This window comes from Melitaea cinxia, chromosome 2, assembly GCF_905220565.1.
Source record: "Melitaea cinxia chromosome 2, ilMelCinx1.1, whole genome shotgun sequence".
NCBI lineage: Eukaryota > Metazoa > Arthropoda > Insecta > Lepidoptera > Nymphalidae > Melitaea > Melitaea cinxia.
The window spans coordinates 15,564,704-15,708,882 of NC_059395.1; the positions used below are offsets into that span (position 1 = coordinate 15,564,704).

At 32.5% G+C, this 144,179-nt stretch overlaps 5 protein-coding genes and 3 long non-coding RNA genes across 8 annotated transcripts in view; 5 read left to right on the plus strand and 3 right to left on the minus strand.

The window, feature by feature from the left end:
* Positions 1-265: 265 nt before the first annotated feature.
* LOC123665930 lies at positions 266-14,793 on the minus strand. Its single transcript, XR_006745124.1, has 2 exons — positions 14,598-14,793; positions 266-628 (listed from the first exon to the last, which is right to left on the minus strand). It is a non-coding gene; the product is annotated as an uncharacterized LOC123665930 (long non-coding RNA).
* LOC123665785 (hormone receptor 4) lies at positions 10,525-24,960 on the plus strand. Its single transcript, XM_045600047.1, has 7 exons — positions 10,525-10,639; positions 15,930-17,030; positions 17,145-17,362; positions 17,449-17,844; positions 19,079-19,271; positions 24,553-24,668; positions 24,880-24,960. The coding sequence occupies exons 1-7, from the start codon at positions 10,540-10,542 to the stop codon at positions 24,958-24,960; spliced, it is 2,205 nt and encodes a 734-aa protein (XP_045456003.1). The 5' UTR covers positions 10,525-10,539.
* Positions 24,961-34,391: 9,431 nt separating this feature from the next.
* LOC123665824 (eukaryotic translation initiation factor 3 subunit I) lies at positions 34,392-38,430 on the plus strand. Its single transcript, XM_045600060.1, has 5 exons — positions 34,392-34,501; positions 34,613-34,839; positions 34,984-35,116; positions 35,524-35,691; positions 37,827-38,430. The coding sequence occupies exons 1-5, from the start codon at positions 34,499-34,501 to the stop codon at positions 38,283-38,285; spliced, it is 990 nt and encodes a 329-aa protein (XP_045456016.1). The 5' UTR covers positions 34,392-34,498; the 3' UTR covers positions 38,286-38,430.
* A 2,156-nt stretch (positions 38,431-40,586) lies between these two features.
* LOC123665839 (serine/threonine-protein phosphatase 6 catalytic subunit) lies at positions 40,587-45,131 on the minus strand. Its single transcript, XM_045600077.1, has 6 exons — positions 44,866-45,131; positions 44,495-44,640; positions 44,239-44,380; positions 43,192-43,346; positions 41,042-41,154; positions 40,587-40,855 (listed from the first exon to the last, which is right to left on the minus strand). Exons 1-6 carry the CDS (start codon positions 45,028-45,030, stop codon positions 40,665-40,667), a joined length of 912 nt encoding a protein of 303 aa, XP_045456033.1. The 5' UTR covers positions 45,031-45,131; the 3' UTR covers positions 40,587-40,664.
* A 5,395-nt stretch (positions 45,132-50,526) lies between these two features.
* On the minus strand, positions 50,527-61,159 carry LOC123662062 (60 kDa SS-A/Ro ribonucleoprotein-like). Its single transcript, XM_045596953.1, has 11 exons — positions 60,899-61,159; positions 60,340-60,514; positions 60,085-60,243; positions 59,376-59,587; positions 58,373-58,578; positions 58,144-58,280; positions 56,450-56,581; positions 52,637-52,801; positions 52,288-52,421; positions 51,428-51,675; positions 50,527-51,156 (listed from the first exon to the last, which is right to left on the minus strand). The coding sequence occupies exons 1-11, from the start codon at positions 61,157-61,159 to the stop codon at positions 51,021-51,023; spliced, it is 1,965 nt and encodes a 654-aa protein (XP_045452909.1). The 3' UTR covers positions 50,527-51,020.
* Positions 61,160-64,776: 3,617 nt separating this feature from the next.
* Positions 64,777-65,620, plus strand: LOC123665869 (coiled-coil domain-containing protein 28A). The gene has a single exon (XM_045600106.1). It carries the CDS (start codon positions 64,877-64,879, stop codon positions 65,468-65,470), a length of 594 nt encoding a protein of 197 aa, XP_045456062.1. The 5' UTR covers positions 64,777-64,876; the 3' UTR covers positions 65,471-65,620.
* A 36,339-nt stretch (positions 65,621-101,959) lies between these two features.
* On the plus strand, positions 101,960-103,163 carry LOC123665908. The gene is made up of 2 exons (XR_006745119.1): positions 101,960-102,181; positions 102,936-103,163. It is a non-coding gene; the product is annotated as an uncharacterized LOC123665908 (long non-coding RNA).
* Positions 103,164-123,740: 20,577 nt separating this feature from the next.
* The window catches only part of LOC123665923, a 24,939-nt gene continuing 4,500 nt past the window's right edge, over positions 123,741-144,179 (plus strand). Inside the window, exons 1-2 of the long non-coding RNA XR_006745123.1 lie at positions 123,741-123,760; positions 133,506-133,517. This is a non-coding gene — a long non-coding RNA (uncharacterized LOC123665923). The remainder of the gene's footprint in view (positions 123,761-133,505; positions 133,518-144,179) is intronic.

Here is a 144,179-nt window from a genome sequence, read left to right on the forward strand (position 1 = left end):
AATTTAGTTCGAACATATTACTAGTTAAAATCATTTTTGCATTCACACCTACGATAAACTTTTAAAGCCTATTGACGTTGGTTAGATTTTACTAAGTCAAGGGCAGGTAGCAGTCAGATGTAGAGATAATAACCGGACTGCTATTAATCTATTTAACTTACTGAAATCCTATTCATGTCGATATGCTTATTATGTCTAATCTTTAAACAAGTTAAATGAAACTCAATGTATATACAAGTTTACAATCAATAAATGAAAATCGTAATTTAGCTGTCACCATATATATTTATATCACCATACATGGATATATCTAAGCAGTGCTAAAACAGAATATTGATGACTGAGGATGACGAATGAAAAATTCACTTGCACCGTCACCAGATTATAATCACGATCTGTCTAAAATCTAACTATTGAAATTATTCAAATAAGTAATTAGCATACGTGTTACGCTAATACGCTTTGTGCTAATTCAAGTTGATACTGTTAAGTTTAGGTTTTCGACGGTAAAGGTAATCATTGAATGGCTGAAAAGATTTTCTTTGATTTCTTATGGGTATAACTAATATACTCCCTATATCTCCATATCAGTTATACTCTCACGCAGCTTTCGTCTTGATCGAGTCACCTGAAAAAGCAAAATTAAATTAGCTCATTTAGCAAGAAATATGTCTGCATATATTCATGTTAAACCTGTAATACATTTCTTTTAAACGTAGGGGATTGAAAAGAAAACAAATAAGATGTTATAAGGTAAATAATAACTATAACATACAAAACAAAAGAACGTCATACAAGCTAGCATTGACTAGTAATTTGAATTAAGCAACTCGTTCAATGTCTATTGTGCAAACAGATCTATTCTGAAATTATTTCAATATTAAACCCGCATACATTGCAAAACAAAGCCAACACCGTTCCGTGTTAACCATGACATTCCCAAATCGTCTCGTGAATCACAATCGTGACTGCATAAGGGCCTGCACAGACGTAATTCTAAACAATTTCTTTACATACAGGTAATCTTCTTATGTAAAAAATATTTGACAGTATGTCCTAAGTGATCTTGTTAGTACACTTGCTGTTGCGGCGAACACTTTTACTTTCATCAAATGATGCCCTTTGTTTATGGTCTATGACTCGATGGGGTCGATGGACTCGCGCCATTCTGTTGCCAAAATACATTTTTTACGCTCACTTTCCAATGCGGTGAAAGTGAAAAGGTACCGAATCACGAATGTCACTGCTTCCTTTCAAAACATTGTAGTGGGAGGATGCCAGTTGTGTTCTGTTAATAGATACATAAATTTGTCTGTGATAAAATGTATTGTTCTGTTTTGTATTCGTTTTTTATACTATAGCTGTATTCTATGACGTAAATATTGTACATGTTGCGAATAATTGAAACCGGTGTCTCACGGTTAACAAGTGCGATTCAGGAATGGCGCTTAAAGAGTCGTCCTAAATTTTAATAAAATACATTGAAAACATCCTCAACGGGTCAAGCCGGAAGAATAAAAAATCATACATATGTCATATTATATGTGATTTATGCGTCGGTATATTATAATGAAATAGGAAGCCGATAGATCGGAAGTGTGTATAGTTTAAAATGGAATGGTTGAGAGATCGTGCCAGTTGAATGTCAAGGCATTAAGCCGAAGGCTAAGTCGCAACCAACGCCGAAATCCTGCTTACAAGATCATTACACACGTTTATGAGTAAAGTTTTTTTTTTTCATTTTAGCGTGTAATATTATGTATTTAACCCCAACATAAATAAATAATAATTGTGTTTGCAGGCAAACGAAGAAAAACCGACTTCAATTATATCGACAAGTAATACAACGTAGGTAGATGAAAAAATAGTCAAGTAAATACGCATTATCAAAGATTACTCTAAAAGTTGTGATCAGGTCTCGATGAAATTTAAATGTGACCACATGATATACATCGGCTTTTGATTAAATTAAAAATCATTAAAATCGGTATACTCAGTAAAAAGTTATGCAGATTTTCGAGAGTGTCCCTCGATTTCCCCGGGATCTCTTCATCAGAACCTGGTTTCCTTATCATGGTACCACACCGGGGATATCTTCTTTGCAACAAAAAAAAGAATTATCAAAATCGGTTCATAAACGACGAAAATAAAATAAAAAATAAAATACGGTCGAATTGAGTAACCTCCTCCTTTTTTGAAGTAAGTGAAGAAAAAACATCTTTTATAAATATCAAAGCCATACCTGTTTGTAAAGACAGCAAGCCTACTCTTTATCTATAGAAATAAATAAAATTGGAGTTTCTGTTTGTAATATTAAAATAGCCGCTTTTTACTAAATGCGTATGGATGTATACACGGTACATATGCCAAAATAACATTTTTTACAATATTTGTCCGTCTGTCTGTCTGTTTGTTCCGGTTAATCTCTGAAACTGCTGGACCGATTTAGATGGGACTTTCACTATATAGATATATATCGCAGATAGCTAATGTAATTAAGGAGTAACTTAGGCTACTTTTATTTTAGAAATTCATTTATTTTATATCTCAGCGAACTGAACAATATTTAATTTTAAATTCCACGCGGACGAAGTCGCGGGCACGTCAAAGTATTAACATAGATTTACAGGAATATTGGAGGAGAATAAGACTTCTGCAATGATAATCATTTTGAACCAGTGCTCATAGTAAATTATGAGTAATCAGTTAACACTCAGGCTATTGCCGTGAACCTACTAGTATAGTTTGTAAATACTCTCCTCTACCGCTAATTAATAGACAAGGTGTTTTGGAGAGTTCTCTTTTCTAAGTTTTTATCGATTTATTTATGTATAACTAACTTTTTACAAACAGTTTGATTTCAAGTTACAATAAAATTCATTCATCGTATCGAAATGTAAATAGAGAGAGATTAATTAATTATTTTATGTGATAACAGATAAAAGAAATATAATTTTGTGTGTACAAAAAAATCCGAATAAAAAGCTGTGACTGAAAAAAAGTGTAAGTTTTCTTTATATCGTCGTGAAGTAGGTAGTCATAAATATACCATCAAAATACCAAAATTTAAATTTAAATTAATAACTTTAACGTTAAACTTAACTACGTTAACGTTAACGTTAACTTAACATTATAAACTTTAAAGTTCCAACGTTAAAAGCATTATGATAAATATATTTTAGAAGTCAAGTTACAGAACTATAACAATTTAACAACACGCTTTATGCGTTTTAGCTTTAGATCATTTTTCGCTGTCTTATTAATTATTTCGTTGAATAAGTTACACTCGACAAAAAAAAAATAACAAATAATTACAAGCCTAATCTTTTTTCTGAGATATAGATTGATAAAAAACTGTTGATTCCTAATTATAACGTCATCTAACATAGAAAATATCGTGAATGTCATATAGTTATATGTCAATTAGTTTAACAGTTTCGGAGTTAAGCTGAAACAAACATACAGATAGACTGACAAACAATGTATTTGAGTTCTTATTTTTGTAAATCCATAGGTTGGCGTTACAATGAAAACTTATTAGCAGAGCCATTAAGCGGGCCAATAGCCGTACCCATATACCCATTAAAAAACAATAAAGTATTTGAACAACGAAAACAATTGAAAAAAAATAAACGCATTTGGGTCATGAATCAAAATTTCTATAAATGTTTTTACTATAAAAATGTATTATTATGTATGTAGTTAATACCAAGTAAGACGGTGACCGAATCAACGTTATGGCCTCGCGTCGTCACTGACATTGTGATCGGAACCGCTCAGACTTCCTACTACTCACTTGACCATTCTAGATTACTTGAATTTATATTACAGACGGAAATAAAAGTGACCTAATAATTCTAATATTTTGTTTTCAACGTTTATTTGTGGAACAATGACTAATAAAGACGCCAGAAAGCTTATTTTTAAATTAAAGTTCTAGTTCTTTCTCTCTGTGTCTCTCTCTAATATAGTAGTTATTTGAAAATCATATAAAATAAGATCCAATATAATATGGTAACGCATAAAATTTTATGTAGTGTTTATAATTAATTAATTAAATTAAATTCTTTAGAACGCACATTAACTAGTAAAAGAGTCTAAATGAAGTGATACACTAGTGATTATACATATATGGTTATGTTAAAAATCCACAAACGGTCACAGGGGGGAAAGCGTTCATACATCGAAAGATAAGCGGACGGCCGTGGTTGAGGACGCCAGACTTCCGAGTCTCTAGTAAATACCTACCGTATAACGTGTGAGCTTTTGATCAAGGAATCAAGAATCTACCCGTCTTATTTATACTTTTGGATACATGTAAGTTTACTAAGTTAATATAACAATCTATATCTAATATTACAACAAATTAATTTAAACATTTTATTTTTCAATATGACGTGTTTATTACCACAGGTAAAGTTGGTTTTGTAACTTTTGTTATAATTTCTTATCAAAATACGATGATAATTTTTTTTATTATCTTCATTCTTAGCTGTTGTCTTTTTATTTGACGTGACGCAAAATATAAATTATTCGGATACTATACGTCAAAATAATTCTCAGTTGTCAGTTTGTCGCGTGGCATCGCTAACTGAAGGCAGTGCCTTAAATTATATCAGGTATATAGAGGATCAGATATCAGGATATAGAGATTAGAATTTTAAGTTATATTTCTGTGTTATAAAAAATACAACACTTTAATTATTCATTAGATTTTTGTCATTAAAAAATAAATCAGATGGTTCGTGTATTGTAACATTCCATTCGATGATTTACCTCAAACCTTTATCTGACGTTATTTCAAGTTGGGCCTCGATAGTTCTTTGTACCAAATGCATTTGTCAGTGTCGAGGTTTCATTTAATTCTTTCGTTCCCTACTTGTGAATGTCAATTTGTAAGGATGCTACTTAACAGCCTTGCAGACAGGTAGTTCTTAGTTAATATTTATCGATATATACTTTAAATATTTCATGTGCTTACTATCATATTTTTAGGTTAGCTAAGTAAAAAATATAAAAAAGATGATCAACACACTTTTAATAATAAATATATATTGTTATTAAAATATCATATATACAATATATATAGTCATAAATATTAAAACAAAAATATATATATATATATATTGTCAAACGGAATATTTGAATTTTAGTATTATTTAACACATAAATATGTAATTTATTTATATATATAAAAAAAACATAAAATATGCATACGCTGTTATCAATATTTCCTATAATAATGTCTACGGAAGTCTAATCTCGACCTTGTAGGCGTCCCGGCGTAAAAGAAGCCATGAATAATCTGCGAATTATTTTTATTTGCTTAAATTACACGCCACTATCAAGGTCATTGACACGTTTACATACGCAAAAAAATATATAAAGCTAGTTTATCTTTACCGTAGCCAAATAAAACCGCCGAACATTGCACTCGTATTTATGAGGCAAACAAAACAATATTACATACATATATTATTTGTCACTCACAATTCTTTTGAACTATTTCTGTTATAAAGTTTTAATAAGACAGTTTTGCAAGCTAAATGTTGTTTTAATAAATAGTAGTTTTATATTGGTATATATTGTTAAACCAGTAAGTTATTAGTGGTTTATTTTTTGGAACAAAGATATTGACCGTTTTCAATGACACATTCTTAATTAAAAATTAATAATAATCTTAATGATTACTGGGTATCGTTATTATTAGAAATCATTATTTTTCATAACTTTCGGCGTGCATTTTTAATTATGAGATAAAAGAAATATTATACTACTACTGTTAAAAGTGTAAAGTTTTTGAAAATGAATGGATGCTTTTAGAATGTTGACAAGCGATAAAGTTTTACTGCAATATGGGTAATCCTGGGGCAGGTCACTACTCACTATTGTTCCAAATTTCAAACAATACTCAATTAAACAATAAAATAGTAATTGTAAAAATTATTTAAATGTTTTATCAAATATCTTCTCAAGCATTGATTTGTATTTCACGTCGGTCATCTACGTATTTACTACGTACTAACTGACGGCTTATACATGTGACAAGAGTACGAGTACATTGACGATAATTACGCTTATCGACGACACGAATATATGACGTAGTAACAATATGGAAATCTGCGTTAATTTTTAGCGATAAAGATTTATTATTCAGATATCCATTCTAATTATACCACTATAACTAATGCGAAATTAAGTTTAACAGTAAACTGAACTACAATAGTATGTGAGAAGTATCGTAAAAGATAGGAAAAATCATCATCATCAAAAATCTTTGTTAATTAACTCTCAAAAGAGTCAAAGCCGTGATTTGTATAGACATAGAACGTATAATTTAAATTAAAATAACAACTATAAAAATATATATTTTAAATTCAACGTAATAATCTCGTGTCTAAATTGAGAGAATTTATTTAGAGCAGTTACGTGAATGTGTAGCGTTTAGCGCTTCATAAATAAATCGCAATAGAATTAATTCACTGCACGACATACATTTATAAACCTCTCAAGTTCACAGTACAAAGAGACAAGAAAACAAAACAGAAACCAAGGTCAAGGACCTGTATTTATTGTTCAGGTATTTGTGATGACGGAAACAAAAACATATCAAAATAAATGAAGTTAATGTGAGCCGTAGTCACAGAAATATTGATTTACATTAAACTTATATGGTATTTGGTATACTGAAGTACGTCAATTACACCCATAACGTCATATCAATGTATATAAAATAATCGAATATAAAATAACTTTAAACAAAAATATCAAATCAACACCGTTTCCGTTCATTATAAAACCTTGTTGGAACAAACGATTACTTGGCAAACGTCACAAAGAAAGCGATCTCTGCTGGTTACAATATAAGTACCTAATATTAAGAGAATATTGTGTCTATATGAAAACATTGAACGTTAACGGTACTCTAGCTAGAAAAAGCCAAAATTTCCATTATGAGTTGATGTTTTTTTTTTAAATTCTACTAAAATTTACTTCTGTTTGTTTAATTAAAGTTTTTTTTATACTATTCCGTATTATATTATTACGAAATCCGTTTGTCAATAGAAATAAAATACGACGCAGTTACTTTATCACTGCGCAATTTTTCCAAACACTAAATCGAGAGACTGACATTTAAATTGAAATATATTATAATGAGTTCATCATCCTGTTCCTATATTCTGATTTTTTTAAACAAACGAGTACTGAGTATTTCTCTCGCACATTTCCGATATTGCCAGAGTGAGATGGGTCATTATTAGGGGTAAGGACAACGCCTTTGTTCTTGTTTGGAAATTGTAAAGGCCCGTTCAGATTGAATACTTCTAAAATTTACTGTTTAGTAGGTTTTTTATATATAAATAATTTCATAGATAAATAGTAATAAAACAATATCGGATATAGTATAATTATATTATGCAAAATAACTTATAAATAAAATAATTATTACATCATTCTTGTAATCTTAAAACAATCGTCATCACTTCCTTCTGATGAACTTTCTGCAGACACGTGAACAATAAACTGTTTTAACATATTTTCTACATAACTGTCGACTTTCGCCTCGCCCGATCACACTTTTCGTAACGCTCTCGTCGCATTCACCAATTTACTCCGTAAGTCAAGCGTACATAAAGAAGTTTACCTTAAAAACAGACTATATTTTAATTAATTTTTCTTTTATTTTAGAAACAAACGGTATTACAGCAATATACAGAAAGACAAACACAATAGTATCACTCAAGCAGAAGCAGTTCCCGATATTAAAAAAGAGCGAATATTAAGTTAAGAAGAGATGCTTAACATGAACAGTTCCATATAAAATACTTAATAATAATACTTAAAATCATTATGCTATTAAAAAAATATAGCAATAAAAATAGGTAAAAAAACTTTTTAAGTTAAACGGTTTTATGTTAAACATACATTGCAATGTTTAAGATAAATGTACTAAAAACCAAAAAATAATGAAATAGATACAGTCGTGGGAATTATAAACATATGCATAGACTAGACTAAAATAAAACCGTGGGGCACGTCAATTGTCTACAATCGTTGATTAAAATGTTTGTTTTGTAATGTTACACTATAATTAGGCAGTTGTTCAACCGACAACGATGGACGTGTGATAAGTAGGGCTAGAATGTGGAAACAAGCTAGCAAGCTCGATTATAAGCGAGTTTTAGGGTTTCATAGTGGTGAGCGAGTAGTACTTTTATCATATGTTTTGTCGATTAAAGACAAACTACGAGCAGTGAAACGATTCCTCGCCAGCCAGCAGTGTGAATGTCCAACGATAAACTAGTTGAAACATCTCTTTTATTTACATGGAGTGTATAACTATTGGAATTTCCATGAGCAAGAAAATAGTAAGTAATTTCCTCACCGTCTGCGGGCCAACTGACTATTTTAACGACGAATTAAACGATTCTTCTATCGCACATTAAGTCGATAATTTGTAGACAATTGACGTGCCCCACGGTTTTATTTTAGTCTAGTCTATGCATATGTTTATAATTCCCACGACTGTATCTATTTCATTATTTTTTGGTTTTTAGTACATTTATCTTAAACATTGCAATGTATGTTTAACATAAAACCGTTTAACTTAAAAAGTTTTTTTACCTATTTTTATTTTCTAGTTTTTAGTTTTTATTTCGCATTCTGTTTAATTCATTTAGTGCTTCATTATTGCAAGGCCCATCTTAAATATTGAGGTTGTATAGTGCACTGTATTCTTCTTGTCAAGCCCTTTTATTTGATACCCATATTGGTGGGATTGATAAAAAATTGTTATCAGACATTTGGTAGCGGCGGCCAGCTTAGATTTCAATTTTGCATAGTAAATTGTATTCTACTTGTTGAGACCTTTCATTTGATACCCATGTTGATGGGATTGATAAAACCTAAGTTATCCGCCATTTTGTAGAGGCCGCCATCTTGGATTTTAATTTTATATAGTACATTGATTATACTGGTTGAGCACTTTCATTTGATACCCATATTGATGGGATCGATAAAACCTACGTTATCCGCCATTTTGTAGCGGCCGCCATCTTGTATTTCAATTTTTTATAGTATATTGTATTCTGCTTGTTGAGCCCTTTTATTTGATACCCATATTGATGGGATTGATAAAACCTACGTTATCCGCCATTTTGTAGCGGCCGTCATCTTGGATTTCAATTTTTTAAAGTATATTGTATTCTGCTTGTTGAGCCCTTTCATTTGATACCCATATTGATGGGATTAATAAAACATAAATTATCCGCCATTTTGTAGCGGCGGCCATCTTGAATTTATAATGATAATGAATAAACATAATTGTATTGTCACCAAAATCCAAAGTGTATACAAAATTTCAGATTAATCGGTTGACAGGAAGAGGGTGAAATTTGAATTACTAAATTTGACCCAAGAATAATAAAAAATAAAACAAACGGGGTGAGCTAAATAAAACCGTTTAAAAATAGTATCTCTTTGATGTAACTCTAACTGTGACTGACAAACAATGCCCAGCCTCAACAGCGTCTGGAGAGATAAAATCATTTACGCATTCCCCTAATAGTCTCTATTTACTTTTCAACTAATTACGACCATTTGTAGATATAAATTTCCTATAATTTTAAGTATTTATAGAACAAATTAACTAATATAATAATACTTTAAATGAATAGTAAAATTCATCTAATAATATAGATAACTATTTAACATAACACTATATTATCCTTCTTCTACATGGCAAAAAAGGCCTATGCCCAGTAGTGGGATGTTATAGGTTTCATCGTGAATCATGATTATTATCATATTTTTCTTTCAAGTCATTTAATTATTAGTCGTAAAAATACTGCGTGACAGGTGATTGACTACAGTCGATCGTAAAGGAATGTTACATACTGACGTATTTAGACCGTGACCGTTCCCACTTTATAATTCGCAACGTTTATCAAATATACGTATATCATTTACGTATATTTTACGTCACTTGCATTCTACTTGCTGAGTTGATGTCATACAATACAAGCGACGTATACCACAGAAAAATTCACGGTCCAGCAAATTTCAATTATTATCAATCGTAAAAACATGTACTCGATTCTAATAAAAGGAATAAAATGCTTACATTCGACTGCGTTAGGTTAATATAGTACGCTGAGCAGATCAATCAAGTTCAAGTACACTAAGACAAAGCAAAACTTACTTTCGCTCTTTTAGTGTGAATGCACTTCATTTTGCAGCTGACTAGTTTCTTTAATAAATGATTTCAATGCTGAAAATGAGCGATAGTTATCCAACGATTTCGGGACCATATTATATGTCTAAACCCGACATGGCGTTTCCTGAATGCAGTGAGTTGCCAGGTTTAAAATCTTAACAAAAACTAAGTTTGTTGTATTTATTTCATAATTTTTATGAGACTATAAGATTACTTTCGCTTCGCACAACTGTATTTGTATTTACTGTAAAATTTCCGTTTAGTTTGAAACGCTATATTTTTATGTGTTTGTACATATTTTTATTTCTTTGTCCTCAGGAATAATGACACTCAGCCGCGGCCCGTGTGACCTCGACAACATGAGTCTGTTCCAAGACCTCAAATTAAAGAGACGGAAAGTTGACTCCCGATGTAGTAGTGATGGTGAGTTATAACAATATTTTCTAATTTTCATCAATGATGAGAGAAAAAACTGTCTCATATCTTGAACTAACTTCGATACGCTTCAGCCTGTATATTCTACTGCTGGGCATAGGCCTCTTTCCCCATATAGGGGAAGGATCAGAGCTTAATCCATCAAGCTGCTCCGATCGCTATCAGGTGTACATGATAACAACTGGGACCCACAGTTTAGAGTGCTCTCCGAGGCACGGTGGAGAGACCCACAAGGACTGCACAAACACCCAGACCACAGCAAACATCTGTATGGCCAATACAAATTTTTGTCATATGCGGAAATCGAACCCGGAATCGCCAGCACAAACGCCACAAATCAGTGCTGTAGCCGTTGCGCCTACGCGTCTATTCGATAAATATATATTTAGAGATTGCACTCGCTGAAATACAGGGTTGGGTCCTGGTTGTATTATTTGTTTTTTTTTTTTCAAAATACATTATTCTTTTTATAACTATCATAATGCTATGGCCCCGTAAGTTACTCTAAAGGAAACTAAAAGTAAAACTATATAACGATAGCATAAGGTCAAGAAAGATGATTTGTATTCTGTTCGAGTATATAACATTACAACTCAGTTCACGGACTTAATGTCACTTTCGAATACGATAGTGGATTCGTCTTGTTACCGATAATTTTATTTTCAAACGGTATTCCTTGAAGTTCTTTAACTGTGACAATTAGGTTTTATATTAATATATTTGAAACAACATACAGCTATAACTGAAATAAATTTAATGCTATAAAACAATTTAATAAAATGGAGACTATACATTACTTATGGAATGTACGAGATATATATAATTACTTTAACATTCAAAATGATGATCATCTAAAATTAAAAACAAATGTACGTCGATTTGTTATACGAATATGCTGAGGTCGCGCGTCAGGCGTGTTTGACAATGATTACAAGCAAAAACAGACGTGACCCATTGAAAGGAGTAATAAAAAACTTGATTTCTATTGCTAAAATAAGTATTATTAATAATGTTTACTATTTGTTTTTGTTTTAACTTTGCTCGCGTAGTAAGAGCAAAATATATTTTAACACGCCTAACTACCCAAGTTATTTATTAGATTAGAGTAGGAATTTTTGTTAAAAAAATGCTAATTTGAATGAACAAGCTCTCGTAAGCTAATGAAATCTAGATTAAGGGTCAAATTTTCGAAAGAGCTTCCAACTTTACTAGCCTTAATAGGATAGACTAGTTTTTGTGCACTGAAATCTAAGAAAATATTAAATTGGCTCTGCAATTGTTTTTTTTTCTACCTTGGTCCTTATTTCACTATTTGTATAAAGTTATTAGTCTTTAATTTGATTAGCTGACACTATTAGAATATCTTTTATCAAAACATTTATCAATTATTCTGAGTAAGAACATTTATAAAGTTAAATTTTTTATCTATTTACAAAATAAACGTGGATACTACAAAACTATTACATCATATAGGTATGCCCATTTTAAGTTCAATACAATCAAACCGATGCTTAACAACAGTTTATACTATTACCACTTTCGAACTCCATATTTTACTTTCTAACATCCGAATTTTTTATGTTACGAAACAAAACTGCAATAAACTGAGGCGATTATTAATAATAAAAATTATGTTTTGACCGACCGTCGATTAATAGACAAGCAATGTCCTTTTGTTACACAACAAACTGTGTTATAATCTGCATCACCAATCGAAAGTTAAGCAACACGCTAGCCCAAGTTGATCTTCAACTCGAAAGAAATGCTAAACTTTCACTTAAAACACGACTCCTAAAAATTCCGGTCGAACGAGTCCAATGTCACTGTGAGATTATCTCATTAATATTTAAAAAAATACATTAATTTGTCTGAAAATAAAGTCACTTTCATAAATGAGGTTTTATTAAATAATTTACTGAGCGAAATTATGACAATTTTGTAACTCTAAAGCATCTTTCCAGTTTGTGATAACAATCTTTATGTTGAAAGTGAACCCTACTACTTTTGTGAAACTTTTTATTGGTTGCAATTATATAAAAGATAAGTTTTTTTTTTTAATAATTAATTAATTATTTTATACAGATATTTCCCACACCATCAAATGTGTTAAATATTTTTTTTTTATATTTGATCTTCTGTGGTAACCATTCGTAAATAACTTCGCAGATAACGGCTCGGGTACATGTTAATGTTACATAACTTTAATGTAATATTTTAAAGAGAAAGTGTTAATTTATTGTAATGATTTCTTAACATATTAAATAATAAATAAGTAAAAGATTTACACTGTCACATCACACACATCAATCACATCCCGTAACATTTGGTGCGATTGGAGATGTTGTGAATTAACTATTCGTTACTTAAATTTAATTTATTCAATTTAATTGATAGTACCTTATGACACAATTACAGCTACAATGTCATCAAAACGTATCTTATTATCTAAATGGAGCTTAACTGTAAATCTCACCTAGTCAACCGAATAATTATTTTTTATATAGCCATAGTATATTTATTTTTGTCATCTAATATCTTATTACATTTTAACTGTGGTAGGGCACAACAGAAAAAGTCCTGTTCAAAATATGGAGCAGCCCGTACTAGTCTTTACAGAAGTTCTCAGCTAAGTAATACCGATTCCAAGTAGTACGTGTAGTGTTCCTGTAGTGATTAAGGTGACCAGAGCTGCTGGGGATTGGAGGTTGGGTCGGCAACGCGGTTGCGATGCTCTCGGTGTTGCAGGTGTCTATAATCTACGGTAATCGCTTACTATCAGGTGAGCAGTACGCTTGTTTGCCGACCTTGTTGTATAAAAAAAACTTATAATTCGTCAGAACACAAAATGTAACAAGGCAGTCTGTAAAAATATTTCGGTAGGTCGTAATAAAAACTAGGAGAAGCATTCGGCAATTATTTATAGATATGCGTGAATCACGATAACGGTACGTGACGTTGACAGCGCGTCGGGGTGTGTGACGCGGCGTGACGCGTCCGTGTGACGCACCCCCGCGTGCACTGTACGACTACGAGCACTCGTTAACAAGATAAGCGAGATTTCAACGTTTCAATACACTCAGTGATGATCGCAATGTTTAATATACATATTTCGATATTCGTATAATTTTTTGTTATACTGTAAGTTTTTGTTGTACAGTTATGAAGCTTGATAACTACTTTAAATATTCGTTTAGAATATTTTAAACTCAAATGGCGTAGAATAACAATTCAGTTGTTCTAGTTATGACGTAAATGACCGTTTGGCGTGGTGAAAATTTGTTACTTTACCTAAATAAAGAATTGGTTTATTTAGATTGAATAAATTGTTGTGGCACGAAAGGATATTACGTAACATTACTATCTTTTTTGTGTTCATTACGTGTATTTAATAGGTCTAATATTTACAAAAATCTATTCATTTCGTTGGAATATTATCAGGATTTTGAGTTTCTCTATTATAAATAAAAAATTCCTAAACAAAACACCATAATTATGATAAAAAGATGTTACCAAATTACACCACTAATAATCGATATTGTCTATTTTTATATCAATCAAAGCGATATAAAGGTATAGTGGAGAATAATAGAGAGAACGCCGGTCGGTGCGGGCGGCGCATTGACACGTGGCGTTGAGGCGCCGCGGAGGGAGGCGGAAAGATGCCGGGGTGAGGGTGTGACCTAGTTCCACTCGGTCGCTGACCGCATACGACCTTCGCTTGCATCCATCGAAAAATAAACGAACGGCCTATTGAAACAACTGCAAATTACGTAATCGGCTTTATTGTTGTCTGTCAAACGTTCTCGCTGAAAAAATATAATTGTAGTTTCCGTTCACCGGTATCGACGTTTTAGTTCGATTCGCTTATAGATTTAGAGAAATTATCCAACAGCGATCGATACATAACGATAGGCATTCAAAACTAGTACTTATCTATGAAACAAACCTTCTTGGGACCCCAGCAGCCGATTGCATCACGCGGCTAGAAAGATCGGTCCCCACCAATAATGTGGCAAAGGACGCCAAGTGAAATAGAGATCGTCCTCGAAGCGAGAGCGGTGCACGCGTTGCACTAGTCATTGTGCGGTTGCACTTCGCACGCACGGCCGTCTGAGTGACCTAATAGTGGCTGGAGGGAGGGACCGGGAAGGTGCGGGGAGCGGCCCGCGCTGCCGCTCGTGCGGTAGGTCGGGCTCACTGCGCGCGCCCGCCGCCCGTCGCCGACAGTGGAAAACTTTCTTCGCGACTTTTCCTCGCGTAAACAAAACCGCGCAAAGATTTTCGCTCGTGCGCTCGCAAGACTAATACCGCTACAAATGACCAATACGACCGTAATTAAATTCTTCCTAATGATCCGAGTGCAATCCGCTATGTTTTTAGTCAGTTCTTAATTTTCGATGGACCGAGTGATTTGGGATGTAAGCTTCGCGACGCCGGAGCGGGTAACGATACAAACCAGCGCATATGGATTTAGTAATAAAAAGTCGGTAAAGTTTCTAATTTAGTGCTTACGTATACTGTTCGATTAAAGTGTATCGGGAAAACATTACGATTTATTAAGTTACAATTGACGATTTACAAAATATTGTGTTCAAAATTAAGCGTTTAATGCTTTTGAAAGAAACGACAAGGTTCACAAAATCAGTATATAAAATTGTATTTATAACCTGACCGTAGAGCCCTTTGTGATGTTGTTCTAGCGCGTTGCCCACAAGCGCAACGCTTCCGGGCGCCGCATCTGCGCTCGCGCCGCTTTCACTTTCTCTTCGCTCACAGCGCTGCATCTCGCGTTCACCCGTTACAACGTGCGATCGTACTTCCTACATTTTCCACATATAATTTTCTTTTCCGTGTTCCGCATGTTGCGTAAATAATTAAAATAATACAATAATAATATACATCTACAAATGATTCAATAAAATAAATACATTCAAATCATTTGTCACAGTTTAGGAGTATAAACAATAGATGATCGAGTTGAAAGATATCCTTTTAGAAAATTTTGCGATTGAATCTGTGAATTTAATTAGTTTTCTATGTGGTCGGGACTACGCTCACATCGTGACGCAACCGGCTAATCTAGTCGGCGGCGGCGGGAAGTGCAGTGTCGCGTCCCTGCGTCGCACCCCGCGCTTCTAACTGCGACCACGCCGCGCGGTCGTTGACATTTCACCTAGTTTCTATTTGTCACTTATTAAAAGCCCGCCACGATCTTTTATTTTTTCGCAAAGATACGGAAGTCTACGATTGCTCTTAATCACACTTTGTGTCTCCACAGGCGAGTCGGCAGCCGACACCAGCACGTCGTCGCCCGACCCGGGCCCACCGTCACCGCGTATGGCCGAGGCGGGGTGCAGCACGCCGCCGCACCCACCACCCGTGTTCGACGGCGGCGGATCGCCCTCGCCTTCGCCTTCGTGCCATCCAACAGTCATTCGTTCTGCACCACCTTATTCAGTTATTAAATTTGAAGGAGCCCCTGTTGTTAAAACGGAAAGTTCCTCAGTTGGTAAACACGATTCTGCTCCTTCAACTCAAGTCTCGTCTGTTAAGCTTGAATCTGCACCCGCGGAATCTCCTCAGCCTTATAGGCCTCGTGCTCTTGCACCACCCTCGCAAAGTCCGCATACAGCGCTTTCACAAGGACATTGGCCGCCAGCCGCTTGTATTAACGGTGTGAAGCCAGAACTCATAGGCGGTCATTTCCCACCTCAACCATTAGAACAAAAAACGGGATCTCGAGGTTCTACGCAATGGCGCGGTGCGCCAGCTGTCATTATGGGCGAATCTGGTGGTGTTAGGACTATGTTTTGGACGCTACCTGCCCCAGCCGCTAGTGGTGAGCCAGCAGCGAGTGCGTCACATACATCCACACCACCTACGCCAGACCCAGGCACGTGTAGTGAAGAATCAGCTGCAAGACTGTTGCTCAACCTCGGTGGAGAATTGAGGCGACCAAGGGGACCAAGATTAGATATGGAGCTTCTTTGGGCTGGAGATGTATCGCAGCTACCAGCGCACCAACAAATGCATGCATTAAATCTAAGTGCTGCTGCAGGAACTGTTTCAGGCTTACCGGGTGTTTCAAGTGCAAGTTCGTTATCCAGTCGACCTGAACTTCGGACGTATGCTCCTGAAGCAGATCGCGAAGAGGATGAACAACCTATGATCTGTATGATATGTGAAGACAAGGCTACTGGATTACATTATGGCATTATCACATGTGAAGGATGCAAGGGGTTTTTTAAAAGGACTGTACAAAATCGCCGTGTTTACACGTGTGTTGCTGATGGTGGCTGTGAAATTACAAAAGCACAACGGAATAGATGCCAATATTGCCGTTTCAAAAAATGCATTGAACAAGGAATGGTCTTACAAGGTATGTCAATACATTCTCAGTTTGTATTATATATAAAAAGTTAACTTCTTCTGATGCATATTACCTATAACAATAGTACATAAAGAATATCTTTTAAGAAAGTATTTTTCACAGCTGTTCGAGAGGACCGTATGCCTGGAGGTCGAAACAGTGGTGCCGTGTACAACTTATATAAAGTTAAATATAAGAAACACAAGAAGCCAAATACGAAAGCAGCCTCCACCACTAGCAGAGCGTCACCACCTGAAAAACCTAAAGACCCCTTACCACCCCTCCCACCGCATCTCGTTAACGGGACTATATTGAAGACTGCGTTAACAAATCCCAGCGAAGTAACTATGTCAAAACTTACACAAATAAATATAAATTAGCATTTTATGTAATCAAATAATTTACAATTTTATTTTAATTTTTGTAGGTGGTTCATTTAAGGGCAAGATTAGAAAGTGCCGTGTCATCATCTCGAGATCGTGCAGTTCCCTTGGAAAGAGCGTTGCATATGATTCGAGCTCTTATTGACTGTGATGCAATGGAAGATATCGCTACCGTACGCCATTTACCTGATCTCCTCCACGACACGTCCGAGATAGGCGACAAACTTTGTAAAATAGGTGATTCCATTGTACATAAAATGGTTGCATGGACGAAAAAGTTACCCTTCATCATGGAAATACCCATGGAGATTCATTCGAAGTTATTGATGGAAAAGTGGCACGAGATCTCAGTCTTAACAACTGCCGCATATCAGGCGATGCACGGGAAACTGGCGCACGCACCACCTTCCTCCGACCATGAACATGATTTCATGCAAGAGGTGAGCTTTTTTTGTACATTTTATACTGTTTCCTTTATTTCCATTAATTTTCATATACAAACGCAATAGGTATCTAACTTAAGAGTTAATCGCAATAAACCAAAGCTATAAATAAAAGTTACAGGGCTAAGCAGCCCTGAATTATAGGTTCTCAAATGATCACATTCGCTCCTGAGACTTCCGCCACATGCGCGAGCGCAGTTACGTGATCCGCATCGTTGCATAACCAATAGAAAGTCGCCTCAAACTGCACTCGGACGTTTGCGCTGCATTGCTCGTTCTATTAGAATCGTAAAATGCAATAGTTTCTATTAGTCAAATGATAGTAAGAATAATAATGTAAACAAGGCTTTATAGCCGTTTGCGCTATTGTTTTTCGGTTGCGCCACAAAGTAAAAGTCGTAACTAAGCATTAATCAAAGCAAACTGAAAAGTAACTTGAAATACCTAAATATTGCACTGACTAAAATTAACGTACTCTGTAACTTATGTTTATAATAAACTAAGCAATGTTTTTAGAGTTACACGTATTATATAAGTGTAACAATAATGCCGGCAGTTACACAAAAAGTGTTTTCATTGTCTAGTGCATTTCCTTTATACTTATGTATTGCAATACATGTTACATAAACGTAGATTCATATTCCGCACCGCGTTTTCGTAACCCTAGATCAATTAACACGCTACCGAATACGGGTGAAATATACATTTATTTATTTTACTTTTTTAATATCTATATTTATATATTATTATATATTTATTAGAATAATAATTTACTGTCGAATAATTGTGCTAAGCTGCGAAACTTTTAAGTTAAACTATTTTTTCTTAAATCCAAACAGTTTTTCCCATTAGTGTTTGCTATTATTTACGTTTCTTTTTTTATGTATCGAGCGTACTTTAAATGTATGCCATCATAATTTTCTAAAGAACCGAATGAATTCTCTAAATCGAATCGAAATTCTATTTGTATTTTTAAACGTGCAACAACCACATTCACAAGCACGAAACATCTAGGATTTTAGATTTCTTCTTCTTTCGTAAAAGTCAATTGATTATTTTACTGTATTTAACCTTTATAAATAAAAAGTCTTTCTAATCCGTCCGATACTTCCTAAAATCAGTGTGTTCATGTACATAAAACCGCCTACTTTCTTTTATTGGCTAGAATTTTAATTCTTAAACCTATAGAAAATGTTTTGATAATTGTAATGAATATAAATACCGTTTACAGGTGAACGCAAATTTAAGGACATTACAGAACTGTTTAACATCACTCATGGGTAGACCGATAACTCTGGAACAGCTCCGGCTTGATGTCGGTCTGGTTGTGGAAAAAATGACCCAAATAACCTGTGTGTTTCGCCGCATACAGCTCAGGATGGAGGAATACGTCTGCTTAAAGGTGTACATACTGCTTAATCAGGGTAAGTTATATCTGTTATGTACGGCGTTTAGAAGCTTTGAGTTCATATAGGATAAAATGTTGTATACATAGGATCAGTGCATTTGAAGTCCTTTTGTGTAAGTTGGCTAGAACTATTGTCCTGTAATTAAATCAGTATTCTTATATCATGAAGCTTGAGAGCTAAAATTTTCGCTTTCTCGAAATATATTGAACTGATATATTTTTTAATACTTTAAAGAGCCTTTTTAGAGAGGAAAATTTTATGTTGTACCATATCATGCTATGACTAGTATGAGGATACATAAGTCTCGAAAAGAGGGCAATAATTTCCCAGGTTCATGTAATCTTTTATAATTATTTAAATGTGATACAAATATAAGTAAGTTAAAATTTCGTTCACGTTTAATTTAGTAACTGCAATATTTATTTTTACAGCACGCATAAACTTAGATTTGATAATACATACAGTTTGATATTACTTTATAAACTTTATGTAATAAAGACAACATTTCTTTAATGTGTGTTTTTAAAAGTTATTAATTACATACTTTTCGATTGACTGTTATTATTTTAAATAATTATACTAATTCAATATCCCTTTTTAACCGACTTCAAAAAAGGAGGAAGTTACTCAATTCGACCGTATATAAATATTTTTTTATGTATGTTCGGGAATAACTCCGTCGTTTATGAAACGATTGTGATAATTGTTGTCTTGTTGGAAAGGAGATATCCCTAGTTTGGTACCATGATAAGGCAACCAGGAACTGATGATGGGATCCCAGAGAAATCGAGGGAAACTCTCGAAAATCCGCATAACTTTTTACTTTTTATTTTTAATTTAATCGAAAGCCGATGTTTATCATGTGGTCACATTTAAATTTCATCGAGATCTGATTACAACTTTTGGAGTACTCTTTGATAATGCGTATTTACTTGACTATTTTTTCGTCTACCTACATTGTATTAATTGTCTTTATAATTGAAGTCGGTTTTTCTTCGTTTGCCTGCAAACACAATTATAATTGATTTAATTACAGGTATGTTTAATTTGATGTCATTTCATTGTTATAAATTATCATTTTATTAATTAATATCTCGTTAATGGTGTTATGAATATCGAACTTGATTCCAAATATTAATAAAATGGATATCGAAGCTTAAGTCAATGTCGCTAACGGAAATTGAATGTTCAATCTTTGATGTTAAATAAATACAACAAATTTATGTAATAGAGTAATCATTTTTGTAGACATCGAAGTACGTTCCTATATGGTTTTTAGACACGTGATAACAATAATGATTTTTCTTGTACACCACAAAGAAATAATCACAATTAATGTATAAAATAAGATGTACAAAGACCATTTTATCGGGAGAAACGATACTATTATAAATTCAATAAGTTCGATATAATTTGCTTGACAACGTGGTGGTAATCCACTTAGAGACGAGGGTGCATCGCCCCATTATGTGGGTCATCACAGCTCGTAATTATATAAGCTAGGATCCGTATACAATATACACGTTTAAATGCCATAATTTTCCTATTGTTCCTATATATTTATTATCGTTCTATATTACCTTGTTTATAAACTCCTATTAATAATAAATCGTTTAATTATACAGTAAGACGTATAAATATAAACTTATTTTAAAGATATATTGAAAAAAAAAAACACCATGAACCAAAAGTATTTAGTTCAAAAATGGATTGATAATTGCTTTATGTGTCAATTGCGATGACAATGCGAAGATACCAAAATGGAGGCTCAAAGTGCGCTCGTTAATATTATTATGATTTATGGTACATATAACCCAGTTGCAACGCGAGACGCTTGCAAAATCGATTTGAAAGATCTAGACAACACGATAGGAATTTCACTTCGCGAAAACAATATGATAAAGCAATAAACACACTTGCAGTCCCATAAATGATTTTACAAATTCCTATCAAATTTAAATTTTATATAAGTCTTTAACAACTAAAGTTTATTATCCAGTTCAAGAATATATTAATTAATAAATAATAATAATAAGCGCTACATACTCAACGGCCCCGGTCCGGAAAACACAATACACAAGCACAAACGCCCAGATCACGACAAACATCTGTATGACGTCAAACTAATGGTACTGATCAGTGGATTTAGTGGCATTATATTTCATGCAAAACTAATGATTAACAGTTTTTAAGCGAGTAACTTCTAAATTTCTAGCCGTTTCTTCTTAACAGAATCAATATTGGATCGGTGGTAGTTTCACAATAACCATAATTAATTATTTAAAGGTTAATACAATCATAATTTTTAAAATGACGGTTCAAAATTGCTCTTGAAGCTTACTTGAATAATTGTGTTTGCTCGCAAACAAAACAAACCGACTTCAATTACATCGGCAAGTAATACAACATAAGTAGACGAAAAAAATTAACAAACGCACTAGTCGTCACTACGATTTTCGAGGGTTTCCTTCAATTAATCTGGGATTCCATCATCAGATTCTGGTTTCCTTATCACTTGGGATATATCCTTTCCAAAAAAAGAATTATCAAAATCGGTCCATATATGACGTTGCGATGTTGCGTTTCGGTTCATATTTATTTGGTTTACATACACATAAATCATGGCAAATTTAATGATCTTTTATCAACTAAATGTAGTGAGTTTAAAATAATTTATAGACTAAGGTAATATACTTTCAAATGCTTTTTAAATAGAAACAAATTTTGAGCTCGTCTTATGGCCACAGGTAAGTCAAGTAATTATTGCAGTTACATAAAAAATAGGATAGAATAGGATCTATAATAATCTATTAATTAAGTATTTTTATAAATAAATAAAAAAACGCTTCACACTCAACGGCCCCCAGGAAGATTTTCTCCAGTGTTGGAGGTCCGGAAACACACACAATACACATGCACAATCGCCCAGACCACGACAAAACTTGTATATGGCCAATACAAATATCTGTCGTGAGCGAGATCGAACCCGCGACCGCCAGCGCAACAGTCAGTACTGTGACCGCTGCGCCAACGCGTCGCGCATTTTATATACACGTAAATATTTGCATACTTTTCTTGTTGCGTGTAATTTTAGATACGATAGGCTACGATATGTCGATTAATGAATTTACACTAACTGTTAAATTGTATTAGACCGCCCTTCACTAGGCCGCTATATTGAATACAATCACGACAGTTGGTTCCGTTTAGATAAATACTTAAAATACTTTATGGTTGATCATAACATTTATTTTTATCCAACGCTAAAAAAACATATTTACATTTGGTATTTTCTATAATTTTTTTATGGTAATAGTTTAAAAAGTCTTATTTTGTGTATATGTATATAACGATATATCTTGGAAAAATAGTGATTTTTAGCATTACATTAACTATATTAATTCTTTCTTTAAATCTATAAAAAAAAAAACAACTCATCAGAACTTACATTCATGATGCCAATAAGAGCATTGGCATACATGAAGAACAAAAAAAATATCGTGATAAGTAACAAAGAAAAATAACGAAACATGAAAATGCGTAGTGTTTAAAATCTACTCGTATTTAAGTTACCCGTGGTCGTTTGTAGTGCAGGAAAATATAACATCTGCGTTATCGATGCTGTAACTGGGTCACCCGCACGCACTCCTCGTTCGAAAATTATTTTCACCGAGTTATAATTACACTGTTGATGAAACGAAATACATTACTACGTGTTAGGTTTTAGAAATATAAAAAAAAGTAGACTCAAATTAAATTGTACAAGAAAGACTATAAAATATTTAATTACATTATTACGAATACCGCTTAAATTTATATATATGTAAAGTACAAATCGTCCGTCCCTATTTTATGTATAAAAATAACAGGCACTACTTGAATTGTTAATAATTTAATTGTATTACATTTAAGTTTACAGAAAGTATTGGAAATAACTACAATTATAAATATGCAATAAATTTTAATATTACATTTTAATAAAACAATTTGTAGAAAATTTATACATATATACCAGTAATGTTTTATAGTATTATTATAACTTTATTTATTATTATAACATACGCCAAAACTGATATGAAAATGAAAGTACTTTCAAGTGAGATGTCTATAACAAGAGGTACAAAAGTTCTCGCTACGGTGAAATAGAAAGCGCTTGCGCAACGGTTCCGCGGTCGGCCAAGTGTGTGTGTAATTGTAACTGTGTGTGTGTGTGAGGACAATAAGTGCTCGTGTAAGTTGGGCAATGCAACTGAATATTAAATGAATGTTCAATACTAATTACAAGTGTTCAATCAGCAGTACAGTAGTTTTAACTACCATGCAAAACTAGCAAGGTTCTCTCGTATAGAAAAAAAATAACGGTATAAAGTTCACACTACATCACGGACAACAATGTACGATGAACACGGCAAAACGAATTCTCCGTGATTTATCGCAGCGAGGAGCAACAGCACAAACCGTATAATAGCTTCGTTACGTCAGTTGAAACGGGACAGCATTTCACTCTCAGCGAAAAGCCAGGCGGAAGCGAACTTTCTCTTTTGCCGCGCTTGTGGTTAAAAAACTTAGATTAGTCGCTAGCGTCTCGCTTGCTCTTACATAACCCGTGCACGTGATTACGACTTAATATGTTATTTTAATTGATTTATCTGCAGCTATTTTATAACTAATAAATAAAATAGCGCTGTTTACAGCTATGTTGTTTATTGCATGTTGTATTAAGAAAATTACGTAAATTAATTTTAATTTTAAACACAACAAGGAAGTATTATTGTGTATTTATACCACCTAAACTTTAAATTAAATATTTCACCACGAATATCGGTTTAAATTAATGTATAGTGAAGTTAACGGTTCATAAATTTAAAATAAAAATCATTTACTTATTAATAAAGTGCATTATTGACCGAGAACGTTAAGCTACTTATAACTGGAATGAACAACACGTAATACGTACAATATCGTGAAGCGCGTGCGAGCGAGACGGCAACAACGGGTGAGGACGCGAGCTCGCTCAAGCGGAGGTCAACGGCTAGCCGCGGTCGTTGCCCCGCTATCGGAGTGACCTACTGAGCGCGTGACGTCACCACCGCACCGCGCGCTCCGTGGCATTGCTCGATTCTGGTCCTTTAACGCCATCTCGCGCGGAGTAGAACAACTAAATAGAAGGTTACATGCGTTAGGTAAAAATAACGTAGAATATAAAATTTGAGGGACTCGAAATTGACCTCTATTCAATCTGTATTAAGATGATACATTTATCACAAGACAGATTTAATAAGAATTATCTTTGCAGAAGTGGAGTTGGAAAGTATTCAGGATAGGTACGTGCAAGTATTGCGCAGTTACTTAGAACATGCCGCACCCCACCATCCAGGCAGACTTCAGGAGCTGTTCGCTCGTATACCCGAGGTAATGGTTTAATTTTTTTTTAATTGTAATAAATCTGATTTAATTAAGTAGGGTCCGTAATACACGAGGGCCTCACCGATTGGTTTAAAAAAAAGAGTTTAACTAACCCTTTTTTTTTCTTTCAATACACCTGCTAAACTTACAATGTCAAAAAACACTCAATTGCATTTAAAAAAGCACAAATACTGACTTATTATTGACTTTCTTTCAGATCCAGGCAGCGGCAAATCTGCTACTAGAAAGTAAGATGTTCTACGTGCCGTTTGTGCTAAACTCGGCTGAGATCAGATAGTATATGGCGCAGCAGGGCGTCTAGTTCTCGATGTACGAGCGGCAGACCCCCCTCCCGCGCCCGCCCCGCCAGCCCCGCCAGCCCCGCACCCTCGTCACCTAACCGACCTGTGGTCACTCCAGCGTCAACAGACGCTCCTCCTCGCCGGACACCGACAATAAACATGGCTCGGATCTCTTCGGCTTAAAACGGAGAGTAGTGAGGGTTTCACCAGTGAGAGAGTGGACTCGCTTGTATTGGCAAAACTTTGAACAGAGTGAGTGCGGATAGTGCGGTATTATATCTTTGTTGAATCAATGTGTGTATTGGCTTATTGTTTAGTAGAGGAATTAAAACGTCCCAATTGACAGACTGATTTATCATAAAATATAGATATAATTTAAGTACCAGGGACTCGGATGCGTGTTTTATACGTGGTAGTGTATACTACTTAGTGTTAAATAGAGTAAAATATATAATTATGTTATTATTTAAATCGTCAGTCGGAAATCGCATAATATATTATTTCTGTAAATATAGATTGTAATTTATCATAGATTGTAGTTAAGATCGTTGTTTATAGACACAGAATTGTTTCTTGTAAATGAAATATTGCTGTTTTAGTTTGCATTTTATATCTAGAATAAAACCGGTCTCGCCGGGCGTGTAATATCGAAGATTTTCTAATTTTATTTTATATGACTTGTTCGTAATTTAAGTAGCATTAAGTACCTACTCTCAGTGTTTACCAAGACTGCTTGTATACATCTGTACTGTTTTTACGCAAACATACTGTAGCGCGGGTTCGTGCTCGTCTCTGTAGTCACAACTTATGCATTTTTATTGCCTATATTTCGCAATACACTTTGCATATATTCTCGTTCTAACTCTTACTTTACTCTGGTCTAACTAGATTTAAGTAAACACTTGGCACGTGTGTCAGACCTGCGTCACGGTAGCGCTCGTGTAAGCTGTGGAACCGTCCAATGTTTCTCTCTAGCAGAGACGGTTCGAAGATTTACTTATCGTATTATACTTTGCTTCCTTTGATGTGTTCAAGTGTAATTTATGCTCAATACCATTAATTTTCATCCGACGTCTGCATGATATCATCATTAATCTAGATCGTAATAACTGTCAAGGCACGATAAAAATTATTTATAACAACGATTTACAAATTTTGAGTCTTCATTTTTTTTTAATGAAAAATATTTTATATTTTTACTTATCTATAAAAAATCACAAGATATAACTTCAACAAATATCGAAGACTGCGTGGCCATTTTTATCTGTTCCATAGTAGGTACTGTGGCAATTAAATTTTTTCCAAAAATAAATACGCTAAGTAATCATTAAATGAGTAAGACGTATCAATAATAAATCAGTGAGTGCCACGACAATACAATCATCGTATCGACATCACCTATTTCATGATTATCAAGTATTTACGACGTAGCATTCCTAGAAACTTTTCTTATGAATTAACGTAACACATTACTTGCTTATTATTAATTTAATATTAAAATATAAATTTACACTCGTCTCTTACAATTGTGACCAAAATGGATCATAAGTTAGTAATCGTTACACCTGACAAGTACATAATATGATGTAACCATGTTAATCAAATAATCATACACGTTTAGTCATAAATAGAAGTAAATTTTGATAGCCATTATTTGTAAGTGATAAAACTGATTTTCTAACTTCACTGTCAATAATCACTGCCTATTTTAATGTTATTAGTTTTTATCTCTAATAACAATCGTTCTATGGAAAGTATGCACGATGCGAACTGTAGCGGTCTTTAAAACATCTTTTATCTTTCTTTCGCCTTTTTCAGTAAATATTATTAAAAAATATTTTAAATTATATTTTCATTGAAATTACAAATTTTACTATGAATAATATTTGAATGTGATTACTTATATATATTTCAACTATTTGATATTTTTACATCACAAGATCACAACATATATTATTTATAGTAAATAAACATTAAATATTTAAAACTAAGTTAATAAAAGACCGCGTCTTAGCAAACGCAGCGTGGGACGTCCTCCGGCCCGTTGGACCGACGATCTACGTAAGATTATCGGTATAGGCTGGATGAGGATTGCGGAAAACCGGGATGTCTGGTGCGAACTTGGGGAGGCCTACGTCTGATAAAAGATATGAATACGGTTACTTTTCGACGCGTGTGTACTTCCTTACTTGTTAATGTTATTATTAAAAACGTTTCAACAACGGTGAACAGTTACCATTAGATAAGGAATGGCGATAAACGTCAAATTAAAAAATTAAGTAATTACAACCAAAAAGTTCGTTCTAAGGACTTAGGTTCTAGTTAATAATTATTCATGCCTTAGATCTATTGCGATCGATGTCATCAGACCGATACTTAATATTATCACAATAGAAAGTCCCATTTTTCTTCAAGCTAAGAAAAGTTTATATTTCCTTTTATAAATAGGTATAAATTACTACACCATTATTATAAATGAAAATGTATATGTATTGTATAGTATCTCCAGTGACTTGTTATATATCTGAAGGGTAAAGTTTGTGATATATGTATGTATATATGTATATATATTTATATATTCACAATTCACGATTGACTATTTTTTCAGTACATATAACATATATTGTAACGCGATATATACATAATAAAAACAGAGTATTACAAGACAAAGTTTATTTTTATTAATTTTTCTACGGTTTGTATTGGTTTTCTTTTTATTAAAACGGACTTACAATACGTCACAGATCTGATCTATATACATAATAACACGAAGCTAAAGCCTACCTGTGTAGTCGAGCAATCATCTGTAGGATAAAGCGATATGCATTATTGAAACTATTTTATATTTAGATATTCCTGTTACCTGAATGAGCGACACGTGTCCGTTCCTCGTCGTGTTACCATTAGTTAAGTTAGTCGTTAAAATTTTATAAATTGTATAAATTAGTTTTCAATTACAACCAGTTAAAAACACTGCCATTAAATGCCTAAATAGATTCTTAAAAAACTTTCTTATACATTTACGTTTTAAGTTAGTGACATTCGTGAAATTATTAGTTAATTGTGATAATCGAACAGTGATAGTTTATGAAATAAAAAATGCACGAATTTCATTTCATCTACGAAATTAATGTGTTTTAAAATTTTCAACTGCGTCAGGCTCCTACGCCGTTTAAATTGACAATTGGTTTGAACTTCATATATTATTTATTTGTTTATATCTATCTTAAATTATAATTAGTCGATATAAACACCATCAAAGCGACGGTGTAAATCTAAAGTCTGAGGTAAAGATGCCTTTATAGATTTTTAATTGTGTATTACGAAAATCGTAAGTGTAACTATAATCGCGAATCGTGCATCGTTCTACTAATATTAAAGGTAATGTATGTAAGTAATATTGACACTTATTTTGTTAATAGCGTAGATTACTATTAAGTCGAAAACTAAAGGCAGAGTATCAAAGGAAATTAGATAATAAGAATGTTATTGGCGTTGTACAAAGGATAGTATTGTTAGTGAATAACGATAATGAAATTGGCGCATTACTGGCGAGTACCTAATTAGACTAGTACACGAAAAGCCCAAGGAGGCTATACAAGTATTTGTACATAAAATTAATTAAATGTGGAATAGCTATTCGCTTTTCGTTGCTCTCCTAATTTTAAAGTTGGTTCTTATGAAAATTTTCAATTGCTTCTCTGTCATATCTCGTATTTTGGATCGCTTGTTGTTGATAGACGGTATCTCAAGAAATTAATTCTGATTGTGTACTGATTTCACATAGGAATAGTTCTTTGTCTCAATGTTCTGGCAGCCGGGACTATGAGTGAACTCGACTTAAGAATTACTTGTTATTTTGTTAGATTTATGAAGACCTCTCACACTAAAAGAAGAACTGCTATCTAACGTATTTTGACATAGGTCCAACGAATTGATCGTTTCACACTAATACAAGTAATTCAAAAGTCGACCACTTAGATAGTATATCGCGAAAATATTTTGACTGATATGTAATAGTAATAACGACTATGGTGTTAATATATTTGTAAGGGTATTCAAGAACTTAATGCATTTCACACTTTCTTTACAGTCCATAAGACGATAATTATTACATTTAAGATATTGTGAGGAAATATTTTCACATTATTAAGGTAAGATTTGTTGTGTAAAATCTAATGTTTCATGTACTTCGGATAAAAGGAGGGTTGATTTGTGTACATTAGTCTTTGTAATTAAAATAGTTAATAAATCGAGTGTAAATCTGTAAGAGAATATATATTTGGAAACGTTGACAAGTGTTTGTTGTATGTAATTACGTGTCACAGATGGATATTTGAACTCTAAGTATATAAATATACCTATATATTAGATATTTATTCTTCAAGTTGTATGTTTTATCCAAATATAAATTAATCGTTTTTGTTAATAATTCACAAACACGTTCCGCTTGTTTTTCTAATTTAATTTTCAAAATAATTAATTTTCACAAAGTTTTCGAAGTTATCAAACGAATGCCACATTATAACCACGCAGTCTCAAAAAAAGTGCCTAAAGTTCTAAACGTATAGGTAGACTTTTTTTTATAGAGTTCAGAGTGATGGAGTGTGCTGCATTGCACTTACTTATTATATTCATCGACGCAGCTAGACTTTGTTTTTTGCAATACCTGCTCTTAAGGAATGATAACATTTTATAAATCTAAAAAATATGATTGAAATATACATATTGTCTGAAGTTTCTTCTTAATATTTTATTTAATCAGCCCCAAGTTTTATAGAGGCTGCTATCTGACTCCGTCAATGTGTGTATTGGGTTGATATATTAAAGTTGGGTTCGCTCAATTTCAAGACTTGTCGCTTTCAGTACTAGCGTATTCTTAAATGTAATAATAAATTAGTGTTCTATGTTCACGTAGCCAATCACATTAGTTGATGATTGATGTACTGTTCTCGACGGATAAAGGCTGTTGTTATACATTTTCGACCAAGTTAAGATACAATGACTGTTAATACTTATTGATGTTTGTATCGGTTTTTACGTCTCGTTCGAGTGGTGCGCCGGGTGTTATGTTAGTCAATGGATGAACTGGTTTGCCAAGAGAAGTTACCTACAGTTGTGTTTAGTTAGCGATGCATAACGTGTTTGTACTTTAATTTGTTTTTTAGTTGTACTCTTGGAAATCAATGGTTAATAACTTAAGAGAATAAAATGTATGTGAATAAAACTGTCTATTTTATTTCCTTGTGTTCCTTAATAGAAGTCATAGAATTGTAATTATAAATTTCATGTAGGTTTCTAACTAAAATGTAATCGTAAGTTAATCCAGCTTACATTGATGAAGTAAATTTTTATACAACGTCTACAATGTAATATGTAGACAAAGTTGTGTAGATAATCAATAAAATGACAAATGTGTTCAAAACTTTTTAAGCCAATAATGTTACAGTTATAGTCCATTTAAGAAGTGTTTTACATTAACCGTATCTAGCTTAGTTGCAGTCCATAAATTAAGTCCGCTGAATTTTATTAATTAGTTTTTTTACCTACCATACCCCAGTAAACTTAGGAATCGAAAATAGCACACGGATTCACAATTTTAAATATTTTTTATTTCAAAGATATTATTAATAAATGTATATGTTCCTGGATAATAATTAAGGTGCTAGCCATCGTCTATTTTTAAATTCGAGCTATTATTGGTAGATTTTCATTTTTTTTAGGTTCTCTTAGCATATCTTAAACTAGCCGACCCGTGCTCTCTTCGTTGGGCGTTAATTATTATTATATTAATCAAATAACATACTTTAAAGAACAAATTTTATAGCACTTAAAAAAATAATATGTTGCTCCAACGCCATCTATCAAAAATCGAGAAAACGTCGTCGACAGACTAATATAAGACTAAATTAATGGCGCTAGTTTATTTACCATTTTGATATTATATTTTAATCTTTTTCTTATTTACTGAATTTTTTGTTCAATTACAATAAAATATAGCCTATGTCACTCCTCAGTAGTGTAGCTTTCTGTTAGTGAAAGAATTTTCATGATCGGATCAGTATTTGCGAAGATTACCCGCATACAAACAAAGTTATAAACTTTACCTCTTTATAATATTAGTATAGATGAAACTTTGTATCGTGTTTGTCTATTCCTCTTGTACTCGATTTAAGGTTAAGAATAAATAAGACTGCCACTGTCAATCTTGAGAACTAATTTTAGCTCCGTCAAATAGACAATGGTTTGCAAAAGATCAAGCCTTTTTCGGATTGATGATAGTTTTTTTTTTCTTCTACAACGTTTTTATGGAAGACTTCAACGCTAAAGTAGGGGTACAAGACCGCGACGGATCGAAAATCGGATTACGCGGATTGGAGCACAGGAATCGCAAGGGGCAGATGCTAGTCAACTTCCTCGAAGCGGAGGGGCTCCTCTTGATGAATTCATTTTTCGAGAAGAAGCCCCAAAGGCTGTGGATATGGAAAAGCCCCGATACTGTGATGAGGAACGAGGTCGATTTCATCATAGCAGATAAAAGGCATGTATTCAGAGATGTCTTAGTAGTTAATATGTTTAACACCGGCAGTGACCACCCACTATTGCGAGGCACTCTAAATATATGCCTCCGAAAAGAGCGGGCCCGCTTGATGTAATCTACTCTCCGAACTACGCTGCCCGAAATACTATGTGGCTCCGAGTAGTTCCAACTGGAACTCCAAAACCGATTCGATTCGCTGGAAACTACTAGTAACGTGGACGAGATGACCGGCAACGTGGTGAAGACGGTGTGTACACTAGATCGCAGATATTTCCCACCGACGAAGTCAACGAAGCAGTCCGAACTTTCTACCGAAACCTTGCATCTGATGCAGCAGAGGCGTGAGTTGCCCACTGCTCAAGTAGCTTCGCCAAAACAGAAGGCTCTCTCCAAAAGAATACGGAAACTTGTACGCCGAGACCTTCGCTGCTCAAATACGAGAGAGATTACTACTCTTTTTTGAGCAGAATAGGGGGTTAAAAGTTTTCCAAAGACCATTGGGGAGATGCTTTCTTGCGAAGCTTAAAACAGCGGATGGCAAAACCATTTGCTCTCACCCTTAGATCCGAGAAGAGGTCAAGAAATTTTATGGACAGCTGTACTCGTCGAGCGCAAGCAAACCTGAGACTTGAGACACTGAAGATCCACATGCACCATGGTTATGCCATTATTCAGAAGACATCCCGGACACTGAAGTAGATTAGATTAGTGCGGTGCTCGGGCAGCCTAAAAACGGGAAGGCCCCGGGGTATGACAGAGTTACGACTGAGCTCCTTAAAGCCGCAGGGTGACCTGCCCTAAAAGTCTTGGCGAGACTCTTTAACGCCATCATCCAGCGAGGTACCACACCTTAGACATGGTCCAGCAGTATGGTGGTGCTGTTCTTTAAGAGAGGTGACAAGTCTCTGTTATAAAATTTCAGACCGATCTTACTTCTGAGCCACGTCTATAAGCTGTTTTTTTCGAGGGTTGTTACAAATCGTCTCGCCAGAAGACTTAACGAATTCCAACAATCAGAGTAGGCTGGGTTTCGAAATAGCTAAAGCACTGTAGACCACATCCATACTGTTCGGCATATACAAAAGACAGAAGAATATAATCAGTCGCTGTGTATGGTATTTGTGGACTATGAGAAAGGCGTCGACTCGTGTTCGTTCGTGTCGAGACTTGGGCTGTCCTGGACTCTTGGCAGATATTTCATATCGACTGGCGATACATCGAGCTACTGAGATGTATGTACGATGCGGCGACGATGACCGTTCATATCCAAGACCAGAGAACAAGACGAATTTTCCTCCGGCGTGGGGTAAGACCGGGAGATGCAATAACATCGAAACTGTTTACCACTGCGCTGGAGGATGTCTTTAAGATCTTCGATTGGAGGGAACGAGGCGTCAACGTCAACGGCGAATGCATCTCTCACCTTCGTTTCGCCGATGATATCGTCATCTTTGCGGAGACGTTGGATGAGCTAGGACAAATACGGACCGGCCTAAACAAGGCCTTCCGACGAGTCGGCCTCGATATGAACTTGGCAAAACGAAAGCTATGTTTAACAACCAATTCATACCGAGACTGGTATAAGTCGATGGTACCCTTCTCAAGTTGTTTAGGATTATGTTTACCTACCATACCATTGAAATAGGCCGCAACAACTACAATAAGGAGGCCGATAGGAGGATTTAGTTGCTGCCTGTGTTAACATACGGAGCCGAGACGTAGTCACTGACGAAGACACTACCACGACACGACATGACCACAAGTTTCAAGTCGCTCAACGTGCAATGGAACGGGCTAATGCTTGAGGTTTCTCTCAAAGATACGATAAATAAGATTATACGCAAGAGAGTCAAATTATCCGACATAGCCCACGAAATTAGCAAGTTAAGTGGCAGTGGCTGGTTACCTGTGTCGCATGTCCGGTGGCCGTCGGAGCAGACGTATCCTGGAGTGGAGACCGCGTCTTGGCAAACGCAATGTGCGACGTCCTCCAGTCCGATGGACCGACGATCTACGTAATTTGTAATTACCAGTGTGGTCCTCAAATGAGGAAAATCGGGATGTCTGGCGCGAAGTTGGGGAGGCCCATGTCCAGCAGTGGACTGCAATAGGCTGAACTGACTGATTGACTGACCCAAAGGATGCTTGACGGAATCATATTAACGAAACCTCCGCTGTCTGTGTATCTGTTAGGTAAATTAAGTTTAGGTAGATATTTTCTTTTAATTTCCTGAAATAGTTTTAATTCGTTCACTAAAATAAGTTACAATTTTTATTTGGTTTTAAAGTTTATTACGGAATCGATGTATTACGACAATTCTGGAGTATGTCGAATTCGGACTACGATGAATACGGAACAAACGATTTTAAATAGTTTATTTGGGGCTCTTTTTTATATTTTGACCCAGGGCCTTTGATTACCTAGAGACGCCACTGACTGTATCCGTCTAATTATAAGCAGTTTTCGAACGATTCCATTGCAAATACCATATACCTATATAAATAATTTATTTTAATACTAATTTGTTTATTTTTGCTAGACAAAGGGTTTTCCATTCACGACACTGTCGAATACAGTTAAACATTCATTTTTGAATATCATATCAAAAAATTGACCGTTCCAGCGAGAATCGAACCTGCATCTCCGACTGACCGTGTCGGTGCTCTAGCCAATTAACAGTTAAATTATTTGCATATTTGCATTACATATACACCAATTTAAAGTTCTTACACAATGTTTGAAAGCGTTGCGCAGAAAGAAATGCAGAGACCCTCTGTGTTAGTAAATGGAAAGCAATCTTCGTAGACCTTAGTGTATTGTTTTTGGATGGACGCATTACATCTATCGACTATCTGTGGTTGATATGATTGTGTCGAAAGTGCTGACATATGTCATTATTTGCTGTGTTCTTTCATGAATCAAAAACGGCATCGCCACATGCCACAGTTCATTTTATCTTGATATTTCAAAAATTACATAGAATCAACAGAAAATGGTGACTATTTTTTTGCTTATTATTAACGAATATTGATTTTTTTTTTAAATTACCAGTCATATATTCAAAACGCAATGGAAAAATACTACTCAATATATTTGTGTTTTGCAGAAACCTCTTATGTTGCAAGGGCACGAACGTGCTATCACCCAAATTAAATACAATCGCGAAGGAGATTTATTATTCTCCGCAGCAAAAGACTCTAAGCCAAATGTGTGGTGGTCGCTGAATGGGGAACGCCTTGGTACCTTTAATGGACATGGTGGTGTAGTTTGGTGTTTGGATGTCGATTGGCAGTCAATTCACCTTATCACCGGTGGTGGTGACAGTTCATGCAGGTAAAATATTCCTTATAAAAGTCTCACCAGTTTTACCTAATGTAAATGTTAGAAAGGTAATTTACAAGGAAAAAATAATCTCAATCAACTGAAGATCTACATTTCATAAGATTCGTTTGTAACTTCATTTTTAAATATTTCTAGGTTGTGGGATCTCGAGACTGGTAAAAACATAGCAACAATTAAATCAAATTCTTCTGTGAGAACCTGTAATTTCAGCTTTAGTGCTAATCAGGCCGCCTACACCACTGATAAGGCTATGGGTCATCTCTGTGAAGTAAGACAATTCTCATTAATTTTTTAAAGACTTTAAATTTAATTTTAACCTTATATTAACATAATAGCCATATCATCTTATATGAATACTGAGTCGAGGCAATGCAATGGATCCGTTTTATTATATATATTATTATAACCCGTATATTAGTTATAACATAGGTATGTATGTGTATAGCTGAAATGTTATATACTATAACATTTCAGCTGTTAAATTTACTCTCTTTATCGTAACTACTTTTCTGTTAGAGTAAAATGTGTGTAGAAACCGACTATCATGTTTTAAGACTTGTCTGCTTACTTGACTGACTGTGGGGGCTACAATTCATTTCCTTCAGAGATGATATGTTAAGGCTATTGAGTTACAAAATGAATTACAAATATTTTGTTTACAAAAATTTTTTTTAGGTATTCATAATTGATACAAGAACTGTCGATGACTCACTTTCAACTCAAGATCCAATTTTGAAGTGGGAAATTACCGACTCGAAGGTCACATCAATGTTATGGGGATGCGGAGATGAGACTATCATTACAGGTCATGAAGCTGGTGATCTTATCCAGTGGGACTTAAGAGTAAGTCATATGCTGTATTCTAATTTTTATTTTTTATATATTGTTTGTTATACACCAAACTAAATAATTTAATAAAAATTTATGAAGTTAAAAAAATGCAGAATTACGCATCCTTACCAATCGTTAGAGATTTCTTCCAGGCAACCTTAAGATTATAATTGAAAGGTTTTTGTATAGTAATTTTAAAGAACTGATACACAAAATAGTCTTAAGTTCTATTTTTGTGTGGACTTTTTTATAGATTTTTTTTTTTAAATATAGACAAGCAAATATTCAAGTAAGTTCTTTACTATAAGATTTGCTAGTATTTTCAAGCTCAAAGTCAGACTAAGAAATAGCCTAGAACCTAACGTTTTAGTTTTTTTTATTGGTGTTATAAAAATTTATATAGGTATAAAAATACACCATTTTCTTTAACAGCTACTCAATTGACATCCTAAATGGTTGTTGATTCAACAAACACATTAGTATCATGTAGAAAATTACCAAACTGCATGTTTTATTTTATTCAATGGATGATTTAGCCTGTAACATCCCATTGCTAGGCTAAGGCCTCTTTCTCCATGTAAGAGAAGGATCCACCACACTGCGGTTTGGTGGACAATTTTTTTATTGGAACGAAGTTCCTTACGGCAGGCTTGACATTTGGCTGGGCGAGCGAACTGAAAAAAATGCGATACTAAAACCGTAAGAAAAATATATAAAGGAAGTGACGTAATATCAGTCGTTTGTAAAACTAAAATATTACTAGTAAACAAAAAATAAACAAAAATAAATAAAGACACACGGTTTTTTTATTTCACTTAATACTTTGAATTATTATTATTATTTTGTTTGATTTATTTTATTTTACGGTATTTGTTATTTTCTAAAATACTAAATTTCCTAAATACTTTTATGTGCTTAATTAAAAACCAATCAACAAAATTAAAAAGAAAAACACGAATCAGAAAATATGTATAAAATTCAACATTTTTTTTTTCAAATTGTGTTGCTTCTATACTATCCGAAGGAACTTCGTTCCTACCTGGTGTCCCATGACACCACATATTTTTTTATTTCTTAGTAATACAATAAATCATGACTATTTTAGTTTAGATAGGCTTTTAAATTTTGAAGATTTAAAAACATGTTTTTAACTTAAAATTATATTAATATTTTAGTGACATATCCACACCTTCAAAGAATATTTTGTTAAGTTAATTAATCATAGGTATACAGGAAATCTTCTAAAGAAAAAAAATGGTAATAACTTCTACATAAAGCAATTTTATTGGAATTTACAAGTTTAGTATTAGTAGAAACGTTTAAAATGTCTATATGATTTATATTTGAAAATAGATAATTGTGTTTGCAAACGAAAAAAAACCGACTTCCATTACATCGAAGAGTAATACAACATAGATCGACGAAAAAATAGTCAAGTAACTACGCGTTATCAAAAATTACCCAAAAAGTAGTTAACAGATCTCGATAAAATTTATATGTGACCACATGATAAACATCAGCTTTCGATTGAATTAAAAATATATATTGCAGATTTTCGAAAGTTTCCCTCGATTTCTCTGGGATCCCATCATCAGATCCTGGTACCAAACTAGGGATATCCCCCTTTCCAACAAAAAAAGCATTATCAAAACCGGTACATCCAGTAGAAAGTTATGCGGTATATTACAACGTAGGTCGACGAAAAAGCGTCAAGTAAAAACGCATTATTAGATATAACTCGAAAAGTAGTTGTTAGATCTCAAATAAATTTAAATGGGACCAATTGACACACACCACCTTTCGATTAAAAATAATAATTGTCGAAATCGGTCTACCCGGTCAAAAGTTCTGATGAAACATACATAAAAAAAAGAAAAAAAATACAGTCGAATTGAGAACCTCCTCCTTTTTTGGAAGTCGGTTAAAAATCTTTATGTACTTTTAAATAAACACAATAACTTTATGTACTTTTACATAAGAAACTTTACAGACCAAAATTTCAAGTGATTTGTTAATAATTAGTATAATACCCATAGAGAAAATAGCTGTAGCATTATTTGCTCGTTTTTTAATTTTGAAAAAATTTTGTTCAACTTTACCCGTTTTGCAGTGATAATTTTTTTTCTATTTAATAATACTTTTTACAGACTGGCAAGAAAATTCACTCCGTAAAAGAACATACACACCAAATCAATGACATGCAACTTTCTCGTGATGGCACCATGTTTATTACTGCATCAAAAGATCAGACCGCAAAGCTTTTTGATACAAACTCCTTGGAACTCCTTAAAGAATACAAAACTGAGCGTCCGGTCAACTCAGCTGCTCTCAGCCCTATTCTGGATCATGTTGTACTTGGTGGTGGTCAAGATGCCATGGAAGTAACTACCACATCAACCAGGCAGGGCAAATTCGACGCTCGTTTCTTCCATTTAGTTTTTGAAGAAGAATTTGGACGTGTCAAAGGACATTTCGGACCGATCAACAGTTTAGCATTCCATCCCGACGGTAAGAGTTATGCATCTGGAGGTGAAGACGGTTATGTACGCGTACAGAGTTTTGATCAGTCTTACTTCGATTATACCTTCGACTACAATAGAGATTAAACTTTAAATAGACTCAATTTATTAACTGAAAACTGTTTGTCGATTTTTACTGGAAAGTATTGCAAATAAAATAACAAATTTGTTTACTAGATCAACGCATTCTCATACAATTTCTCATAAAATAAAAATAAAGTATTTTATCAAGTGTTTTTTTTTTATTGTCTAAACAATATTAAATCATTAAAAATACTTTTAATACAGCCTTAAAACATGCTCACTCATTAATACAATACTCAATTAAAACTAGATGTCTTTGCAAGTTAACTCCCTCCTATTAAGTTTTGATACTTTACAAAATGGTTTAACAAACAAATTAATACTGTATTTGTTTTTAAAAAAGATTATTTACTATGTCTTTTAACTGTGATTAGTATATCTTAAGATACATGTTACGGGAACAAACATAAAATTTGCTTTTCTAGAAAATATGCCATCATCATTAAAATCAAATAACTATCTAAATGAAATAAATTCAAAAACGTACTACATACTTACTTTTTTTACTTGTTTTGTTACGTGACCACGTATTTGTGAGGAAAAATAAAGAAACATTTTTACTACATTATATTGTAATGAATTTTTTTTACCACGCTTTTATTGGCTTGGGTTGTATGTATGGGTTTTGCGATTTCTTTTTTACGAAACTGGACCGGTCGCAGTTATATCGATATAACGCGATGTGATTCGAAAATATGATATAGTTATTATACTTTTTAAACGGTTTTATTTAGCTCACCCCGTTTGTTTTATTTTTTATTCTTGGGTCAAATTTAGTAATTCAAATTTCACCCTCTTCCTGTCAACCGATTAATCTGAAATTTTGTATACACTTTGGATTTTGGTGACAATACAATTATGTTTATTCATTATCATTATAAATTCAAGATGGCCGCCGCTACAAAATGGCGGATAATTTATGTTTTATTAATCCCATCAATATGGGTATCAAATGAAAGGGCTCAACAAGCAGAATACAATATACTATAAAAAATTGAAATCCAAGATGGCGGCCGCTACAAAATGGCGGATAACGTAGGTTTTATCGATCCCATTAATATGGGTATCAAATGAAAGTGCTCAACCAGTATAATCAATGTACTATATAAAATTAAAATCCAAGATGGCGGCCTCTACAAAATGGCGGATAACTTAGGTTTTATCAATCCCATCAACATGGGTATCAAATGAAAGGTCTCAACAAGTAGAATACAATTTACTATGCAAAATTGAAATCTAAGCTGGCCGCCGCTACCAAATGTCTGATAACAATTTTTTATCAATCCCACCAATATGGGTATCAAATAAAAGGGCTTGACAAGAAGAATACAGTGCACTATACAACCTCAATATTTAAGATGGGCCTTGCAATAATGAAGCACTAAATGAATTAAACAGAATGCGAAATAAAAACTAAAAACTAGAAAATAAAAATAGGTAAAAAAACTTTTTAAGTTAAACGGTTTTATGTTAAACATACATTGCAATGTTTAAGATAAATGTACTAAAAACCAAAAAATAATAAAATAGATACAGTCGTGGGAATTATAAACATATGCATAGACTAGACTAAAATAAAACCGTGGGGCACGTCAATTGTCTACAAATTATCGACTTAATGTGCGATAGAAGAATCGTTTAATTCGTCGTTAAAATAGGCAGTTGGCCCGCAGACGGTGAGGAAATTACTTACTATTTTCTTGCTCATGGAAATTCCAATAGTTATACACTCCATGTAAATAAAAGAGATGTTTCAACTAGTTTATCGTTGGACATTCACACTGCTGGCTGGCGAGGAATCGTTTCACTGCTCGTAGTTTGTCTTTAATCGACAAAACATATGATAAAAGTACTACTCGCTCACCACTATGAAACCCTAAAACTCGCTTATAATCGAGCTTGCTAGCTTGTTTCCACATTCTAGCCCTACTTATCACACGTCCATCTTTGTCGGTTGAACAACTGCCTAATTATAGTGTAACATTACAAAACAAACATTTTAATCAACGATTGTAGACAATTGACGTGCCCCACGGTTTTATTTTAGTTTAGTCTATGCATATGTTTATAATTCCCACGACTGTATCTATTTTATTATTTTTTGGTTTTTAGTACATTTATCTTAAACATTGCAATGTATGTTTAACATAAAACCGTTTAACTTAAAAAGTTTTTTTACCTATTTTTATTTTTATGTTCGTTGGGTCTCATGAAGTGTTGTAGGTGGCACATCATTAATGATGATTTTAACATCTACCGATAATATTTTTATATTATTTATCAGGAGAAAAGCCAAACAAAATACAATGTACAACAGTTTAATATACAAAATTTACGATATATTCATGAAATACTTATAATACATTGAGCATATTCTCTACATTACAAGAAGTATGGTGTAGTATGCTGAGGTGGAACTTCCCTTTCACTATCAGGTACTGCTTGGAAGATCTTAGCATTTCTGTCATTAACTGTTTTAAACTCCATTATTGATGCTTCATTACCACACCGGTAACAATAGTTTGGTGCCGACCAAATTGTAACTAATCTTTTATCGAACATGTATTTGTAACCTATAACAGAAAATAATTTTATATTGAATACAGTGGACAATTTATCTTCTGAATGACAATACTTTTCACATTTTTAATTAAAAAATTAATTTATTTTGTTATTGAACTAAGTATTTTTTTTTTTCAATTACAATAATATATTCTTTAAAGGATTTAAAGTACTTCTTTAAAAATATATTTGCATACCATCATTTACAAGTTGATGTGCTCGACATATAAGATTCAAATTATTGTATGTCATAAATTGTTCAGTTACTTCACTTCCAAATAGCCATCCAGCACCCCGCGGACTTACAGACCTAAAAGAAAAATATTGTAAGATAATAATAATAATAATAATAATAATTTTTAACAATACAACTGGAATAAGAGGTACTCCAATTATGTTTCGTATTAAGGTAATATCTGTATATATTTTAAAAAGATTTTAGTATTCAAAGAAGCAGTATTTAGTATTTTTTTAATGAGCTCAATTTTTTTTTCTCAATGCATGATTATATTATGTAAGAAGTAAGATGTACTGTTGACATCGCTCTGGTGTAGTGGTGCGTGCACCGTGTGGACTCACACAACGGCGATTTTGGGTGCTCGGGATGTTTGTCTGTCCTTGTGGGTCTCCCCATCGTGCCTCGGAGATCATGTTAAGCTGTCGGTCTCGGTTGTTATCATAGACAACAGCTGATAGCGATCATTACTGATAGTAAAGAATATATCCGCCAACCCGCAGTGGAGCAACGTGATGGATTAAGTTCCAATCCCTACATTCCTACATGGAAAAAGAGGCCTATGTGCAGCAGTGGGATGTTATAGGTTGAACCAAGTTACGCGGGTAAGTTTCGACTGCACCAATTTCGACAATTCTTTTTTGTGTTCATTTTTGTTTGTCAAGACAATGTTTGTCTAAGAAAATTTGTTATAATCGATTTTTGTCTCTTTAAAGAGCTTACTTACAAAGGAGTTTATTAATTAGCCTCATTAGTAGAAGCTAGCACTCCTAAAGAGGCTAATTAATAAATTCCTTCATACTCATTCCCTTCTGCATACAGAAATAGGCCTATGCCCACGAGTGGGACGTTACAAGCTAAATCGTAACGTAAGATTCAATTGTTAGAACTAATACAGTAAATAATAATCCATACAATTTTACTAAAGTTAGTTTTTATGTTCAAGTTGCTTAAAAATAGTGTTTTACTATAACACTAGATTTCAACCTGTGTGGATTTTGATTTTAGCTCATTCGTTTTTTCCTGTTAAAATACAGCCTATATTACTCACTGGTAATGAATCAATCTCCCAGTGAAAGAATTTTTAAAATTGGTGCAGTAGTTTTTGAGTTTATTAATTACAAAGAAACATAATCAAATTAATCCTCTTTATAAGTGTATCACTTCAGCCGATTGCAGTCCACTGCTAGATATAGGCCTCCACAAGTTTTGCCCATAGTCACCACGCTGGGTAGGCGGGTTGGTGACTGCAGGGCTGGCTTTGTTGCATCGAAGACGCTGCTGCCCGTCTTCGGCCTTTGTATTTCAAAGTCAGCAGTTGGATGGTTATCCCCCCATCGGTTGGCTTTATAAGTTCCAAGGTGGTAGTGGAATTGTGTTATCCTTTAGTCGCCTCTTACGACACCAACTGGAAGCGGTGGAGGTGGCTATATTTTTAACCGACTTCCAAAAAAGAAGGAGGTTCTCAATTCAACTGGATTTTTTTTTTTATGTATGTTACATCAGAACTTTTGACCGGGTGAACCGATTTCGACAAAAATTTTTTTAATCGAAAGTTGGTGTGTGTCAATTGGTCCCATTTAAATTTATTTCAGATCTAACAACTACTTTTCGAGTTATATCTAATAATGCGTTTTGACTTGACGCTTTTTTCGTCGACCTACGTTGTATTATTCTGCATAACTTTCTACTGGATGTACCGATTTTGATAATCCTTTTTTTGTTGGAAAGGGGATATCCCTAAGGAAACCAGGATCTGATTATGGGATCCCAGAGAAATCGAGAGAAACTCGAAAATCCGCAATAACTTTTTACTGGGTGTACTGATTTTGATAATTTTTAATTTAATCGAAAGCTGATGTTTATCATGTGGTCACATATAAATTTTATCGAGATCTGATAACTACTTTTTGAGTAATCTTTGATAACGCGTAGTTACTTGACTATTTTTTCGTCGATCTATGTTGTATTACTCGTCGATGTAATTGAAGTCGGCTTTTTTTTCGTTTGTGAGCAAACACAATTATTTACACAGCATATATTTTTTAACACTTTATAAGTGTAATAGTGTAGAAATAAAAGTATATATGATATGTTAAAAAATATACTCACCACTTCTTAAGATCAGCAGGATCAGACCATAGTAAATCACAGAAGGCACCTTTGTGAGGAATTTGCTGGTTTCTATCAATATATCTAATTTGATCTATCTTTGCTATCTCAGGAGACAAACCTCCATGGACACAGAAGATTGTTTCGTCTATTAACTGAAAGGTATACAGATTAATTAATTTTTGTATAGGTACCACAATAAAAAACTAAGCACAGTAGAAGTCATGCAACAGTTCATTTATTTAACAGATAATAAAATTTGGAGAATCTTTAGGTAAATTATATGTAAAATATGTATATCTAATCAATCAAACTGTTACAAAGATTATTTATCCACTACCTATGTTTTATAAGAAAGGTGGAAGCAATAATCAATGGAAGTTTGACTGCTTCATCGGATTTAAATTTTATTCCTTACAAGAAATTGTCTAAATTCTGGAACAAACTGATGGAGCAAAGTCCGGCAAGTCAAGCGAAGGAGTAAGTTATAAATTATATTTTTATTCTCAATATGTTTAGATTGTACACGCTAATTTTGCGACTGTTTTATAAGTTTCCTGTGGCAGGACTACTGGAAGAGATTCCATCATGGGATAAGTAGTGCCTTTGTACCAGCATTGTTTATAAGAGCTATTTCCTTTTGCTATCCTAGTGTACATAAATTGTTAGATAAAATAAATATAATTCTTTATTGTCAACAAGGAGCTTATTTAGTCTACAAAGGTTCTATAGATAAAATTTTTGAAATTCATAATTTGTAACCAAAAAATCTATCAAATTCTCTTTGGTAAATAGCTTCCCCCATACACATCATTTGTTTTTAGAACTCTTTCAACAGTAGTTGTCTCAAAATAGAACTCATATTTACACACAAATAGACAAACCTAGATTTGAAATAATTTAAATGGATGATGATTTTAATGAATCAAATGCAGTATTATGTAGCTGTGATCTTCTGTAACTTTGAGGTACTTCCCCAGTTAGACTGCTCCAGATTTCAAGCGGAACATATCCTGCTGTACATTAATAAAATAAAAAACTACTTACTGCTGCAACGGTAAGCATATCAAAAACCCTACAACAATCTTTCCAAGCATTTGCATTGCCGTACTTATTAAGGCATTCATCGTAAAATCCATAAACTTTAGTTATTTGACATGTTTCATGATTTCCTCTTAATAAAATTATCCTGAAAAGGTTTTTTTTATTTAATTACCAGTATAGACAAAGTATTTAGTAAATAAGTAATATACTGTGTACTTACATAAAACAAACCTTAAAAAAAAAACACTTAATTGCTCACCTGTCCGGATATCTAGCTTTAAGTGCCAGAAGAAGTGTAAGTGTTTCGAGACTATAGTAACCTCGGTCAACATAGTCTCCCATAAATATGTATTTTGTGTCTGGAACTTGCCCTCCTATGTGAAATAGCTCCTCTAGATCATAAAACTGAAATATTTTATGTTTTTGCATAAAACAATTTGATAATACTAACTTATAAACACTTGATAAACAGTTTAAAAAAATCTAATTTTTATATATTAACATAAAGTCGAAACAAACTATTGACAAGAATTTGCTTTCTGTATTTAATTCTGTAAGCCAGGATAGCCAGGTCAAGAAGATCGTGTTAGATAAATGAATCGAAAAATAGCTGTTAAAATTTGTGATTACCTGACCATGGATATCACCGCATACAGTTACAGGTGTTTGTACCGGTTGTACGTTTGGTTCATCCTTTAACAAATCACACACTATATCACAGAGTTGTCGAAGATCATCTTCTGGTAAGTATTTACACCGTTTCGCAACTTCTATCCATTTATCTATATCACCCATTATTTATAATTTATATGTTTTAGATTTCACTAAGTTGTTTAAATAACCCAATGGTTATTCTTTTATCATCAGTCGTCGAAATATAACGTCAAACTCAAATACAAAATGTTATCATTTGTCATAGTGACATCAAACTTATATTATAATTTAAGTTTAGCATTGAATTCGGGTATTATCCTCATATCCTGTATTTATAAATTATGGCAATCATAGCATTAGTTTATCTTCTATCTTCTTTATATATAAAAATGAATCGCAAAATGTGTTGCTAAGCGCAAAACTCGAGAACGGTTGGACCGATTTCGCTAATTCTTTTTTAAAATGTTCCTTGAAGTACGAGAATGGTTCTTACGGAGAAAAAAATTCTAAAAAAAAAAAAAAAATTTTTTAATTTCCTGAAAAAGTCTAAAAACAACACTTTTCTATACTCCCATACAAAAGATTTGTGATAATACTTAAAAGTCAATTTGAACTTTAATACCATACGATAAAGTTTGTGTTAGGCGATACGAAGTTCGCCGGGTCAGCTAGTATATAAATAAAAAGAATGTTGCTAAGCGCATCACTCGAGATTGGTTCGACCAATTCGGCTAATTTATTTTATTGTATGTTCTTTGAGGCCCACGGAAGGTTTTAATACTAAACAAAACGAAAAAAAACTCCGGGCAGCTAGTCTTATACACATAAAATTCTCGTGTCACAATGTTAGTTACCATACTCTTCTGAAACGGCTGAACCAATGTTTTCAAATTTTGCGTGCATATCGGATAGGTCTGAGAATCGGCAACATCTATTTTTCATACCCCTAAATTATAAGAGAGGGAGAGAAATTAAGGGGTTAAAAACATATATTATTATTATTATATTATTTAAGTAAAAAATGACAACTTCCGGGACATTCGGTCTGCATTTATTTTTAGATATTTTAAAGCCTGTCAGAAGTTGTTGTTTATTATTTGTTTAAAGGCAGAAAATGTACACTATCCATTGGTTTATAAAATTTTATAAATCAATGACTTTATCACAAGAGGCGCCTCGTCCTAAAGAGCGCTGGTGCAGTGCTCTCTCACTCCAAATATAGAATTTAAAATTACACAGGTAATTTTAAATCCTACATTTCTTTATATTAAATACTATACCACTATAGTTCATTAAATTATTTCTATTTTACTATGCCTATACAATAGTGTGTTAAATTACGTACATTTGGCATTAAGTTGTACGAGTGGAGCGCCAGTGATTGTGTTTCAATGAAACTAAGTTTAGTACGTTTGCTAGCACTAAAATAGAAAACATTGGCGACGACAAGAAACTCAGGTTTATTAAAAAGGCTAGAAATGAGAGTCAGATACATATATATTTGGTTTAAGCATAAATATTCAAATAAAAGCTTTAAACATTATTAGGTAGGAACTTTTATTAATTTTCTCAATAGTAGTTTATGTCTGCGCGAAGTCTTCATTTCATCAGTCAGAACGTTGCGCTAGCGATGTTTATTTCTAAAATATAAAGTTGTTAGTAAAGTATTAGGAGTATTAAGAGCTTAATGTTTTGTGATTTAATTGATCACAAAACTTTTTGAAGCAGACTTGTTCGCTACTTGGTGGACGATATCGTCCACCAAGTACGAGTACAGAGTTCCTAATCTCTTACTTAAATATCAGCACACGTGGCTTACGTATCACGTAACGGACTAGGCAAAAATAAGAATCTTAAAGCTTATGCAAATACCAATGTGATAAAATAATGTGTGTGACTCTCTCAGTTTTTGGCAAAAATTAAGGTAGAAATTATTAAAAAAATTATTTTAAACAATAATGCCAGGACTAACAACAAAGGTGAGATCGTGTATCCTATGATATAACAAGTAGGCACTATCTCGGATTTAAGAGCAAGGAGAAAGGTCTAATAATGTTTTTCTTTTCCCTTGTTCAGGCAAATTCCAGATTAGCCCCAGGTCTCGCCGACTACTGTATGATGCTCCGACGAAGGCAGATTTTAGGTGTAAGTGTTCGTAGAAGTGCTACGGTACTAGGGGATTTTAGAGTGAAAGGAAATTATCAGAGTGTAGACGAAGTGGGAAAAATAAACAAATACATTTGATTCGAAATCGGCGCACGATAGAAAGAGAAAGGAGTAGGAAGTGGCAGTCTCAGTGGCAGTGGAGGCAACCCACTCCATCCCTATTGCTCACTTCACTTCAGTTTATCGCAGTTCTCATTCAGCCTCCGCTAGTGATTTAATACAGATCATCCAGTAGGCAAAAAGACGATCCACACTGAGTATCCCGAAACACGGTATCTACTCTGGAATAAGATTACTCCAACGTCTCTAACCCAATGTCCATCAGTCTTACTACAAATATGACCAATCAAAAACTTTACTTTGCTTATTCTACAGTCTATGTCGGTTATATTCATTCTGTCGGGATAATCTCATTTTTGAGCGTAGCCCGTTGAGCGACTTCAAACTTGTACTATAATCGTTTTTGTTACTAATAACTTACAGCACAGGCAGAACGCATTCCTCGACGATTTGTGATCTAGAAATACGTTAACGCAACAGTAACAATATAGTCAGTGAAACGACGGTGAGGTGATTTGCCATTGACGTCTCGTCCTCCAATATTGTCTGACAAAGTACAACACTATTGGTATTGGACAAATCGTTTCGGAGATATTATCAACTGTATTACCCCGCGACGAATGTAAAATGGGTGCTGTTTGTTGATCTTGCATACGAATTCAAACAATCAAATTTTTTTATGCTTGTGATTGGGAGGGAGGTGATGAGTGGATAACACATCATTGATGTTAATAGTTTCTCAAACATTATTTCATTAAATAAATTTAAAATAATAATAAAAATTGTATTGAACTAAGTAGGACTTATTTTTTATATTACTTGTTCAAAATCTAATACATAGCAATACATGTAGCTTTTATAAATGTTTATCGTAATTTTTCGAAATTAACAACCCCCTGCTGTTTTACTTCACTTCATTATTTTTTAAAGGACTCGATTAGGATTTGCTCCTCTGTTGAGGCTGGAAACACATAAAACACACAAGCACAAACGCCCAGACCACAGAAAACATGTATGTTCAATTCAAATATATGCCACGTGTAGGGATCGAACCCGCAACCGCCGGCGGAACGGCAGTGGCCGTCTTTTTAAAATTTTACTCCACACAGATGTAATTTTGAGTTATTACCAAAGAAATTTCGTGAAGTTTTTAAAGAAACATTTATTTGAAATGTTAAGAAAAACAAAGCATTTTAATATAGATGTTTATTTAACTTCAAACAATCATGCAAGTACATTATCAAAATGTTATTACATTTTTGTTATACTTATTTTAAAGTGCCACTGATATGCCGCTGTGAATGGTTAAACAAAAATTATTATACATTTGAACTTAGGTCTAATGTAATTTGAAATGAGACATTTCCAAACGGGACGGATCGAATATTTTTCGTGTGATAGAGAAAAGTTTATCTTGTGTTTTCATAAAACTTTAAATAAACATTGTGATTAACAAAATTTTATGAAGCAAACTCAAAGCCTTTGACCAATCCGAAATTATTAAAAAACATTTATGAAAACATTCATATATTCTTTTCTCATGGTGTTTATAAAAATATTGTCAGAAGACAAATTTTAAAAACAAGATTTATTGTTATATTATGTTTCGCAGTTTTTTTCCTTTTTCTAAATTATTAGCTAAAGTCGACCAACTTCCTTTTCAACTGATTTTGATTTTAAAACAACATCAGCCTACACCGTAAAATATCACTAAGGTTTGGAGTTGCCAAGGCATCATTAATCACAGAATGCTATTTTTGAAATACAAGCATTGAAATTGATAAGTTTCAATATTTTAATGGAAGTTTGGCAATACATCTATTACATTGATGGAAAACAAAAAACATTCCATATGATTCTAGATTAAAACATTGAACCCTATCGTCTTTAACAGCTTGATAAATAAATAGTGTTTGTCAATTACATAATACTCAATAATTGTTTATTTAAAACATCTCACAACAAAAATAACATACCTAATAAAAAAAGCGTATACCTAGCAAGTCGAATTTCGAGTTTCAGTTTTCGACGATTTTCAATATTCAGATATAAAAAATTACTTAAACCCAAGAGAGTACCAAGTGATCACAGATTCTGAGAAGTCCGTTCATATTAGTACAAAAGTAACCAATATTATGATACGGATTTCCTTATTTACTACAAACAGTAAGAAATTTGATACATGCCCATCAAAGCCAGAATTACAAATAACGCACATACAACTGCATTCAAGTAGAATTAAAACTTATTGTTGTATGTACTTTAAAAAGATTATGAGCATATATCAGTTTTCGGTTAGTCTATAATACGAAAGATATGCTATTATTTATATCAGACGTCTGACAGCCAGTACTTTATGAATTAAAATACAAATGCATATTTCACTTTGGCAAACAGGAAAGATTAGTGCATTACCACACTAACTACTATTTTAATATATTTAAAAGACAGTTATAAATAAATTTTAAAGACAACAACTATGTTAATAAAGTACTGGCTTACAAACATTACAATGTTTATTGCGGTTATTAATGTTTGAAATATATAACTTTTATAGATAACAAATAAAAGTAATTTCATTTATATCCACCGCATCCACTCTTCATTGTAATATTGAACACATTTTTGAGTGCAATGAGCATCAGGTGCCAAATTTTTGAATGACCAAAAAGACCCTGTTACAAACAACAAGCTTTATAAAAAATAAGCATATAATTAAAATAAATACCTAACCATGGGTAAGCTAATATCGAAATAAATTTTAAGAACAAAACCATATTAACAGTATACCTAGGTTAGGATCTAGACTATTTCGCTACTAATACATAATATATATAACCTTAGCTTATAAAAAAAGTAACGCATAAAAGCTTATTATTAAGCATTCCTACAAATATACGATAAAAAAAGAAAATCTATAAGTCCAATATGACTCAATGAAAATCATAAAAGTCTTTAGATTTTTTTTAAGTAAAATATCTTAGCAAAATAGCTAACTAAACATAAAATAATAACCAAAGACTTTCCTCATTAGTAGAGGTTAAGAAAGAGATCTTCAAATAATCTAATATTAACCACTAGAACTGATACAAAAATATCATTTCTAGCAACAAGTAACTTTTATAAACCTTAAATGGTCCAGTATTTCGAGATTAAAAATATGCAGAATGTTAGGTAGCAAATAAATTCGTACATAGCTTGTTTTTAGTAAACCTACAATTTCAATGATACGTTAAAAAAAGGAATTTAAAAATAAAATATTTCCATTGCTCCTAACATTCCATAATAATTGGTATATATATTTTATTGTGACCGAACCACTCAGTTTCTATTTAAAAATTAAATGTTAAAATGATCACATAGTACTACTTATAAAAATAAAACCAAGTTTATAAAAATAAAACGAGTGGGGAATTCCAGACTACAAACTAGTAATTTATTATAAAAAATTTAAAAAATGTTACTGGGTTCGGAACACATTGTGGTGTCAATGAACAAAGTAATTATTGAGGTAGGAGGAAATCGATTAAACTGCACGAGATACAACCGTTTCAGAATCGTTAAATACTGCCAATCCTGAGGTCGCAATTTAAACTAAGTCAATTTAAAATCATAGTATTTTAATAAATTATATCCATTCATTTTAACCAAAATTTAAATATTCTTTACAGAATATGAGGGTGGGTACATAATTTCGCCACTGACGATTTTTTTTGACATGATATTTTTTTTTAAATATTATTTTATTATCAAAAACATAGAATTGTTATGCAACTTTAATTATTAATCCTTGACTAAATAACACTAAAATTTAGACATGACAAAATTTTGTGTGGTAAGATATTGTCTACACGAGAATTGACAGTTTTAACGATTTAAAATTGACAATGACAAATGGTTCCAGTTTACTTGAACTCTCCAAGCACGAACGCGTCCATAATTTTAGGAACGTGTTCGTCAACGCCGACGATGTCAAGAACACCTTCGAAGTTGCCGTCGCTTGTCGCTACCCGATGAGAAGCTAATGAAAGCACAATCAACCTGAAAAAGAGTACATGGAGATTGTGAAATTTCATAAAAACCGACCGACATTTGGTTTTATCTTTTGTGGTAATCAAATTTGGTAAAATTTAAAAAACACCAACACCACGTTTTCTTGTCAATTTTTATTCAAAAAAGCTTCCATTACGTAGGTTGCTATTTTCAGATTTTTTTATACACGTTAAACAAAGCTTGTACAAACTTTGCTCTGGCCATCAATTCTTAAGAGACATTCTAGTAATGAAAAAATATTAAAAAAAATAAAACTTACTTAGTGTCGCAGTTGAATTTAGATCGATAACGTTCTAGAGCTCTCACTGGGCAGTGATCAGGTATGTCCTTTGAAGCCGGGGCCGGTCCATACCGGCCGCCTGGACCGCGGCCACCGCGCGCCTCTAGGTCTAACTCCATGTAGCGCGTTGTACGGTCTACCATGTTTATGAACACGTCGAATGTCTGATTGGCTTGGTCGGCCCATTGGATTGGCGCGTCGAGTTGAACACGGCCCAATTGGGCTTTCTGGGTGAATTAAATGAAAGTTTATGATTAATATGTAGCTATATCAGTCGGCTGTTACCAATAACACAAGCATTAATATAAGACTATTTTAAGAATAGACGACAATGTATGTTGCAGAAAAAAAAAAAAAAAATTATGGTCAAACAAAATGTTTCTCTTTATTTTGTAGATGTAGATTGTATCTACATCTACTGTCTATCCGGGCAGACAGTTTGCAAATAGAATAAGATGATTTAGTCGCAAGCATCTATACATCTATACAAATAAATAATATTGGAGTGTATTGTTTCTAATATTGAAATACCAGCGTTTTACTAAATGCATATGGTTTTATACACGATACATACACCAAAATAAATTTTTTACAATTTTTGTCTGGTCTATCTGTCTGTTTGTTTATTCCGGCTGGACCGATTTGGACGGGACTTACGCTGGCCGGTAGCTGATGTAATAAGGAGTAACTTAGGCTACTTTTATTTCTGATTATTTATTTTATAAGTCTACGAACTGAAAATAACTTTTTTATGAAATTCCACGTGAACGAAGTCGCGGGCACAGCTAGTAAATAAATAAAATTAAGTTATCAAATTAAAATTGAAATATTAAAATTACCCTCAACATAAACTCTGCCTCTTCCATGTTGCTAAAATTAGGCTCAATGGAGACCAACTGTATTCCATCTTCAGAGAAAACAGCTAATTTCACATCTTTTTCCCGCTTCAGCAGTTGCAAAGCTAATATTATAGCTGTTGGGATCAAAGTTCTAGAGTTAATATTTTACATTATACATTTTTTTTAAATAAAAAAAAGTTATTAATTAAAAATTCTAACCTTTAACTTTCACAAACAAATGAAAAAATAATCGTTTGTATGTTGTTTCGTTGTAGCTAATACTAAATGTAGAAGATAGAAAAAAAAACTATTTTTATAATGATGAACAATTAAAGATCTATAAGCTTACCTGCATGCCCGGGAGTCACGTGTTTATTATAAAAGCATTCGGCCAGCAAATGTTTTTTGCTCTCGGGTTCCTCAGTGTCAGCTCTGTTCGAGCCACTTGGTGTGCTTTTTGGTGATACTTTCTTGTTCTTCTTTGGAACGCTGTTTGTCTTGCAGAAGTGACGACCTATAAGTTAATGCACTAAAGTGAGATCTGGTTTATGTAATTATTTTTTTTAATATAACTAGGTCGGCCAAGAAGCATACGGCTCACCAGATGGTAAGCGATTACCGTAGCTTATAGACGTCTGCAACAGCAAAAGTATCGCAAGCGCGTTGCCGACCCTACTTAATACACTTAACTCGACAGAAATTGTCTCGTCCGTCAAATGAGTAATGAGATATGTGTTTAGTGACACAGTCATATTAGCTTTTTTTTAATTACTGCTAAGGTTAGTTTCACGACACCGCGTTAGCGCAACGGTCACAGCCACGGATTGTAGCTGTTGCGCGTGCAGTTGCGGTTTCGATCCCCGCAAATGACAAACATTTGTATTGGCCATACAGGTGTTTGCCGTGGTCTGGGTGTTTGTGCAGTCCTTGTGGGTCTCGCCACCGTGCCTCGGAGAGCACGTTAAGCCGTCGGTCCCAGTTGTTATCATGTACACCTGATAGCGATCGTTACTCATAGTAGGGAAGATATTCGCTAACCCGCATTGGAGCAGCGTGGTGGATTAAGCTCTGATCCTTCTCCTACATGTGGAAAGAGGCCTAAGCCCAGTAGTGGGATATTACAGGCTGAAGCGTAAGCGTAAGGTTCAAGTATTACGTAACGCAAATTTTGAAGATATTTGAAACCTTTGGAGGGGGCTCCAACATGTAACGCGCCGTAACGTTTCCTGACCCCCCAAATTTGACAACTATAATGCGCAAACTACCGAAATAAAAAAAAAAAATCACGTTTGATTGAAATATATATATATAAAGGTTTTTTTATTTATTTATTGAGAGCTGGATTCAAGTCCTTCGCTCTAAACTGTACAAATTTTTACATTAAACTAAGACAATAATCTATACATATAATAAAATGGTAGGAAAGTCAAAACTGTACATTGAATTTTTTTTAAAAGAATACTTGGGGTGTGATCTACAATCGATACCGAAGCCAAAAAGCTGTTTGTCTGTATGTATGTCCGGGATAAACTCAAAAAGTACCGCATGGATTTACTTCAAATTTGGCACGAATATTATTAAGAAATCGGGTCAACATATGGGCTACATATTATCATGCTATCACCTACCGGGAACGAGCAGTGAACCTTTATTTCCTCAACGCATTCTGTAACAACGTGTAATCTAACGACGCATATTTGAATGTTGTTGTTATGTTAATAACCATGCTATATAAGCTAGCTTCACACTAAAAAAATCACGCAATATAAGTAACTAAGGCGATAAACATAATTAAATGAATATAAGTAGACAAGACAATTTTAAAGCAGCGCCATCTACGAGATTTTTCTGTAGATATGAAATGTAAAGAAGAAACGGGTAAATGAATGTTATTTTAAAAGGTATAATCGTAGGTATTTTTGGTGATGTATAGCGTTCACGCAGACAGCGTCATGGGCAGCAGCTAGTAAAATATATTCAGGTAGAGAAGTTCCCGAAAATGTTATGGATATGGTTGTCAATAGGTTTAAATTGTCTTTTTCGCGTTTCATAAATCTACGTATTCCAATAACATCTCTATCACAGCAGATTTTTTTCAAACAATTCTTTGTTTCCTATTTTTTTAGGAATGTACCTAATAACGCCTACCCTTTCCACAGTGGATGCAGGTATATAAATGTCCATTGGTTCATGGATTTCAGGAAGTCGTTGGCTAAAGCTGCCTGTTTAAAAAAAATATTTTAATTTTATTTCAATAAATTCTTGCTCGTTCATGAACCCCCTTGACATTTTTGAAATATTTGGAGAGGGCAAGGGATTCATATTACCAAGTTATATTTCGTTATCTGCATGTTCTACATAAATTACAAAGTGCCCATTTGACCTATTACCTGGATATTTTCTTGTATTAGAAATTTTTCTTTTTTTTTGGTAGCTACGGACTTCACCAATCTTTCCTCCTCATCTCCATCGTTTCTCCTTGCATTTTTATTATTTAACTATTAAATTTACTATGAAATACTATTAAAATATATTTTATTTACAGGACGATTTTAAAAAAGGCGCGATTCTCTTCCCGCTCAAAAAGAGCTTCAAAAAAGGGGTATAAACGAAAAGGGTTTTAACCCCAGTTTATTTATTTGAATAACAACAATGTTGCGTAACACGTTGTTCGAACCCCTCTCCCGCCCGGGTAACGCATCGTGTAACGTTTTATAACATCAGCACACAGGAGGGGGGCCTCCTCCCCCAAATTGCTTTACGTAATATTTGAACTCCCCTAACATTGATTATACCATCTGCTAAGAAACCAATTCTATTAAAAAACTATCATAAATTCAGTTCTAAACATTTTTGAATATCATATCAAAAATTGACCGCTCCAGCGGGATTCGAACCCGCGTCTCCGACTGACATTGGCTAGAGCGCCGACACGGTCAGTCGGAGACGCGGGTTCGAATCCCGCTGGAGCGGTCAATTTTTGATATGATATTCAAAAATGTTTAGAATTCCTAATGTGAGGGTAACACATAAATAAAATCGTACATATTAAAAATAGCATGGTGTCGTCTCCTGTCAAAGATTTTCATTGTCATATGAAACTTTGAATAGTTACGGGTCTCTGTAAAGAACTCACTATAGACGGCGCCACGGTTCGCTTAAACCGAAAATAAAAATCATCATATCAAAAATTTCGCTCTAGCGGGTACATCGTTCCATAGCTTAATTGGCTAAAGCGCCGACACGGTCAGTCGGAGACGCGGGTTCGAATCCCGCTGGAGCGGTCAATTTTTGATATGATATTCAAAAATGTTTAGAATTCCTAATGTGAGGGTAACACATAAATAAAATCGTACATATAAATTCAGTTGTAATGTGTAGATGTGATCATTTTTATAACATGTGGTAATTAATGTTTTCTAATGTTTACGCGAATTTTACTCATTTAATGAAACAACTTTTTTCGGATTTTATCGCGGTTTATTATTAACTTTTGATTCCCGACGTTTCGGATACTTTACAGCAACCATGGTCACGGGAGGACTGAGGTGTCAGACGTCCCAACGTTACAAAGTTATTCGAAACTACCCGACATACATCAATATCTTATTTAGTCCGATATAGCGCGATGTTTTAAGTCTGACTTAAAACATCGTCGCTATACTAAGTCCGCAATCTGTGAACACAGTCTAGATACAGCTAGCCATTATATTAGATTCGATAAACCACAGATCCTCGCAAAAGAACACCGATTCCAACCAAGGATGATCCGTGAGGCTATTGAAATTAAAAAACATCCAAATTTCAATAGAGAAGATGGCTGGCAATTACCACCTGCTTGGGACCCCATTATTAATATAATTAAATCAAAAACCAAGCATAATTCACCACAGATTAAAGACTCAATTAGCACATTCTGCGTAGATAGGACTAAATAAGATATTGATGTATGTCGGGTAGTTTCGAATAACTTTGTAACATTGGGACGTCTGACACCTCAGCCCTCCCGTGACCATGGTTGCTGTAAAGTATCCGAAACGTCGGGAATCAAAAGTTAATAATAAACCGCGATAAAATCCGAAAAAAGTTGTTTCATTAAATGTGGTAATTAATTTAAACATTATCATAGAAAAAACTTTTTACGCTGTTGTTCTAAACTCACCTTTAAACATGTGATGCCTCATATCCATGGTGATGAGATAGCGGGCTTTAGTTGGAGGAGTGAGCAGCCAAGTGTGATCAATCAGCTTGTGAAGAGTAGATATGACAGAAGGGTTAGGTGGTCGGTCAATACCTTAAAGAGAAAAGGTTATGTTTTATTTTCTAAGCAAAGAAACTTTAAGTAGATTTTATTTATTTATTTTATTTAAGAAACAAATAGTACAATAGTACAGCAAATTAATAAATTCATACACCCAATACACAAACCAACCAAGTTTCCATCAGAACATAATTCACAAATGAGCAAAAAGAACACATTAACATTTAAAATAATTGATAAATCACACACAGAAAATATAAATATAAATAATTCAAGCAACACAAAAATAAACAATTAGACAAATAAAAACGAATAGGAAAATTTAATACAATCATCAATTAAATAATAAACAATTAAAAGATAACAAATTAAATTTTATGCAACATTACAAAAATCAATCATACCAACTATGCTAATATTATAAAGCTGAAGAGTTTGTTTGTTTCAACGCGCTCGAACGCGAAGAGTTGTTCCCCTTTAAAAGTTATAAAAAAAAGTCAGCGACAGCATATGTGTATCTTTAAAGGTTGGCTCACTATAACCTTTTTTATACTAACCATTATTTGCGAAGGTGTTTTTATAAACATGATATTAATCCTTATCTAAATAAATACGTTATTCATCACAAGTATTTAATCTAAGTTAATATTATAAAGCTGAAGAGTTAATTTGTTTGTTTGAACGCACTAATCTCAGGAACTACTGGTTCAAATTGCAAAATTATTTTTGTGTTGGATAGCCTATTTATCGAGGAAGGCTTTAGCCAAAGAGATGATAATAGCGTGATGTTATATAGCCTAAAGGCTTCACGCCTATAGCCTAAAGACATCAAGCTTCGTAGCTCTACAAGGTATAGTTCGCGTCATGTAAAAAGAACGCTGAAAGAAACTGGAGGGGGTGCGTTTGCGCATGGGTATACTCGCGCACAAAAGTACTACTATTTTATTTTTTAATTAGGCTTTTATTTGCGGCTTCGTATAATGGTTATTGGTAGGTACATTAAAAAATACTAGAAATACCAGTGCGAATAATTCGGACTAAATAAGTATAATAATTATCACTTTACAAAATTACAATTTTTTTTAAACAAAGGAAATAACAAATTTTTTAGTTATTAAAATGTCGTATTCAAAAATATTAATTATCTGTACTCTCGATGTTCAGGGGTTTCAGAGGGACAGGGGTTTGTTTACCAAATAAGACTCTTCTTCATTTCTATGATAAGCAACTTAATGCTTGTGTTACAGGTAACAGCCGACTGGTATAGCTACATGTTTTTTTTATTTACATAGAAATAATACATATATAAAAGAATTAATACAAATATTACACCCAGACTCAGGCGGGAATTGAACTGGCAACCCCTGGAATAGGAAGCAAGGCCACTACAAACTGCGCCAGTGAGCTAGTCAAAATCCATATGCTTAAAATACACATACCAACCTTACTTAATAACTGTAACAGCCAGTTTATATTTTATTTGTGATAAATTTACTTACCAATAATATATACAAAGATTCATGGTACATTTTAAAACCCTAGTCCTATGAGCAGAATTTTCGAATGTTAAGTTTGTCTAAAGATTCCAGACTTACCCCAGTTCTTTAATTCTTTTGGATGACGCTTAGTAGTCGTCCACTCCCATGTTTGCGTTTTAGGGTCGAAGATTTGGCGAGAACGACGCCGATTTTGCTTTTCCAAAGCTACTTTAGCTTTTTCATACTTCATTGGTCTATTAACAAAACAAAAATAGAACATTTAATCATTGACTAAATATAAAGATAATAAAAAAATAATATGTAGATATAAAGCAAATTTCATTACTTGGAATTCTTTTTGTAGTTACACAAAGTTATATAAACTTCAATCGGAGTAACTTTAGAGTTCTTTATAACATTCTGATTGCTTAGCAGTGATACAAGAATAGCAGTCGTAGTAGAGTCGTTTGTTAAGAATCCCATGTTGTGTATACGTTGTATGTTGTAAAGCAGCTCGGATAAGGTCATTTGAGGCAAAACTGCATTCCAGACCTAAAATAGAACAGTAAAACTCAATTAACAGTAATGATAATTGTGAGAAGTATTATTGTGTGTATATAGGTGACCATAAAATCTTTATAATATACTAGCTAAATCGACAGAGAATGTTCTATCTTAGCTGTCAAACGCAAGAAGTGAAATTTAAATTATGGTTAATTTTTGTTGCAATTTTCCAATTTTATGCATAAATTCCTTAAATTCTCACATATATAACTCTATATAGTACCAGAAAACTTTTTAAAAAAACATGAAGGAAATCAGAAAACTCGAACACAAGTTATGGCACATGAAAACATGGACTAAATGAAACAGGGCTTAATTTTTATATATACAATGTGTTATTAAAACTGCCATCCTTCCATTTAGGGCCCTATAAGAGATACATGGAGGCATACTACAGCTAAAATTATACATTAACAGGATAAAGCAGTAATAAGTACAGCTAATTACTATGTTACTTTAAAAACCAAAAAATTAAAAAAAAAAATGTTGAGAAGACATGAGAAAATTGCCGATAAATAACTGACTTAACTGTAAAACTCAGGTGACTAGGTTATTAACATGATAATAATGTACAAACAATGATAATTTTATAAATAATAATTATTCAATAATTTGTATTAATATTTTTATTATGTAATCATTAGGGCATGTAAATTGAATATTTAGGTTATAATATCGATATTTATATCGCAGTTAAATAGATGGACGCCAGGTTAATAACATGTTGTATATATACAGATAGATTATATAAATACTTTAAAATAGAAAACTGTGTTATAACTGACATCTTGTGAGGTGAGCAGATGTCCCGGAACATGGTCGAGAGTAAATTTGTGTTCAGCTGCCATCACTGCAGCTGCCACAGAATCTTCACAATGCCGCATGTCTTCTACTTTTTGAATGTAGTCAAAAATCTCCTTAGTTCCTTCTGTTTCACCGACTTGTCTCTTAGCTTTTTTCAGACCATAAATAGCATACTTAACTACTGCATCTCTTGCTAAAAAACAAATAATACTTAGCTAAATATTAGAGTGAGAACAAAGATTTCACAAAATATGTCTTCCATATTATTAGAGAACTAATCTAAGGATTTAAGAACTTGTGAAAAACACCACATGTACATGTATTTCCATAGTTATTTAAGAGACAATCTAAATAAATATTTAGGAATTTAATTACATAATTTTTATAAGCCCAAAATCATTATTTAATGAGTCAAAGCAGAGAAGTTATAAATTAAATATAAGCCACTAGATTATAACTCTTTAAACACGTGCACAACTGTGGAACATGCATATGTTTGCTTTTAATGATTGTGTATTTAAATTATTTACAGTGTATTTTGTTAGCATAACTATATTTAATCAATTATTATAATAATTATACAACAACAATGCAAATAATTGTTAATATTTTAGCAAAAACTTTTTTTTTAATCTTCTGACACTACTGACAAAAAGATAATGTACTTTTTTGTTTATAGTGTCAACTCACCATGGTCATTTTCAGGAACTTTCACATGAGATTTTTTGAGTAGAGTCTTGTGGGAACGTCCGTGTCTACCTCGTACTCTTGTCATTTCCTTTGCTAACTCCATCGGATCCTTCTTTGCGTACCATTCCTGAACATGTCTACACCAACCACGACCATTACCTGTAGATTTTTAATAAGCGTAATATTTTTGCATATCATTACAATTAAAAAATACAAAATAATAATTTATAAAATGTTTTTCTATAAAGATCATACCAGTTTTCATTGTTCGGGTGAATTTATTAAACATCATTAACTTTTCAGGAGTGGTACAAATTTTAGATGCAGCTTTATATGTAACCTCTTTAACATCCTGATGACCTTTGACAAGGCAATTTGTCAAAGCATATGCTATTGTCTCAAACCTAGTACACCAACCGCTTTCGTAGGCCTAGAATATTTGTTATATTAATACTTCTTATTGGTAAGTCTTTAGATTAAGGGCCATCGAATGATCTAAGCTCAAAATTTGACCGATTATCAGCACAATTTAGTGACAAAAAAAAAAAAAATATCCCTAACCTATCTAACTTCAACATTGTGATATAGGTAGTATGTATTTAATTAATTAAGTCATTTGAGGGTAAGATAAATCTCTTTTTTGTAAGCCAGTCCCTCATTAAAGCTGTAAACAGATGAATGTAGTTTCCTTTTATAAAGCTTCCATAGGATCCCCAGGAGTCCAGAGATCCTCCAAACATGATGGCCCTTAATCTAAAGACTAGTTGTTTTATTTAACACAAATAAATTATCAAACATTTAACTAATAACATACCTTTAAAATAAGATCAACAACTTCAATATTTCTCGGTTGTCTCTCCAGGAGTTCATTAATAGCTTTGACATGGGTATCATTGAAATATTTATCCCAGTTACCTGGATAGTATATAGGTAATTCGTTGCCAGTATACAGAAACCGCGTTATTCGATTTCGTAGTTTTTTATCTAAAAGTGATGGCTCTCCAACCTTAGCTTGGTTTGCCACCTCGGACTGGTCTCCATGAGTCTCGTCGGTCACCATAGCCTCGTCTGTCATTTTCGCCGGTACTACCTACAAAGTCTGGAAACAAAATAAATATTACAAAGTAATTGTATGTAGATGGTATATAACATATATAACTGTAAAAGAAGGTTGGCTATAAATAAAATGAAGCTAAAGAGAGACTAATAATTAAGAAATTTACTATCGTTTTTTGTCGGTACTGGAGCGAAACATGTGCTACAATTGTTGAGGATGTGGCCAGAAAAAAATGGACAATGGAGGTTGACCTATTCAAAGACCACGAAAATATTATTAAAATTACTGGACCAGTACATTTCTTAATATATTAAATCAACAATTCTTTATACACAACATATCAAAAACAAAGATCTTACGATTTATAATGTGAACAAAGGAACAAAATTTACTGGTACCTTACAAATTTTGTTAATTATTTGACAGCTTAGAGTTATGTTGCCTTGCTGTCTGCTGAACGCTAGTAAGCATAGATTATACACTTATATACTAAAGTACCTAAGTAAGTAGTCAAGTAGATAAATATCAGTGTTACCAGAAGTTTTTGTCCGTCTCGACACAAAATTAACGACAAAAAAATAAAAAATTAATGTGTTTTCGAAACAATTAACGTACACGCAAAAAAAAATAATAATTATAAATGACACAGAACAATAGTTTTCAAATCTGTCAGCCAAAAAAAAAAAAAAAAGAAAAAAGGTATACTGAACAACTGTTTTCAAATTTCAGTCGGCCAAAAAAAAAAGGTCGTTGCTTCAAACTATCGTACACCCAAAAAACTGTTTTCAGGCAAAAAAGGTCGTTGATTTATATTTATACAATAAATGTGGAGCATGGTCTTTTTACACAGGTCGGAAAACCATAGTAGTGGGGGGTACGTTGGCTTAATGGTTAAAAGCCGCCAGAGGCATGACCGCCATGAGTGAGAGACGAGAGTGGCATGACAATAGTCTTGGGTAGCACATGTACGATGTACTAAAAGGTTACGTTACTTAGTAAGGTACGAAATGTATTAGTATCAAACGTCAATCGTTATACGAACCTAATCGCACTAATCTTACATTGTGACAGTATCAATTACTTGAACTACGTTCACCGCGGTCCGACGAGTTTGTATTGTACGTCTATGGGTCCAAGTATCACACTGTCCAACTGTCCGACTGTCCGAGATGATGTTATTCGTACGGCGTTCGTTACAGAACGGTACGAATGAACTATGAAACGAACGATTAATATTGAATGAGTTAAGACCGTACGAGTTACATCGCGTAGCGCATTATATTCATTTCGCGTTTTAATGTCCCCTTTTTAATCAAAGTTTTATAAACATAACGTAAACTAATTCCTTTTACGCAAAAGTTTTTTTTTGTTTTAGTTTTTGTTTAGCGCAGGTAAGTAAAAATTTAGAATTTTAGTGATTTAAAAAACCTTTAAATACACTTTTAAGTAAAAGGGTTTTGTTTACGTTATATTTATTTGGGAATCAAATAATGTGTATAATGACGTTTGTTATTTTACAAACATATCTTTAGCGCTAGAAGACAAAAAAATTATAATATCAAAATGATAAAAAAAAGTATTTCAACCTGTACACTGTTTTGTAGTCAGGTACTATTTTTTATCATTGGGTCAAAAAATCTGGGTACTGCTAAGTACTAATAGTACTAATAAGGTGTACTAGTACATTTTTAGAATTTAACGAATAGAGTGCGCACCTAACAACATCCGATTAAGCCCAAGACTAATGACGATCACTTAAGTGCATAAGACCGTAGTGCTGTACAATGAAGACAGAATAGCATTCTATCTCTTTTTTATCACACGTCACACATTTATGTTTTAAAATATAACCAATTACAATTTAAAAGGCAGTCTATATAACCAATACAATGAAACGTCACTCAATATAATCAATTACAATTTTACGCGCAAGCCCAATTTGGAAATTTCCTGGATTTACCGAAAAACTTTATGCCACTTTAAATAAATCATTAGAAAAAATTCTAAATTTATCTTTTGATGAAAATTCGTGGACCCAAGCTACTTTATCAATTAGAGATGGTGAAAAATTTCTAGTGTCACTCTTCTTGCGTTTCTTGCTTCTGTGCATAGTATCAAGGGTCTATGTTCTGATATCTTAAAATCTAATTCAGTCCAAATTACAGATGCTACAAATGCAATAGAAAATTGGAATTTAAGGTGTCCTAGTGGCGATATCCTGAAGGACGTTACAAAACAAAAACTTTGGGATATGCCAACAGTTCACAATACTCATATAAGTTTGACGCAAAATCTTACAAGTGATAAAAATCGTGCCAGGCTTCAAGCTGTGTCAAATAAAGAGCCAGGTCACTGGTTACACGCAATGCCGTCAAAATACCTTGGGACACTTTTAGACAATGAAAGTTTTAGAATTGCTCTCGGTCTCCGGCTGGGAGCTCCAATGTGCTTTGAATACAGATGTCCGTGCGGAAAAGAGGTTGATTCCTTTCGTGGCCTTTCGTGTAATAAGAGTTCAGGTAGGGTTTTCCGCCGCGGTCCCCTAAACGATACCATAAAAAGAGCTCTTGCCACCATCAACGTTCCTGCTCTTATCGAGCTTACTGGAATTAGTCGCGATGATGGCAAGAGACCTGATGGATTGACGTTGGTTCACTGGGAAAGGGGAGGGGCGCTTTTGTGGGACGCAACCTGCGTTGGAACACTTGCTCCGTCTCATGTCAGGGAAACAGCCTTAAAAGCAGGAGCCGCAGCGGAAAAAGCTTAAACGACTAAACGGCATAAATATTCGTGACTAATTCCAAATTACATCTCTGTGCCGTTTGCAGTCGAAACACTTGGACCTTGGAGTAGCAGTGCAAATTTTTTTCCCCTCCTCGCCTTATTGCCTCCACTGCTGACAAGAGGGCTGGTGCATTTTTTGCCCAGAGAATCGGCATAGCGATTCAACGGGGAAATGCTGCCAGCATTCTTGGTACAATTTACACGGACATGATTTATACATAATTGATAAATATTTAGTTCTTAAGTTGTGAGTTGTAAATATGTATAATGTTTAATAAATTAAAAAAAAAATACAACGAAGAATGTCACTCAATATAACTAATTACAATGAAGGTCGCCACCGCACCACGTGATGTCACTAAGCGATAGTAATGATGTACAGCAACGTACAGTGGGGTTGAAGCGAACGAAAAGTTAGACATTATCGTGCTAATTTGTCACCATTGAAATTGGGCTTAGTGTTCTGACTTGTGTAATAAGACCGTGATGTGGAGAAATCGTTGCGTTTCAGTATTTCGGTAGGACACACAGAATTATCGTAAAAATCGCGTAAGATCCTAGGGTACAATTGTATATCATACGTAGGCATGAAATTATCGCACATGCATGATAATTATCGTACGTTGAGGATCATTGATAAATATTTAACCGTGTGAAGCATTCATTCACTGTTTCACTTACCTATTCATTTAATTTTTACGTATAGCAACATGTATTTTCACTTGTGTCATGTCTATTAAATCCATAAAAATTAAAATCAATCAATGTTGTTAATTGACCGATCTTAATTTTTTATTTTTGAAGAAATATTTAATTAGGTGAAATTGTATTAATATTTTTCAATTTTCTAAAACATTTTTCAATACCTTCAAAGTATAAATTATTGTTAGCATTTAAGTGCACAAGATGCACTGGGTTTAATATCTTAAACAATATAACAAAAGAAGCTTAATGAGTCTTGATTTAGAGGAAGCTAACGAAACGCAGCAGCTCATGCAGAATGAAGGAGAAGATGAGGAACAGAAAGTTTCTCATCTTGCTACATCCCCTGTTACCAGCAATAAGATGTCAAGTGGAGCAGCCAGCCACACATCAAAAAATCCTCAAACAGTCACTAGTACTAATAATAGTTTGAACGATTCTGCTAAAGTATCCTATGTAAATGAGAGACGTTTACATCGCGATTTTATTCGTTCTAACAATAATAGACCAAAACACATGCCTAAAGAGACACCTGATGTGAAGCATATGGAAAAGGCATTGCTTGAATTACTTGATGATTTTCACTCGGGAAAACTTAGTGCTTTTGGAACCGGTTGCAGTATGGAACAAATGATTAACATAAGAGACCAGCAAGAACATTTAGCTAGGTTACACTTTCGGTTATATGGTGATGCTGAAAAACCTACAGAAGATAGCTTGGAAAATTCGGGTTCTAAAGATAAAATGACTCAATTAGTCCAAAGTTTAGAACAGCTGTCAACTTCTATTGAAATGCTACAATCTGATAATGTACCAACATCAAGTAGTAATAATAAGGAATAATTATTTTAGTACTATTATCCAAAATATTCATTATATATCTGTAATCTGTAATTATAGAAAGCTTAGACTATGAGGAAGAATTTTGTTTATGGACTAACTTATATATTTTAAGCACAAAGCAGCACTTCTGCTATTAAATATCTATGCTTAGTTTTTTTTTTTTTTTTATATAAGCACATTCATCTGTTCCGAAGATAAGCAATTTAATGCATGTATTATAGGTAACAGCCAACCAATATATCTAATTTTTTTTTAAATATACACAGAAATTATACATATGAAGAAACAAGACTAGCAAAAGAAAGAAAACTAAATAATACAAATCACTTTATTTCAGTCCTTTTAATCATTATTTCAATTACAATACTTATTAAATTTTACATCTGATTTGATTGTTTGAAAAATGTATACGGTTGCTTCAATAGTAAGTTCATTGATAACACTATAAATGTTGAACTGGTTGTTTCCAAATATTAACAATGCCATCACATATATAAATTTTTTTTAAATAAATACAGCCCAGACGGAGGCGAATCAAACCTCTAAGCCCTGGAGCAGAAAGCAGGTTCACTACAAACTATGCTGTAATATATGCCGCAATATTTTGATTTTTTATCTTCATTTTAATTTTATTATATTCAATTTACTATGTACAAATAATTATTTAATTTCTATTTTAAGTAATATTAGCAACTAATAAATAAATAAATAAAAACCTTGAATACTAGATATTGTAAATAAAAAAAGCAGGTATAGTGAGGGCAATTACAAAAAGTGTTTTTATAAATATGCTTACTATTTTCCTTAGTATAATTTTCTTTAGTATAATTTACAAAAACACAGGAATAAAAATACAAATAAGTAATAGTGGTCTAAGATCCGAACTCGATACAATTATCATCAATATTATTTTATTTCTTATAATACACTAATAATTTATGTATAGGTTGCCTGAAAACTCCTAAGTTGCTATAACTTATAATTAACCAGATAGCATTCTGAAAATGTATTGAAATAAATTTTTATTCATATCAAACTTTGTATTACTTGTTTTTTTGTAACATAGGTATGTATAGAATTTTTTTATAAATATTTATTTATAAGTTTTAAAAATTGTATTAAGGATGGAAAACATAAACATTTCACGGTTTCAATTTTAACATATTTTTTTCTTTCAAAACCCTAATAACTCTTTAGTTGTATTATTTAACAAAAGATGCAAACCAAAAGATGGGTTTTACAAGTTTGATGTTAACATATTTGGTAACATGGTTCTCGATTGGATTGAATTCAATTTCGTCTTTTTTGCATTGATTTTTTTTAGTTATTAGCGCGCCCTCGACTTCGTCGTCGTGGAATTTAACAAAAAAGATGTCGTTCAGTTTGCGGAGTTATAAAATAAATAAATTTTTAAAACAAAAATAGCCTAAGTTACTCCTTACTATATCAGCTATCTGCCAATGAAAGTCCCGTCAAAATCAGTCCAGCCGTTTCAGAGATTACCCGAAACAAACAGACAGACAGAGAGACAAATAGTGGGAAGTTCATATGTCATAAATGTGACCTTCTATGACAAGGATGGGGGAGGGTTCAAAATATCGTGAAATTCGTGTGAGGTATTTTATGAATGGCTCCTAAGTACTGAGGTACTTTGTAACTGACTCTTACTACTAGGTAATAGACTAGCTTTAGGAAGTTTGTTCTAAAGAGTTTCAACGTTTACCTTGATGAAACTTAGCTGGAAGTTAGTGTTATTTTTAAGACTAGAGGGCGTTATAATATAGCCACTCCCTCTCTTCCCGAATTATTTTTGTTGTAAATGGGTTATTAGTACTTATTTAAGTTAATTAAGAGAGTAGATAGGTACCAACTGAGTTAGGGCACAACAGGAAATTTCCTGCTCAAAATATGGAGCAGCCTGACCGGGATATATACTTCGACCTTACAGAAAATCACAGCAAAAAATAAGAAAAAAAAAGTATTTTATTGGCAACTAATAAAGGCACAATTCAAACTTTTACAATTAAGGTGATATAAATAAATGTATTCACAATTAAAGTGCACCTGTTATCTGAACTAGTAAGAGAACTGTATCTCAGAATAACAGGGTTCTCCCCTCTAAGAATCTATATTTAATTACACAATTAGACGTGAAGTGTAATACAGAGCAAACAATAGTTAACTAAATAAAATGAAATAAAATAAAATATACATGTAATTGTATGTGTGTGTTTGTGTGTGTGTGTGTGTAAGTGTGTGTGTGTGTGTGCGTGTGTGTGCGTGCGTGTGTGCGTGTGTGTGCGTGCGTGTGTGCGTATGTGTGTGTCCATCTGACACTGATATAAACTTAATTTATATCCGCCTTAAGCAACAATTCCGTTTCGTAATAAGACTTGTTGGAGCCAACTAAAAACGTTATTTTTACATTGTCCTTTTGTAAGTGAATATATTTTATATTTACTTTATATTTTTTAATAATACTGTTTTCAAGCGGTGTTGTGTCACTGAGGTGAGTAAAGTGACCTGAGCTCCTGGGGGAGAGTGGGGGTAAGGTTGGCAACGCGCTTGCGATGCTTCTAGTGTTGCAGATGTCTATAAGCTACGGTAATAGCTTACCATTAGCTGAGCCGTAGGGCCTGTAGCCTTTATTATCTTTAAAAAAGTTTGTCTCAATGCTTGCTACGCGACTGGAATTTACTTGCTTCTTTATGACGATTCAATCTTTTCCGTGATATTTAAACGTTTTATTAAATTAATCAGATAATAAATTAAAACATTAAAGCTCATTTGACGCTTACTATTCGTATTAGTATAGTATATGCTGGTATAGTATTATACCTATATATATCTTACATAAACAGCTAAAAGCTCTGCAAAGCATCATTCTAGCGTCGCTGCTCAGCGTTGTTTCACACGATTTCACTTCAGCGCTTTTTATACATGAGGCGTAAGTAAAAGAAGTACCCGACAAAACGTCTTGAAAAACACCAAAAGGAAGGAATGACATTTTTAGACGCTCTCAACGCTATCAAAACTCTAAACCTCTTCCTATACGAGGAAACCCTCGCTCAGCACTTTGATACTTACAGTCCGTTTTCTTCAATCAAGTTCAAAGGCTTTAAAAACGCGGGGCTAATGGTATTTTAAAGAAAACTGTATTTTACTATCATGTCAATAGTCACTAGTTTAAATAAAATAAAGAGAAAACATAAAACTAGGCTTCGAAACTTTAAATATTAAGAAAAAATAATGGAGAGCACGTTAAGCCGTCGGTCCCGGTTGTTATCATAGACACCTGATAGCGATCGTTGCTCGTTACGAATATATCCGCCAACCCGCGTTGGAGCAGCGTGGTGGATTAAGCTCTGATCCTTCTCCTACATGGGGAAAGAAGTCTATGCCCAGTAATGGAATATTACAGGCTGAAGCAAAAGCGAGCGAAGCGAATAAATTTGTATTATACCAAGTTACATCAATAAAGCATGTTTACGTAGCAGAGAATATTTATAAAGTCTCTCAAACAAAAACCAGACCAAATACATACATACATGTATATCAGTCTTAAATTAACATTTAGTTCTACATTTAAAAAAGAAAAAAATAGGTTAAAATGATATAACGGTACAGTCATTTACGAAACAGGTAACACAAATACTACTTAAGTGTACCTTTTAAAGGAGTTTAATAAATGACTTGAAATGTATTAATCTTATATAGATTTAATTTAAAATAATAGTGTTTGCTCGCAAACGAAAAAAAAACCGACTTCAATTACATCGACGAGCAATATAACGTAGATCGACGAAAAAATAGTCAAGTAACTGCGCGTCATCAAAGATTACTCAAAAATTAGTTATCAGATCTCAAATTATTAAAATCGGTACACCCAGTAAAAGTTATTGCAGATTTTCAAGAAGTTCCCTCGATTTCTCTGGGATCCCATCATCAGATCCTGGTTTTCTTATCGTGGTACTAAAATAAGGATATCTTCTTTCCAACAAAAAAGAATTATCAAAATCGGTATACCAAGTAAAAAGTTATTGCGGATTTTAAAGAATTTCCATCAATTTCTCTGGGATCCCATCATCAGATCCTGGTTTCCTTATCATGGTACTAAACTTGGGATATCTTCTTTCCAACAAAAAAAGAATTATTAAAATCGGTACATCCAGTAGAAATTTATGCGGTATAATACAACGTAGGTCGACGAAAAAAGCGTCAAGTAAAAACGCATTATTAGATATAGCTCGAAAAGTAGTTGTTAGATCTCAAATAAATTTAAATGGGACCAATTGGCACACACCAGCTTTCGATTAAAGGAAAATTTGTCGAAATCGCTCCACCCAGTCAAAAGTTCTGATGTAACATACATTAACATACGCGCTTTGCTTGCCCAGCGTGGAATGCGGAGCGCAGCGCCATGGTCGGCAGTGAGGAAAGCTGGGACGCGGTCTCCACTTTCCGAAGCGCCGTAATGCTGCTGAAGGAAGTGGCTGAGTGGGAGTGGGAACAGAACCGAAACTCGCTCCTGGCTCGTCCTGAGTCGCGACTCGGAGGTCGCTTATGGTGACGGGCCTTAATTGGGTGACGCCGGCGAGATCGCAGAAGTGCTAAGCGTCTTCGTGATCCCACCCCAGGTGAGCGAAGGAACATCCCAGAGGCTTTAGTCCGTGCAAATCGGACATACCAGCTCCAGGCTGGAGGCATCCGTTAGGACTTTCCTCTTGGTCAACAAAAAAAAATTATGCAGTTATAGGATTAATTATGCAGTTATAGTTGCGTCAGTGAACGGTTTATTTAAACGATGCTAACAGAAGACAGACGACAGAAGTGACTACCTTTATTATAAACATAATTATCTTTTTTCGACTTTTATTATTTAGCTTAGGATTTTATTATTTCACTTCAGCCTACCGCAGTGCACTGCTGGACATAGAGCTCGCTGAGTTCGCGCCAAACATCCCGGTTTTCCGCAATCTTTATCCAGCCACCACCGGTAGCCTTACGAAGATCGTCGGTCCAGCGGGCCGGATATTATATAAAAAAAGTTATTTTTATATCGTAAATAAAACCTTGTATCTGTAGTATTCCATATTATTAGTACATGATTGATATTAATGATTTTTTATCTGCTTATAAACAGGCAATTTTTTCAACCTATAAAATGACAATGCCTCAATATACAAATGGTTCTGAAGTAAATTTAATGTAGTTCTATTAACAACAATCAACCTTTTGTTATTTCACTGGTTCTTTCAAAAGATCTCTAACAATTACTTGATAAAAGGTGAAAAAAAATATTAATAACCTATATCTAAATCTTTTCTTTGAACAATTGAATAAGCAGTCAAGTCAAGTCAAGGTAATTTTTACTACCATATTCATTTAAAGGCGCATATTTTGCTTTTTAATTTTAATTAATTTATCTACAAGATTTAGTAATTACCTAGCATTTAAATAACAAAATGTAGATATAGAAACTAAAAAAAAAAACTTAGTGCTATCAGTTTAAGCAATGTAACGCAACAAAATCCAAATAATAAACTGGAAATATATTTTCAATGACAAAGTAGATATAATCAGTAAAGTAAAAGTATGATTTCAGATCGAGAATTTAAGTATAATAAGGAACAATTATTGTAACATTAGCATACTACAGTAAGGTTTTTAATAAAAGTTTGATGACGATGCTAGTCGATAGCATGAAGCGCTTACATAAGGTTAAAATGAGCGTGTAGCGTAGACGTTGCTACGGTCAGTCGTTCTGGCAGTACCCGACAGTGCGAGCGTGCGGGCGGTTACACGAAGCACCCCACCCTATAAAAGGGCGAAAATAATAAAGTCTTAAGTAAACATTTTAAAAGTAAATAATTAAAATTAATAATTCAAAAATTAAAACACAATTTGCCACCCGTTACGTCTTTTTAGATAAAAAGTTTTTAGTAACAAACCGCGAGGGGCACGATAAGTTTTTGTTGTTTTCAAACAAGTGGTAAAGTAATTATAAATTCAAAATATTATATATTTTTTTTCATTATATAAAATTATTTTCTATAATTATAATAGTTTGATTAATATTTTATTCTAAAAGCGTACTTCATCGAAATAAAAAAGTAAGTAATGACTGACACCTGTTCATTAAATTACTTACTCATATATTTGTAATTATTATAAATTCTAATTTAGAGATTGATATGAATGTCACTTTTCATGAATCATTTACGACTAATTTGATTGTATTAATTTATTATTCGTAAAAAGGTAACATTAATTTGTAACCCGCTCGCGTGTTTTATGTCGTGTAACTATGCTACGGCGTAGCACCACGTAGCACATAAAAATAATAATTCATCATCTCAGTAATATTTATGCCCCTATAATAGCTAGTAAATTATATTATTTTATATGTTTGATAGGCAAAACCTTATTATCTAGGTTTTTGTAATTTATATAGAGTTCGCAGAATACGTTTTCTGAGTAAGTAAAAAGAAGTATAATAAGGCTAACGGGCTACAAACAAAACGTAGTATTTTCTTTTTTAGGAATTTCGTAAAGTTATTCTAAACATAACTAAACTAAACATAACTAAACTAAACATAAAAATTATGTTACAAACTATTATTTTTATTGCTTTAATAATTTTTCTTCGTTGGTAAAGATGAGTGTGTATTATTCTGTATTTTTTTAATGTAAATATCACAAGTGCAATATATCAATTTTATTACGTAAAATTCGTATAGTTTTGTTACTAAAATAGTAACAATTATTAAGTAATAATTGTGTTTGCTCGCAAACGAAAAAATAAACCGACTTCAATTACATCTACCAGTCAAATAGTCAAGTATATACGCATTATTAGAGATAGCTCAAAAAGTACTAGTCTCAATCTAATTTAAATGACAACACATAACACGCACGACCTTGCGATTAAAAAAAAGAATCATCGCATCTATCGTCCATCCAGTAAAAAGTTACTAGGAATATTAGAACGTAGGTCGACGAAAAAAATAGTCAAGTAAATGCATTATTAGAGATAGCTCAAAAAGTACTTGTTAAATCAATATTAAATTGAAATTAGAATCATCCTACCTATATCCCTATTCCACCTACAAAAAAAAAAAGAGCTAAACACATACATAAAAATATGGTTGGATTGAGGAATTCCTCCTTTTTTGAAGTCGGTTAAAATATGTTATAAAGTTTATCAATTAGTACACTGCTCTTTTTGTTTTTCCATGTTAAAGCAAAAAAAAAAATTCTGTTGAACTATTGGCGAGAAATAAATGGAAGAAATCTTGTGGACATGATTGAAATGTAAATGAATTTGGATCTGATATCGCCTGTGCGATGGATAGACGAGACGAACGAAGAGCCCCGCCGCTTCAGGAGCAAGGCAAGTTGTTTTTATTATATTTTTCTTGGCTACCTCAGTTTTATTGCCAAACTTGTGATTACTTCTATGTTTGCTCGTGCTCACTTCGCCTGGCATCAATTTTTGTCCGACGATTGGTGCCGTAATTCCATGTTATTGTTCATTTTCACTTATCTCTTAAACGATACGTTCAAAACATACTATTTGTGCCAAAGTTTATGTTTATACAATGGTCTTGATGATGAAGTAGCTTCTATTCAAAAGGTTTTATATGCCACGTTTAATAGTAATGCTCATAAATCAGTTTTTAAAATTTGATAATATTTTGACAAAAAATGCTATACGAGTATTATGGCCACCTAGCAGAGATAATGATTAGGATGTTGCAGACTTTTTTAGATATACCAAAGACTAACATTTTGTAGACTTGTATGAATACATCACTCAAGTATTTCTTCCGACTTGTTTTCAAAATTTAATTTTGTCTGACTGAAAAATTATTATTAAGGAAATAAAATAACAATGACACTACCAGTGACATTTCAGAAGAATGTAGCTTTCTAACAGTAAATGAATTTTTAAAATTAATCCAGTAGGTACAACCAATTTATAATTTTATTAAATTTATCTTATATATTTTTTGCAACTGTAAGAAAACCAATCGATTCTATTTCAATTGAATCAATGTCTTCGTAATAATATATATTGACTGCTACTTTAAAGCAACTATTTTGAAGTCCGTCAAATGTAATTTTGCTTTGTCTAGCATTTATTTTATGATAACAATATTAATGGTGTATTTTTGTGCTATATCAATTTGAATGTGATTTTTTTAACCGACTTCCAAAAAAGGAGGAAGTTGTTTTCTAATGTTTACGCGAATTTTACTCATTTAATGAAACAACTTTTTTCGGATTTTATCGCGGTTTATTGTTAACTTTTGATTCCCGACGTTTCGGATACTTTACAGCAACCATGGTCACGGGAGGACTGAGGTGTCAGACGTCCCAACGTTACAAAGTTATTCGAAACTACCCGACATACATCAATATCTTATATAGTCCTATCTACGCAGAATGTGCTAATTGAGTCTTTAATCTGTGGTGAATTATGCTTGGTTTTTGATTTAATTATATTAATAATGGGGTCCCAAGCAGGTGGTAATTGCCAGCCATCTTCTCTATTGAAATTTGGATGTTTTTTAATTTCAATAGCCTCACGGATCATCCTTGGTTGGAATCGGTGTTCTTTTGCGAGGATCTGTGGTTTATCGAATCTAATATAATGGCTAGCTGTGTCTAGACTGTGTTCACAGATTGCGGACTTAGTATAGCGACGATGTTTTAAGTCAGCTATATGTTCCTTAACGCGAGTCGGGACGTCGGGAATCAAAAGTTAACAATAAACCGCGATAAAATCCGAAAAAAGTTGTTTCATTAAAGGAGGAAGTTCTCAATTCGACTGTATTTTTTTTTTTTTTTTATGTATGTTACATCAGAACTTTTGACTGGATAGACCGATTTCGACAAATTTTCTTTTAATCGAAAGGTGGTGTGTGCCAATTGGCCCATTTAAATTTATTTGAGATCTAACAACTACTTTTCGAGTTATATCTAATAATGCGTTTTTACTTGACGCCTTTTTCGTCAACCTACGTTGTATTATACTGCATAACTTTCTACTGGATGTACCGATTTTGATAATTCTTTTTTTGTTGGAAAGGGGATATCCTTAGTTTGGTACCGTGATAAGAAAACCAGGATCTGATGATGGGATCCCAGAGAAATCGAGGGAAACTCTCGAAAATCCGTAATAACTTTTTACTGGGTGTACCGATTTTGATAATTTTTAATTTAATCGAAAGCTGATGTTTATCATATGGTCACATATAAATTTTATCGAGATTTGATAACTACTTTTTGAGTAATCTTTGATAACGCGTAGTTGCTTGGCTATTTTTTCGTCGATCTACGTTGTATTACTTGTCGATGTAATTGAAGTCGGTTTTTTTTTTTTGTTTGCGAGCAAACACAATTATTTACAATTCCATTTTGTGTAAAATAAAAAAAAAATTGACGAATAAATAAAAACATATTGCTTTTTATTTATTCGTATTATTCGACAGACAACTAGTCCATAGTAATGTTTTTGTAATTTTCAATATAATTTACCTTATAAGCGTCTTGGTTAGGCTTCATTACAGTTGGATGAAAATTAAATAAGACAATGTTAAAATAGATAAAATATATAGGTATGACTACGTACAACTAAAATATTGAAAACAAATAAAATTTTCGTTCCCTTGACACAGAGCTATGACAAATATTTTCATAATTTATTAACTTATTCGATAATGAATTGTTTCATAAATGTGGTAATCAATCAAATATACTCGTATATCACGTATGTATCACGTATGTATCACGTATGTATCACGTATGTATCACTTACAAGATATAAGAAACACAAAAGTTCTCTTAACATCTGCGGAGATCGATATAAGATTAGTATTTAATAATTATATAAAATTCTCGTGTCGTGGTGTTTGTAGTTAAACTCCTACGAAACGGCTTGACCCATTCTAATGAAATTTTGTGTGCATATCGGGTAGGTCTGAGAATCGAACAACATCTATTTCCATATCTCGAAGCTATAAGGGAGGGGGGGGGGGTTAAGAGGGTTAATAAAATATTATGAAATTTTGTGTGCATATCGGGTAGGTCTGAGAATCGGCCAACATCTATTTTTCATTCCCCTAAGTTGTAAGGGGGGCGGGGGATTGAGAAGATTAATAAAATATATGGCAAAACAACGTTTGCAGGGACAGCTAGTATTATTTAACCAACTTCCAAAAAAGGAGGAGGTTCTCAATTCGACTGTATTTTTTTTTTCTTTTTTTTATGTATGTTACATCAGAACTTTTGACTGGGTGGAGCGATTTCGACAAATTTTCCTTTAATCGAAAGGTGGTGTGTGCCAATTGGTCTCATTTAAATTTATTTAAGATCTAAGAACTACTTTTCGAGCTATATCTAATAATGCGTTTTTACTTGACGCTTTTTTCGTCGACCTACGTTGTATTATACCGTATAACTTTCTACTGGATGTACCGATTTTAATAATTCTTTTTTTGTTAGAAAGAAGATATCCCAAGTTTAGTACCATGATAAGGAAACTAGGATCTGATGATGGAATCCCAGAGAAATTGATGGAAATTCTTGAAAATCCGCAATAACTTTTTACTTGGTATACCGATTTTGATAATTCTTTTTTTGTTGGAAAGAAGATATCCTTATTTTAGTACCACGATAAGAAAACCAGGATCTGATGATGGGATCCCAGAGAAACCGAGGGAACTTCTTGAAAATCCGCAATAACTTTTTACTGGGTGTACCGATTTTGATAATTTTGAATTTAATCGAAAGCTGATGTTTGTCATGTAGTCACATATAAATTTTATTGAGATCTGATAACTAATTTTTGAGTAATCTTTGATGACGCGCAGTTACTTGACTATTTTTTCGTCGATCTACGTTATATTGCTCGTCGATGTAATTGAAGTCGGTTTTTTTTTCGTTTGCGAGCAAACACAATTATTATATAAATCAACAAAAGGATCAGTGAAACATTTGAATCTTGACAGTCATTGTTCTGAAACTGGGGCATATCCATATGTCAAGCTCTGCTAATGAAAAGTTATCTAGCGTATATTTAGCTGAAACTGAAGTCTTGACAACTGTACTTGACTACTGTCTTGACATCGTAATAAATACGGTAATAAATTTTAGATATCTAATATTATTTAAACTAAAACCATAAAACAGAATTATTAGAAAATATACGTTAACCTCGTGGTAACAAATACATAAGTACACAATTTAAAAACGATTGTCCTGCTTTAAAAGCTTTTTATAGATGTTATATGATTACAGTACATTTCGTATACAAAAGAGGTTGAGGTACTCTCAAGAAAACTTACTCTAGGTAAAAATTATTTCTTCTATTAAGTAAAATTTTTAATTTACGCGAATTAACTTTTTTATAATTTCTAAAACGTAAATAGACTTTTCGCTGTGTGGCTACGGTAGTAAAGAATATTGCCACCCCCTCTCTTCCCGTGGGTTTCGTAAGAGGCGACTAAGGGATAACACAGTTGCACTACCACCTTGGAACTTAAAAAGCCGACCGATGGCGGGATAACCATCCAGCTGCTGGCTTTGAAATACATAGGCCGAAGACGGGCAGCAGCGTCTTCGGTGCGACAAAGCCAACCCTACGGTCACCGAACCGCCTGCCCAGCGTAGTGACTATGGGCAACACACATGAGTTCGCGCCATTTTTTAGCACGAACTTGTGGAGCCCTATTTCCAGCAGTGGACTACGATAGGCTGAAATGATGATGATAATGATGAAATGGACTTTTGATGTTGAGTCTAGTGTAAATAAAATCTTGCTTTTTAAGTAAAGAATGTAAGATAATTATTGTCAATTGGAATTCGAAAACAATTTAAAAAATGTTTGGCTCTTGCTATTACGGACTTATATACATATTTGTGAAATTATTATTGTTAAAAACTAGCTTTCCGTCGGCGAATTCATCTATGCCATGGATTATAGTATTCAGTCCCTCATTTTATTATGCCAATAAATTCTACCCTATATCTAACTTTCTAACCTAACTATATATATACTATACCCTATATAACTCCCGGTCAAAGACTTTTTTTTAAATCCATACTATATTATGCAATTCGGTGATTATAATGACTTTAACAATTTTATTATTAACTTGTACCCAAACATTTTAGTATAACAATTTATCTTATATTCCTTATTCCAGTCTTCTTAATGATACATTCAAATAAAATTTAATTTATGTTAATGGATCTTTTATGCGGATAAAAGGAAAATGACATAAAAATTTAAAACACTTCAAGCTTTGAGAATAAGTTTCAGGCCATTTCCTTAATGACTAAAATCCTTATCTTTATATTTTATATCAGTATTTTTCATGAAAACATACAGAATTTTATACTTCGCTTATAACTGAACGAGTAAATATGTATATTTTAATTAAAATTTTTACGGGTTTGTTTTGTTAAATCTAAGAGAGAACAGTAGATAGTAGAGATCTGTAAACGATTTATATAACTTTTAAGATTTGCTTTTCGTTTCAGTTCTAACGATGCTTTGACGATTCGACTATCAATGTTTTTAATTAATTTCCCAAGCTATTAGATTGATTCTTACGGTTTAATATGAAAATACATAACATTTTTATTTGAAAAATACCCCAAAGTGTAAAAAATGCATATACAAAATAAAATATAAAAAATTGATAAAACTTTAAAGTTTTTTATAAAATTCTAATTAAGTTTTATTTCAAACAGTTCAAAAATTTAATAAAGTTCAATAAATGACAATAACGGAATATTTTAGCGATTAATGAGTACTTTTACGTGAATAAATAATTTTCTATTTAATCGTAACTTTTGTTTGTGAAGAAGTTATACGATTCTTTAAGTTGATGATTTAATTGAAGATTAAGGCTAATAATTGTTATGATACTAATCTATTTTAATATTTTGTAATTGCTAATACAGTGTTACAGGTATTTATAAGCTACAGTAGCCCTTTATCATAAATATAATCGTCGGTTCATAAGCGACGAAGTTATCCCCGAACATATATAAAAAAAAATTATATATATACAGTCGAATTGAGTAACCTCCTCCTTTTTTGAAGTTGGTTAAAAAATTATCGCTAACGAGTGAAACTGCGATTAACTTATTGTATTAAATATAGTAAGTACTTTGCTTAAGGTTAGCAATGTTGAAATTTTGTTTGGAAAATTCCTCTTTCTTTTTCCTCTCCTTCAATTCTTTGTTTAAAATTATAGGCAATAAGTACGTACTAGTACTTTATTACTAAATAATTGTTACTCTCGATTAAAATCTCATCAAAATCGGCACAACTAATAAAAAGTTATGTGGTATAATACAACGTAGGTCGAATAGTCAAGTAAAAACGCATTATTAGATATAACTCGAAAAGTACTTGTGAGATCTCAATCAAATTGGAATCAAAAATGGAACCACATGACACGCAACGCCTTTCGATTAAAACAAAATTCATCGGAATCGCTACACCCAGTCAAAAGTTCTGATGTAACATACATTAAAAAACATACAATCGAATTAGGAACCTCCTCCTTTTTTGGAAGTCGGTTAAAAAGTAAAATGAAAACTATAATTCTAGTACTAAATATTTTATAGTGTTAAGATATTGAGCCTAATTCTAATAACCTTATATAAATGAAAGTAAACATTAAAAATAGTTTAGAATTTGCGGTAGAAATGAGTTTATACCTATTTAAAAAAGTTTTGAAGACCTTGTTCATACGATAATTTTTAGGGTTCCATACCTCAAAAGGAAAAAACGAAACCCTTATAGGATCACTTTGTTGTCCGTCTGTCTGTCAAGACCCTTTTTCTCAGGAACCCGTGGAGGTATCAAGTTGTAATTCATATCAAAAACTTAAGTCTACCGTCCCTTGGAGTTGTGAAAAAGTCAAACTTCTAAGCCAACGCAATCAAAAGATACAGCCGTTTATGCTACAAATTTTCGACACTCGCAAGGGAATCAAAACCTACAGGACACGTTCCGTGAACTCAGACTTTTGAAATTTGATACGAAGCAACGTCGTATAGCACAAATAAAGGAAAAATTGCGAAAAGAATAAATTTTTAGTTACATCATATAGGTAATAAAATATTATTCATAATTTTGTTTGTACGGAACCCTCGGTGCGTGAGTTCTAAAGGTTTCTAGTTGGTACGACCAAAAAAAAAGCGTAAAGCGTAGCAACGCGCGCAGGGTACAGCCTTTATATATAGATAAACGTCTATTTGGATTTGACAAAATACTTCGGTAAAACAATGAGGTTCAATCAAGCGAGTTCAATCATAAAACAATATTGACATTCAATTGATTTCATTTTGTTCAAAAGATTTATCCTAATTTCATTTCTTTTTCTTGATAAATTGTGTCTTTTATTTCTAGCTAAACTAAAAAAGGTCTATATCAATTTCCTAAAAATACTTTCAAATTTTTACTTTATAATTTTACTTTCGACATTTTTTTTCCAAGAACTTCGACTGAGCACTTAAAGTAAATAATTAACAAAATCTATCCCAATGTGTTTAAATAAAGCACTTTCTGGCCGACCAGGAAGGTCGTTACCATATTATAAATTCAAAACACAGCCGTTTCTCCGTTATTTTGCGTTTGCCATACCTTAAATAAATTAAATATGGTCGGATTTTGGTTGAATAAGAATTATGTAACTTTTTCAAGCTTATTGTAACTATAATTAAATTTTGCTGTGACGTCTTATGTTATAGAAAAAAAAAAATAGCTATTTCAAAATAAGTTGAAATTTTGATTTAGTGAACTTTAAATAATTATTTGCGTAATTAATTGTTGACGCAGCGCAAGTCATGGATTGTGCCTGTTGTGCTGGCGGTTGCGGGTTCGATCCCCGCACATGACAAACATTTGTATTGGCCATACAGGTGTTTGACGTGGTCTGGGTTTGTGCAGTCCTTGTGGGTCTCCCCACGTGCCTCGGAGGGCACGTTAAGCCGTCATTCCCGGTTGTTATCATCTACGCCTGATAGCGATCGTTACTCATAGTAGGGAATATATCCGCCAACCCTCATTGGAGCAGCGTGGTAGATTAAGCTCTGATCCTTCCCCAACATGGGGAAAGAGGCCTATGCCCACTAGTGGGATATTACAGGCTGAAGCGTAATTAATTATTCCTGTTTTAATCTGTCTTCTTCAGCGAAATCAATATAGATACGATATGTATGTAAGTACTAAAATATTGTGTACGTAGATTAATTCGTAAGAATCCATATAAGGTACAAAAAAAATTACTTATCATAGTAAAACTTCTAAAAGGATCTATCGATTTAGCTATATCATGTGCCTATTTAATATAAGCAAAAGAATCCTAATAACGACGACTTTATTATCTATAAATTACAATTTGTTAAGTTGCCTTTTGTCTGACTTTTATTCACATTTCATTTAAATTATAAAATATTTGATATTTTCTTTTCAATTTGAATTTGCAAAATTTCCTCCAATAAATCGACAAGTCACGTCGTAATTTTATTCAATCATATAAGATCATTTTTATTACGATAAAAAAAAAAAATATTTCTCAAATTTAATTCTAACCGTTCACTGAATATTCTAACTGTAACTGCATGTCGTGTAGCTCTCTCTCCAAAAAAAAAAAAAAGTATTAGAAAAGACCCAAATTCGTAGAAATCCTTTGTTCCCATGCAACATTTTCATTACCTGTCAGTTTGGTTTAAGTTTACGATTGCTATATCGCGTTTGTAAATTGTAAACGTTCTATATATACGTATATATTATGTAGGCTAAATAATAAATATCTTGGAAAGTCGAATCGTCCGAAATATATTTATAAAAATATCAACATCAACATTTATAATATCGAAATTTCCTATTTTTAAGTAAAGAGGGTAACCTGACAGCCTGCGATAAACTGTTTTTTTTTTTTTTTTAGCTAATGTAAGATGCGTTTTGCAATAGTTCGTTGGTTTCCCGTTTAGAAAAGTTGGTTGCGAAATAAAACCGTATTTCTCGAATATCGATAACCCACCCCAATAAAAAAAATATTTTCCCTTAGAAACAAACGTATTATAATTAGTATTTAATTAAATTAATGAACTCATTAAAAAAAATCTTTGAGAGAATGAAATATATTTAACATGCGCGTTTTGTGAATTTTAATGATTTATTGATGCCTTTTTTTTAACTTAACGTATGTGTACTTAACTTAAAAATATTTAATATTTTTCCTAATAAACATGATGATGCGAAATATGAATATTTCGAATAATATTGACCTCAGAATTGAGCCCTAATTGAAGCTCTTCGTGAGATTTTGTATTGCTTTGGTTTTCTCGAATATTCAACTATTTTGCAGCAGGTAGATCGAGATACATCAATATACAAAGATACTTCAGTCTTTATAGCTTTTTTTTTTTTTTAATTTTCACGTAATCGATTTATATCTGTGGTATAATTTTTTACTATGATGATAATGAAGAATGGTTAAATGGTCTTTAATTCAGAAGCCAGAGACAAAAAAAATTACAAAAAATACATTAATTACAAAAAAATAGTACTTGACCTACAGTAAAAAAAAAAACAAAACGAAAATCCTTGCTCGTTTAAATCGTTGGCATCCTTAAACATACAAAGAATATGAAAAGTAAGAATAATAAAACGGCATCTGTATCAAAATGAAGAATATTGAGAGACTAAACTAAGACTGTGAAAATAAGCTGAAACAAAGTTTTTTAAATTATACATTCCAAGGTTGCTTTACGTTCAAGAAAGTTTTTTAAATTGTTAAAAATAGGAACCATTATATTTATATTAATAGTCAACACACACACGTCACAGTACAAGTCTTGTTGCCACCTGTTTATTATTTTTAAGCTCCGTATTTATTCAAAATTATCAAACTTTTATTTGATCTTTTTTCCATTGATTTATACAGTTACCTAATAGTTTTTATTTTCTATTGTATCGAAATGATTTGAAATACCAGTATAATATATTTGATTAGAGTTAAGTCCTAGCTTATTAGCTATAATAATTATTATTTATTTTATGCTGACGACAGCTCCGTTAATGCCTTATATACAGTCATGATCATCATCATGTTACGGACACAGTTCAGACTATCATAGTCCACTGCTGGACATAGGCCTCCACAAGTTCGCGCCAAAAATGGCGTGAACTATATGCAGGCCGTTCTAATATTTCTCGGAAACAAGTCGATGAGTGTCGGAACAAACTTGGGTTTCAAATCGAGTCTATTGAAGCCGAAGTCTCGCAATGGGGGCGACTTAATCTAGTCCAATTTAACTCTAACAAGACACAAGTTTGCGCGTTTACCGCTAAAAAATCACCCTTCGTCGTTCTCCTCAAATTCGAAAGTACTCCCCTAACCGCCTCGGCCAGTATTGGAATAGTTGGCGTCGATATATCGAGCAATGTACGATTTCGTGGTTATCTGGTAGGAAAGGCTAAACTAGCCTCTAAGAAACTTTGTGTGCTCAGTAGGGCGAAGCAGTATTTCATGCCTTCCTACCACCAACAATTATACAAATACAAGGCATTAGATTCGCCCCTGTTCTCATCTGTGAACTGGAGCGCCCCAATATCAGCTCCTTCCATTTTTTCAACGTTCAATGCCGGGCGGCGCAAAATGTCAACGACAAGGTTCTCTCCGATTGGCTTGATTTTTTGGCACTGCGTAGATATGTTGGGTCACTCTGCATTTTCTACCGCATCTACCTGCATGCATGATAAACAAAGGCACGAGCATTTTGAGCCCGTGGATCAAAATTTATAAATAAAATACCGCTTCTACCACGGGGAGTTTTCTGAGAAATTGTTCGGACTAATACCTGCAGTAGAATTCTACCATCGGACGTCGCGTCAAAATTGCAAATTTCACCCACATCACTTCGATGTCCGGAAATCTACAACAATTCAATTTTTACGCCATTTTCTGTCTCGCACGACCACTATATGGAACCAGCTGCCACCTACGGTATTTCTGAACCGCTACGAGTTAGGAACCTTCAAAAAAAGATAGTAATCTCATTTAAAAGGCCGGCAACGCGCCTGCTAATCCTCTGATATAGCAGATGTCTATGGATGTTGCTTTTACTTACCACCAGGTGAGGCAACTGCCCGTTTGTCCCTTCTTAATATGTCGAATATCCGTGGGAAGTTTCAATTACGAACAATTAACGGTACTTTTTTTATGTCACTAGGTCGGCAAACAAGCGTACGGCTCACCTGATAGTAAGAGATTACCGTAGCTTATAGACGCCTGCAACACCAGAAGCATTGCAAGCGCCTTGCTGACCAAATTCCCAACCCCTTCCCCCGGGAACTCTGGTCACCTTTATTATATATATATATATATATATATATATATATATATATATATATATATTTTAGGTATATTTTGAAGGTAATATAACATATAAAAAAATGATAATAATAATAGTAAAGATTATATAAATATTTACGAAATATATACAAATATTATATGTTTATATAAAACAACTAATAAACAAAATATTTTTGTGGAAATTTATCTATTATTAATTTATCTATATATCAATTTATTAATTTACTTAAATAAAAATTTTATCTGTTGGCACGTCTGTTCGCTCAAGCAATGTCCCACATAATAGTGCTGACGAATAAATTTGTTTTAATTCCTTTTTTAGAATTCCTTCATATTTACTCTTTTTTTAGTTTTTTTTACGCTTTAGACGCCTGAAACACCAAAAGCGTCGAGAGTGTATTGCCGATTCTACCCCTGACCTATAACCAACCATAAACGTTTGCCATATTACCCTAAGATTTAGGATAGTTCATTATTATATATTGATTGCTAAAACAACACAGAACGATCCAATATTTGTATTATGAGGAGCAAATATTATTGTATATATTGTATGATACACATGAGTTGAACCGAATCATATCACTTTATATGTAAATTCGGCTTATAATGATCATAATTTAGAAGTGGTTGTTTACATTCCAGTGTTATCGCAATTTTATTTAGTTGATAGCGTAGATAGGGCTCGCATAAGACAATGTTTTTAAAAATTTGAAAAAATGCATCAAATAGTACCTAACCTACCTAAAATAGACATAAATATAACACAAGATTGTATTAAATAATAACGTTTTTTGATACATTTATGTTAAATTATACAAATATATGAAATAAAAACAATATGTGAGACGGAAGGGATTAATTTTAATGGATGTGAATGCCAGCTCAATTGCAAAAATGTAGACCAGGCAACTAATATATGTAATCATACATAAATAAATAAGATATTGTAATAGACGTATATTCAAAGAAATGAATTTTGTACACTTCTAAATGTAAATTGTATTAACATTTTATTTTTTTACTGTGAAGTCTTTGTCATTGTGATTGATATATCACATAAAGCTAGGGTTGGTTCCGCCGATGTCCTTCATTTACATTTACGTTCGGGTCCGTACGTATCACTCAAAGCTATTACCATTATTGTCTCGAAAAGGGTCGGTATTATGTGTTAGTATTCATCGAACCCTTCCGTCTTCAGTAGTATGCTTTTATCTCAACTGTTTGTGATATTTCTTATTTGACAAGCCTCTTGAAAACGCTGTATAGTCCGTAGTCTATCTTGAAATTCGTTTGCAAACAACTTCAATATATGTGGATATCAATTCCACACAATTAATACACAACATTATTTGTCTTATATTAAATACCCAATATTAATGTAAATCAGAAATTTAGAACTATACTTTAAGGAAGTTATAATTAAGCAAGTTTAGTGCAGCAATATTTGTAAGTAGACAATTATTTTTCTTAACAGGTTTTTGAAGTGAATATGATTTTTAATCTTTATATTCATTACGAATTTTGATATGTATAAAAGATAATATGTACGTATATTATACAATACCTTTCGTACGTATTTGTCTCTCATAGAGGTTTAAATAGCTCTGTATCATAGCGGCTCATTGTTTATTATATTCTGTATATTTATTTTCATTCTGTAGCTTTTGCCGGATTAATACATTTTTAATTAAATAAATCGTATCGCAGTTAATATAAATATTATTGTTACGATGAAAATAAGTATTATTTCGCTAAAATACTTGTCTACTTTATAGCATTCTCATATATATGTATATAATTTCTTGAAAGCTTCTTTTTTAATAGAAACTAAATATAAAGAATATTATTTAAAAATAAGAGTATTCACATATAGGCTTAGAAGAAATCAATTGGCTTCGACTGAATTAAATACAATAGGTATGTATTGATCCAGACTCTATTTACTTTACTATACTGTGACACAAGTCTGAAGTACTGACCGTTATTATACTGAGCTAGCACCATTTTGTGAATAAATATTTAAGGTTCAAGAATGGCGACGCATATAAAATGAGTTATATCATTTATAAATATTTGAACTATTATGTATTTTCCTCTAGTAAAATTCTATACATATATTTAGATGTAATATAACAATAAAATAATAATGCCACGGTTCGCTTAAACCGAAAATAAAAATCATCATATCAAGAATTTCGCTCTAGCGGGTTCATCGTTCCATAGCTTAATTGGCTAGTGCGCCGACACGGTCAGTCGGTGACGCAGGTTCGAACCCCGCTGGAGCGGTCAATTTTTGATATGATATTCAAAAATTTTTAGAATTCCTAATGTGTGGGTAACACAAAAATAAAATCGTACATATTAAAAATAGCATGGTGTCGTCTCCTGTCAAAGATTTTCATTGTAATATGAAACTTTGAATAGTTACGGGTCTCTGTAAAGAACTCACTATAGACGGCGCCACGGTTCGCTTAAACCGAAAATAAAAATCATCATATCAAGAATTTCGCTCTAGCAGGTACATCGTTCCATAGGTTGATTGGCTAGAGCGCCGACACAGTCAGTCGGAGACGCGGGTTCGAACCCCGCTGGAGCGGTCAATTTTTGATATGATATTCAAAAATGTTAATAAAATAATGTTTTCATTCAAAAATAATAGTAGATAATTGTGTTTGCTCGCAAACGAAAAAAAAACCGACTTCAATTACATCGACGAGTAATACAACGTAGATCGACGCAAAAATAGTCAAGTAACTACGCGTTATCAAAGATTACTCAAAAAGTAGTTATCAGATCTCAATAAAATTTATACGTGACCACATGACAAACATCAGCTATCGATTAAATTAAAAATTATCAAAATCGGTACACCCAGTAAAAAGTTATTGCGGATTTTCAAGAAGTTCCCTCGATTTCTCTGGGATCCCATCATCAGATCCTGGTTTCCTTATCATGGTACTAAACTAGGGATATCTTCTTTCCAACAAAAAAAGAATTATCAAAATCGGTATACACAGTAAAAAGTTATTGCGGATTTTCAAGAGTTTCTCTCGATTTCTCTGGGATCCCATCATCAGATCCTGGTTTCCTTATTATGGTACTAAATTTGGGACATCTTCTTTCCAACAAAAAAAGAATTATCAAAATCGGTATATCCAATAGAAAGTTATGCGGTATAATACAACGTAGGTCGACGAAAAAAGCGTCAAGTAAAAACGCTTTATTAGATAGAACTCGAAAAGTAGTTGTTAGATCTCAAATAAATTTAAATGGGACCAATTGGCACACACCACCTTTCGATCAAAATAAAATTTGTCGAAATCGGTCCACACGATCAAAAGTTCTGATGTAACATACATAAAAAAAAAAAATACAGTCGAATTGAGAACCTCCTCCTTTTTTGGAAGTCGGTTAAAAAGAATAAATAAAAAGTAAGCAACTTAATGCAAACATTGCTGTTACCTACAACATTTGTGTTAACAACCGACCGATAAAAGTCTTTTTTTGTTACCCGACTGCCAAGGAAGGATTATGTTTTTCGCGCGTATCTTGTATGTATGTATGTATGTTTGTATGTAATATTCTTTACTACCTCATATTTCCAGAACCACTGAACGGATTTACATAATTGAGGTATCGTTAGGTTCGTCTTAGCTGCCCAAGTGTTCTTAGATAGGTGACATTAAAAAAAATCAAACATGGCGGCTGGGCGAAGCCATTTTAGTTAATGAAAAAAAAATTTTTTCTCGAATACTACAATATGGATATCAAATTGAAGGGCACAATACAAGGATTTTAAAAAGGTATATCATGATTATTATTACCGTAATACTAATAAAGAAATACAATATTAAAGTTTTAAAAAATGTGGACTTTGCTCTTTCCCACGCCTATGCCATGCCAAACTCGCCTCCTAGGCGACGATCAACTTCGGGGTGTAGCCTTTCTAATAAATTAGAATGGTTAAAAAAAATACAATTAAAATTACAAATAAAAATTAATAAATGTCACACCAATTTACAATTACATTAATAAAATCAATAACAAATACATAATACCAAATACAAACAAATAATTTTAATAATAATTTCATTATATTAAAACTAATAGTTGTTGACTTAAGCAGTCACCTATTTGCTAAAGGTCAGGCTTACGTTGCTTTGAGCAGAGTGAGATCTTTCTTCGGGCTTGCTATCAGTTCTCTTGACCCTAAAAAACTACTTAATCAACCACATGATGTAAACTGTTTTAATGAATTGAACCGATTACGTAATTTGTCTGACTAAAAAGACATAAATAAAATAATAATTAAAAAAAAAACAAAAAAATCCGCCTGCGTGAAGAACAACTAATAGAAAATCAACTGAAAAAGCTGGAACAAGATAAAAATTCAATATGCACACAAAGTCAGCGAAATAAATAGAAACAATATCAAACATTTTGTGCTGTATATTTAAAATATATTAATACGGTAGTCCTTCGAAACTTTATGCAACGTCGTAGATAATATGCAGTCGGAGGCATGAAATTGAAGGATAAGTCAAATCGTTCTCTCTTTGTGCACCCCACAACCCCTGGTTGAAAGCAGGACCACTGCAAACTGGACCAATGGAATAGTCAAACAAGCACATCATCATCATCATCAGTCAAACACCTTAAAATCACAGTTGAATCATAGTATATTGTTTCTATAATATTTATCTTTAGTTAATGTAATTCTGCGATATAAGTTAAACGACATATTTCAGCGATAATCTCGTTTGCATGAAACTTTGACGCTTAATTTTATGCTATGACATAAATTTGAAATTGAGCGTAATGTGGTTTTATATAACGTAAAAAATATTGAAGCTACCGTATTATGTAAAGTAGACGAGACACATCATATAAAGTTTTGAGCTTTTGATGTACATATATGAAATGATTAAGAATTTAAGCGCTTAAATACCAACGGTTTGCGGGTTCAATTTCCGCTCGGGATGTATTTATATTTGTACAAATATTTCTTTCCGGTTTGGATGGCTGTCCTTGTGAGTCTCCTCAACGTGACTCGGAGAGTTACTGTCTCACTTAAGCTGTTGGTCCCGGTTGTTATCATATACTTAGATTGGAGCAGCGTGGTGGATTAAGCTCCGATCCTTCTTCTAAATGGAGGAAGTAGTTTATGCCCAGCAGTTGGATGTTACAGGCTTAATTGAAACGATTAAGAATAGCGGTTTTGTTTAATAACTGATTAAAATTTAATATATTTTGATCGACTTCAAAAAAGGAGGAGATTTTCAATTGGAGTTTAGTTTTTTTTAATGAGAGTGTAACTTTTTACTGGGTGTATCGATTTTGATGATTCTTTTTATAATTCGAAAGTTAGTGCTTGTCGTGGGAACCCATTTGGTTATGATCAAGATCGAGCAACAGTTTATGAGTTATCCATAATAATGTCTCTCATACTAGACTTGTCGATGTACGATACAAAAACGAGAAATTGGTAAAATCAAAATAATTTCAATTTCATTTACGACATCTCTTAATCGAATCTAAATTTATCAAGATACAGTGTTGAGAGATATAGGTTATACCTACTCCTATATAAACTCACTTCTGACTCAATAAAACAATCTTTGAAATATAAGGTTTGAAATTATTATAGTAGTTATAATACGAATAAAGAATATATACTCCTAGTATAAGACGAACGTGTTCTAGTCGCATGCGTGTCAAAATTTAGAAACATACTTGTGTAATTAAGATACCGAAGTAACACAAAGGAGATATGTTGAAAGTGTAGCTTAAATACTTAGGAAAGTTTCGAAGACACAAAACCCTTATATAGTTTTGTGAATCTGTGTTTAATGTAAGTAAATTCTCAATTACAAATAAATGAACGTTTAGATCGAAAAGAAATTAATTAACAATTTGCTAATCTATACATCTACTAGCTGCCCGCGACTTCGTTCAGGTGGAATTTAACAAAATGTCATTGTACAGTTCGCAGAGTTATGAAATTAAAAAAATCGATAACAAAAGTACTCCAAGCTACTCCTTATTACATCAGCTATCCAGTGAAAGTCCCGTTAAAATCGGTACGTCCATTTAAGAGATTAGCCGGAACAAACACACAGATAGACAGACAAAAATTGTAAAAAATGTTATTTTGGTATATGTGTATACATCCATATACATTTAGTAAAAAGCGGTAATTTTAATATTACAAACAGACACTCCAATTTTATTTATTTGTATATCTATATATCTATACAAATAAATAACATAAAAGAAAGAATATATAATAATTATAATATTAAAGAAGTTTTGTAGGAGAAACTTCCATGTATTATCTTTTTTTAAAAGTCTCTTTAAAAAGTTCTGTTAATTGTATAACAAGCGTCACTCTCAGATCGTATTTATTAGGTCAGGAAGAGCTTTATTTGTGTATATTATAAAATTACAAAATATATCTCTGTGAGTGTTTTCAACAACCGCTCTGGTGTAGTTGGTGAGTGCGTTTGCAGGTTCAATTTCCGCTCGGGATGGATATTTGTATTTGTACAAATATTTGATTCCGGTTTGGATGACTTTCCTTGTGGGTCTCTCCACCGTGTCTAGAAGAGCACGTTAAGCTGTCAGTATCGGTTGTTATTATACACCCGATAGTGATCGTTACTCATAATGGGGAAAATGTACATATATCCGCCAACCTGCAGATCTCCGATAAGCTTCAATCCTTCTTCTACATAGAAAAAGAGGTCAATGCCAAGCAGTGTGATATTACAGACTGAATCGTGAGAGTTTTCAACACAAATAAACATAAAAAACAATATTTTTAATTCAAATTAAACTCAAAATGAGCTTAAAAGTTCTCAACTCCTAAAATTCGGCGAGGCTCTCAAATTTTTACGTAAATAGTACCAACTCATTAGTAACGCTGGTGTGCGTATTCTGAAGATAGATAGTGCGTATTATCAACGAGTCCACTAGAGTTACAAACTATGATAACCTTTTCTTGACTATTTCCAATAATTTGAAAACAATATATTTGATATTGACACCGATTGATATAAAACAATACAAAAAAAAAAACAATGTACATATATCTAAAAAAAATCATTAAATTAGAAAAATAAAAAAGGACCGTTGACTTGATAAAAAAAAATCAATATTTCATGGTTTATGAGAACAACAAGAAACAAAGCGCTTGCAATCTATTTGCCTCTAGTATTTTGCATGTTTATATGGATGATCATCGACTTCTCGAAGGCATAAACCTAATCACTTTACACTAGAGATATCTTTGAAGTTTTTTGGTGACAATGATAAAATTTAACCAAAGGAGAACTAATTATGTAGATAAGTGTGGTTGATTATTGATTGAGATAAAATATTTCCTTTGTTTTGACATGTTAAATTTTTTTTTAAACAATGATGACATGTTACATTAATTATATAATCACCTTATCATGTCGTATATTATCAATAACACTAGGTGTTCTATTTTGAATCACCTCACGATTCCTCATATATAGTCAGTTTCAATATTCTCTATCTATCTCTGCTTTTGCCTACTAGCGATAGATTTTTAGCACAATTTGTATGGAGCTTACATCAAAATTCGATATATAATAGATAAAATATTTAAACTGGATGATAATAAAATAATTCAGCGGTTGCGGCAATTCTTCGCTTAAAGTGAGTGAATTAGCGCCCCTTTTTATATACAAAAGCATGAAATTGTATCTTTAGGCTTTTGAGTGCAAAATACATTACATATTTATTTGAGTTTTTCTTTTAATTCAATCTCTTGATTGATTGATTGATTGAATGAGTTTCATTTGTGCCAGTGGAGACTTAAATCTCTAATGGGAGTGAAACAAGGTTTTATATTTCGTATGAAGACGCATATGCTTGGGGTTTCTCTCAAAGATAGGATTAGAAATGAGACATCACCCACCATCAATCCAGAGAATTACTGACTTGCTGACTATCTGTATCGCAGGACCGATGGCCGTTGGAGCAGACGGGTCCTGGAGTGGGAAAAGATTAAAATTAAACAAATAAATCATATTTCAATCTTAATCGACATTTTACGTCTCATATCTAAAATTGTCAAATGTCATATCGGAACCTTGATTCAAGAAATGTTATTTTTAGGGTTTTGATAACATATCAAAGAAATTAGTATTCCAACGTTTGCGTAAATTCTGGATGGTAAAATAGGCGATTAGTTTGAATTACTAAAATAACCTAAAAAAGGCTGATAGAGGTGATAGGTCTACCTAAGGGGAAGAGATTGTATTTAGCACAACTGTCCGTCTCTTTTGTTCGCACGAAAGCTCTGCGCTCAGAACATTCTGGTAGTTTTACCTCACAAAAGTCAATAGTTATGATGTACAAAGAGGTTCTAATTTATTGTAAGACAGGGTATGGTAGGGTATAAGGTACTACTTTAGTACCTCTTTATTAATATAATCTATTCCTACCGGAGCAAAGCCGCGGATAACAGCTAGTAAATTAAATAAGTAATACCGTTTTATAGATCTCGAAAAGAATTTGCAATTACTACACTTTTTATCTTCGTATCAAGAATATCTAAAAAAATGGGCTAAACATTTGAAGATGAGTAAGTGTCGTAAGATGACTGAAATTATTTTACAAATACAAATTCGTTTGTCGCTATTACTTAGACATATGACGTTTTAAAATCAAATAAAATTCATGTCATTGTGATTTATTCAACTAGAAACACACAAGTATTACTGGTTGAGTTATACGGGGTTATATTTCTGGTCGATTTAGCCGTCGAATAACGATATTTACTGTGCTGAATACTCAAATCGTGTTTAAATAGAAAAATATTTCTAAACTCTTTTAACAATGAAGTCTCAACATACGCATATTAATATATCTTTTTATTGATATCTAATAAAACTGTCAAATACAATGTCCTTTGGGGAAACATTGAACTGTATTGTGAAGCGAAAAAAATCGGTCCCGACTATTGTCACGAATATATAATTTATGTTCATACAAAGTAAAGACTGCTATATCGAATACTTCTGTAATATATATTTTTAACCGACTTCCAAAAAAGGAGGAGGTTCCCAATTCGACTGTATTTTTTTTATGTATGTTATATCAGAACTTTAAACCGGGTGGACCGATTTCGACGATTTTTTTTTAATCGAAAGGTGTGTTAATTGGTCCCATTTAAATTCGTTTGAGATCTAACAACCACTTTTCGAGCTATATCTAATAATGCGTTTTTACTTGACGCTTTTTTCGTCGACCTACTTTGTATTATACCACATAACTTTTTACTGGGTGTACCGATTTTGATAATTCTCTTTTTTTAGAAAGGAGATATCCCTAGTTTGGTACCATGATAATTTTTAATTTATATTATTTTTTAAATGTGACCACACGATAAACATCACTTTCGATTAAATTAAAAATTATCAAAATCGGTACGCCCAGTAAAAAGTTATGCGGATATTCGAGAGTTTCCCTCGATTTCTCTAGGATCCCATCATCAAATCCTGGTTTCCTTATCATGGTACTAAACTAGGGTACATGGTTGTACCTGGTTTACTTATCATGGTACAAAACATGGTACTAAACTATATCTCCTTTCCAACAAAAAAAAAATTATCAAAATCTTTTCATAAACGACGAAGTTATCCCCGAAAGTATATTGAAATATATATATTGAGTTTCCTCCGGTCGAATTGAGTAACCTCCTCCTTTTTTGTCGGTTAAAAAAGACTTCATCCAAACCGGCAGCGAATCATTTTAACTCTCCTACTACTAATCCTTCACGATTTACTAAAAACACCGAACTGAGCTCGGTCACCCAGGTACTATAATTTAAGAAGAAACTGACGGTAAGAGAGCACACTTTAATATAAAAATAATATAAATAACAACATGTAAAACAAATTTAACTCACTTATGCCTCTGAATCTCTTATGAATCGTGGTTTACGCAGGACAAAGAAGTCTCAGTCATTCTGTAAAACCAAGCCATTCTATTAATACAGATTTACAAAGGAAAAACCAATTTATAAATAAATTTGTTACAAAAATATTTTATAAAATAAACATGCTCCATGCTCCTTGTCCCTCGAGACTTATTCTAGTATTAGTATGTATATATTAAGTATATTCATACGCTGTATTCTTAAAATTTTTTTTTTCCCTTCCCAAAGCTACCATTACCAGTTGGCTGTGTAAGCGTAACATTTTTATATAGCGTCTTTAAAATTTAAAATATTAGTAATTTAATAATAGGTATACGTTATAAATATCGTGACATTTATAATTGTGATACTTTTGATCAATACTAATAGTGGATAGAGATTTTACGCGGAGTCGTTCGATCTATAACATAATAAAAACATACTTGACATAGATGTGCTTATTACGCCTCAGTTTTTTATCGAGGAGCCGTAAATAAATTAAAAAATCTCCAAAACTCTTTACACACTCGACATTACTATCTCATAGCTCAGCACTGTAGCGAATTAAGCTCCGACTCTTCTCCTGCAATGAAAAAGAGGGCTGGTCAACAGTAATAAGTTACTGGCCGAATTCAACGCACTCATAGATATATTAAATAAACATTAAAATAGTATAGCTATAAAAAAAAAACAAATTCGAAAATTAATTAAATTTTATGAAAACGAAAGTTAAATCAGGAGCCGCGTTACATGGTGAAAGCTAGCTATAATAAATACATGTGTCTGTTCACGCTCACGTGAACGCTTTCATGTATATTGCACACTTGATACGTAAAATTGTCTGCGGCCGGCATAACTACCGCATTTCAATGTTCTCACACTTGGTTTGTGTTTTGTATTGTAACAGCCTGTAAATGATCTACTTTTGGATATAAGCAGTCTATTAAGTTTCCAAATTTGTAGTCGATAAAATAGGTACTGATACACAGAATACGCCACTGGTAAAACTACAGTATTCAATGATAGGGTTTTGTAATAATGAAACGTATATTTAGGATTCTTTAAAATTCAAAATTTTAATGTATCATTTTGTTATTATTAAATTCACTAATACTGTAAACGTGTTAAAATATTCATGTAATTACAAATATTTAATGTACAATTTTTAATTTTAAAGTCATAAAAGTTACCACTCTCGAAAAATATACCATTTAAATATTAAATGTGGTTTTACTAAAGGAAGATACGACGATCTTTTAAAATTGCGTACACATCGTTACTGTGGTAGTTACTTTTAATATTTTTAAACAAAGGTATTATAACAAACTGTTGAATATGTACTATATGCAAAATTAATCCTGTAGCCTTTTGTTTCAATGGTTATATTTTATACAATTGAGAACAGAATATATGTATGTACACAGTTAAAAGTTATGTGTGTAAATGTAATAAGTATAAATATAAAATTTACTCGTATATGTATGTATCTGTAATGGATTTGTTATTGGTGGTTTGGTATTTTTCATCAATATTAGGGGTTGAATGACATAAACATGTTTAATTAAATTTTGACGACCGGTGGAAAATTTATGATAGTGAAACATGAAATTGAAAAGTAATCAATTAACGATATTTAAAAAAGCGACGTTTTTTGTTTGTTTATTTTATTTGCTTATATATTACTTCATAATAAAAAAATGATTTCAGACTAAAATAAACAACCAATCATATCAATTAAAAATTAATAATATATGGATTAAGTCTATTCATTTCAACACTTGTCGATAAGACTTGGTAGTAATAAAAATCCAATTAGAAGTTATGGTTAGATCGTTAATGTAATGACATCAATTTTTTTAATTACGCTCTTGTTTCTGAGCCCGAAAGCTTTTATAATATTGTTATTTTTTCATTCTATTTTTGGTTCATTGAGCTTTCGAAACTAATTTTATATTTCAGCAAATAAAAATTTCTAATTTTATTATTATAGACTGAGGCGTTAATGCTTACACTTATTTAATTCCATGGTATTCTTTTATTTTGAAATAAAAAAAATGTAAGATTATTTCGCGTTCATAAAATTACTGTTATAGTAATATTAAAAATATTGATTGTGCTTATGAATTTATATGAATCGGCTTTCCTATCTCGGTTGATAACTCTTAAAATATTAGATTAATAATAACTAGCTATACCTGTGCGAATAATTCGCAATAACGAGTAAAAAATTTACCGACCACCAATTGACGTTATTTCAAAACTAAAGTCGTTATATATATAATTTTAATAATTGTTTAATTTACAAAAACAAAAGCAATAATAAATTTTATAGTTGTGGATGCCGGTAGAGCAAGCAATTATCTCTAAAATGATTTGTAATTTATATGGAGCAATTGTGACGTTGTTTCTAAAAAGGGAGGCAAACATCTTAACCTTGGTGTATTAATACGAGTATATATGATAAAACCGGTCATAAAATGGGTCCTAAATCGTAAACGTTAAGTTTTACAAAAAATTTACAGGAAATATAAAATGTTTTTTTTTTCTCTACAATAATAGCCTCAATAACTTTTGCCTTAAAGTGCATAATAACTGAGATATCGGTTAAAAACGTTTTTTCAAAATGGCGCTTGAAGCTCCAATTGAATTTGTCAACACTTTATGGTTTTAGACTCTGTAATTGATCCTAAACCTTATAAATAAAAACAATTGGATCAAAAATTTTGTGCGAGGTTAATTTTAATTTTTATTGGGCTACCACACTATGTTTGTCTCCATCCCAGGACATGCCTTCTCCATCTGACATAGGTTTTTTTTTATACCACTAGGTCAACAAACAAACGTACGGCTCACCTGATGGTAAGAGATTACCGTAGCTTATAGACGCTTGCAACACCAGAAGCATCACAAGCGCGATGGCGACCCAATCCCCAATCCCCCCCAGGAGCTCTGGTCGCCTTACTTACCAACAGGAACACAATACTGCTTGAAAACAGTATTATTTAGCTGTGATCTTCTGTAAGGTCGAGGTACTACCCCAGTCGGGCTGCTCCATATTTTGAGCAGGAAATTTCTGCTGTGTCCTACCTCAGTTAAATAATAATTGGTCCTGCGACACAGGTGACCAGCCCACTGCCACTTCAACTTGTTAATTCCGTGGGCTATGGCGGTTGTAACGTTGTGCTGGAACGTTACTCTAATAAATAAGATCTTGTAGTAAAAGTTAAGTTTTTTCACTTTATTTTATCATGCTTCTATTTGTGGCGCCATCTATCGGCAACTTTTCGACACTTTGTGACTATTGGTGTTTCATATCGGCGTTTTTTTCTCTAACGGACTTGATAGATGCCGCTGATGTTTTTTGGTAATTATTGATCTTTCTTTAATAAAATCAATTGAATTGTAATTAGAAATTCTAAATTTAATATTCCTGTCTACTCCTTAAATTATAAAATAATTTAATATCTAAATTTAAACTTAATAACAGACTATGCTTAACGCATAGACTTTTGCTTGTCAATATTCCCTTGCTCGCGTGTCTTTGCTTCTTTTTCTTTGCATTTCGTTGCCGCCGAACCTCGAGACCTAACCTCGACCCTAACTCGGCTTAAATCCCGCTGGGGTAAGTTCTCATGATATCTATTATAATTACATATTGCTGGTGTTCTTAACTTAACGAGAAAATTGTAATTATTTATTATTTTGCTAATTGTGACACTGGTTTCTGAATTGTTCTTTTCCTGACTCGGAACTTTCTTCGTTCCAGGATTTTTACTTTAAGATTTATACCTTTAATTATACTTTGCTACAAATCGAGTCACTGCCCTCGATTAATAACGGCTGACTGATTACCGGCATTTACACCGGTGGAGATCTCCGCCGGTCATCGGACGAAGACGGAACTGAAGACCATCATCACCGGGAATTAGTCAGGCCAGTGTCCTTCCATATTACTTTCTAAGGTACGTTGTCGCGGCGTGGGCCAGCTAAGGAAATAAAGGCTGAAAATCAGGTGCCTAACGCGCCTGATTCCGAACCTACCCCCTGTTTTCTGACCGCGTGCTATTAAAATTCATAACTTTAAAAACTAGTATATTATTCTATTTCTACAACCACTAAAATCCACTCAGCGCGGCAGTGGCGCCCTTAACGTGTAATTTCTAAGGCCTGCTCACGTTGTGATAGCGTATTTTTTCGTATTTTGTGTAAATCTAATCTACCTACACTTGCTGCATTGTGAACGTGAGGTGACCTATCGCCGAGCGAACTGGTACGTACTTATTTATTTGCTTAATTATTGTTTAATTGTCACTATATTTCCTATAATTGTATATTTGTTTCGTATGTTATAAATTGCTACAATATTTTGTTATTTCGAATCGGCCGTGCTATACGTCAAAATTTTTAAGTAGTTATTTAACATATCGCTTTAAAACTATAAAATTACTACAAAACTCTAATAATTGTTGTAATACGTGTTAGTTCGCGGAGCTATAGTAATAACTATTAAATTCAATTTATTTTTACAAAATTTTTTTCAACTACCTACAATTAGTTTCATTTCCGAATTCATAAATTTTCTATCGTTGTTTTTACATTTTATTTGTCACTAAGCGTAATTCTGTGTAGGTAATAGGTAGCTTACTTTGTAAAGAACACCATTTAACTATACTTACATGTAAACAGCTGATCTATTATTCGACAATCTTAACTATTTGCGATTTGTATAACTTCTATAACTTTTAAAATTTTAACTATTTAAGATTTCTGTAACCTACGTTATCTTATTGTTTTGTATAACTTAATAGTAATCGTTTTGATCGCTAGATATCATGGAAACATACCCCATTAAATTCTTTTTGCTAAACAAAAATGAATTAAACTATGAAGTATTAATCAGAGGCGAGGAACCTGCTTCAACCGTACTAGGGTTGCGTAGACAGATAAATAAATTGACTCCTATTATTCCCACTACTGACATTTGTGAGTCTGGTATTGACCCCGAGGTCGATATCACAGGTGCAAATCTCCACTTGTCTACACACTTGCTGATATGTCAGGTAAACCTCTAGGTGACTGGCATATTAAAGATATTAAATTAGTAAACTATAAACAATAAATTTTGCCCAAACTAATTAACTTCAATAACCTAACTTAAAATTAACTTAAAACTTTAAATATTTTTTAACATTGATTTATTGCATTAACAATTAACAATATAAATGTAAATGGGTTTGCTTAGGGAATTTAAACCTAGCATATAGACTCAGCGCGGGTATCCTAGTGGTAGTAATACTGATCCCAAGATGTAAATCGTAGGGCTAGGGTACCCATATAGACTACAATGGACCCCCATTTATACTAAGACTAAATACTGCTGTCAACTTTAATATTTTTAACATCTACTACCTAAATTTATGCTGTATTAAATAAACTAAATAATACTATTTAATACTCTTAAACTAGCTTATTGAGTGAACAACATAGTGCTGCAGTTGTTTGCTCTGTGTGTAAGGATCTTTGTGTCGCTACCTACTACTGACTAAAAGATTACTATGAGAGGTGAAAGAGTGTATGTGATGTGATGTATGTATAGAATGGAAGTGTAGTAAGTTTAGTTGTTATGCATAGTTGGTGTGTAGGACTGCAATTAAGTATTTTATCTTGCAGTGAGTTTAGTAGTTAGTTCAGTCGGATTTTGCTCTAGTAGGCAAAATCCTACGCTTTTTGGCGGGGTACCGTAACGTTGTGCTGGAACGTTACTCTAATAAATAAGATCTTGTAGTAAAAGTTAAGTTTTTTCACTTTATTTTATCATGCTTCTACTTGTGGCGCCATCTATCGGCAACTTTTCGACACTTTGTGACTATTGGTGTTTCATATCGGCGTTTTTTTCTCTAACGGACTTGATAGATGCCGCTGATGTTTTTTGGTAATTATTGATCTTTCTTTAATAAAATCAATTGAATTGTAATTAGAAATTCTAAATTTAATATTCCTGTCTACTCCTTAAATTATAAAATAATTTAATATCTAAATTTAAACTTAATAACAGACTATGCTTAACGCATAGACTTTTGCTTGTCAATATTCCCTTGCTCGCGTGTCTTTGCTTCTTTTTCTTTGCATTTCGTTGCCGCCGAACCTCGAGACCTAACCTCGACCCTAACTCGGCTTAAATCCCGCTGGGGTAAGTTCTCATGATATCTATTATAATTACATATTGCTGGTGTTCTTAACTTAACGAGAAAATTGTAATTATTTATTATTTTGCTAATTGTGACACTGGTTTCTGAATTGTTCTTTTCCTGACTCGGAACTTTCTTCGTTCCAGGATTTTTACTTTAAGATTTATACCTTTAATTATACTTTGCTACAAATCGAGTCACTGCCCTCGATTAATAACGGCTGACTGATTACCGGCATTTACACCGGTGGAGATCTCCGCCGGTCATCGGACGAAGACGGAACTGAAGACCATCATCACCGGGAATTAGTCAGGCCAGTGTCCTTCCATATTACTTTCTAAGGTACGTTGTCGCGGCGTGGGCCAGCTAAGGAAATAAAGGCTGAAAATCAGGTGCCTAACGCGCCTGATTCCGAACCTACCCCCTGTTTTCTGACCGCGTGCTATTAAAATTCATAACTTTAAAAACTAGTATATTATTCTATTTCTACAACCACTAAAATCCACTCAGCGCGGCACGGTTACTTTCGTCTTCTCGCGAATAGTCTCATCTTCTCCTTATCTCTGAGAGAGATAGGTTATATTTTATTTTGATATATGTAATATTATATTTAAGAAAAAAATAAGGCCACACAAACTTCGCCAGATCATATATATATATATACTAGCTGACCCGGCGAACTTCGTATCGCCTAACAGTCGATTCTTTTTTTTTTTAGAATTTTTCTCTCCGTAAGAACCATCCTCGTACTTCAAGGAATGTTTTAAAAAAAGAATTAGCGAAATCGGTCCAACCGTTCTCGAGTTTTGCGCTTAGCAACACATTCAGCGACTCATTTTTATATTATATATATATATATATATATATATATATATATATATATATATATATATATATATATATATCCTTTTTTCATGTTATTTTTAAAATATACAACAAGCGTACGGCTCGTCTGACGGTAAGCGGTTACCGTAGCTTATAGACGTCTGTACCACCCTACCCCTACCCTGTTGCCAACCCTATCCGTAATTCGCCCTAGGAGCTTTGTTCACTTAATAACTCAAATAATTTGTGTAATCACATGTAAAATTGAAATTTGTAGAGTTATTTTTTACAATATGTAATTAAATTACAAATGCTTAAGAATACGTATCGATTTTACATTTTCCTCTTGATTGATGAACACAAACGTAAACATTAACCATTTATGTATTCATATATCATTGAAGTAAACAAAAGGCTAACAGAACAATTATCTCTACTAAATGTATTACAAGATAAAATATGTGACGCTACAATTACAAAGCATTGTTTCGACCTTTTAATTTGGGTTTTATTTTTAACGTGTACGTCAGGAGTACCAGTTTTTAAATCTATTGTTGTTGTTGTTTTTTAATTATTCGTTTTATACGGAATGTGTCTTTCTGTCTCCGTTTATTATGTTGTTTTCAAAAAGGGAGTGACATAATATTACTATTATTGGTTCCGAAGCTAGAAGATAAAGTTTAATCAATTTTGCCCACTCTCCTACGTTTAAAATAACTCCGGTACAATGTTCTACTGTAAAAGCTCCCAATTTACAAAAAAAAAAAATCCTTATCAAAGAATTGCCTGTAAAGAAGCTTTAACAGAAGTATGTACGATATTTAACATTTAAGAATTACTTATGAAAATTTTCAATTTCTTTATTAAATTGAATTTATTATATATATTTTCTTCACATTTTATTAATTTGTTAATACAATACCGTGGGCTATGTCGGTTACTTTCGTCTTCTCGCGGATAGTCTCATCTCATTCCTATCTCTGGGAGAGATAGGTTAATTAATGTTAATTTTATGAGCATTTTTGTTAACTTGCGTGTAAATGTATTGATCCATAATAGTTGTTTGTGTTACCTACTAACTTTATAATATTACCATGGCAAACTAGTTTTCGCGTCATTAATCGAGCATACTTCAATGTTCACGGTCACTGGTTAAACCTATTAAACTTCATGTACTCATAAAGGAGGTTTTGCTCCACATAATAACAAGTGAAACTTATTTATTAGTCTGAGCTAACAGCGGTGTGAATACGCCTTTCTGGTTCAAGGCTCATTATCTTTCCCTTATTATGTGTGAATGATAATTAATGACTTCTATTATGGCTATCCATTGGATCAGGTATGTGTCATTATAGTTCATATAAAATGATACTTTTTGAGTGTTGACTGATAAATTTCACTACTAAAAGTTTGCTAAAATAGTTCATATATGAATCATATATGAATGTTGTCAAACTACTTCTTTCGTGATCTAAAATTTGGTTATTCATTATTTTCTCAGTAAAATGTTAGTAATGCACTTATTTCGTTTTTGCCAGAAATTATTTTGTGGTCTTTTAAGCTTCCGTAACTATGTATTTTAATTTTAATTGCAGAGTGCAGACTCAGTGGTTGTGTAACTATTTTATTTTTATGATTTAATAACTATTATTGTAAAATGATACTTCACAAGTGCTTTTTGACGTCTACTTGCATAAAGAAATTATGGTCTTGATTTTAAATTCTATAGAATAAAAAATGTTAGTAAAAGTCGAACGTAAGTAATAAATAAAAATTACAATTAATAAAGCATGTAGTAAAAATTTAAAAACAGCTTTTGAAAATACAATACGCCTCACAGGTACGCTACTTTAGGAAAAAAAATCGAATCTAATCCAAAGTTTTCTGCAACACGTATAGTTATGAACTAATCTCCATAATTTTTAAGATATATGCACGCATAAGTAAAATTAATGTATTATTTATAACAAGAAACAATCAAATAATATATCCGACAATTTACTGCAAAATCGTTGTTTATAACCATATACGGCAAAGCATACCCTTTATAATAAACATATACCTATAGTACACATATACGTATATATTTACAGAGCAATAGAAACGGGATGAAACCGTTGGAGTTAGTCGTCAGACAGGAAGATGACTTCCGGCGTAGACAAAAGAACCAAACCAACTCAAATAGAAAATACTTTCTCGAGCACTATTTAACAATGCCTCAGTACATATAAAGTTGAAAATCTGATCAGTTGAAATACTTTGATGGCTGATACTTTTCACATTAAAATAATTTTATTAATGTAACATTTGTAATCACTCCATGTTGTAGTTTTTGTCCTTTTTTGTACTTTTTAACCGACTTCCAAAAAAGGAGGAGGTTCTCAATTCGACTGTATTTTTTTTTTTTTTTTTTTTTTTTTAATGTATGTTACATCAGAACTTTTGACCGGGTAGACCGATTTCGACAAATTTTGTTTTAATCGAAAGGTGGTGTGTGCCAATTGGTCCCATTTAAATTTATTTGAGATCTAACAACTACTTTTCGAGTTATATCTAATAATGCGTTTTTACTTGACGCTTTTTTCGTCGACCTACGTTGTATTATACCGCATAACTTTCTACTGGATGTACCGATGTTGATAATTTTTTTTTTGTTGGAAAGGGGATATTCCTAGTTTGATACCATGATAAGGAAACCAGGATCTGATGATGGGATCCCAGAGAAATCGAGAGAAACTCTCGAAAATCCGCAATAACTTTTTACTGGGTGTACCGATTTTGATAATTTTAAATTTAATCGAAAGCTGATGTTTATCATGTGGTCACATATAAATTTTATCGAGATCTGATAACTACTTTTTGAGTAATCTTTGATAACGCGTAGTTGCTTGACTATTTTTTCGTCGATCTACGTTGTATTACTTGTCGATGTAATTGAAGTCGGTTTTTTTTTTCGTTTGCGAGCAAACACAATTATTTATTCAAGGGTATATAAACAGCCATAAGATAAAACGAACCAGAGTTTAGAAGTTTTCTCATACACATTACTCTTTAGTCGTGACTAACGCAGAACAAAGTGTCGTAAAAATAGTTTTTATTACTTTGTACATTTAACACCTCTTTATCCATACCCGACACCATAGATACTATACCTAACCTTTTACCAGAGAATTTTATGGACAGAACTAGTACCATTTGGTGTGCCTGTGAGTTTTGTAACTAAGATTGCACACTACTATTAATAAAATATCAACGCAGGAGATGTAATCTGATATGATAATTCTCGTCATTTTGATAAAGTGATATTAGTTTTGTGATGACATTACAAAGTAAAGCTCTCTCGTCAATTTTAATTTATGTTGATTTTTACGAACGCTTCTGTTAAATAACGCGTTCATAATGTAAATCGTTACAATTTATTACCACCCTTTTACATCAGAAACATCAGGTGTATGAAATTCATTACAAATAAAACAAAAATATTGCTCATTTTAAAGCAGAATATTATCAAAAAACAATTTTTTTAGCCATTTCAACAGGAAACAAAAATCTTAAAATACGAAATAGAAATGTGATTTTCGAAATAGAAATGTGATTTATGTAACCTTGAACGAATTTTAGGCATAGAGATAAAATAAGCTACCAAAGCAATTTGTAGGCTTGTTTGTGAAGTTTCAATGAATATTTCATAGTATTAGTAATGTATGTATAAATTACTATTAACTCTGAGTGAACGGATATCTGGAATTTACTTTGTCACAGACGACACTTAAATATTATTAGAACTATTGGTGCAACGGTCACAGCACTGCACTGACGCTTTTGCAATGACGGTTGCGGGTTCGATCCCCGCACATGACAAACATTTGTATTTGCCATGCAGATGTTTGCCGTGGTCTGGGTGTTTTTGCAGTGTGGATCTCCCCACTGTGCTTCGGAAAGTACGTTAAGCCGTCGGTCCCGGTTGTTATTATGTACACATGATAGCGATCGTTACTCATAGTAGGGATTATATTCGCCCATCCGCATTAGAGCAGCATGGTGGATTAAGCTCTGATCCTTCTCCTACTTGGGGAAAGAAGCCTATGCTCAGTAGTGGGATATTACAGGCTGATGCGTAAACGTCTACTAAGAACTAATTTTGCGACAGGGCTATATTAATGCGGTCCAAGGGCTGTCGAAAGATTTTATAAAAGTCCTTATTTTTTGTGCTATGAACTTAAAATTTAACAGAGATAGTTGGTAGCGTCCGCCAACAATAAATTTTGCGACATGGGCTAAAGAGGTTTAAGACTTCCCGATTTTTTTTATAAAATACTACATTTTTTGAACTACAAGCTTGAAATTTGAGAGGAAAATTGTCAATAGTAGACATTCTCTAATAACAGATATCGCAATTGGGATCGCATTAAAGAGGTCTAAGGACTCTCATATAAGGACTCTCACATAGCATAAAAATTAATTAATTTTTTAGAAAATTAATTAATTTTCGTGCTATGAACTTGAAATTTGACAAAAAGTTAGTTAAAAGACCTCCGCTAAGAACTGATGCTACACAACTGGGGTAGGGCACAGCAGGAATTTCCTGCTCAAAATATGAAGCAGCCCGACTGAGGTAGTACCTTACAGAAGATCACAGCTAAATAATACTGCTTTCAAGCAGTATTGTGTTCCTGTTGGTGAGTAAGGTAACCAGAGCTCCTGAGGGGAATTGGGAATTGGGTCGGCAACGCGCTTGCGATGCTTCTGGTGTTGCAGGCGTCTTTAAGCTACGGTAATCTCTTACCATCAGGTGAACCGTACGCTTGTTTGCCGAACTAGTGATATAAAAAAAAAAACATTTTTTGTGCTACAAGCTCAGGCAGATAGTTAAGAATAGGAAAGTAGACGTCTACTTGCACAACGCTTTGCTGAAGATCGTGACATGATCAAATGCATAGTTTACGATTTTATAAAGGACATGCAGAGAAACATTCATTTTTATATGTATAGATAGATGAAAATTGAATTAAGGATATTTTTTCGAATGTAGGGTATGTGAGTGGCACGATCAGTCTGCTCCTTATTGTAGTAATGATATTATTTGAGTACGACCATGTTGTTGTTAGTAAAAAACTTAATGGTCATTATAAAGTTCATTAAAAAAAACAGTTACTTAACTGAAGTAAAAAAATAAAAACAAAACAAAATAGATAATAATCGTATTATGAAAGAGGTCTCGTCCATTTTGACCTATCGCCACAGGCATGTTCCTGATGTGCATTAGAGTTAATACACCTCTGTATTATTTACTATAAATGTGCACATTGCTTTAGTATTTAGCTCTAAACAATACTCTTACACTTAAATAAAAACACGTATTTAAACATTCATATCTGAGGTAGGGCACAGCAGGAATTTCCTGCTCAAAATACGGAGCAGCCCGACTGGGGTAGTACCTCGACCTTACAGAAGATCACAGCAAAATAATACTGTTTTCAAGCAGTATTGTGTTCCTGTTGGTGAGTAAGGTGACCAGAGCTCCTGGGGGGATTGGGGATTGGGTCGGCAACGCGCTTGCGATGCTTCTGGTGTTGCAGGTGTCTATAGGCTACGGTAATCGCTTACCATCAGGTGAGCCGTAAGCTTGTTTGCCGACCTAGCGACATATAAAAAAAAAAAAATCTAACAATAAGCTGCAAATGTTAATATTTTATGAATTTCTCTGCGCAAAGTGTACTGTATTCCTCTCTCATAGTCTATTGGGATTAGTAAAGGCTTAGTCCCATCTTGTTTACTAAGCATTTAACTATCCACGTGTGAGTGCCAAGTTGTTTGGGAACAATATTGTAAAGTTACCAAGCCAAGTTATTTGGTTAAAAGCCGTGCAATATTCTGTAGGTCAGCTACACCTCAACGAAACTAACACTACTTATTGTGTAGCTTCAAGTTCGTAATCTGCAATATGTTCAAAATTTGCTTTTCTTTATCTATTTGTTTAATTTTTAACTCTAGATAAAACGATTCTATGTACCTTTATTTCTGTTAATTAGTTGGGTTAGGGCATAGTTTACATATAAATTAGCGTTCGCACCGGCTTCGCACCAGTGTAAACTACATTTTTGTACGTGTACATAACTAAATAGTGCGTGTATCAGTAGAAATTTTGGTGTAATTATTTATAGGATACGCTTTTGTATATTATAGTGTAAATTGCAACTTTAAACTATGTTAACTATTCTAGGTAAACGAAATATTGTTTTTAATACGATTAAACTAATACTTAATTGAAAAAAGTAGCTCCTCAATTATCGTCGCGTTTTTTCTCTTGTGTTTATCGGTTATTCAGATTCTTTGACTATCGGCATACCAAGTATCAATACAGTTAATTTTTTCGTAAGGGTATAACAAACGTCCATCCTCACAAACTTTTGTATTTCTAATATAAGAAGGATTGTTAAAAATCTGATGGTCTCTTACAGGAGAACAGTAATGAAATAAAAGTAATTAAATATCTTTAGCATACGCCCATGGTCGTCCGTCTTTAAGGTAAGCAACTTAATGCTTAATAGGTAACATAAATATATATTAGGGGTATGAAAAATAGATGTTGGCTTGGATTCTCAGACCTACCCGATATACACACAAAATTTCATGAAAATCGGTCCACCTGTTTCGGAGGAGTATGATAACTAACATTGAGACATGAAAATTTTATATATATATATATATAACTATATAATATATCGATAAATGTATTTATTCAATGATACATAAATACAAAACATATATACTCAAGCGGGAATTTAATTCACAGTCCACAGTTCACAAAGTAGGGCCACGGGCTAGTCGATACAATAGGATCACATTACTGCTATTCAAATTAAACACTTCTAAAAAGATTTTTATTTACCATTTATATATTTTTATAAATGCTCTTGAAACAGAATTAATTAGGATGAAAAAGTAATAACAGAGATGATTGTAAAAAAAAATACTTGCAATTTTGATTTCAAGCTATATTTGTAATGAATTATTTTGAGCGAATAGTTTTGTCCTTATTAATTGTGTCAGGTCTATTGAATAAAATTAAAGTGAAAATTTAAATATATTCAATAAAAGTTTTAACGAACAAAGCTTTATCTATACTAACATTATAAAGAGTAAAGAATTACTTTTTTGTTTGTTTAAAATGGACAAAGTCAAAAACTATTGTACTTGACCAATTTTAAAAACGAGTGTGCTTTAGACCACATGATTAAAGTAAAACTTATTTAACATTAGGCCTACATAATAGGCCTGCACTGAGGGAAAGAAAATGTGTGCTCGCACCTCTTTCTCTTGCTCCGTTCACCTCGCCCGATCACACTTTTCGTCATGTATTCATCAGTTTACTCCTCAGTCAAAATTTTTCCACTTGTAGAAGGCTACGTTATCCAGTGATAATTATCACTCAGTAGTGATACAGGCTATATTTTAACGGAAGGAATCGTTACAGCTAAATTCATGTAATTCCCCTGTGCGAAAGTGTTTGCAGAAAACTAAAGGTATACAAGCATATTGATAAATGTATCTTATTATAAAATTATCAAATGATTTTTAATTCATTAAGTATCTTATAGAGAAACTAGCTGAAATGATGATGATGAAAATTTCATAAAAATCGGTCCAGCCGTTTCAGAGGAGTATTTTAACTAACATTGAAAACAACACACGAGAATTTTATGCATAAGATAACATTACAAAATCCTAACCAAAACTAATTTCAAGAATTTTTACTGAAAATCATATGTACTAAACTTTTAAGCAATAGCCTATTTTCCATATACTATTTTAAGCTAAAATTTAGGATTTTAAATAAAAAAATATCTTTGCATCATACAAAGCGGTAAAACCGCCAAACATGCAGGTAATCCATTTAACCGACTTATAAATAACTAGCTGTAGATACATACGTTTACTTCATCAAATTATTTTTATCAATGACTATTTAAAATAATTAAATCATAATTTAACCTCTGTACATATTTCATTCCAAATTGCGTTTGGTCCGTATGTTGTAAATAAAGTAGCTTGACGGGTTAATTGCATTGCGTTACTAGTGATAGAAGATTATTTCGAACTGATGTGAATGTTTACGTACTGTTATTGTGTTAAATCATGTTCGCGATATATGTACGTAGGTATTGTTATACTTAGATTTGTTTTAATTTGATTTAGCCTGTAACACCTTACTGTTGGGCATTGGCCTATTTCTTCATATAGGAGAAGGATCGGAATCTAATCCATCACGCTGCTCCAATGCGGGATACATTCATTACCATGAGTAACGATCGCAATCAGGTGTCTATATACTAATAACAAACGGGACCAACAGAATAACGTACTCTCTGAGAACGTAAGAAATATTTATAAAAACACAAATATCCATCTCGTGTGAGAATTAAACCGGCAACATTAATTTTATTATGGCTTTAAAAGGCAAAGGCAAGAAAATAAATACACATTGTCAATAATAGAAGGTAGTAATGACTAAAATTAATATATTTACAACAATTGTATTTCAAAATTAAATATTAACATAAAAATGTTAATACAAACAATATCCAAATACTTTCGCCTTAAAATGGAATTAACCTATAGTATAGGATAGTGTGTTATTCAATTTATTTGTTTCGAGAGTAAAACGAACTTATGTATTAATGTTTAAGATATTTTTTTTTGTTTGTGCGACGGGATATTAGATATTTCTTTATGTTTAGAATATTCAACGAGAAAATATTTTTTAAATTAATTAGAAAAATAAGAAAAAGAGAATATAATATTGCTTCGTTGGGTGATTTTTTATTTGATATTTTTTATGTTAATAGTGTTTCAGATATTGAAATTTTCGAAAGGCAAATTATCAATCAGACTCGTAATTTATACATTACGGTATTTTTATTTATAATAACACCTAGTACGTTTTTATGTTGTCTCGTAAACAAAAGAATAGCTTCTTTTATTAGGGCTGGTAGACGCCTATATATCTCCATTTATTGTTATCATTACTTTCTGAAATAATTAAACACAAAACAAAAAACCCGCCTGCGTGAAGAAAAACTAATAGAAAATCAACTGAAAAAGCTGTAACAAGATAAAAATTCAATATGCACACAAATTCAGCGAAATAAATAGAAACAATATCAAACATTTTGTGCTGTACATTTAAAATATATTAATACGGTAGTCCTTCGAAACTTTATGCAACGTCGTAGATGACATGCAGTCGGAGACATGCACAAAGAGAGAATGATTTGACTTATCCTTCAATTTCATGCCTCCGACTGCATATTATCTACGACGTTGCATAAAGTTTCGAAGGACTACCGTATTAATATATTTTAAATGTACAGCACAAAATGTTTGATATTGTTTCTATTTATTTCGCTGAATTTGTGTGCATATTGAATTTTTATCTTGTTCCAGCTTTTTCAGTTGATTTTCTATTAGTTTTTCTTCACGCAGGCGGGTTTTTTGTTTTGTGTTTAATTATTATTTTATTTATGTCTTTTTAGTCAGACAAATTACGTAATCGGTTCAATTCATTAAAACAGTTTACATCATGTGGTTGATTAAGTAATTTTTTAGGGTCAAGAGAACTGATAGCAAGCCCGGAGAAAGATCTCACTCTGCTCAAAGCAACGTAAGCCTGACCTTTAGCAAATAGGTGACTGCTTAAGTCAACAACTATTAGTTTTAATATAATGAAATTATTATGAAAATTATTTGTTTGTATTTGGTATTATGTATTTGTTATTGATTTTATTAATGTAATTGTAAATTGGTGTGACATTATTTTATTAATTTTTATTTGTAATTTTAATTGTGTTTTTTTTAACCATTGTATTTTATTAGAAAGGCTACACCCCGAAGTTGATCGTCGCCTAGGAGGCGAGTTTGACATGGCATAGGCGTGGGAAAGAGCAAAGTCCACATTTTTTAAACTTTAATATTGTATTTCTGTATTAGTATTACGGTAATAATAATCATGATATACCTTTTTAAAATCCTTGTATTGTGCCCTTCAATTTGATACCCATATTGTAGTATTCGAGAAAAAAAATTTTTTTTCATTCACTACAATGGCTTCGCGCAGCCGCCATGTTTGATTTTTTTTTAATGTCACCTATCTAAGAACACTTGGGCAGCTAAGAAGAATCTAACGATACCTCAATTATGTAAATCCGTTCAGTGGTTCTGGAAATATGAGGTAGTAAAGAATATTACATACAAATATACATACATACAAGATACGCGCGAAAAACATAACCCTTCCTTGGCAGTCGGGTAAAAACGTTAATCTTGGGAGTATTTTGGTAGTGCTAAATAAAAGTTATTCTCATTGTATTCGATATATGTACTTATCTATATATTTTGGTGTACAATAAAGAATATATTATTAATATTATTATTATCTAAACTAAAACCGCCTTGTCTACACTAAAATATATTACAGTTCTATATGTTTGTAAATGATAATTCTTATATCAGTAGAGGACTACAATGTCTTAGGACACATAATGTAGCTCTATAAACTTTATGATACGTTGTTTAATTACTTGACGGTATATCAATCGATACTTTTACATGATAAATACTAACACAGGTGAAACTGAGAGGAACATCTAGTTAAACAAAAAGTAATTGATGATAAGAGGAGTTCATTGTGTTTTATTGAACTAGTATAAGGTAATGACGGGCTTACGAATAAAATTTTAAATACGTCTTTAGAACCTTGCTTTGAATAATGAATAAACACTTAACTAATAACCTTCAGTAAATCCTAACAAGAGAACATTGTTTACTTGCTTTGAGCATAGAATAAACACAAAATGAAAATTGGTTCAAATCTCTAGTGTTTTAGTTTACCAAATAGAGAACAAAGCACATTTTAATTACGTTTAAAGTCAAAGGTAGACTAGCCTTTAATTACTAAAAATATACAGCATTTCTTTATAGGGTTCCGAACCTCAAAAGGAAAAAATGGAACCCTTATAGGATCACTTTGTTATCCGTCTATCTGTCAAGACTCTTTTCCTCAGGAAAGCGTGGAGGTATCAAGCTGAAATTCATATCAAATACTCAGGTCTACCGTTCTTTGGAGCTGTGAAAACTCAAACTTCTAAGCTAACGCAATCAAAAGATACAGCCGTTTATGCTACAAATTTTCGACACTCACAAGGGAATCAAAAGCTACAGGGTTCCCGTGAACTGAGAATCTTGAAATTCGGTGCAAAGCAACGTCTTATAGCACATCATTACAGCCTATACAGTCCACTGCTGGACATAGGCCTCCACAAGTTTACGCCAAAAATAACGTGAACTCATGTGTTTTGCCCATAGTCACCACGCTGGGCAGGCGGGTTGGTGACCGCAGTACTGGCTTTGTCGCACCGAAGACGCTGCTGCCCGTCTTCGGCCTGTGTATTTCAAAGCCAGCAGTTGGATGGTTATCCCGCCATCGGTCGGTTTCTTAAGTTCCAAGGTGGTTGTGGAACCTTGTTATCCCTTAGTCGCCTCTTACGACACCCACGGGAAGAGAAGGGGTGGCTAAATTCTTTAGTGCCGTAGCCACACAGCACTTATAGCACAAATAAAGAAAAAATTGCGAAAAGTATACATTTTTAGTTACATCATATAATAAAAATATTTTTAATATTTTGTTTATACGCGGGGGTGCGCGAGTCCTACTCGCACTTGGCTGTTTTTATTATTATTATTTTCTTTACATACTCGTACATAACTGCCTCCTATGACTTACGATTCTTGTTGCGGTGTTTTATGACAAATAAAAATATAAGAATAAATTAAAACTTTACTAAAAACTTAATATATGCAACTTAGTCGCTAAAATGTCACATTACAATTCTTTGAAAATTTTCAAATGAAGACGATAACTTATAATAGTTGTAGTATTCATATTATATATTATTTAATAAGAAAATATCATACAATAATATAATATACTACAAACCTTTACATTTGTAGATAATTAACTGCCGAGTACCTAATAAAACGCCGACCGATGACGGGATAACCATCCAACTGCTGGCTTTGAAATACATAGGCCGAAGACGGGCAGCAGCGTCTTCAGTGCGACAAAGCCACCTGGTGACTGCAGGGCGTGGTGACCATGGGCAAAACACATGATTTCACGCCATTTTTGGCGCGAACTTGTGGAGGCCTATGTCCAGCAGTGGACTGCGATAGGCTGAAACGATGATGATGATGAAGTACCTAATAATAAAATAAATGGATTTTCAACAACAGCTTTGTTTCGTAAATCAAAATAAAACAATAAATTTAGAAGACAGTGTATGATGGCAGTATCATTGTCATCTAAATTAGTTGTTTTACTAGCGGCCGCTCTCGACAAAGCTCTCTCGAAAAAGCTAATAAAAATAAAAATATTGGATTTTTTTTAAACCCCAAAAGGGGGTTGATGTCAAAAGATATATTATTAGTACATCTCCACACCGTATATAGAGTACACATACATACATTTTAAAGTTATGAAGTTCGTAAAATCCGTTCTTAGCAGATGTCTACATCTTATAAGAAACCTACCTGCTAAGTTTCAAGTTTGTGAGTGTTTCTGATATTTCGTGATTAATATGTATGTGTGTATATAGGTAACTACTTCTATCCGGTTGTAACAGTTGATCCGTAAACTGTGTTAACTTAGTCTATGGATTAGCCGTTAACATAACAAAACACATGTATGAGTCAATATGTCAATGAAGAAGTAAAAAAAAACCTTTATCTTCTAAGCATTGCATATATGTTACATTTTATGGATACTTGAACAACGTTTGTAACGTTAGTTACCTGAACAATAGTTATTTGACTATTCATTTCCATTCGGTGGCATTTGGTTTATATTAAAGAAAAATATACTAATGCCTATAATTCCGAGCTGATGTTTTGTAATAGCACGTTCTCGTTGTTTGGAGAGCACGTGAAGTGCTTGGTTGCGTGAGTCATAAAACTTTCTCGCGCTAACCCAATAAAGTTTTGCCAGATGCCTCTACTGAATAATTTACGTATACCATCTAAAGTTTTCTGCACCATTAATTTGTTCATATTTTTAAACTTTTTGTATTTTTATTTTAGAATTAAGAAATTTATTTCAATTTTTTTAATTGATAAGGATTTTTTTGCAATTAATTTTACTTTTAACTATTTAAGTATAAAAATATTAACTTTTGTATCCCCAGGCGTTTGTTATATAGGGTAAAATAAAACATTGTTATTTTACTACCCATAATGGATATAAAATACAACGTAATCCATTAAGCAAAAAAATTAAGTTTAAGCATACAGTCAAAACTTACATACACAAAACACCAAAGACGAGTCTTAAATGATTAAATCTGATTTAATTTATGTAAATATTCCTATACGATACTTATAGTATTAACAAAAGGCGGACTTAAAGCTGCTACATTTTCTTTCAGTCATTCTTGGTATGTGCAAGAAAGATGGTTAAATAATGTTGTACAAAATACCTTTCTGAATATTTTGAAAATGAGAGATCCAAATAGGGTAAACGACGCTTTATGTGTATATTTCATGTTGTATAAAATGTAACTTTTCAAATTAATTAGTTTTCCTTTAACATTCATAACAATCCTAATCTGAAGTTTAAAAAATACAATTTTTGTCGATTCGTTAATTTTAATGCGCTTATCTATAGCGTATTCACATATAGATAAAATTATAGTATATTTATCAAAAGAGTTCTGTTCTCATTTGGTATAAAATTCTACGTCAATCTTGTTAACCTTACTAATTGTCACCTTGCTTTCATCAAAGCCCTCGTCATAAAAGCGCAAGCTTCGAATTTTGAATACATTGTAATCATAAAAGAGTAAAATTTTCATTACGATGTGAAAATTCTGAAAAATTTTGTACATTTCCTGCTACATGATCATTTTCTATTTATAGCCGTTGCAAATGTTTTGTTGTTTATTCCAGTATGAACGTACATATTTGCAAAGTACGTCTATTTTGCTTATGATAAGCTATCATTGATCGTTTGAATTGTCAGGCATTATTGTTGTTACATAGTCAAACTTGTTGCATAATGGAATATTGCATATAAAATTAAAACATTATTAGTCGAATGAATATATTAGTTAAAAAGACCGCGTCAACGTATGCTCCTTTTTATTTAGGAAATAAGTTTTCCTGGACATAATTACATAGTCTCCGTTTATACATTCATCGTTCACCTAAATGGAATACTTCTATTTCTCGTGGTTTATTCTATATTGTGAGGTTCTAATTTATCGGATTTATAAACAAGACTATTTATTATTTTATATTCAGCTTGTGCTCGACTAGTAACTGAAACGTTATTCCTAGGAAATATATTTTGATAGTAACGCTAGGGTTACACTAAGGGCGATTAAATATTTATATAATAATAATAATAATAATAATAATAAAAAACGTTCATGTCAGACATGTACACCTATAGTGTATTAGTAACAATATTTACTTATAATCTATGTTAGTTATTGTTAGTAAGATGATAATGAAATAAAATAATCATTTTAATTGGCCCGTCACTGTTTCTATCCAGTATTTTTGAATAGAACAATCAGGGCGAGCCATGATTGTCCTCAGAATGCTGTTGTTGCTGGCCTTCATGCGCCGCAGCAGAGCTACGATGCTTTTTTACGCATAGTCGCGTGAAATCCATCAACCCGTGCATCCGCGAACATTCTTGAGGCGCTACAAAACCGCGATGATTTATGATAATTTTAATCAAGGTATTTCATAGTGTCTAGGTACACGCACAGCTTATTCGTTGTTGTTAGCCGACGATAGTCTATTTTAGGACATAGGCCAAATGCTTGGATTTCCAATATTTACCATAGCACTGCAAAAAATCACCAATTCCATGAGGCTTCTTTGGGGGTGTTCAAGTATTACGTAACGCTATTTGGGGGGGGGGTGTCTTGTAAAATGCTACGATGCGTTACAGCGGCGGGACGGGGGCTCGAGTAATACGTAACATTGGTTTTTTTAAAAAAAAACTAGGGTATTAATATCTCACCAGTTGATAACGCTTTTCGTTTATACCTTTTTGTATATATATATATCTATACGTATACTTACCGCAAATGCGATTTTTTTAGCGACTTTCCGGTAGTTTACGCAACATAGTTGTGACATTTGGTTAAAATGGTCAGTTGGATGTTGCGTAAAATTTATAAGGGAAGGGGGTGGGATACAGGAAAAAGTTACAGCGCGTTACATGGGGGGAGGGGAGGGTCAAAAATCTTAAAAATTTACGATACGTAATACTTGAACGCCCCTTTATAGTCACCTGTGTGGCTGTAAGTTTTCAATCTCCTTTGTCATATCAATTAATATTTATATGTGTTGGATTGTAAATTACTGTTTCAGTACTAAATTTTATACTTCGCTTAATATGTTCCACGCGAAACTGTTCTAATTAAACTGCCTATAATGACTATATAAAGTCTTCCTCCTTCTTAAGACACGTGATTAAATTATTTTTGATATTATTTTTGTCTGAGTTTTAAAGATAAACTAAACTTATTTCATACAAATATACATTTAATACGAATATATACGACTATTTATACAAGCACTGTTAATTTCATTCTTTAATACATTTGGACGGCTAATTAAATAGGTTTTAAACCGCCGAGCGCTAAAATAGCGGAAGATTATCGTGACATCGACATTATTCTTTTAATATTACGAAACACGTGCAAAAAGCACTCATGAGGCAATTTTGTGTCAATAAATACTAAGTTCCAATTTCCTATTAGATTATCTTGAATAAAAAAATTACATCGTGACACAAACTGTTGTATATTTAAATGTCTTATTTGTTTTATTTGTAACATTAAATTATGATTCTTATGCTTGACTATTCTTTAAAACAAATTGTTATTACTTACACAGTTTAATCTATTTCAAATACTCGTATTAAAGGACGTTATAATAATTGATGGGGATAATACTGAACATGTCGATACGACCCAAGGATGTACGTGACCGGAAGGGACTCACCGGAACCATTGTGTAGACGACTTAGCTTTTAGAAAACAATTATTTTTGTATTCATACGAAAAAAATATAAATTTTTGTTAAATAAAATTCCTTGTCCAAATATTTTTATACAGTGACGCAAAATTGATAGTTTACAAAATATTAGTACGAGTATATCAGATGTAAAATGCCCTGCACTTTATTAGAATATCCCTTTAGGTGCACAGCTCGAAGCAAATAGTTAGGTACATTAACTCACTTTTTATTTAAAAAATCCTGATATAGGCAATGTCTTTGATTAGTCTAGTTCTTAACCACGTTGTAATGGTGAAAGATTGGCAAATGGTAAAGTTATTATACTCTCGATAATATTTATCTAGTGTGGTGTTTGCCGTGGTTAGGGTGTTTGTGCAGTCCTTGTGGGTCTCCCCACCGTGTCTCTGAGAGCACGCTAAGCCATCGGTCCCGGTTGTTATCATGTACACCTGATAGCGATCGTTACTCATAACTTCGACTGAGCACTTAAAGTAAATAATTAACAAAATCTATCCCAATGTGCTTAAATAAAGCACTTTCTGGCCGACCAGGAAGGTCGTTACCATATTATAAATTCAAAACACAGCCGTTTCTCCGTTATTTTGCGTTTGCCATACCTTAAATAAATTAAATATGGTCGGATTTTGGTTGAATAAGAATTATGTAACTTTTTCAAGCTTATTATAACTATAATTAAATTTTGCTTTGACGTCTTATGTTATAGAAAAAAAAATAGCTATTTCAAAATAAGTTGAAATTTTGATTTAGTGAACTTTAAATAATTATTTGCGCAATTAATTGTTGACGCAGCGCAAGTCATGGATTGTGCCTGTTGTGCTGGCGGTTGCGGGTTCGATCCCCGCACATGACAAACATTTGTATTGGCCATACAGGTGTTTGCCGTGGTCTGGGTTTGTGCAGTCCTTGTGGGTCTCCCCACGTGCCTCGGAGGGCACGTTAAGCCGTCATTCCCGGTTGTTATCATCTGCGCCTGATAGCGATCGTTACTCATAGTAGGGAATATATCCGCCAACCCGCATTGGAGCAGTGTGGTGGATTAAGCTCTGATCCTTCTTCTACATGGGGATAGAGGCCTATGCCCAGTAGTGGGATATTACAGGCTGAAGCAAGTACGAGTTTATAATGCCCTGTTGTTGTATAAATGAGAAGACGCATAGGTTTTTTATGTTTTATTAACCACCGTTGAATTAAAAAAAAAACCTTTTATGTAATATGCTCAGAAAGCAAATGAATTTCGTTACATTGCACCAGTATGTGGTAACGCTTGTTGTGTGGATAATTTGCATTTAAAATGGAGTAATTTAGGTCAATGTGTTCGGAGACCGGAGTATTGTTTACTTTCCTTACGAAGGGAATTTTCGTTGGCTCAGTATTGTTGATCGTAAACAGATTCTGTAAATTTTCGAACAATTAATTTTCATTGACCTCTGGCGATATTTTCGCTTATAATATTTTAACCCCTATTTACCTTTGTGTTACCTTGTTCAAATATCGAAGGACGATTTTTAAAGGACAAGAGCATGTTGTATAAATAAAATTAGAATTTTATATTTATTTATTTCTTTCATTTAAAATATACTGTTTTTCGTTTTACGTTTGATGATAAGTGATAACCTTAAGCGTGGTGACGTGGTTATTTTTAATGGAATAAAAAGGAAACACAGGAAGCTAAACACGGAAGAGGAGATATTGGCTTTCTACTATAATACCAAACGACATGTAGCTTTGGAAACTACCAGTCGCAGGGCCTCCGTACTTTGTTTAACTTCGTCTTTTTATTCACCTTTGATAACATTAAAAAAGCTGTTAATTTTGAATGGCTGTTATGAAACATATTTATTTAGACATTAAATCCTGTATAAGGTAGGTACATATAGAGAATGGAATCAGTCTTCGCCTTTTTTGTATCGTGTACTTTTGAGAGACTCCATTTTTATATTGTACGATTTATTTTGGCACAATCACGGTAATATTTATTAAAACCTATCAAAACTCTTGTTACCTTTTTTACATAGTATAACTTCTCTTATAGTATCCCTTCTGGCATTTCGTTCAAATATAGACTATAAAAAAATATATTTCAAAATGTTTTAAAAAATCTCACGTAGGCGTGACGATTTAACTACTTGTTGGTATCCAGTTAGTGACTGAAAGACGCTCTAGTATTTAAGTCACAAGTGACTCTTATATTAAAACGATGCTTCAAAAGCTGTTTAGAAATGAGGTTTAGTAAGGATTTACTTCAACTCAAAAAAAAGCTCTAACTTGACTCGCCCTAAATCATTTTAAAAACGTTAAGTAAATGTGTAATAGTAAATCAGTAAACAAATTGTAATTCAGTAAGATCTAATTTTAATAATAATGTGGAGTTGAGAAGGTCCAGGACATAATAATCTACCGCTCTCTGCATCTGTTGTATAAATAAAATTAAAAAAAAAAACACTAAGTGAACAAAGTTAAAATCACTTATCTCATCATTCTTACCATTATCATCCGATTCCTTACTATTAAAATACTCGGGGATACTTCACTAAACTAGCCCGTTAAATGAAGTTATGAAACTTTGTAAAAAACATCACTTCAGCCTGTAATATCCTACTACTGGGCATAGGCCTCTTTCCGCATGGGGATGGAATGGATTAGAGCTTAATCTACCACGCTGCTTCAATGCGGGTTGGCGGATATATTCCCTACTATGAGTAACGATCACTATCAGGTGTACATGATAACAACCGGGACCGACGGCTTAACGTGCTCTCCGAGGCACGGTGGGGAAACCCACAAGGACTGCACAAACACCCAGACCACGGCAAACATCTGTATGGCCAATACAAATGTTTGTTAATGTGCGGGGATCGAACCCGCAACTATGTAAAAAACATGTTTCTTTAAATTTATATTGAAAAATATCAGTTTCATATAAGCACAGCAAAGAAATTTAATAGTAAGAATTCTAGAAATATCGCATTCTTTTAGTCTCTTATTAATGAACAGTATTTCACATATTCACTGTAAACAAGAAACAAATTCACGGCAATACTCATAGTAAATTTTTAAATAAACTATTTTTAAGAAGAACCTCGAAGAATCACAGAGTAATGTAGAAATTTTCAAAAGTAATGAAGAAACCTCGAAAGTGTAAGGTATTACTGGATTTTGAAGTAAGTAAGTTATTACTTCTAAACGACTAGTATCAACGATAGTCAACGATTTAAACAAAAATGTGGGACATACAATAAACGAAATAGCAACAAAAAAAAAAAAACAAAAAAAAAAAACGTATTCTGAAAGTAAATATTCTACAAAAACATATCAAAAACAGGTAGTGGCAAAATGTTTTATATTCATTTACAAGAGTGCTTTCTAAAACATTTTTTGAGAACGGGGGCGACCTTTTTATAACGTAATAATAAGATTATTATATTTTTTTTGTAAGATGATAACTTTAAGCTGTTTAGCGTAATCTGCTACTCTTTCAGTCGAAATTTTTCAGTACAGATTGTCTACAGTCAGTATCATAAAATTTAAACATTGCTTTTTGTAAGGAATAAGTCGATATTACTACTAGATATGCTCCGCGGTTTCACACTCGTTGATTTGGGAAAAGAATAGCCTTTAACCTTCCTCGGTAAATGGGCTACGCAACAAAAAAATAATTGTTCAATTCGAAGCGCTAGTTCCTGAGATTACTACGTTTAAATAAACAAACTTTGCAATATTAGTATACATACCAACGATAACCAACCCGTCTGCTTAGCGTGGTGACTATGGGCAACACACATGAGTTCACACCATTTTTGGCGCGAACTTGTGGAGGCCTACTCGTATGTCCAGCAGTGGACTGCATTAGGCTGAAATGATGATGAATGATGATGATTTTTATTTTGTTATAGATATGGTTATTGTGTTTAGAATAATAATAAATTTGCTTTCGATTTTATTAGCTTCTAAAAAAGTTCGTAGAAAAAGTACTCTTGAGGGAATATTGTAGGAACAAACAAATTCATTTCCTCAAGAATAATTAGTAAGATTAAACATCGTAAATATTATGGTATGAGGCAGGGTATGAAGGCAAGAGACACATTATATGATGGATGTACTATATATCTTATTAAAATTTTATTTTCCATTAGAAAAAACCTTAAACATTTCATTAAAAATTAACACGAAAGGTGAAAAATTCATCAATAATTATGACACAGCGAAAATATGTTCTTAGTATGCCGATTTCCATGAATATATTTTTAATCAAGGTGGTTGTCATGTGGTCCCATTTAAATTGTATTCAGATCTATAAGTATTTTTGTGTTGTCTCTATCAATGCGTATTTACTTGACTATTTTTTCGTCTACCTACGTTGTATTTTTTGTTTGCGAGCAAACGGAATTATTAGAACCAATTTTTTTAATTCTTTCTTTGTGTATTCTTTAATTTTTCTTTGAATTTCTTCAAACAGAATTTCGATATCGGAACGCAATAAGGATCCTTTGTTTAATTAAACACAATGTAATGTTACTGCCTTTATTTCAATTTGACCTCTGAAAACGTTTTAATAGCTTCTTCATTGTGGTAAGTTAAATTAAAAGAAACAAATTATATAACAATACAGACACGACTAACAGAATTGTATCGTTAAATTTTAGTAAAGAGTAAAGTTTTATAAAATTTATTGTGCACAGTGTGTAGTAACTTGCTAACATAAATACCTCTCACTTTACTTGTTATCTATTGCACTATACTGTTGTCTGCTCTTTTAGCAATAAATAATAATAATAAATATATCTACTACATACACACACGGTCGTCTGTTCCTAAAGTAAGCAACTTAAAGCTTGTGTTATGTGTAATAGCCATCTGATATAATTACGTATTAAATAAATATATTTCGGTGCGAGAAAGCCAGCCAGCCCTGCGGTCACCAACCCGCCTGCCCAGCGTGGTGACTATGGGCAAAACACATGCGTTTACGCCTATATTTGGCTCGAACTTGTGGAGGCCTATGTCCAGCAGTGGACTGTAATAGGCTGAAATGATGATGGTGGTAATGATGATGATGATGAAATAAATATTATTACACCCAGACTCGGGGTGGGAACAAAATCCTCAATTCCCCGGAGCAGAAAGCAGGGTCACTACAAACTGTGCCAGCGGGCTAGCCTATATAATGTTACAAGATAGGAGGTTATTATACTCTGCATCTTTTCCACTGTTTGTTGGCAAATATACGTGACTAGAATTTTTTATGGAATATTAAAAATTCCTCAAGATGTTTTCCGACTTTTCCAAGTAAGAAATGAATGAAATATGAGATGAATTTAAGAATTTAGCTCTTGACGATTTAGCAATGTTCGTCGAGGTTCCGGATTTCAATCTATTTTAGTCTGATATAAATTTACGTGTTCTATTCTCTAGGTTATCTCGATTCGTACACTAGGGGAAAGTTTATTGTGTAACAACATGTCCAATACATTACAACGAGTATGAAATATAATACAAAGTATTACATAAAGGCTTCGTAGCAAAGAGCGAGGTATTTAACTATCTCTGTCAGTTATGTCGCTCGAGAGCGCAGAAAATGTGATGTGTTATCATTCTTGCCGTGGGATATAAAGAGACTCGGCAAAATACCTATGTTTTATTTATATAACACGTAAAATGCGAACACGAAACAAAGTAATGACGCTGCGAGCATAAAATAATTAATGTATCAAAGGCATTTTGAAGGCTATACGTGTTTCAGCCCTTTTGAATTATATACGTAATATCTTTCCTAGTAGATTTATTCGTTCTACTGACAGATACTCTCAACTCATATGCAGTTGGTTTGCCAGGATAGAGGAACTTACGGTTAATTAAAGTCAATGTGTTTTAGCTATTATAGCATCATTTCGCTGAAACAACTGGATGTCAATATGCCATCTTTACTACAAACCTATTTCTTTTGTCATAAGTACAATAATAATGATTTATATAAAAAGAATATTAATTTTCAAGAAAATGGTTTTAATCTGGTAAGTTCTAATAAAAAAATACCGTTTAGATATAAAACGTCATTATAAGAATTTTCGTGTAGCAAAAAGTAAGACCCATCCTCTTGTTATAGACTCATCGTAGTCGTAAGATGCTTTCAACTCGTGTCAAGAAGGTTTGCTTAGCTGGAAACTGTGAGATCTTCGAATCTTTGCAGATATGTACAAAAGAGCTTAGAGTTGTGTTCGAGGATAAAATGGTTTTTTCATTTACGGACTTTGAAAGTTTATCTTGGCTAGTATATTGTGTTTCACTTATTGTATAGTAATAGCTTTGTGCGTTTCGTGTTTTTGTAGTGTATTTAAACACAGTGCAGTTAGATAAACTCAACTTGTTCTCTCTGTTCCTTACACAATTTTTTTCTTTTACGTTTATATGAACTATGGTGAAAACTACCTTGAACAAGTTTTCACGGTAACTTTTTAGTATGTTCTATATAAAGTATATACGAAACATTAGATTAAACTAGCTATAAGTCTTTTTTGACATAAATCTACGATATGCGGAAACATATTTTAATAAAATATTAATTTGGAAAAATTAGAGTTTAAGCACCCGTATTGCTCCAAAGAAACGAAAAATGAAAATAATCTTTTAAAAAAATCGTGATGAGATTATATTATCGTTACAGGCAATGTCAAGTAATATTGTAATAATTAAACACATGTCAAGTATATATGTATATATATATATATTTCATCAAAGGCAAAAGATAATAAAGTTATTAAAAAGGATATCGATATTTTGCGTCGTATCTATTATGTACGATTTTATTTTTGTGTTACCTACACATTAGGAATTCTAAAATGTCGTATCTATTTTTTAGCATTCATCTCGCAAAAGACATCCTCATTAACGTTGCTTACACAAACACAAGATATAAGTATATATTAAACATATTTACGTCTAAAAACAGCAAGAACATCATTTAATATATTAAAACGCTAAGGTTAAGATGTTTGTCTCCCCTATTTAGAAAAAAAACTTACAATTACTCCACATAAATTATTTATCATTTTATAGATAATTGGTTGCTCTACCGACATCCACGGCTAAAAAATTTATTATTGCTTTTGTTTTTGTAAATTAATTAATTATCAAAATTATATATATAATTTTAATCATTAATTAGACGGTTTTAATTTTGAAACAACTATTTAGTGCGAATTATTCGCGCGGGTATTGCTAGTAACATATAATACAATAATAATAATAATCTCTTAAAAAGGTAAGGCACTTAGAAAATAAAACGCCAGTTTACTGTCAAATAAACTAAGTTTTTTGTACGAAACTTACAATAAATTATTTTTAGATAGGTATTCATTAATTCGTGCTTACCGTGAGTAAAATTAAGAAAACGTAGTATTTACTATACATAGTCAATTTAAACTATGTATACAATAGAATAATCGATATATACTCGTATCTGCTTTTAATACAAATACATTTAATTTACAGTATTTACACGCTACTGGAGGCCGTTGAGCGTAATGTGTTTACTTTACTTTTACATAATTTTATATGGTCGTATAAGCCTTTTGATGCCCTTTTTGCAGATTGCTTAAACTTTTTTCTGTAATGCTTTTGACTAAAGGAATGGGATACGAGTACAACAACAAGGTTTTAGACATTTGAAATGTAATTATTAGAGTATATTATAATATAATATAATTTATAATTATTATTAATACATAAACATTTCATCCCTTCAAGAACTTCATCTGGCACATCATCATCTTGAGGGTGGAAATTTTAAAATATGCTGGAACATATTACTACTATTATTTACTATTACTAGTATTTACTTTCTGCTGTGTGGCTACGGCAGTAAAGAATATAGCCACCCCTTCTCTTCTCGTGGGTGTCGTAAGAGGTGACTAAGGGATAACAAAGTTCCACTACCACCTTGGAACTTAAAAAGCCGACCGATGGCGGGATAACAATCCAACCGTTGACTTTGAAATACACAGGTCGAAGACGGGTAGCAGCGTCTTCGGTGCGACAAAGCCAACTCTGCGATCACCAATCCGCCTGTCCAGCGTGGTGACTATGGGCAAAACACACGAGTTCGCGCCATAATGTCGTGCGCGAACTTGTGGAGGCCTATATGCAGCAGTGGACTTTTATAGGCTTAAGTGGTATTATTTACTTTCTAACCAAAAAACAAAATGAAATAAATTTTATGTAAAGATTTGTTTGTTATCGTTTAGAGAAATAAAACAGATTTTAAATAAAGTGTGTGTTACCTCATAAGTCTTTACACCTATTTTGATAATTCTTTTTTTATTCGAAAGCTAGTGTATGTCATGTGGTGCTATTTAAATTTCAACGAGGTCTAACGAATAGTATTTGAGTTTAATAATGCATATTTAATTGATTTCGACTATATTAATTATGTTCTCATTTTAAAACTTGTCAATATAAATTTTTTCAAATCAATTTTAATCTAACTATAACAATGGAGCCACTGCATTGTTTTGGCGTTGATTTATTCCTTTATTGCGAATTATGATCGTTTCCATGATAATACGAAGGCTTAAAATACGAAGCCTTATAATAAATTACAATATCTGTTGATTGTTTGAAGATGGATTTTTGAATTTAATTTAACTTTTGTATAATTTAAAATGAACTTAGTGTTGTCAGTCGTTGGTACTTTTTTTATTATCGATTAATAGAATTTATTTTGTTATATTGTAACATCAACCAATAAGTATTTTTGTATGTTGGGCGATAATCGCAGCTTAATGTCGCAGTGATACGAAATCAACGAATTAAAAAGGTTAAGAAGTTTAGGCTAAAATTAGTACACGTCCGGAATTACATACAAGATTACCGTATATATATTTCTATGAAAACTTTACCCTATATCTGTGTAACATTTATTCTAATTTCTTACAAAAATATTAAATAAAAAAATAATAAAATACACGAATATTAAATGAAAAACCGTCAAATTAATATTATACACGAATTTAAGTAATTTTTTTCATTTGATGTAAGGGAAGAAAATATGTTAAAACATATTTCGAGGTTCCAATGATGCAGTGTGCAATTAAATTATTATACTATTTATTGTTTGCACTGAATAAGCTCCGAAAATACTGAACCGATCTGAAAAATTCTTACACTATTAGGAAGCTATAAAAAAAAGGGAAAAAATATTTTGAAATTTTTGTTAAATACCCGTGCAAAGCCAGGACGGGATGCTAGTTTACATAATAAATTTAGTTAGAACTATACTTGTTTTTTATTATTAATTTATGTAGCATCAAAAATTCATGTGACTATATTTTTTTAATCATATTTAATCTAATTAAAACAAATGGAATAACTTCTAAATAATGTCGCCTAGGGTAACATTTGAAAGTTATAAAATATAATGAAGGTGTAGACTAACCGTGACCCTACTCTGAGTAAAGTAGTTACTACTGAAGGATGGATACTGCGGTTGAAAAAGCCGTAGGTTGACAACGCGATCTCCTTCTTTCTTCCCATTTTTCTGCAACGAAAAGTGTTCTCGGGTGATTGTTTTCAATTAGTTAACACTAAATGGCTTGCCTACTGATTACATAATATAAATTATATATTACCATTACCGTTAGTATACATTATTCGAACCCACAATAAAGAGGCATGGCAGTTCAGACTATTATTTTATTCTTTTAAATAAAACGCTCTGTCCTCAATAGTCAAATTGGTAAATATAAAGTAACTAATTCTCTTAGTCTTTACGAGCAAGGGCTATTAATTTTATTTTACGGTCTCTAAAATTCATTGTTGTTCTTGTAACTGCGGCGCTTTAGGTAACGTTACTAAGGCTACGGTTATACTACAATGATTATAGACCTATTAGGAAAGTTTTTCGAAGCTTCGTGCTTTGTATATATTTTTTAAATTAATCGAGTATTATATTACATTATATTTAATATATAACAAAAAGTTGATTTTTCAACTCATAATTAGTCTACAAATCCTTTGTGATATTATTAAACTTATACAACTTGAATACTTGATTCATTTGACTAGCTAATAAGATGGCTTGATGCCCAGGGCTTTTGTAACGTAAAATATTTTTTATAAAAAAATTTAAATCAAAAAGAATTTTATTGGACAACGCGTTGGCGCTGCGGTCACATGACTAGCTGTTACGCTAGCTATATAGATGTTTATCGTGATCTGGTCGTTTGTGCTTGTGTATTGTTTTCCGGCCCCCCGATACAGGAGATAATGCTACTGAGGGCCATTGAGTGAAAAGCGTTTATTTATAATTTATTTATACTTTTAAATTATGAGCCGCATAAAAAACGTAAAGTTTTACTTTTACTATTTTAGAATTTCACGTGACATGGTGCAATTGTGGGCATTATATTAACTACACAATTGAAATTGCATAAGGAAATAACAATGTTATAACTTAAAAAGTGCAAAGGCGGCCAAAAAAATACAGTTAATAAAGTTGTCATATTTAGTAGATTTTCATTGAACACTTACTTAAATGTTGAAGGCTATATAAAAATATTGATTACAATTTCTATGGAAATAATTATATTTGTGTTTGCTATCAGACGAAAAAAAAAACCGATTTCGATTACATTGACCAGTAATACAACGTAGACTAAAAAATTAACAAACGAACTAGACCCCACTACGATCTGCGAAGGTTCCCCTTGATTTCTATTCGATGCCAACATCAGATCCTGGTTTCTTTAACGAATAATTCACACTGAATAAGTATAATAATTATCACTTTACAAAATAACAAAAAGTATTTACACGTGAGTTGATAAGAAATTGAACAAAAAATTTACCGAATGTCAATCATGTTGACGTTGTGTCTCACTGTATATCTACATATATAATTTGAATAATTAATTAATTTTCAAAAAAATAAAATAAAATAAAAAAACAAAATTTAGTTGCTGTTGCCGGGCAAGCTAACGCTAGGGCAAGCAATTATCTATTAAATGACATATAATATTCAAAAGCTATATCTAGAATTAATACATTACAAAACAAATGTGATTAAACCTTTTCACGTGAATGTTAAATTTCGTTTGCAAATGTTTTACTGGCATTTACTAATTAGTATAACAGCTAGTGACAGACTTGTACATTCAGACGCAGCTCAAGTTTGAAACTGTAACTCTGTTTTAAGCTCCTTCGAAGTAGGGTAAAAATAAAGAATGAAAATTAAGTCTAAGCAAAATAATTAAAGCTTATTTTCGTTTCAATTTATTACCCGAATCCTTTTTTGTAGTTCAGAAAAGCTCTAACAGGGAGTTCATATACTAAAGTACAGTGATTTGTTTCCTTCTTGCTAATCATTAGAGCTCTGTTGTGATGAAGACCCGCATAATTAAAAGACATTAAGTAATAGGATTCACGCCCGGCTTCGGAGTACCATGCACTAATGTAGGGTAGTCTAATAAATTACATGAGTTAACATAACTTTTTCTATTTTCTACTACTACCTAGTGGGGCTAATTTTTTCGCACATATACTGTATGTTTGCATATCAATCAATCACATTAGCCTTTTCAGTCCACTACTGGACATAGGCCACCACAAGCTCGAGCCAAAAATGGCGTGTAATTATGTGTTTTGCCCATAGTCACCACGCTGGGCAGGCGGGTTGGTGACCGCAGGGCTGGCTTTGTCGCACCGAAGATGCTGCTGCCCGTCTTCTGCCTGTGTATTTCAAAGCCAGCAGGAAGGTTATCTCGCTATCGGTCGGCTTTTTAAGTTTCAAGATAATAGTGGAACTATGTGTTATCCCTTAGTTGCCTCTTACGACATCCACGGCAAGAGAGGGGGTGGCTATATTCTTTAATGCCGTAACCACACAGCATTTTTTGCATGCAGCAGTTTGCGTGTAATATTTTTAATTACCTCATATCTTCTAAACCACTAGGTGGATTTAAATTACTAAGATATCATTAGGATTACTTCGAAGAACCAAGTATCATTCCAAAAGCTACGCTAGGAAAAAACCCAAAATGGTGACTGTGAGACGCTATAGTACAAAGTTTTTCTTAATAATAATACAATACTGCACTAATAATTTAATACTGCACTATGGATGTCAAATTAGAGGGCTCATCATGAACATCTTAAAACTAAAAAGGTTCAGGACCATATTTAAAAAAAAACATTTTTTTTCTTTTCAATATTTTATTAAAAGTTATATTTTACATCGTTTTTATTTTTTTATAATCATGCATTACTTGTTCTTGTGTTTTGAATAAGATATTAATTTAAAATATATATACATATATATGTACATACATATCATATATGTATGTAGCCATTATATTTATAACCGTCACCATTAAAAATTATAAAATATATAAGTTTGTATCAATAATAAAATAAATAAATTTAATGCCTTATACATACTCCGTATGTAATGTTTTGAACGCACCTCTAAAACCAATAACCATACAACTTTCTACTTCAATAAATATATTTATCATTCAGTTTTTTTGTTTCAAGTGATAGGTTTATTTTATTAAAAATAAAACATTTCAGTTTCTGAAAAAATATGTTAAACGTTCGTACACATTTTTCTAAATAAGCAATCGATTAAGTATTTAGTATGTATAAGATTCATTAAATAACTCTACATTATATTTTTAGAATAAAACCCATTTAAATCGCTTCATACTGGAAAATACTCCGTATTATACTCAAATAACAAGTTGCTCGACAGCTGTTACACCAATTAGTAACTGCCAGTAAAAGTTCTACAAACGAAATTAGATATTCACATGACGAAATTTCTAATATATTTTGAAACAGAGTAAGGTAAAATAGATCATCTGCTTTCAAGTAATTTATTTTTGTTGATTAAAATTTCTAACGAATGTTAAAAAGTAAGTAAGTAAAAGTAATCTAAGTCAAGTCAGTAAAAGTAAGTCTTTCGAATTATGTCATTTACGATTAAATATTTTAAATGTAACATAATTCTGGTTAGTAAATGACGATCGAAGTTTTGTGTATTATTTCGATATCATTAGTAATACATTAGTAGTACATTAATAGTAGCAAATTATAGTATCGACTTGTAATTTTCTTTTGTCTTAAATCGTTAAATATATTTGTTCAAAATTAAGAAATACCGTCAATAAACTTTTACTAAGTACAAAAGGGTTATTTCGTATAAGTAATTAGCTAGAAACATAAGCATAGCTAAGAAGAGTAAACTTTAGAGTATGTTGACCTAAATTAGCCCGCTTTATGCTAATTATCCACATAAAGGTCGTCTTTACGTACTAGTAATTTCTCACTGTTAGTTAAATTTTTATATGGAAAAATACTTACGTATATATTAACTGTGGCTTAGCATATTACAGCAATAAACTTGAATGTTTCAATAACTTTTATATTCTGTTACATTTATCTTTTCAACAAAAAACTATCCTTACACAATTTTTTATGAAACATTATATACATACTACTTGTAGAAATTCAAAGGCTCAATCAAATTTATTGAATCGATATATCTAAGTTTCAATTTAGATATAAATTTACCGTATTAAATTTTAATTTACCGTAATTTTAACTTTAATAAAGTACAGTAAAATCTATTAGTAGGTAGGTATAGTGGCATAAAGGTCACTTTTGTTCTCTCAACAAACGTTGTATTTTCTCAACAAAGCTTTTCCGAAATAAACACATCGAGATCACTTACGATATTAAGCAAATAATAAGATAGCTAATAAAATGAAACTGAACTTCAAGAACGTAACAAACTATTTTATTTGCATCTCGAAAAGTTATATTTTACTCAGCACTGAACGAGAATACTGAAACTTTAAAATTACTTTTGTTCTTTTTCAGCATTATACTATCTTGACCTTTTTACGGGTGAATGAAAAAAGAAGCCGAACAGATAAGCCTCTTGATGCTACGAAGCTCCGGCAGATATTGAAAATTACATGGATATGTGGTTTTATCACGTATAACTTACATATATTACATTATATAGTTTGTACGCAGTGCAGCAACAAATAACATTATAATATGTACCTACCTATTAACGAAGTTTTTAATATAATCACAATCTATATTAGCATCAACAATCTACATTATTTTAATTTACTTTTTAATGTTTGTAAAACCAGATCTTCGTTTTTGATGACTTACTGGAACTGGAAATAATAATTATTTATGCTATTTAAGATGATAAACTGAGGTTGTAGCTTTTGTAAGTATGTAGCTTTATACGACGTTACCGCTCCGCAAAAAGGAAATAAAAATCCGGCGTTGCATGGTAAATTAGCGCGGAACATATTGTACGACGGAACAAAAACAAAACGGTTAGAGGTTGTAACTTTTGAATTTATTTAACAGTTCGTAGATTTTATTAGAGATTTTTAAAGTTAAAAGGTACGGTGAATGGTAAACGCTTTCCAGTGTTTGTTTTAATAGTAATGGCTGAAATGCCATTAGCTTTATATGAGAGCAACAAACAAAAATTCTTAATTTAACTCTCAATTTGAAGTTGAATTTGTTGTAACATACGATTATGCTTTGAGAAGTTGAAGGAATTATAACAGGAAGGATTTTTAAAGGGAAGTAACATTTCGTGTTTTTTTTTCTGAAACATTGATTAAATAATCAAGATAATGTGAAGTCATTAAGAAAAAAGGCGTGTCAAAATGCGAAAAAGAGTCTTTTCCACCAGTTGAAGTTACGATCACTGTTATCAGAGAAGGTGGGTTTTCGTTGTTTAAACAGTAACCCTGTTCTGTAAATCTATAACCTTGTGACTTCCATCTCTCTTAATCGGCTTGAGAAATGTTGTTGGGGTAAAGAAACTTGATATTGAGCCTTCAATGCAATTTTAGAAGGAATAATATAAAATATGCTTATTTAGTCTTGTAAAAATAATTTGTCTTGTCTAATTTGTGATATTTACATATCTAAAATTATGTTTAAAATATAAATATAAAATTATATTATAACCACTATATATATATAAATATTGTTCAGCTGTCCATCCGAAAAATAGGAAGTTGATATGGTTTTTTTAAGCAATAATTATTAGGTTTTATAAGTGTAATTAAAAACTATTTTTGCATAAGAAAGTTTTATTTTATTTCATTAAGTATTTAATAAATTATATGTTATAGGAGATTACGCTACAATTAATGGAGATGAAATTATAATTATATTATAAACGTTTGTACGGATGCAATCTTTTTATCTAGTTTAAAAATACCTACACAGATCGGATAAGGGGTACCAGAATGTAGACAGAGTTTTGTTTATTTAATTGTCACAAAGACTCTCAAAATCACTTTTGTAAAAATCCAATGGCTAGACTTTCGTGACTTCTATTTCCAGTGCAGTCCTAATAAATACCGTTTGTTTGCTCTTATAATGGCCAGAGAGTTTACTCTCGAGTTTAAACAATTCTTATTAAACTTTTTTATTTTTATCTTTCTTTATTAGTTTAAAATCTGCTTACTTTGCCGACTTAGTTTTTAAGGCTGTATGGCTGTAATATGGAATAAAAAAATCTGCTTACTTTTGTACATTTATATTTTCGCAAGAAAGAATAAAGAACGTTCCGTTCGGTTATAGTTACGTCGTGTATGTTTTTACCTGAAGGTATAAATTGACAATTTTTTACTCTTCTGTTAAACACGAACATGATTTTGTTGTATAATTGAAACACTTTAAATGACAAAGTAATCTCAAATTTAAATTACTCTCTCAATTTTTTTATCTTACTGGTTTATGCCAGGTTCTACTTGCTTATACTAACTTACTGACTGAATGAAACGTGTAATTAATTATATGACATTTTATGACTTACTAGTTGTGCCCGCGACTTCGTCTGTGGGGACTTTAACAAAAAAGTTATTGTTCAGTTCGCATAGTAATAAAATATATAAATTTCTAAAATAAAAGTAGTCTAAGTTACCGTGTATATTATTAGTGAAAATCGGTTATTTTAATATTACAAACAGATACTCCAATTTTATTTATTTGTATCGATTTATTCATTCCGTTTTGTTTTATATTTTTAATGAATTTTTACTGATGGATATTCATGTATTATTAATGCCAACACTTATGGTTTTGCATCTCACTTTGACCGGATATTGAAATATGTACAAATATTCTTTTCTAAGTCTAAGTTTCTATTGCTTACACATGCATTACAGAATACGAGTAGATAGCGGTGTTATTTTTATTTTTCTAATAGTGCTGATGACAATTGAACCACCAGTTGTATAAAGGATCTTGTATGATTACTTTTTTTTTTTTTTGATAAAATACGTATTAATTTATTAAACACGTGTTTAAGAATTTTTTAAGTTTCATCAAACTGGTAAAAATCAAAGTGGCGAAAGGGGCGGTAAATTTATAAAAAGTACTTAAAAAAAAGAGTTAGCTAGTTTTAAAACATTTAACTTAGTATTAGTACAAAGTTACATTGTTATAGCAACAGAAATTTTTCAATTAAACTCTTTTCAGTCTTCTTGGTACATAAATCACCGGAGACGGAGAATCTTAAGTTTGTTTTTATACCGCGACAGTCACATAGATCACGTTGATTTTAATAAAACAAGTTAAAGCTATATTGTTAAACTAATATTTAAGACACCAAGACCAGAATTTAACTTTTAAAATTCAACTTATTGATTTAGTTAAATAATAAAAAAAAATACTGGGATTCTGAATGAAATCCCGTCTATAAATCGCGTTGTTGGTAGCGCAAATAAAATCGAAACTACAAATACATTCGTTAAAAATTTTAGTTTTTTTGTCGTGGGAAAAGGAAAAAACGGTTGAAGTAATCGTCAATCAAAAATGTTATTTTTATTCAGTTCCTTTGAACGAAACTGAAGAATAGAAACTAAAATACATTGCAAAATGATCGTGAACTCTACTAGTATTTTAAGAATGAAATAAACATGAATACTTACTTGAATATTACACCCGTGAAAACATCTAAAACACATCCCTGAGGAGTATTATAAGAATCGAGAATATTACAAGATATAAATTTGCCATAATAAAGTACAAGTCGCAATCTCACAACATAAAATATTCATGAAAATTCGATACAGACGTACAAATAAACATCTTTGTTCGGATGCCGTTAATACCATATCGGCTGAAATACGAAAAGTAACAGAAGTAGGGAAATATTGATCTGCTATTTTTTGTTACGCTTTACTTTAAATTAATTTTTTGTTTGCTCAGCTAATAGCGAAAAACGAATTGTTTAGCGAGCTATTTAACGAATGAAATAATTGTAAACATTTTTGTAAAATCAATATTAGTGTATGTTTTGTAAGTTTTCCTACAAAAAATAAGTAAATAAATAAACAAATAAATGAAGTAATGATAAAATCTTCGATATCTCGACCGGCTTTTTGTTAAAGAATAATAAAATAAAAAACAATATTCACGTAGCAAAAGTATAATAGAATTAATAGATTGTAAAAGTTAATAGTATTTTTTTTATCAAACCCTTCCGTGGGCCTTAGAGAACATACAAAAAAATAAAGCCGCTCTCGAATTATATGCGCTTAGCTTTATTTAAAATACAAATTCTTGACATCTAGATAAAAATATTTTTATTAAAAATATAAAAAACAAAAATGACGATTGATTATTATTATTGAAACAATAACTCTGATACCATCCCAACTCCTAAATCACGTACTCTATCCATGCATAATATGATGTTGTCATCCATTGTGTAGGACATTGGAGCCATATCCTAGCAGAGTGGAGTTCATTATATAACATCTTGCTACATTGAAATATATATTTTTTTTTTACTCCTCAACACAAGACAATCAATATCTTCCTGCAAAATCCGTTCTTAGCGGACATTTACTAACTATAATCTACCTCCCTACCAAATTTCATCTTGTCATGTTTACGACTTATATGGAGCCTACCTTCCGAATTTCAAGCTTGTAGGTGTTATAGTTTCGGAGATTTCGTGATGAGTGAGTGAGTGACCTTTTGCTTTTATATATATACTAGCTGTGCCCGCGGCTTCGCCCGCGTTGAAATCAGTGTTTCACAAAGTTTTACCGGCAAACTTCCAGTGAAACTTTCATCAAAATCGGCTTAGTCATTCCGTAAACCTTCCTCTTGAAGCACTCTCTCCATTGGTGAAACCGCATGAAAATCCGTTCAGTAGATTTTGATTTTGGGGACTTTGTTTTATAATAAACTAACTGTTGTCCGCGACTACGTTCGCGTGGTTATGAAGATATGCATTATTATTAAGATGTTTAACGCAAACTATTTTTTTATTTCAGTCACTTGAAATGCTTATCACACTGAGTAACTTTTTAAAAGGCACAATTTAGTATAATTTAATAGTTATTCTTATAAAACCTCTCTATACACCACATTTTTAGTTTTATTTTCAGGGTGCAGTATAAATAACCTATCAGGCGAACTTATAGCTGCTGTTTATGTTTCGTACAAACTATCAAGCCCAATTATAAAAAGCCCTCTTAGCGGTGGAATATCGCAAAATTCGTTCTTAGCGGACGTCTACTTACTATAATCTACCTCCCTACCAAATTTTATCTTTGTCCATCCTGGATGGATTAAAAACCGCTGGATGGTCCCATCGGTTTTTGAGTAATGAGTGAGTCAGTGACCTTTCTCTTTTATATATATATAGATTACGATACATTATTTGGACACCTCCTCACCATCTATAGAGCATACATAACCATAAACTTCCAACCCCGTTTTATCCCCTTAAGAGTCAAGTTTCGTAAAAGCCGGTCTTAACAGATGTTAACACCCTATAAGGAAACTACCTGCCAAACTTCAAGTTTGTGACTATTATAGTTTCGGAGATTTCGTGATGAGTGAGTCAACCTACCATCCCCCGTATTAACCCCAAAAGAGAGTTGATTTCTAAAGATTACGTTATTTGGACACTTCCTCACTATCTATAGAGCACACATTTTAAATTTCAAGTCTCTTACTTCAAAAACAAAGGACTTTCATACAAACTTCCAACCCCCGTTTAACCCCCTTAGAGGCCGAGTTTCATAAAATCCCTTCTTAATAAATGTCGACACTCTATAAGGAGCCTACCTGCCAAATTTCAAGCTTGTAGGTGTTATAGTTTCAGAGATTTCGTGATGAGCGAGTCAAACTACCATCCCCCGTTTTAACCCCATAAGGGATTTGATTTCTAAAGATACGTTATTTACACACCTTCTTACCATCTATAGAGCATACATTTTAAATTTCAAGTCTCTTACTTCTAAAACATAGGACTTTCATACAAACTTCCAACCCCCGTTTTAACCCTTTAGGGGTCGAGTTTCGTAAAATCCGGTCTTAACGAATGTTTACGCTCTATAAGGAGCCTACCTGCCAAATTTCAAACTTGTAAGTGTTATAGTTTCGGAGATTTCGTGATGAGCGAGTCAAACTACCATACCCCATTTTAACCCCAAAAGGGATTTGATTTCTAAAGATACATTATTTAGACACCTTCTCACCATCTATAGAGCATACATTTTAAATTTCAAGTCTCTTACTTCAAAAACATAGGACTTTCATACAAACTTGCAACCCCCGTTTTAACCCTTTAGGGGTCGAGTTTCGTAAAATCCGTTCTTAGCGGATGTCTACGTCCTATAAGGAGCCTACCTGCCAAATTTCAAGTTTGTAGGTGTTATAGTTTCGGAGATTTCGTGATGAGTGAGTGACCTTTCGCTTTTATATATATTAAGAAGATATATATATATACTATATATAGAATATAGATATAGTATAATATATAAGAGCCCTCATACTGCCATGAAGTACACCTTATTATAATGCTAGTAGGTAGACTGAAATACGTTTTTTCCATTTTTTTACATTTTTTTATCTAATATATAAAATTCTCGTGTCGCGGTGTTTGTAGTTAAACTCCTCCGAAACAGTTTGACCGATCCTTATGGAATTTTATGTGCATATTAGCTAGGTCTTAGAATCGAACAATATTTATTTTTCATCCCCCTAAATGTTAAGGGTAGTCCACCCCTATTTTTTTTAATTTTTAGATAAATTATATATTTTTTATTTTATTATGATTTGGCTTTGAAAAATACATTACCCTAACCCCGACCCTAAATTTTCCCCCTTCTACCACCAACCCCTATTTTTAAATAACGTTTAGCGGCAAGACAACGTTTGCCGAGTCAGCTAGTAATTTCTACGCATTGTGAGCGATTGGCTAGGAAACTTTTCAGTTATGTGAGTGTCTCCCCTCTGATACCGCATTTGTACAGTTTTTCGAGTAAGAAAAAAAAAGAGTTAGAGACAAAGCAAATGCTTTAGTCGTGTCCAAAAATCGATAAAGGGTAGATTTGTCTATTTAGACATTCAGTGATGTTTTTTGACTAAACTTATCGGCTGTCCTAGACGTTCAACACTATATAGAGGTCTCAGGTATGGTTGGAGTACTCCACAAGGCGCAAGGCTACCCCCATTATGTTGTTCGATGGTTTATTCCGACATCTTAAAGAGCTGTATTATTCTTTAGCTACATAATTTCGTTTTTTAGTTGTGTTAGGTTGATATTTCTTTATGAAAGTAGAGTTGTTAAGACGCTGTAATTTCTTTACTTTGTGACGAAGTTAGCAATTCTTATTATAATTTACAACAAGGAGTTGAACAAAGCTACGGAAGAAAACCGCAAGTCACAATTTCTGAAATAAAAGCTTTTTACAGACAGATTTTTATCTTCTATAGCGTCGTTTAATCCATGATTCATCATCTATCATTTTTATTTAACAAGGGATTAAAAAAAGAAATGTCACTTTTCACTGACCTACTTTATTACTAGAAAAATAATCCCTAAAGTTTTTGTTTACTACGAGTAACATACTTTATTTTTTACATAAACATACGACCATACTTATACATTTAGTAATTAAACAGTTATGTATACATTTCAAGATTAATTTAATAATAAGGATGTGTAGCTTTGGTGGCGATGTATTTCAATCATCACACATGAAAGAGTAATTGCTTACATTTTTCATTCTTGGTGATTTTTCTCTGTTCGTTCTACATTCCGAATATTTGTACGCATCACATACAATACTATTTGTATTTGATTTATTAAAGTCATCTAATATCAATTTTTCAAAAATTTATTGAAAAGCGCTTTTTTAATTTTGATTAAACATTTTCCATTGAGCTACTTAATACAGAGGCAAAATAATGTTTAAGTATTTTGATTTAGTAACTGAGGTAGGGCACAGTGGGAAACATCCTGCTCAAAATCTGGAGCAGCCTGAGCAAAACCCAAGCAGTGCTGTGTTTCTGTGATAAGTAAGATGACCAGAGTTCCTGAGTGGAATTGGCAGGGTCATCATAATATTAGAAATTTGTCTATAACACAAAATATAAAGAGAAAAATATTTGAAATTACAGAGGTTGAATAATAGCATTAAATTACGTACCAATGCGTGCTTTTGTTCATAATTTGTGAACGTCTAGACTTGATTATAATAACAAAGAAAGACGCTATTTTTTGTTAAATAATCAGCCTAAATATTCAGCTTAGAAATTATATTTTTTATTTACTTAAAAATTGTTTATCTGTGTATTAGTAAGTAATTAGCTGTACCTGCGACTTCGTTGGCGTTGAAGATTCTATTAGGATACTCATTATTCATTTATCGACGCGATTTTGACCCCGTATGAATTGTGATAAAATATGTTGCCATGTGACTTCCTTTATCTTATTTTAGCCGTTGCAGAGATAGTCGTACTGACATCTAACCAAACATTCAAAAACGTTTTTAGTTTGTCACGTAAATGAAAAAATAACTACAAAGACTTGACAAAACACATTGTTTCTTGGTATGCAGAATGTAGTATTTTCATTTTATTTGTGTTATACTATTTACATAGTTTATTATATTATATATATATATATATATATACATATATATAATAAATATAATACACTATATATATATATATATATAATATATATACCTATTTTAATTTAATCTTTTTAGGATTTTTATTTTTTTTTGTGAGCAAAAATTGTCGTATTTAATAGAAATTATTTTGTTATATCTATCTGGGTGGTAGGTGCTCGCAGTTTTTCCGGTGTAAAACTCGATTTCGGGAAAATTACTCGGTAAAAAGTAGGTTAAATATTACCCCACAATTTCCTCTATCTTCTAAAGAAAACCCTGTAAAAATCGGTTCAGTGGTTCCGGAGGTTAGACGGACAAACAGAAAGACAGTCAGATAGACAAAAAAAATTAAATTATTTGTTTGTGTTTTAGTATCGTATACAACCATCGTACATACACTTGAAAAACACAGTTATGTTGAAATCACAGAGAGACACTTCATTTTTTATATATGTATCTATATTTATTAAATAAATAGGATATCAGATATTGAATCGGTTCTACAATTTCTCCCGGAGGTAAAATAGTCGCTTCGAATTTCATTAACAACTAGCTTTACCCCACGGGAATACCAATTTTGTGGGAATTTCGACATAAAAAGTAACTATCTGAGTATCAATTTATGGAAAAAGAGTATTATGTGACCATGGTTGCTGTAAAGTATCCGAAACGTCGGGAATCAAAATTTAATAATAAACCGCGATAAAATCCGAAAAAAGTGTTTTATTAAATGAGTATTATTATGTTAATACTTAGTCAATGGTATGGAACCGTTCGTGCGCAAGTCCGACTCGCACTTGGTCGGTTTTTTTATGCTCTCCTATATGTAGCCAATTCGATTACTAAACTAAAATACTTTTTTTGTAAATATATCTTTTAGTATTTTCTAATAATCATGTTGTAAATGTGACTACAAAAGTGGAATTTACGCTTGTAAAGTTCATCTGATAAATGAATATATTTCTCCTGAAATTATAATACATTTATTACTACTTAGAGTTTCTCAGAAAGTCAGAACTTGATTCAATAGGGAAACTCTGCAGCATTCTTGCCACCATTCCACACCGACGTGATTTATTCCACAATTTTCTGTAAAGAATTATTTAACTACTCTCTGTATGAAACCTATCGTATATACATTAGCATATATTCTGATCCCAAACCCAAATCGGGTTATAAATTGTTTTTATTAAATTAATTATAGTTTATTTCAAATTATTACAACTTTATTTTTTCATAAAACTAGAAAATGGTGTCAGAGTAAGAGAGTAATAGTAATAGGTACCAAATATTTTTAAATAAATATTTCTTTTAAGAAAGACAAAAAGTTTTTCAAGTGTTTTTTTTTTTTAAAAATTATCAAATTTATTACGAATTTACAAGTAAATACATGCATAAAACTAACGAAACCTAATTTAAAGAAAGAATCAAAATAGTACCGTGTCATTTTTTTTTCTCACTTAGCTAAAGCGCCTTCGTTACTACTTCAACCAGAATCTCTTTAAAATTTCAGCTGAATCACAAAACGACTGCAATCTATTCTCAAAGACTAAACTAAGACCATTAGAACCGAAGAAGATTATCCAAATGCTCTATGGAACTTCTAACTTTATTTTATTCATACCATTTCCTTGTCTTGTTCAAATCGCGAATAGCGCGAAAATGTTTTATACGCGAAATAATTTCTATATTTCTCTAACGAACGGTTCCATTTTAACAGTACAATTAATTTAGGAGACATGTATTTTTAGTATAGTAAGTATCATTTTGTATTGTATTACTTTTTCTCGTACATTGTATATAATTGTACACGTTTAATGCAAATTTGTTTTAGTTGATAGTTCCGGGATTAGAGTATCGTGCGAAAAAGCTCTAAAATTAGCTAAACTTTGCTTTGTCTATATCACCCAAAGCTTATAAAGTAATAACAACATTTCGAAGCATATATATATATATTATTTTATATATATATTATTGTTCAAGGTAATATTATGTTCATCTTTTTCTTTTTTCTCTGTTATATTAATAATTGTATAATCCCTCAATAACCGGCTGATAGGGGTTAAACCTTAATTCGCGAAACAATATCCCAATGAAACGTGACCTCTCCGCTTTTGCGCGGGCTATCGTTATTTTTTATTTTATTATACATATTACTTTTTTTATTAAATGTACTAGGTTATTGTATATAATGAATAATTGGTAATATATAACTTTTGTAAGAACGATTATCGAGGAAAACTGTAAAGATATTTCATTAAGGAAGTAAATAATATCAAAAATTAATGCGGTTAATACTGAATGTCTGAAATCCAGTAGACTTTGTGAAGTAGTAGGGATCCGGAAATATACAATATTACAATTATAAACAATTATATATAGTTCCCTTGGAATAAGTAAAGCTATAAATAATATATGTTCATTTACAATAATTCATCATTTGAGAACATGGATGTTAAATTAAAAGAGAAGTGATTTGACTAATAAAACATGACTTGTTACCCGCCGATGGTGGAAAAAGTTATAACTATAATTTTCCATGTTAGTCATAAGGCACACACAAGGGTGATCGTAGGAATAAAGTGTATAATGCTGAAATTCGTTGTATAATTTCTAACAATATTTAACATATGTATTGTCTAATTTTTTTAATCAATAATTAAATCAAACTTCATGATCGAAGATATACCATGTATCATAAATCATATTTTACAGTTTCAATCTCCGTAAATTTCAATGTTCACCCGGTGATTGGCGTTTATGTCGTTTTCACGAGTCATAGCGTGATTTTTATAGCACGTAATCCGCAACAATATGGATTTACTCAATTTTCTACTTTTTAACTTCCTCTCTGGCTCCAAGCCAGCTGTCGGCGTCGTGAGAAAATATAAGAAAAAACTAGGGAAAACACTAGGAAAGAGTACTGGTTGGGGAGTTGACTTAAAATATGTAGCGTTTCTTCTTAATTTATTTTAATTAACATTCCTAAAAGGTATATACAAATATAAAGAAATAAAAACTTTACTAATGATTGAATATAAGGACGTAACTTCACGTAATATCATCTGTGCTTATTTGGCACTATTGAAATCCATTTTAAGAAGAAGAAGAACTTCATGTAATCCGTGAGCGCGTCCGACTTGATGTGTCTAATTCGCCAAGCTCTGTGTTGTAACCGGCGCGATAGGGGAAGGTACCGTTGAATTCTTAACACATACCATCCTTCAAACTTGAAAAAATATAGTGAAATAAATTTTCAATGTATTGGAAAGTACAATTTATATAATATTTATCAATTTTATGATGTACTTAGATATTCCTTGGGAATACCGATCCCGTAAAATGTAATGTAATTAAGTAATTAATTTATATATATTTTAACACACATAATTGAAATTTTTACAATAAATACGTTTAGATTATTTTATTTCGTTCTATTTATTATAAAAAAAAATAGATTCATCAACTTTAATAAAAATATCTGCGGGAATTTACATTGACGTTTTATTTACATAATCTATATTTAGTTGTCTAAAACCAAAAGTACGTCTCAAGATGAATGCGTTCAAGCAAATAAATAAAAACATACAAGTTGGGAATTGTTATCAACCGAATGCTATTTCATCCCAGCTAGCTTAGTTGGAAACTGTCCCTTATAAATCATACCAATTATTTTGATTGATATAGATGCCGTGTGAAAGCGTATATCGTTACGAAGATAGTTGTTGGGAACAAGGCTTTAATGAAGAAAGCTCAATGACCGAATTTCCTTGATTCAATATTTTTAGTGCTTTATGTTTGTTTATTTGGATTCCTTAATGTTATATAGTAGGATAAGTCTTCTGATTTGTCTAACTATGGACATGTACGTAAGATGTAGTAGTATAATAATTATGAATACATACAAGGTCATCTATCCCTAAGGTAGGCAACTTAATGCTTGTTAATATCAATCTGATATGTATTATATCTATTTTAGTATACAATAAAATGTATAGTTATGTTATGTTATATTAATGCCTGTATTTTAGACTAGCTTCTGCGCGCGACTTCGTCCGCGTGGAACAGAGGCGCGCGCAATACTTGATCATTATTTTGCTGCGATGTTATTTTAAAACTACGACATCTCCTGAGATTACTCATTGAAATCGAATTATGTAAAAGGCTATTTTGTTTTAAATTAAATACTTGTGATGAATAACGTATTTATTTAGATAAGGATTAATATCATGTTTATAAAAACATCTTCGCAAACGATGCATTATTTTAGAACAAACTTGATAGCATAAAAAAAGTTATAGTGAGCCAACCTTAAAAGATATATATATGCTGTCGCGGCCTTTTTTTTAGAAGTTTTAAAGAGGATCAATTCTGTCATACATGATTTTTGCGAAACTTTAACTGTTTTCACAGCGCACGCATTGGAAGCTCTCAAAAGGAACAAACAAACAAACAAACAAACAAACAAACTCTTCAGCTTTATAATATTAGTATAGATAGGAGCTACCTGGTATACACCCTACTCGAAGGTGATTTTGAATTCACAACCAATGGAGCAGAATAGAGTGTCTGTAAACTTGCCAAAGTGACGGTCGAAAGTAGTAGTGGAAAAAAAGTTGAAATAATCTAAGTAGAGTTAAGTAGTATACGTACCAAGGCTAAATTAGATAAAAAAAGGAATTAAATCTGTGATGTGAAAGCATTGCGTAATTCTCTGTTGAAGACAGGGATTTTCTTTTATATTTATTTTGACTTTGTAAATGTTGCAATCATAAGGCATATACTATTAATAAATCGGCTCGATATTGCGAAAAGCATTTTTGTAATAAGACTAATAAGTTCCGCGATGACAAAAACTCTTCTTCTTTATCATATCCGAAATTAATGTAAGTATAGACTTTACAAGTATTTGCTAATAATGTCAATATTTAGACATGTCGCTCCTTGAATACAAAACGGACACAAATCGTAATTCATAAATTTTACAGGACGGCTACAACAAATTTTTTAAACTGTTTTTTTTAAATATTTCATATATTTATTAATTAAATATAAGATGTTGATATATCAATAGATGCGTATTTTTTAGCTGTATCTAGGTATAATATGAACTTTGTAATAGCTGTTACCTAATAAGATAAAATAACACAAAAGTCCCTTTTGCATTCAAAATTTTAATCAATATCTTAAAAATTATGTCTAAAAGTAAACACAATTTTACAAATAAAAATAATTTATTGTACCTTATTGGTAAAAAAATGA

Coding starts and splice junctions, on each gene's coding strand:
- LOC123665785 (XM_045600047.1), top strand. CDS start 10,540: ATGACACTCAGCCGCGGCCCGTGTGACCTCGACAACATGAGTCTGTTC. Junction 10,640..15,929: donor CTCCCGATGTAGTAGTGATG/GTGAGTTATAAC, acceptor GTGTCTCCACAG/GCGAGTCGGCAGCCGACACC. Junction 24,669..24,879: donor TGTTCGCTCGTATACCCGAG/GTAATGGTTTAA, acceptor ACTTTCTTTCAG/ATCCAGGCAGCGGCAAATCT.
- LOC123665824 (XM_045600060.1), top strand. Junction 34,840..34,983: donor GGTGGTGACAGTTCATGCAG/GTAAAATATTCC, acceptor AAATATTTCTAG/GTTGTGGGATCTCGAGACTG. Junction 35,117..35,523: donor CTATGGGTCATCTCTGTGAA/GTAAGACAATTC, acceptor AATTTTTTTTAG/GTATTCATAATTGATACAAG.
- LOC123665839 (XM_045600077.1), bottom strand. CDS start 45,030: ATGGGTGATATAGATAAATGGATAGAAGTTGCGAAACGGTGTAAATAC. Junction 44,641..44,865: donor GCGGTGATATCCATGGTCAG/GTAATCACAAAT, acceptor AAAATATTTCAG/TTTTATGATCTAGAGGAGCT. Junction 41,155..43,191: donor CCTGCTGATCTTAAGAAGTG/GTGAGTATATTT, acceptor TTTTTCTTTTAG/GTCTGTAAGTCCGCGGGGTG.
- LOC123662062 (XM_045596953.1), bottom strand. CDS start 61,159: ATGACAGACGAGGCTATGGTGACCGACGAGACTCATGGAGACCAGTCC. Junction 58,579..59,375: donor ATCTGCTCACCTCACAAGAT/GTCAGTTATAAC, acceptor GTTCTATTTTAG/GTCTGGAATGCAGTTTTGCC. Junction 56,582..58,143: donor AAAAGAATTAAAGAACTGGG/GTAAGTCTGGAA, acceptor TTTCTCTTTAAG/GTATTGACCGACCACCTAAC.
- LOC123665869 (XM_045600106.1), top strand. CDS start 64,877: ATGAGTCTTGATTTAGAGGAAGCTAACGAAACGCAGCAGCTCATGCAG.